The sequence below is a fragment of the Mytilus californianus genome, unplaced genomic scaffold, assembly GCF_021869535.1.
Source record: "Mytilus californianus isolate M0D057914Y unplaced genomic scaffold, xbMytCali1.0.p SCAF_3, whole genome shotgun sequence".
NCBI classification, from domain to species: Eukaryota; Metazoa; Mollusca; class Bivalvia; order Mytilida; family Mytilidae; genus Mytilus; species Mytilus californianus.
The window spans coordinates 33,197,878-33,342,056 of record NW_026262679.1 but is presented as its reverse complement, the minus strand read 5'-3'; the positions used below and the strand labels follow the sequence as shown (position 1 = coordinate 33,342,056).

General features: G+C 32.1%; 2 protein-coding genes and 1 long non-coding RNA gene across 14 annotated transcripts; 2 read left to right on the top strand and 1 right to left on the bottom strand.

The window, feature by feature from the left end:
- Positions 1–20,747: 20,747 nt before the first annotated feature.
- On the top strand, positions 20,748–23,364 carry LOC127734395 (cholecystokinin receptor type A-like). The gene has a single exon (XM_052244235.1). The coding sequence runs from the start codon at positions 20,841–20,843 to the stop codon at positions 22,056–22,058; it is 1,218 nt and encodes a 405-aa protein (XP_052100195.1). The 5' UTR covers positions 20,748–20,840; the 3' UTR covers positions 22,059–23,364.
- Positions 23,365–44,157: 20,793 nt separating this feature from the next.
- LOC127734397 (pyrokinin-1 receptor-like) lies at positions 44,158–136,969 on the bottom strand. 11 transcript variants are annotated; one of them, XM_052244240.1, is made up of 4 exons: positions 136,718–136,967; positions 99,252–99,295; positions 73,572–73,654; positions 44,158–45,635 (listed from the first exon to the last, which is right to left on the bottom strand). In XM_052244240.1, exon 4 carries the CDS (start codon positions 45,629–45,631, stop codon positions 44,498–44,500), a length of 1,134 nt encoding a protein of 377 aa, XP_052100200.1. In that variant the 5' UTR covers positions 45,632–45,635; positions 73,572–73,654; positions 99,252–99,295; positions 136,718–136,967; the 3' UTR covers positions 44,158–44,497. The 11 variants fall into 11 exon arrangements, with proteins under 11 accessions (XP_052100200.1, XP_052100201.1, XP_052100203.1 ...); XM_052244241.1 differs by lacking the exon at positions 136,718–136,967 and adding an exon at positions 99,706–99,794; XM_052244243.1 differs by lacking the exon at positions 136,718–136,967 and adding an exon at positions 66,634–66,697 and having other exon boundaries at positions 99,252–99,477.
- LOC127734410 (uncharacterized) lies at positions 53,286–58,471 on the top strand. 2 transcript variants are annotated; one of them, XR_007997543.1, is made up of 3 exons: positions 53,286–54,909; positions 56,574–56,709; positions 58,312–58,471. It is a non-coding gene; the product is annotated as an uncharacterized LOC127734410 (long non-coding RNA). The 2 variants fall into 2 exon arrangements; XR_007997542.1 differs by having other exon boundaries at positions 53,286–56,709.
- Positions 136,970–144,179: the final 7,210 nt, after the last annotated feature.

The following is a 144,179-nucleotide window of genomic DNA, read 5'->3' as shown; positions in this document are numbered from 1 at the left end:
AATGTATAGGAGGTAAGATAATATTATTTCCACCGGGTCGATACATCTGGTGGTGAACTATAATCCTCCGAGGGTATCACTTATCTAGTAGCCAGTTCTTCGGTACTGGCATGAAAATACGGATATTGTTCTATTTAAATATTTTTTATAAAGGTTCGAAATCTTTTAAATTAAGAGATTATCTCCCTCGTACATAGCTCTGATTTCTACTCCGGATGTGACTTTATGTTTGGTCCTTTTTGGTTTTATCAACTCTTCATCGTTTGTATTAGTGGTTTTACTTTCAAATATGATGGCCATTGAGCATCACTGACGAGACAATATTGTCACAAAACTAGTACCGTCAATGTTATAACTACCACTTGGTCGATACCTCTGCTGGTAGACTATTAGTCCCTGAGAGAACCACCAGCATGAAAATTCAGATTATTTGTTTTACTGCAGTTGTTGTTATAATATTTAGAAATCCTTTAAATTAAGGAACGTATCTTCTGCATGCATAGCTCTGATTCATTGTCCGAGTTTGTCTTTGCTTTTTGTCTATTTTGTTGTTTTATCAGTTCTTCAACGTTTGTATTAGCGTTTTGACTTTCAAATATTTTGGGGTCGAGAATCAATGAAGATACATTAATTACCGAAAAGCGCATCTGGTTCAATGGAATTAATATCGTTAATATTATCAATGCAAAGAGCGGACAGTTGACGGAGCATAACAACGATCACTATTCATACGGTCCCTCCAACCGGGAGGATACAGGATGGAAAAGAAAATAGCTAAGTAATTGCTGATTGAACCATTTTTACATTGACGGAAGTGCAATTTTATTGCACAAGATTAGCATTTCAACAACTTATGTCCTTTCAGTGATGTTCGAGGCAAACATGGTTGAAAGTTGAAAATTTAATACAAACGTTGAAGAGCTGACGAAACACAAATTTTATTTACGGATGATGCGTTTTGTAAATATCTGGTATGACCTATTGATCAGCTATATTTTAAACGGATAGACTGAAGTCGCTGATCAATTTTCAAAATGCTTCTTGTGCATCCATTAACAAATCTCATCTATAAATGGTTGCCTGTTGATTACCTATGTTTGTTTTGGACAAGGACCTTTTACTTGACTGAAAATGTCTACACTTATGACATAATCAAAACACAGAACAGGCTGTTTTACTCTTATTCACCTGATTCATATCAAATACTCAAAGACGTAGCTGATTTCCTTATTTAAGTAAAATTGGTCATAACATTTTATAAACAGTGGCTTAATGTTGCAATAGCACTAGTCAGATAAACAGAAATATAAATGGTTAAATAGCAGTGAAGCGACGATCTCTTGTATGTCCCGCCTCTGTCCATCCCATGACAGATAACGTTTTGGTTTAAGGTAACACGATACCAAATGGCATATTTCCCGATTTCTAAAATGTTTGGCACACTTGTACTTTGATTCGAGTTATATCGGAATATGAAATAAAAAATGGGGGTCACCATTTTTGTTTTTTGGTAATTTTCATGAAAAAACGTCAATTTTGGCGTAAATTTACATAGATATATAGGGAAAATGCCTTTTTACAAATTTTTTTTTTAGATTTTTGAATGGATGGCTATGTTCTTATTGGCGGAGAAAGACAAAAAAAAACTTACGTAATATCTAGGATTGTATACTGAATCCATGCATGTATAGAAATGCATATGTCACATCCTTGTTTTTTAGATAAATTGCCAGGCCGTAAGTTTTTCTCGTTTGAACTGTTTTACATTTGTCATTTCGGGGCCCTTTATAGCTGACTATGCGGTATGGGTTTTGCTCATTGTTTAAGGCTGTACGCTGACATATAGTTGTTAACTTCTATGTCATTTGGTCTCTGGTGGAGATTTGTCTCATTGGCAATTATACCACTTCTTCTTATTTTTATATACAAGGTATGTACATGTAAAAATCACAATAGCAATACATGTCCAGTACACACATGTAATTGGTGTTGGTTTCCACTGTTGGAAGATCCAGGGTGGCATCCGGATTATGATTTTGATGTTTTAACATTACCATCATTTCTTCCATTTATGATTTATAATATATAAGATACTATTTCAAAACATTCTAGTAATTCAGTCAATTCAGAAATTAATACAAGCACCTCATAGTCCATTTAGATGCGTGTCAACTATAATTTCAGCCAATGTCGTATTTCGAACTAAGAAAAATGCTGGTGAGGCAAATATACATCTGAAAAAGTATCTAAGTCACTCCACTAACAAATGTTCAATGAACAGTACACCCATAAAATGTGCTGCCATGTCGAATAATATATCTATGAATCCTGGATAGAACGTTTTAGATTGGGTAAAGAATTTAACTATTTGATGTCATATTTACTGTTCTGAGTCTGTTTTTGATTTTTTTTCAATGTGTGGAGGTAGATTTAATTGATAAATTTGAAATCAAAGTACCTTTCGCTCCAAAGACTTTGACTCATTGTAGAATATGCTAAAAAAAAGTGAGAATACCAAAGAATCCAAAAAGGGTTGAGAAAATCTTTTACCTACTTGATAAATTTGGTTTTTTTTTTATTTATTGGAGAAGTTTTGGCTGTGCAATTTTGATTGTACGTTTGATAGAAGTAATCGGTTTAAAAAAAACTATATATATGTTCCCAATAATTCGCTTCGTTTATTTTTGGATTCAACTTTGTTAGAAAAACAAAAATACCTTAAAATTACAAGAATTGTTGATTAGTAGCAAGGCTGGTGACGTTTTATTGGTGAGTGTTGACTCCAGTAACTCGTCGTCTGCCAACAGGATGCAACGTCGTACAAGAGTCTTGTTTGCTGGTGCTACGTGTCCTACACGAATTTTTACGTTTATACTTGGACAGTCTCTCATTTGTACAGTGTAGACATTCTTATTGATACAGAAAAGCCAAATTCCAGAGGAATCTAACCGAGGACTAGTTGATGTTGACACTTCGACAGCCATTTTTTAACTGACAAACCGTCTTCCGGCGATTGATAATATATGCGTGTCGTGTTTTTGTTTACTCAGAGGTATTGAAAAAATATGTAACGGGATCTGAATTGTGTTTTTTTTATTTTAATTTCATTTCCCCTGTCGGGTTTCGTAAAAAGCATATTCATTCAATATAACATTCTACTGATTTAATTTTATTTCGGCCTAACCGGGTGCACATTTAACTTTTCATAACTGAACCTTCAATTCAACCCTACTAAAGCGGACAAAGTTGATGCCACCACTGCGTCCATGTATGCATGAAGTGGTTCAATAATTTGATTTAGTCAACAGTGATGTTTAAGTACAATTTGAATTGATTGATTGATGGGTGCTTAACGTCCAGTGGCAAATTAACCATGCATGTTCAGGTCGTACAATACAATTTGAAATAGTTGTGTAAAAGACACATTTGATGCACCCGTCAAAGAAGTTTAAATATTCTATTAGTTGTGAAAAATATAAAGAAAATCAATATCCTGATAAAACACATTCAAAATATAGTACACTAGCCAGTCAACACTGAGGTTGTGAGTTCGAACCCCGCTCGTGCGGGTGCACCCGACTACAATCTTAATTGACTAGGATTGTCAGTTTTCTTGTCGAAGGTCGGTGGTTTTCTCCGAGCACTCCGGCTTCCTCCACCAATAAAAACTGGCCGCCACGAAATGGCCCAAAAGCGGTGCTTAAAAGTGGCTGTAAAACACCAAAAATCAAAATCAAAATCAAAATATAGTATACTCTGTATGGAGTAAACGTGTGAGCTGTGTGCGTAGTTTGTCGGACAAACCTTGCAAACTGTATTCAAAATTTACTTTAAAAAGACAAATGTGAACATTCTGTTATTCGTTGAAAATAATGCAAAAAAAATATCCTGAGAAATTATGTGCATCCTCTTTATAAGTAAAACAATTGGCCCAATATAAAAGTTCTAGCTTGAAAATGTATATGTAGGAGGACTAAGCCGGACTCTGTACTATGCGTGCCTTTCTGTATTATCAAAATTCAAAATGCCGAATTCAGCAACCTGTCATTTAAAAAGAACCAAAACAAACAAACAAACCAAAATCCTGACAGTATGCACACCTTTAGTATATGTAATATAACCAGGCACATAGTTTAAAAGTTGAGGCTTTAAACATGTATTCCTAAGAGATTAGCCGTATAAACGCTATATACCAGGTGCGTGACGGACAGTAGAACGAACACGGGTAAAACAATATGCTCCCGCCATTTTGTCGAGGGAGCCAAATATATATTAGCGTATATGTTGATGTTCAATTTCATAAGGTATTTGGTGACAAAATATCTTTTTGAATAAACAGTTCGTAGTGGAATTGTAATAGGGAGATCTCAAATGTAGCAATGTAAGCAAGCTAACATATACGTCATTTGCTCTTTGATGGAAAGTTGTCTCATTTGCAATCATACTAATCTCCTTATTTCATAATGGTTTAAGTGTTCTCCTGTAATACAAGAAGTTTAAAAAAAGTTAACAAATATGTACTCGGAGTCTGAAGTATGTTACTGTTATAATTAAAATCTGACTATTGTTGTGAACATGTGATGTTATAATTTGATAGTTTTAATACTTGCTACACTAAATATACCTATTAACTTCCCAATTCAAGGGACCAACGAATCTTGACTTAAACTACAAAATAGCAGTTAAAAACTACTCGTCCATTCTGCATTAGTCAGGTGTCATCTAAATGTCTTTGGTTTTGTGTGCCAGTTGCTGTCATATTGTATATCCCACATCTCCACATATTCACACAAGGAAATACCAGCACTTTTATACATACATACTGGCATACTTATTATAAAAACTTCTTATAAGACTGCGAATACCCTCGGGCTTTTACCGATGCCTACATGTATGTGAGCAATATGCCCCTCACCCCAAAAGGCACCTTTGTTTATCGTATTTGAGTCGTTTTGTCTCCCCACTTTGTGACATGGTGCGTTTTCAACCATCTGTTTTTGTACATCATGTCCAACTCAAAACACCAAAAAACGCACCAATCCCCGAAGACCCAAGCGTAAATTAACATGAATCGAAAATCAAAAAGATTTTAAGATCTCGTAGTTTTTTTCAGTTTGTTTTGCGGTTGTGGGTCCATGGTTTTCTTTAATGAATCGTTTGATTGTACATTTCGAAAACAAAATATGTAACAAGATCTGAATGATTTCATTATTTTCTCTCGTCCTAACCGAGAGCACATTTAGCGTTGACATCCCATATGTTTCAGCCTTTGTTAACTTTCTCCTCATTCCGATGTAACTGTCCTGTGTAGACTGTGCTAATACGAATACAATACTGGCACTTTATTTCTTACACAAGCTGCAGAAACCATATCGGACTTCTTATGTACAGTCCAATAAATTTCAGAAAATGTTTACACTTGGAACATAGGGAAGTGATGTTCGTGTTCGACCAAATAACGTAGGTTCAACTATTCTCCTTTTTTCATTCCATACCAACAAACCATTTTCTGTCTGAGTTTGCACGTCTACTTGTACGGTGTTTTTTTCCGCTAAATTCTATCCGTATTCTTTTCCCAATAAATTTCCTTTTTCTTTTTCTCTAGAGACGTTTTTTCTGCGACAGTTTTAAAACGAATGGGTTTCTTAACGGAATTGCATTAATAGTGATACAATTCCCCGTTTTTTCACACATTATCCTGGGTTTCTATAATTTGAATTTCTACTTTCAAAACAAAATTTCATCGGGAAAGGGCGTGCATCATATTTAAGAATTTATTGCAAAAAAACTCAGAATAAAAAATCTCAGTCTGTTATCCCTAATAAAAGATAAAGATAAATCGTACAAATGCTTACTTATCAATAGAAACAGAACATTTAAAAAGTATATATTTAAATGTAAAGAATGAGAAGAAGAATTGGAGAAAGACGACGAAGTAATCAATATCAAATAAAGTATTGCATCAAATCTCTCGGCACTCTGCATCTATGCAAATTTACAATAAAAAATGTTGGACAAAACATAAGGTCATTTCCTTATTTTATCAGTTCGTGATAAAAGAACAGCGTAGGGCCTACATGTTTTTGATGTCAACCGCCAGAAACATGACGGAACCTGTATTGACTGGTATCTAGGAACGTTGTTCGATAACGTCAAGAACGATAATCCATAACGTAACGTCATTTGGTATCGTATTTAACTGTTACCTTAAAAAGTTTTGGTCTAGTTTAAGTCTTGGTCACGTTAACTTGAAAATTAGTAGTCGTGTTCATTATGAAGTGAACTGTTTACATGTAATGATATATGCCAATAAACTATTCATAGATACCAGGCTTAAAATTGTATACGCCAGTCGCGCGTTTCGTTTGTAATGACCAAGATGTCACGGTCTACTGAACATAGATCAACATAGAAATGCTATTTTGATTCTATGTAGTTATTATCAGATTGAATCGAACTGCTAAAAATATATGTGACAAATTAGGGTTTAGTTCAAGACTTCGCGGTTCACTTAGCAATGCATATTTTCAGATCGGATCGACTCGGACTTCTTTTAACTTGAATTATACTGTTCGTATTGCTGTGTGTTTTTTTTTTCACATTGACTAGAAGTATAGGGGGAGGGTTGAGATCTCACAAAACATCTTTAACTGAGCAGCATTTTTGCGCCTGTCCCAAGTCAGGAACCTCTGGCCTTTGTTAGTCTTGTATGGTTTTTTAAAATTTTGGTTCATTTATATGTGAACTAGTATATATTATTGTTTTTGGGCGAGCTGAAGCCCGCCTCCGGGTGCGGGATTTTCTCGCTGTGTTGAAGACTTATCGGTGGCCTTGGGCTGTTTTCTGCTCTTTGGTCGGGTTGTCTCTTTGACGCATTCACCGTTTCCATTCTCAATTTATTGATATTGTTTCAGTATAAAGTTTCTTTTGAAATGTTTGATACGATAACTTACCTAATTATTTTTTTTTTTTTTTAAGAAAATAATTCTATTCGTTGGTTATCAACGATTTTCTGTAGGAAATACTGGTTTTACCGATCTATTGTCTTATGTCTTCTACTGTTGTAGTAGAATTCAGACATTTATAACAATTTTGAAAATCTAAAAGTGAGAGATGAAAGTTACTCTAGATATATGCAGCCGAAAGAAAACGTCACACACAGACCGGTATCAGTATGTATAATATTAGTTACATAGTGTGCTATTGACCTAATACGATATATATGGGGTCAGTAAATTCTATATGGGGTGAGAGCGAAGCTCGAAAACCTCATATGGAATGTACTGATCCCATATATATCGTATTAGGTCACTAGCACACTGTGTAACGAATTTATCTTACCGACTATCTTAACATATGACATTTAGACTAATGGCCCACAAAGTGATCAAGTCTCCTATATAAAGAACCTACTTCCATTGGTTCCATACAAAAACAAATGCCAACAATAACAACTTGTTAGTTTTTAATGTGTTTTCTGCATTTATTTCAATCGTTCGTCATCAATTTCTTCATTTGTTGTCTGGGCCAAACGTTTCAGATTGTTCTTTAACGCCGTGTTTGTTGTGTTTAAGGGACGTAACACCACTACTAACCGTGTATTAAAATAAGCCACGCCTACTAACCCAATATGAAATATACACAGTCTCCATGCTTTTAACCAAATCATATTCCTAGAAATGTATAGGAGGTAAGATAACAATATTTAGGGTACCAATTTTATTGCACCAGATATAAGATATCAAAGCCAATAAAGTACCAATTATAAATTACTAGTAATTTATAAGATCAGGTTTAAGCATAGAAATACTAATCAAAGAATATACATAATTAGATATTATGTGTATCTGATTGTTTGTGTGACTTAAACAAATAGGTCATTTATTGTCTTCTAGGATTTTATATATGGCTAGAATACTTATTATGTGTCACGAAACCGTGGTATTTTTTCAAATTTGGGTTAATCTAATTTATCAGCACTTTATAGACCTGGTTATCCAAGAGCAATTCCGTGTGAATTGCACTTAAGACATGACCTTGTGATTTATGTAATCATCGTCTTAAAAGAAACATAAGAGCATACACAAGTTTCTGTCTTAATTATTCTATGTAACAGACAGGTTAAAATTGAAATATTCGACTAAAGAACAAGCGAAAACATCAGCAAAATAAATATTTCTACAAATAATAATAAGGTAAAAAAACGTTAATTGCCAACAAAAAGAATAAGCTAGTATATTTTGTTGAACTAACGTATGATGTAAGCATGTCATTAGGTTGTAGCAATACACACAATACAACTATAAATACCCAAATTACCGTAGATCGATATGATAGTTACCAATGGTTCAATTGATGTTAACTATATGCTGAAAAACAGATTCGAAAAGTAAAAATATGTAGAAACATTACAATGAAAGAATGGCGGACAGTCTGCAAATATCACTCCATTTTGTAAACTTGTGTAGGTTGCTGTGCAATTGATGATTACACAATTTGTCCTAAAACATATAATGATTATGTGGATTTTTTGTTGTTGTTTTATATATAAATCAAGCCGTTAGTTTTCTTGTTTGTATTGCTTTACATTTGGCGTTTCAGGGTCTTTTATAGTTTGTTATGCGGTGTCGGTTTTACTCAAAGTTGAAAGCCGTACGGCGAGCTATAGTTGCTACCTTCAACGTCACTGGGTCTCTGACTGGCAATCATACCACATCTTCATATTGATCGAATTGTCTTGAGACTCACACTTAAGTGGGCAAAACTTTATTATCAAATTTGATGTCTTGCGTTGAGTTAACGATATAGAAATTTCTTGTCTAGCTGTACCAATGTAATATCTGTTTAAAATGCTAACGGTTAAAGTTTTAGTATATTTCCTTTTCAAGTTCTGTTAGTTTTCATTTGAGATATGGCAAAAACCTAAATAAAGCATATTCTTCTGTTCTGTTTTTACCTTCCAACATCTTTCATTTAATTTCTGTGTTACATATATAGTTTGTTTATGTTTTCTTCTTGATAATTAAAGTGTTGTCGAATATATATTATAACTTTAAAAAAAAGTGTAAATCCTCACAAGAATTAGACGTTTTATTTAAATATCTTCACTAGAATAATACATGAAACGTAATCCTTTGGTCGCCTACAGACATATATGTGCAGGTTCGGCAAGTTGTAGTCTATCATTTTGTAACAACAAACGGCAATAGAAACTGCCGTGAAACTGTGAAGAATAAGAGCAAAATTAGAAGCAGGAACTTTCTTTTATAAAACATAATTCAGCGACCTTCCAATTGCGACTAAACTTAGATTTCGATTTCCACAAGCTGTAACAGCGGGTCCATGTGACATTATTCTCTTTATTTCTCTAATAACTAAGATATTTAACATCAAGACACCAAGGGGGACAACTAAGAAAAACATTATTTCTGTTAAAGCTGTCCTGTCCATATTGTTTGAAACTCTTGGTTTTCCGATTTCGAAAAACACTTCTTATAGTCTGGATAATATTTCCACAAAGTCAAATACTGACGAAAGATAGAGAAAATGTTTAAAGTTTCACATAACACAATTTTATCATTTGTAGGAATTTCCCACGTGTATGTTAACTCAACAAAAGTAAATTGAATGAAGTTAGAAATGTGTACAATAGCCAGAAATCCAAGATAAATTGCTGATGAATTTTTTCGATTTTTCTTCCCAAGCCATATTTTAGCTGACATCGGATTTCCTAAAAGACCAATAACGTACCATATTGGAGATACAATTTTATCAATGTAGACACTGTATGGCTCAAATTTGAGAAGTATCTCTGTCAATGACGGCCGTATGATTTCTTGTGAATCGTACGTCAACGAATTATTCATCGTAACATTCTTAAACATAATTGTAATCTCCATTGTTCTGTAAAAAAATAAAAAAAATAAGAATAAAATCATACCTAGATAGCTACATGTAACATTTAAATCTTTATGCTATGTAAAGCAATTTCAGTTAAACTTTATGAAGCAAGCATTTTCTCTGAACTAGTACACACTTTTATTTAGGGGCCAGCTGAAGCCTGCCTCCGAGTGCGGGATTTTCTTGCTGTATTTAAGACCCATTGGTGGCCTTGGGCTGTTTTCTGCTCTTTGGTCGGGTTGATGTCTCTTTGACACATTCCCCGTTTCCATCTCAATTTTATGATTAGATTTTCTAGGCTTTCTTGCAAAGTTTGGAAAACAATTTGTTTTGAGCAAATATTTTTTCTCCAGTTGAAAAATTAATTATTGATAAATTGCATTGAGTATATATATACATTTTCGGAAAGAAGTCTTTGCAGACACTTTAACCGACAATCAAACCTCATGCTGACCCCAAATTGGAGGGGAGGGCATCACAAATGTCGAAATATTCTGAATAAATATTGGTTGGATTTTGATTTTAACCTGTCAGAAAATAAGTATATTAAAAAGTTGGAAATGTTTTCAAGACTCATGCTTATTAGCTAAAAGGCGGAAATATTTAATCATGACGTTACAACATACATACATACAACGAAAATTGACAGATAATAAAGGCATCAATCATTATAAGCATGTATATGATTGTCAAGCTACTTTCTTAGTTTTTCCCTACTTTAATTTATTATGTTAAGTATTGGCCCATTAAAAAAAATCAGATAAAAACTGTAATTTGAAAAAGATATTTCAAATTGTAAATATGTATCTATCCATATTTAATAAATCCTCAGTTGATCAAATAAAAGTTTCTGTTTAGAGATATTCTTGTTGCTGCGTTAGGAAAATACAAACGTCCTGGTAATAAACAGTTCTTTTACAGGGAAAAATGTGTTGAAATAATTTCAAAAGTAACATGGTACAATATGACTTTCTATAAATATACTATATTTATATCTACCAGTTGATACGATATCCCAGGGCTTGTATTCATTGATAGAGGGTTGCTGCTCACAAGGAAGTTATTAAAGTAAGAGTGGTGAGGTCGAATTCATCCCTTCGTAAATTTTACGAACGCCATCACGAGTTGGTTTACCGTTATGGAATATCTGTTTCACAGATGACGACGGATATGTTCGAATTTTCATAACCACAATCCCGTCCTTTTTTCCCGAATTCGATTTTATCATTGTACATACATGAGCAACATGACGGATATCACATGTGGAACAGGGTTTGTTTACCTTTCTTGAGCACCTGAGATCACCATTGGTTTTTGGTGGGGTTTGCGTTGCTCAGTCTTTAGTTTTCTATGTTGTGTTTTGTGAACTGTTGTTTGTCTTTTTCTTTTTTTGCCATGGTGTTGTCAGTTTTTTTTTTCGATTTATGAGTTTGAATGTCCCTTTGGTATCTTTCGCCTCTCTATAACACCTATACATAGGCCCACAGGTAACCTTTTGATTAGGGGTTATATCAAGGTTTACGATGATCATAGTTAGTTACATAGACTGTATATAATGTTGGTTTATTAAATTCTATATACTATATAAAACATTTATTTATTTCTATGATTTGTTCTATTCAACTACCTGTCTGGTCAGTATGATATAATAACATGATGCTTTAAATGTTCATTGTCAAAAATTAAACATGTTAAAGGAAATGTAATATTAAAATACATGTAGTAGAACAAAAACAGGAAATCAGATAAGCTTTTTATGATAATAACTATGATTATGATAAGGCAAGAGGGTCTCACACGATCGGCAATATTGGCTATATGAATGACACAGGCCAGCATAAGGATACAGCAGGGCTGAAAGCGTAGGTTCTTAATTTTAACTGATTAATTAGTATTAACAAACTACTTACATTTTTATAATCTGTGTTCATGCGAAATAAAGCATTTTGTATTACGCCTGTGTTCAAATGTACAAAGATATATCTGGTAAACACAATATTTTGTTACATTTAAAACCAAAGTAATACTAATGTAACAAACAATAACTTGATTCTTTTGCGGTGATTTGTTTACTAACATACATGCTTCTTAACCCTCTTGCTGCCGGAGGGACATATGTGTCCATATCGGCTGTGCCGGAGGGACACATATGACCATATGTTTAATTGTGCAAGCTTCTAATCATTGCTGTATCTCTTTAAAATAAAATACCGAAGATTAAACTGTGTTATATTTTTCTTCAATGGGTACCCAATGTAAAGCCATTAGGGCAAATATATATCATATATCGAATGACTTCATTATTGGGCATGTGACGTCATCAACGTCCAGCTGTCGTATTTTCTGACACACGAAATGCAACCATATAAAACTAGCGGCAGCAAGAGGGTTAAGCAATGTTGTCGACAATATAATTTAACAAAGTTCAAAGTATTATATTATAAAAAGTCAATAAAAATACTGTCAAAGGATTAAGACTAAAGGGTAAAGAAGGCAATTCAGTATTGGGTACCCGTCTTACTGAAAAGTCTGCTTTCCGAATATTTTTGAATCCTTATGATACAAAAATTATAAAACACGGATGTTGTAAGATATGTATAATCTCATCATCAATAGCCTCTTATCTTCCTATACCTTTTAATATAAAGCCTAATCGATGGTCTCATGGAAGTATGCGAGGAAGATAATTGGTAAGATCCCCGACCTGGTTGAATCCGAAGACTTCATTAGTACTTACTTCTATCCATCTTCACAGGATGTGGCATGTATGTGTATGAGTAAATACACACTCGGGGCCAAACTACTGTGTTCGGGTTTGTGACATGTCTGCGTGTTGACTACCACATTAAAATACGGCTAGTCTTGTATGGCATGGTATTGGTTGCAAAAATTTGAAATAATTCATTTAAATGCAATATTTTTTATTCAATTGGTATATTTCTTCATTTGAATGCAATATTTTCTTTATTTGAATGGTATATTTTTTCATTTAAATGCAATATTTTTTATTCAAATGGTATAATATGTCATTCAAATGCAATGTTTTTTATTCAATTGGTATATTTCTTCATTTAAATGCAATATTTTTTATTTAAATGGTATAATTTGTCATTCAAATACAATATTTTTTATTCAATTGGTATTGTAGTTTTTTTTTTATTTATATGCAATAATTGCATTATGGGAAATTCTTTGACGTCTTAAGGTCAAATTTGCAACAACGTTTCTGATCGGTCGGTAATTGTTTGGATTTCCCCCTTTCTTTCTAAACATGAGTGACCAAGAATTAAAAAACGCGTCAGAATATCGCCCCTCTAACTAAATCTGGCGTTCGTGCGAGTCCTGCACTGGTTGATAAAATCTTCTGGTCCTAACTATTATTTCTATTGCAAAATTTCGATGGTCAAAACGTTCGGACCACCACTTTTCAAAAACTTTCATTGTATATGGATCTATATGCAAGTATATCGTTTTCTTAACTAGATTAGACACCGTTGATTTTCCCGTTTGAATGGTTTACACTAGTAATTTTTTGGGAGCCCTTTATAGCTTGCTGTTCGGTGTGAGCCAAGGCTCCGTGTTGAAGACCGTACTTTGACCTATAATGGTTTACATTTACAAATTATGACTTGGAAGGAGAGTTGTCTCATTGGCACTCATACCACATCTTCTTATATCTATATACAACATAAACCAGACGTTTCCCATACTGTTTTATTTTTTTAATAAATCCCTTGTCGCGCGCTGTGTACTGATTGATACTTTAGTCTGGGAGAACAAGATTTATTCCAGTACTAGTTGTAGTTAGCTTTGAGCAAACTTCCAGTAATTGTAAATACTCTTATGTCGGTGCGTTGTGTCTATTGTCTTAATGTTAGTTTTTTTGTGTGTCTCATACCGATCTTTTGAGTTAATCTAATTGCAACTGATTAGTGCAGGTTGTTCTTTTATTCTACTGTTACACCACGGTCCCAGCTTCGGGATGGATTGAGTGCCGCTCACAAACATGTTGTTGTACTGTTACACCACTGTCCCAGGTTAGGGGAGGATTGAGATCCCGCTAACATGTTTGACCCCGCCACATTCTGTATGTATGCATGTGCTTGTCCCAAGTCAGGAGCCTGTAATTCGGTGGTTGCCTTTTGTAGCTGTGTTATACATGTTTGTGTGTCGTTCATTTTTTTGTACATTAATTCGGCCGTTAGTTTTCTCGTTTGAATTGTTTTACATTTGTGATTTCGGGGCCTTTTATATAGCTGACTATGTGGTAGGCTTTGCTTATTGTCGAAGGCCGTACGGAGACTTATAGCTGTTGACTTCTGTTTAATTTGGTCTCTTGTGGAGAGTTGTCTCATTTGCAATCATACGGTACCACATCTTCGTTTTTATATCAACCCTGCACTATTCTTTATTTGCCTGTCTTAGGTCAGCCTGTTGTTTAGTGGTTGTCGTTGGTTCATGTCTCGACCCGTAATTGATATTTTGCAAATTGTTTTGTTATGTATAATTAGGCCGTTAGTTTTTTTGGTTTAAATTGTTCACACTTTTCATGTCGGACCTTTTATAGACGACTTTACAGTATCAGGTTTTTGTCATTGTTGAAGGCCTTACGATTGTGTATAATTGCTTACATCCACTTCATATTTGAACTCCGGTGGATAGTTGTCTTATTAACAATCATATCCCATCTCTTCGTTTTTATATTATATACCTGACTTCTAAACTCGTGTTTTCCTGAACAAGCATGAAATATTTGTCACTGGGCGTTAACAATTAGCAACAAAACAATCAATCAATTTAAACTTGTGTTAAATAAGAGGAAAACCATTTGATATTTATTTATTTGATGGGGTGGGGTACAGAAGGATTTCATATATATGAGTATGGTTGCCTGGTAAGAGCTGAAAAATAGGCACGATTAGCGACAGATTAAAATGAATAATAATGCCCTCTCTTCCCTTCCCCGTCCTTTATCTATAAATTTAAACTGACCACTACGGAATAGCCCAATAGTGTTGAAAGTAGCGTTAAACACCAATCAATCAAAATCCCTTACCTAGAATATCAAATAATCGTCCCTTAACTGTTATTGTCCGTGTAGTTCTTATATTTATCCAGCTTATCGTCCTACAGGTATGTCTTACTAAAGCTTTCATACCATAAAACGTTTATAACATAGCTCACATTCTAATATATCTGAATTCATAATTTATTAATGTTATTTAGACAAAACGACGCCATGTTTGTTATGTGCCTCTGCCGTCTAAACAACCTATCAAAAAAAAAGAGGTGGAAGAGAGCCAGAAGATCTTCCCAATGCAAAAAAAAAAAAAAAAAAACAGAAATGGACTTCTTCTGGCTCACTACCGAAGAACAAAAAACGCGCCCCATTAATATGTTTTAAAAACGCCTTGCCCCTACCCTTTTTTCCCAAAAATTGGCATTGTTAAATATATATACATATATATGATCATCATTTAAATGCTATTGTATTTTTATAAGACCTACTTTATTACATGATCTGGAACTAATGACATCTATCTATAAGTCCAAGCATACAGTAAATTATTATAATATGAATATGTTTATTGTTTTAATAACCACATTTGATGCTATGCATGAGTCACCATTTATCAGGACCGGAATTTGGTTTACATAGAGAGAATAATGTGCAAAAAATGGATATTGGGCGAGACCAAACCTATAGATAACATAATAAAGAAATGATGTAATATAAAGAATGCGTCGATTGTTTTTTGGTTGCCAAATGTCCAGTAACAAATATTTCACGCATGTTTAGCACAAATATAATAGAGATCAAAGGATAAAGAATAGAGTGAAATGGAAAAAACAAAAAGATATAGAATTATAGAAACTATCTTTAATCTTAATCCCCTCCCCTCACACACACACACACACACACACATTAACCATTACTGCAAATATCGCATATATACATCTCTATACAAATATCTTAATCTGACCCCCACTCCCCTAGACACCGAGGTTTTGGATCCGCCCCTGTTAAATGTATCTTATAATATTATACATTTAGCTATGCATTTTTTATTTCAATGTGTAGACTGTCGGGGAGTTTCTTCAGAAAGGGTTTTCATTGGAGGCGTTTTTGCCATGCACGCAGGCATTTGTTTCTATCCATGAACAGGTTGTGTGTCAAAATAATTATTATTACTTGTCACTCTCATTTTTTGCTCGACCTGGCCATTATTGGCATTAACAGCCGGTGCACGAACTCGCACGAACGCCAAATTTAGTTAGAGGGGTGATATTCCGACGCGTAGTTTTAATTCTTGGTCACTCGTGTTTAGAAAGAAAGGGGGAAATCCAAATATTGCATTTAAATGACAAGTTATACCAATTGAATAACAAAATATTGAAATTGAATGACAAATTATACCATTTGAATGGCAAATTATACCATTTGAATAAAAAATATTGCATTTAAATGAAGAAATATACCAATTAAATAAAAAATATTGCATTTAAATGAAGAAATATACCAATTAAATAAAAAATATTGCATTTAAATGAAAAATATCAAATTTTTGCAACCAATACCATGCCATAGTCTTGTTAGTTTTACGATTACAAAACACGGATCAAATTATTTTAACATGTTCTCGTTAGTGACATGCATTTTCTAATTTCTACTAGACGTTGAACAGCTATCAATTAATTTAAAAATGCGCAATTGCCACGGATACAGATTAAACGTCTTGTTTTATAGAATTATTTTATTTTTGCTTACCTAAAGTTAGAACTGTACCAACACTTTTGTTTACTTGTACTTAATGCATTTTGTGTCTGATTTATACATTGATATTGTGTCTGTTATAAGCTGTTTTGGCAATATAATATGATAAATGTAGTATTGTTTTACATAGTTTTTGACATTTGAATAGTTAAAAAAATAACCATAAAGTAGGTTTGTTGGTAACAATCTGTTTCGTGGCAAATGCCAGCAATCGTTGATATTTTCATTCTTCATTTTTGACAGTTACCATGAATTAAAAAAAGCACCTACAAATGGTTGACCTTTATAGAAAGTTTTGCGTATTGTTTTCCATTTCTGTACAAAATGATGTAGTAAATTAATATGCCTATGAAAAGGTGCTATTTGAGAAATTTGATAAAAATGATAAGTTTTCACTTACTACTATTTAAATATTCTAAAATTCCCCCAGGCAAAGTTTACTGAAGATTTGCCTATTGTACCAGTTTATGTTCTTTCTGTAATGAAGCCCTGGCACATTGTATGTATGTATTACCAGAACTTGTATGCTGAAGCTTATCATATTAAAGATATTTCAAAAACAAATGATTAGTAATTTCTTGCTTTGTACATTGAATTGTAATAGTAAAGATATATTGAACCGTTTTCTTAAAAATGTTTTTGAAATACCAAATCCCATATTAAGTTTAAAAAGCAATTACTAAGCTATAAATTAGCAAAATGTGCATGTGATGCATCACATTAACTGAATTTATTTTAGTTATTATTACTGTCATCCATAAAAGGTATTACTTGCAAGATACCTACGGCCTTTGCACTATGATGAAATACTTTGATATTGACACCAAAGAAATTTCAGTAGCCATATTTAGAAAATTTTAATTGTCTGCCGTAAACCTTATTTGACTTAATCATTTTCTTGCTTATTCATACCAAACCTCAAAAAACAACGCAGAAAACATCTTGCAAGGCTGTTTAATTTAAGGTTCAGATATTTTGATGATGTCCTGTATCTCTAATGAATAAAAAACGAGTGCTTGTATATATCCCAGTGAACAGTTTCACTCAGGATACAACTTAAACAAGAGTGTCTGCTTATATACGGATATTTTTTGTCGATATCGAAAACTTCCCATTTTGTCATTAAAATTAATGTCTCTACCCAATCGTAGCATGGGCAAATATCGCGTTTGATTCATGCTCAATGTGCCCACTATGCGGACTTTATTTATATGTTATGCTAGTAACTAAAATCTGCTTACAAACTCGATATCAAAAAATTTTCAAAACATTTACTAAATTTTATCATCGCTACAAGGACATCATTCGTAAATATAAATCAACGTGCAGATATCTTATACGTTCAGGCAGTCCACATACATTCTTTTATAGTAATATTCTATATAAAGCAAAAAATGTCGGCATTCACGTCAAATACTAAACAAACCTTTAAACAGACTTATTCACAAAGAGTATAGTTACGATACTGTTGTCAAGTCATCAAAGATGGTATCCCTTGGAATTAATATTGATTTTTTCAGGGTATTTGCATAAGAATTAAACTCATTTATTCTAAAACCAGTTGTTGACATGATACGGAGTATGTTCTTCTCGTAAAGGTGCCTCGGTGGCCGAGTGGTCTCAGTAGTCAAACTACTGTATCACTAGCCTGAGGTTGTGAGTTTGAATCCCGCACATGGCAGGTGCGCTCGATTCCAATCTTAATTGACTAAGATCGTCAGTTTTCTTACTGAATGTCGGTGGTTCTCTCCGGGGAGCTCCACCTTCCACCAATAAAAATTGACCGCCATGAAATAGCACAATAATGCTGGAAGTGGCAATAAACATCAACCAATCAATCAATCAATCAATGAATCTTCTGGTATAATTTATGATGGCATGTTACTTAACCCCTAACGGGAGGGATTGTGGTTAATATTCATATCATGACGACATATTCTCTCAATCAGTTTAATTGAAGTCTGGAGCTGGCATGTCAGCAACAGCCAGTAGTCCTTTGTTTTATCGCCCTTGAACGTTCTCCATTTGGACTTTCTATTGGCGTCTACGACGAAATTTGTTTTCAAAATGCGCATGTGGTAAATGAAATTCATTTCGGGCACAACAAATTTATCAAGTGTTAATTTCATTTTTTCTTGTATTTTATGGGTCAGTATTTGGTTACAAATAACAGTAGAAAAGATTTCTTGACGACTGCTTTATTTTTGGAGTAAATCTGTCAGCAATTTAAAAAGCTTTAGCGACATTCTAATCTCAATCAATGCACCCCTCTATACAATTCACGATGAAAGATAGTAATGTAGAACTCCCATTTTCGGATATTCTTGTAAAAATTTACGGCAATAAAGTTATCACCGATATATATACATGTATTTAAAAAAGACGGACAGCCATCAGTACTTAAGCTTATCACATCACACACAAAAAATAATATTCCTTACTGCATGGCTAGACGGGTGTTCACTATTGTACTTCATTCAATTCATCTTGACATAAAATACAACAGAATATATCTTATAATGATCAAATGACACTTATATTGGCTATATGGTCTAATAATCATAATGGAAGACTCCTTGTCTCTAAATATTACTTTTCCTGATCTTCTTTTTTTACATTCAAACATGAAAATAAAAAAAATAAAAAATGCCAAATTGTTCTATGGTAAACACAGTCAATTTAAGGCTCCTCAAATTACCACCTTTATTGACTCCATGCATAAACTAAACAATGAATGTAAAACTGAACTTGTAACTTCTACGTCATTTGCTCTCTTGTGGAGAGTTGGCAATCAGACCACCACTTTATATTTCTATATGTAAGTCGTACGCATTATAGAACCTTCATTTCATCTTACTAACGGTTTTTGAGAACTGCTGCGGTCATGTTGAGTGCGAGAAACCGGAAGAAAAATAACTAGAATTGCCATTGCAAGCAATAACGACTGTCACCCGAACTTGCCATTGTCATGGTAATTGCAGCCGTTTTGAAAATACCAAAGTCAAAAGGCACATGCATTTTGCTGTTTCCATGGTAACGGTCGGCATTTTGAAAACCATAAAACAAATGTCTCATTGGCACATGACAGGTAACATTTTAATACAGATTTACTGGGTTCGATATAATATTCTGTAAGAAAAGGTTACAGTAATGTGTTTTCCCATTGTTCCATTATACAAAAATATGCTCAATTTAGGAAGCCCTAAACTTTGTTTGGGAGACTTAAATGCATTAAATCTAGCTCTTTCAAGGTAAAATTTATACCTGTAGCTTTACTATCATGACCACAAGATTGATACATTGATTGTAGATGGTGCTGAGTTTTGTCACGGTGACGGAAGACAGAGTGCTCAGAGAGAACCACCGACCTTCGGCAGGAAATCTTGCAATCATTGGAATTGAACGCACCTGCAACTAGTGAGGTTACAACTCAATATCTCAGTTTTGATGGGCTAGTAATACATGAACCAGTTAGACCATTCGGCCATCGAGGCCCATCATGGTCATAATAAAAAAAATGATAAAACAAACAATAGTCAACAAACCACTACACAGAAAACTCAACATTCCATTTGCTGTAATTGAATTTCAGGTCCTTTTTGGTCATTTAGCTCTTTAACTTTTTCGGTTCTTATACATCCTTAGCCTTCAAATATTCGGCTTTGAGAGCGTTTCTGATGAAGGTAAGTCCAGAAAAGCGCTTCGAACACATAAAATCTATAATGTGTTGTTTTCATTTTTTTTCACTTTTACCGTGCAAAATATTTTACAAAAATTTCATTTAAAGACAGATAAATTGAATATTGATAATCAAATGAAAAAAATACTATTTCGTTATAATTACAGTTCGTTAAGGAAATGAATACAACCCACCTATTTGTAAACACGTTTGTTTCACATAAAACTATGATTGTCAAATTAGTACGAAAAGTGTAAGAGAATGCTTTCTCAGTGAAAATTTACATTTTATAATTAGAATACACTCACTACTTTTGTTAATCTTAAATAAATAACAAGGAAGAATGTCAATAGGGTTTGTCGTTGTAGTTGGATGGGTTCTTTGTAAGTTAAATATACCTAAAGGGATATTGATGAAGTTTTTTTAAAAGTCATATTAATGGCAATTTAAGGGAGTATAAACATTTTAAAAACATTAATTGCTGAAATGGATAATTATTCAAGTTCGAGATGGAATACAACTCTGGATTTGTCAGCGTGGAGTGAGGAATACTCTAAGAGGGTGGTGATAAATAGTGTTATAACCGTACTTTTCCTCCGCATAGGAATAATTGGAAATTTATTGGTCATACTTGTATATTCTTTTAGAATGAAAAAGATCATGACAGATAGATATTTTATCCCCATTTTAGCTGGATTGGATTTATTATCCATATGCTTTGCCGCATCATTGAATTTATCCCGGAACGTTCGACAATTTACTTTTCCAGGAAGTACGACATGCAAAGTTTTTATTTATATGGCATATGTATTCTCGTATTCATCTCTCAATATGCTTTTAATTATTGCTGTTCATCGTTTTCAAAAGGTGTGCAGACCCTTTAAGACACAGATGAGCATATTTTGGAAAAGACTAGCGACTGTGATATGCATCATTGTTTCCGCTATCTTCCATATTCCCATATTGTTATTCTACGGTACAATTACCATAAAACACCATACAGCAGAAATTTATGGGTCGCAATGCAATAAACTTCGAGATTCGAAAACATCTCACTCTCTAAAAATACACCAGCCATTTGACATCGTCTACAATGCTGGGCTGATATTAAGTATAACCGTATTGTATTGTTTGATTGGAAGAACAATATACAGGAAAACTAACTTGTCAAAACCACATCAAATCGAACATGATGCAGACTTTCATAAGAACACTTGTGAGGGAAAAACAACCAAAAGTACTCTTCATTCCACGGAATTACACACTGCAGGCAAGAAATCGATTCCAGGTGTAGACAGTCCAAAGGAAATTATCGAAAGCGCCTCAAGCACATGTGGCGACAGTACAACAGAAGACGGAAGATCAAACTGCAAAGCTGATGAACATCAACATCATACTAAAATTGGCAAGAAAATTCGTGGCCATTTCCACATATACAGATTTTCATACATGTTTATGTTAATATCTTTTTTGGCACTGCTGTCATATATTCCTCCAATAGTTTTGATTTTACTTGAATCAAGAAATGATAATTTTTGGAACAACATGTCACAAAATAAACTGCTTCTGCTTTTGTTCCTGCGACGCCTGTATATGCTTAATAACTTTGTGAATCCATTTGTTTATGGGTGTTTTGATACAGCATTCAAGAAAGAATTAAAGAAAATGTGCTTAAGCTTGTCTTTCCTAAGGCTCAATTTCTAGACGGATTGTCACAGTCCCTGCTCCAACAAAGCACGTTGTCAAAAATTAGTTATAGAATTATAATTTCTGAGATCGTTTTAAGATTTACAAAGTATTAAAATGTGAAATCTTACTAAAAAGATTCAGAGTAAGGGCTTTATTTGATCTTACAAATTTGAAAATGTCACCCCTAGAAAAAAAACAGATTTATCCGATTTCAATTTTTGAAGTTCGTATTTGGGCTCAAACTGCATCTTAAACTGAGAAATAAATAGCCTTAGGTTGAAGGATATGCATCAATTTCGTTTTGTAACTGGGAAGAAATAATAATTTTGCCAAAAAATGTGCATTACATTGTGTAACATTTAAACAGTGTATAAATGTACAACTTACTGTATGTTTAACAGGTTATATCTTAAATATAAATAGATTAAAGCTGTATATCTAGGATATTTACTGAGTTTATCGCCACCATTATACTGGTTGCTAGGTAACAGAATATACGAGATAGACCCAAAATGCCACCATTTTCAGAAGGTCTGTGGTATAGAGTTACAGCTGACAAATTAAATAAATTTTGGGGGTGGTGCCAAAAACGGCCCATATCGCCCCTTGTCCTTTATGTACATTTATAAACAGGATAAATAAAGAGTATTGTAAGTTATAAATAACTGCATATTAATTATTTCATTACTAACAATATATATATACTTTCGTGTCATTTATTTGATATTTATTGTTATGATTAACAGGTACAATATAGATCGTCCCATGGTTTTGAAAATAGTTAGAAAGAATATTACCGTAATTCTACGAAAACAATATGTTAAAGTATATTATACAGGAAATGACTGTACCAAGTCAGGAATATGACAGTTGTTTTCCATTCGTTTGATGTGTTTGAGCTTTTAATTTTGCCATTTGATAAGGGACTTTCCTTTTTGAATTTTCCTTAGAGTTACTTTTGTTATTTTAGTTTTTGAAAACGTAATTTACCATCTGCCGTTTTTTACAAGTGATGTGTCTGAAATGTCGGTCGAGGCAAATACATTTTTGAATCAAAACATAAAACTAACTTGCTAAGCTGCAAGATAAGCAAATAAACAAAGGAATGATCATGAATGCTTATCTAAAACCTATGATTTTTGTTGCTCTCTTTGTATCTTGTCCACCTCTTTGGTCTACGTAAATTTTTGGCCAGAATTCAAACGTTTACTTATCATTTGTATTAACCCCTATCTATCTACACTACAAATATTGGCATGCACTCTGCTTTTACACTTTTTGTCTACTTTATAAACTCTATTAAACAGCGATAACTAGATTACGATTGTAATGTTATATTTTCTGTTGTGATATATAGTACAGCTTATACAGAGATTTTACATTTGTTTTATATCGTATGATTTTCAAGATAACGGTTTTTCTTTACCTTATGATCAATACTGAAGTATATCAATTTAAACATAAATAATGAAGCAGTACAATACTAAACTTATGTTAAGTCAATGTAACAACTACCACAGTCAGAGACACCAAACAGATATTTAGTGAACGATGCTTAAAATATTATGAGCCCTTTTAAAGCAAAATCAAATAATAAATTAAAATCCATAGATTTTTTTTTAATAATTAGTCAAAATGTAGTTTATGTCATGCTTTTTTCAAAAATATAATAAAAAGTATAGGTCACCGGGCTTTTTATCACGCTACAGGTTGTGTGCAAAATTTTCGGATTTTGTATAGTTTATGCATGGAAAATCCAATTTTGTTTGATAAAAAGAAAACTTCACCATAGAATTTTAAGATAAAATATGAGAAGATAGCTCTAATAATATGCTTTCAAATCAGAAAAAGAAAAAATGGGATCACCGGACTCGTTTTCTTGCTACATAATAAAATATGTAAATTCACAACACATTATAATATAAAAGTTACTTTATTTGAGTTATGTCCCCTTATATCTGAGTTATCTACCCTTATGTGGCAAAGTTGGAAAAAAGTGAATCAAACAAAAATATTCTGTATTTTGTAAAATACAGCCATAAATATGATAAAACACATAATTTTCTATATAAATATGACAAGTCTTACACATGAATTACATTCTTCTCTCGAAATTTGCACATTTCATTAAAGATCTAGACCGATTGCTATCTGCTATTTCAAAATCCAAGATGGAAGAAGACTTCCCAGCCACCTTAAGAAAAAAAATATTTTTGTAATTTCCTGCACTACAAGCAATGTTGATTAGTTTGATTTTTCACGAAAAAAGTTATCCTTCTTTATTCATCATTTTTTGCTTCTGGTAATTTTTTCACAAGCAACTTACTAAACTAATTATAAATTAAATAAACAGATGCTGTTTTTGTATTTTGTCCCCCTGTTATGGCAAAATGCTGTCTTGAGTTGCTTCTCTTTTTCCACTCTTTCGACATACATAAAACAGTATATTAACGAACGTTCTTTTTACATTATCAACATGCGGACATTTTAATTACTTCGTTATTGTTTATAGATATAAGAAGATGTGGTATGAGTGCCAATGAGACAACCCTCCATCCAAGTCAAAATTTATAAAAGTAAACCATTATAGGTCAAAGTACGGTCTTCAACACGGAGCCTTGGCTCACATCAAACAGCAAGCTATAAAGGGCCCCAAAAATTACTAGTGTAAAACCATTCAAACGGGAAAACCAACGGTCTATTCTATATAAAAAACGAGAAACGAGAAATACTTATGAACCACATCAACAAATGACAACTACTGAACATCAGATTCCTGACTTGATCGTGTGTTGTTGCCAATTGGGGTTTTTTCTGTACAATTTTTCACCTTTAAGGTTTCAGACAGAAAAAAATCTTTCCACCATTTATTAGATTAAAATACTAGTACCAGAAAACGTCTGAAACGCACAGTTCAATTTTCGACACAAATAATATGAAGTTCTGTTAATCTATCGCTTCAATAAAGGGAAATTATTTGAGATAAAACTATTTCTCTAAGTTGATCACGATTTGTCCTTTTCCTGACCTGTTGAATATTTTTATTTAATCAGCGTGTGGTTCGTTTGATCTCAGTTCTTCGTTGGTTAAAATTCGATTATGACATCAAATGTTCTTGCTTTCCTCTGAATTTCATGTTGTGACGTCATGATAAAAGGCGACCATGTCTGATGACGTCACATAGAAAGAACACATCTTTTTGCAGATCTTTCGAAAAGAAGGATTGAGTTTGTCTACATATCGTTAAAAAATCATAAGATAAACAGATTCCACCATCAATTATGGTGCAAGACGATATTTATCCACTCTCGACAGTTAAATTTTTAATATCTAAAATGCTCGGCGAGCTTCGCGTTTCAAATTTGAAAATTTAACTGTCTCGAGTGGATAAATATCGTATCACAATCGATACATTAATAGAATCTATATATAATATCCTTTCCTGATTTTCAATTTATAAAAAAAACATGTATTGCCCGGCAAACGAGTGAAAACAATTATTCTGAATAAGTCCCTTTAAAATTGAAAAAAAAAATAATTGGATTTTCCGTGGTTAAAATATCATGTAACAGAGAAAAAAAACATAACCCCAATAAATGATGAAAATCCCAGAACTCCCGCATTTGTCAAACAAAAATGGTGGTATATACAAATAAGAAGATGTGGTATGATTGCCAATGAGCCAACTCTCCACAAAAGACCAAATGACTTAGAAGTTTATAACTATAGGTCACCATACTAAATATTCCAAGTGTGAGTGCTGTGGGGAAATCAATCTCGGTAAAGAAGTGTTCACAAATTGTCAATATGGAATAATAGGCAAAACAAAATAAGAGAAGTAATTTGAAACATACGAAAACTATATTTATAGACAATATTACAAAAAGATATTTGATATTCTTCAAATGCGTCACGGTGAAACTAACTTATCGAGACACAGATTTTCTCTGCTACATTTGCAAAAGAGGATCCTGAGTCTAAGTGACACATTTATTTTTTTTCTAAAGAAAAAGTGAATTATGAGAGTTCAATGAACTCGAAGTATATTTATCATTAAAAAATGAATTTTCCGGATACTTTCAATTGTAAAAGAGTTGTTCTTTGTTACTGATCACGTTTGGTAAACGCGGAAACGATTTTTTTGTAGACCCGCTGTGCATTATTTTTTTACATCGTGAATTCCAGGATGTCAACAATGATATATCAACGCAATTGAAACACGTGACTCTGGTGTAACTTTATCACCAGGTTTGTAATATTTGTTATGCAACTATAACAGCAAGCCTCTTACTTAAATATCAACTTAAAAACTTACAGTTTTGTCATATTTATGTTTGTCAACATCTTGGAAAAGGGGGCAGGGCTGTAGTGTTGGTCTTGAAAAGTTAGTTTATTCTTTTGTTTATAAATAAGTAGTAATGAAGTATATAACGTGTAAAGCCCAGAAATATTTCTTCTTTTTTACATTAATTGTTAGCATTATGCTTTGGTACTCCTTTTGATTTTATTTTAAGTTAATATCATCATGTTTATACGGCTGTTGGTCAGTCAACATTTTCGTTAAATTTACACCATTGCTGGCAATAATGCATCATCAGTAAGATTAAAATAAGATGAACGTAATTGATTTGGCAGGTTGTTCGTGATTTCCCAGACAGTGACTAAATTAAGAGCAGCTATATCATTGAAAAAAGGGGTATCAAAATTGAACAAAAATGTTGTGTCTATCATACTTGGCTAATCATACTTTATTCAGTAAACTCATATTATTAAAAAATATCTAAACTAACTTTGTCAATCATTCCTAGAATATTTGTCTGAATTATTGTTTTTAGACTTTTTAAAATATAAGACTACAATTTTTATGTCATTCATGGTTGTTATATCTTATTCTTTTTTATTGTTGTTTTAATAGAAATGTTAAATTCAGTTATGAAATAATGGTAATGCTGGTACTATAAAATAAAATAAAATGATACACGAGTAAGATATGGTATTGAATAGTAGGTGTTTTACATAATATATTGCGGATTGAACTATTTAATAACATTAACGGGAGAGCGATTTTACTGCACCAGATAAGCATTCCAACATTTAGTGTCTCTTTAATGATATTCGAGGCTAACATATTTGAAAGTTAAACAATTTAATACAAACGTTGAAGAGCTGAAAAACCAAAAAAGACAAAACACAGATTTTATTCACGGGTGTTGCGTTTTGCAAATTTCTGGTATGACCTGTTGATCAGCCATATCTTAAACCATGAGTCTGGTGTCCGTGATCAATTTTCAAAATGCTTCATATGCATCCATAAAAAAATCTCGTCTATCCATTCCAAATCAAATGATTGCCGGTTGGGATCCTGTTTGCTTTGGAATAGGACCTTTTATTTCACAACACAAAATTCCTACACTAATGACATATCAAAAGCATAGAACAGGCTGTTTTTGCTCTTAATCACCTGATTCATATTAAACACTCCAGAGAAATAGCTGATTACCTTATTTACGTAGAATTGGTCTCAAAGTTTTATAAACAGTGTCTAAATGTTGCAAAAGCGCTAGTCAGATAAACAGAAATATTAAATGCTGATATAACAAAAATTTGTTCGGTTTCCTATATAATTCAGAAAGCAAATTTACTTTGAAAGCGAGATCCGTATGATGTTCAGTAGCAGTAAAGCTACGATCTCTTGTATGCCCCTCCGCCGTCCATTCATTGACAGGTTAAAGTTTTGGTTTAAGGTATGTTAAATTTTGGGTCTAGGATAAGTCTTGGTCACATAAACTTGAAACTTAGTAGTCATGTTCATTTTGAAGTGAACTGTTTAATATATATGCCAATAAACTAATCATAGTTACCAGGCTTGAAATTTTATACGCCAGACTCGCGTTTCGTTTAAAATAACAAAAATTTCACGTTCTACTGAACATAGACATGTGAAAGGTTAAACTTTTGATTCAATATAAAAATAAGAAGATGTGGTATGATTGCCAATAAAGACAACTCTCCACAAGAGATTAAATGACACAAAAATTTGCAACTATAGGTCACCGTACAGCCTTCAGCAATGAGCAAAGCCCATACCGCAGTCAGCTACAAAAAGCCCCGAAATGACAAATGTAAAACAATTCAAACGAGAAAACTAAAGTCAAGGTCGTTTTTTGTCATATCAAGTTGAAACGAACTGCTAAAAATATATATAAAAAATTACGGTTTAGACCAAGATTTCCCAATTCACAAACAATGTATGTGAAAATATGATGGGGGACATGTTGTACTATGGACGCATATTCTTGTTTTGTTAAAAGTCGAAAGTATGAGTGTAGTGGAACATTTTTTTTCTACTTTAAAAGTATCTCGGTATAGTACATGAGTCAACATCGATAATACTGTAAACTGCTTTTTTGGCTAGTAAAAATGACAAATGAATTTAAATTGTTTTTCAGTCTTGATATCGTTTCAGTTTAAAGTTTCTTTTGAAATGTTCAATACGATAAATAACCTTATTATTTAGATGTTTTTTAAGAAAAACAATTCCATTCTTTTTCTATCTGCTTGTTTAGTTATCATCGATTTTCTATTGCAAATACTGTTTTTTACCGGTTTATTGTCTGATGACTTCTAATTTAGTGGTTGAATTCAGTCATTTATACCAATTTTGTAAATCTAAACGTTAGAGATCAAAGTTACTCTAAATATATGCAGCCGAAAGAAAACGTCACATACAGACTGGTATCAATCTGTTATAATAATATTTACGGTATCAATTTTATTGCACCAGATATAAAACATCAAAACCAATAAAGTACCAATTCTTAATTACTAATAATTTATAAGAAATGGAACAAGATCAGGTATGAGCATAGAAATCCTAATCAAGGGATATACATAATCAGATATTATTTGTATCTGAATGTTTGTGTGACTTAAACAAAAATGTCATTTATTGTCTTCCGGGATTTCCTTTATGGCTAGAAAACTTAATATGTGTCACGAAACCGTGGCAATTTCAAATTTGGGTTAATCTAATATATCAGCACTTTATAAACCTAGTTATCTAAGAGCAATTATATATTACACTAAAAACATGACCTTGTGCTTTAAGTAATCGTCGTCTTAAAAGAAACTCAAAAGCATAAACAAGTTTCTGTCTAATTATTCGATGTAACAGATAGGGTTAAATTGAAATACTCGACTTTATCTTTAGCAAAAATATCAGCAAAATAAATATTTCTATAAATAATAATAAGTAAAAAATTGCCAACGAAAAGAATAAGCTAGTATATTTTGTTGAAATTACGTATGATGTAAGCATGTCATTAGGTTGTAGCAATACACACCATACAACTATAAGTACCTAAATTACCATAGATATTTATGATAGTTACCATTAGGTCATTTGATTTTTAATAGATGCAGAAAAACAGATTCGAAAAGAAAAATAATTAGAAACACTACAATAAAAGAATGGCAGACAGTCTGCCAATATCACTCTATTTTGTGAACTTGTTAACTTGTGTAGGTTGCTGTGGCAGTGAAGATTACACAATTTGTCTTTAAACATATGACGATAATGTGGAAAGATCATCACTTTAAATACGTACAATAAACTGTGGTATAAGAAAAAAATATGTGCCCATGATCTTAAGAGAAAAAGAATTGATTGGTTGATTCGTTGCCGTTTGCTTAACTGTTCTGGCAAATATTTCATTTATATTCAGGACGAGTACCTTAATGAAAGGTAGCTTTTATTCCAAATTCACAATATCTAGGTCAAAGAGGCGTAGCCAATTTCCTCTGAAATTGTTTCGTTGACAAAATAAAAGCAGAAAGTTAAATTTTCTAATATTTGAATATTGAAGAGTATAAACAAAATATTTAATTTACATATACTACTGCTGAAGAAAATGTTGATACAATAATGCTAATTTTACAAATTTTGCAATTTTGTTTGTACAATTTTACACTTTTTCTATCAAGAAATGAATTATTTGTTTCTTAAATATTTGTTTAACTTTATTTGCGATAAAAGATTTAATCTATTTCGGAATTTTCGGCTTTTATTTCTCTTCAACTTGTTATATATTTCAACTTTCCACCTGTTTTGATTCTAGCGTCACAGGTGGGTCTTATGTAGACGAAACGCGCGTCTGGCATACCAAACTATAAGCCTGGTATCTTTGAAGAGTTTTAGGATAAGTACATTTTGCTATTAAAGCATTTTCACTGGTATAGAAATACTCAATAACATTGTTATAGTTCAAAAAGTACTTTTATAAAGCTTTGTGAATCTAAGTACAGTCGAAAATACGGTTTAAACATAATAGCTTTAGTCATTATTACGATCCAGTCATTGTTATTAAATGTAACAATATAACCTGACAAGATAAAAAACAAAACCTATGCAGGACCCTGTAATGGCGTGGTTGTCTGTATATCATATGTTGTTTGTTTGTCGTTTTGTACAGAAATCAGGCCGTTAGTTTTCCTGTATGAATTGTTTTACATTTGTCATTTCGGATCCTTTTATAGTTTTCAAGGCGGTATGGGTCTCGTTGAAAACCGTAAGGTGACTTATAGTTGGTAACTTCAACGTCATTTGATCTCTGGTGGAGAGTTGTATCATTGGCAATCATACCACATCTTCTTTTTTTTTATCTTAATTAGATTGTCGTGAGTCTCACACTTTAGCAGACAAAATTTGATTATCAAATTTGGTGTCTTGCAATGAGTAAACTTCTAGGTCAGCTATACCAATGTAATGTCTGTCAAAAATGCTGACGGTTATCAAAATATAAAATATTACTTGAATGGCGATCTTAGAATGATATCTTACTTTAGACAAAATTTAGAAATCAGTGCTTAAAAAAATTGAAAACAACACGTTTAATAATTTCATGCGTCCGAAGCGCTTTTCTGGTTTTACTTTCATCAGGAACGCTCAATGACAAACATTTGAAATCCAAGGGATGTATAAGTACCGAAACAGTTGAAGAGCTATATAACAAAAATACCTAAAACAAATAGCCAAATTTATCTAAGGTCAACTTTGCCTGAGGGAGTTGAAACCTTAGTTTCTTTATAATTTCAAAATTTATAAACGGACAATTTTAGAAAAGCTTGTTATAAATCATGTCAGTACCGAAGTACTGACTACTGAGCTGATGATACCCTCGGGGACTGATAGTCCACCAGCAGAGGTATCGACCCAGTGATGTAAAAAAATTGAATACAACACGTTTAATAATTTCATGCGTCAGAAGCGCTTTTCTGGATTTACCTTCATCAGGAACGCTCAATGCCAAACATTTGAAATCCGAGGGATGTATAAGTACCGAAACAGTAACATTCAAGGTAAATATAATACTAGTACATTATTTTGAGGACAGAAAATGACAATCAGGGGTAGGATTGAGTAACAAGCTAATACTTTAATAATAGAATTATATTATATTTTCTTTCTATTTTCAAGATCTGTAAGGTTTTATTTAAACTATTGCAAAAAACTGTATAAAGCACATTCTTCTGTCCTGTTTTTTCCTTAAAAAATCTGTCGATAAATTTCGTTATTACATCTATAGTTTGTTTTGAGTTTAAACTTATAATTAAAGTTTTGTCGACTATATATTATAACTTTTAGAAAAAACAAAAAGTGTAGATTTCAGATCCTTACAAGAGTTAGACATTTTATTTGAATAACTTCACTAGAATAATACATGCAACGTAACCCTTTGACCGCCTATAGATATATACGTCCGGGTTCAGCAGGTCATATTCCATCATTTTGTAACGACAAACAGCAATAGAAATTGACCTGAAACTGTGACAAATGCGGTAAGAGCAAATTTAGATGCTGGAACATATAATTCAGTGACCTTAAAATTGAAACTGTACTTAGAACATTGGGAAATTAATTCACATCTATTTTAACGTTTACGTTTAATACAACTGAACGTTTTTGACTATTTACACAATGTAAAGATAAAAACCGAATGTGAGGATGTTCGTAGTTTGAAACTTCGGAATCAAAGGTTAAAGGATATAAAACATAATAAAGCTGCTATCATAATCGATTGCTGACTGTTTCTTGTAGCAAGTAGTCCGTAGTTTTAAACACATTTATATTGTCAATACGTAAGAAATGAATTTATATTGTCAATACGTAAGAAATGAATTTATATTGTCAATACGTAAGCAATGAATTCACTTGTTTGCGAAAGTTCTTCCCGGTAATATAATAAATAAAGAAATAACACGCACTGTTAGATAAACATATTTCCTCCATAACTTTTCTTATTGCAATATATTTGAAAAAACTCAACCAAACTGGATCAGTCGCAATCAGTTCTAAGCTTTGCTCGTTTTCCCATTTCCCATTTGGTATATAGTTTTGAATGGCATATACTACAGACGCTGGTAACAGAGTACAAATAAAGTAAAATGAAACCGAAAGGAGTGAAACAGTAGCCGTTTGACTTTCACCAGCTGTAAAAGCGGGTCCATGTGAAGTTATCCTCTTTATTTCTTTAATAACTAAAATATTAAACATCAAGACAGAAAGGGGGACAACCAAGAACAACATTATTTCTGTAATTGCTGTCCAGATTGTTTGAAACTCTTGGTTTTCAAAGTTTGCAAAACACTTCTTATAGTCTGGATAATATCTCCACGCGCCAGCCTGGACGCAAGCAAAACCAAACGCTAAAACGGTCAAACATGTAATGACAATTATTGCTCTACGGACGGTACAAAATATTTCCTTTTTAAATGGGTGACAAACGGCAATATAACGGTCAATGGTAAAGCCTAATACCAGTAACGGAGTCAAATACTGAGGAAAAATTGAGAAAACGTTTAACGTTTGACATAACACAATCTCATCATTTGTAGGAATTTCCCACGCGTATGTTAACTCAACAAAGGAAAAGTGAATGATAATATAGAACATGTGTACAATAGCCAAGAATCCAAGATATATAGCTGATGAATTTTTGCGACTCTTTCTTCCAAGCCATACTTTCGCAGATATCGGATTTCCGAAAAGACCTATAATGTACCATATTGGAGATACGATTCTGTCGATATATACACTGTATGGCTCAAATCTTAGAAGGATATCTGTAGTAGAAGGCCGTGCTATTTCGGCTACGTTTGACAACAGGTTAAGTGTCGTAAAGTTCTCAAACAGAGTCGTGTTTTTCATTATTCTCTGAAAGAAAAAAAAATACTTAACATGAATAAAAACATATCTACACTACTGTATTAACATTAAACGTTTACGCTACGTTTAAGAAACCCGTGTCATACTAGTCGAAGCAAACATAAAAACAATTCAAAAGCTAATTCGGTTACTGTTAAAATGATATCATTATTGAACTTTTGATTACGCAATATATTAGCTAAGATCATTTTAAGGCCATACAACAAATATTTGTTGAATAACTTTGATTATAAAGAATGAATTGTTATAACAATGAGGAGATGTAGTATGATTGTTCACATTCACATCAACTATTTAATACTATGTAAAATGTAGAATTGCTCTAGGGAAAATAGTACTATTACATTTTCCCAGCATTAGGTTGGCCTTTTGTGTACCCAAGGAATGTGAAGGAAGTCAGCTTAGGAGCGCTGTGATTGGATGTAAGGGTACAATATATTTTTTTATTGATCTATGAATAACTGCAGTGTGTATATTTACAATATAAATTTTGAAACCCATTGAAATATTTTCTAGAGAACTATTCGAAAAGACTTCCAAAATTTCATAAATTTGGTGTTAAATGACGGTGGGCATGGATAACATAAACAAGCTCCGTTGGAAGTTGGTCATGATACTATTTGGCTTCAATTTTTAAAACAGAATAATAAAGTACTAACACCACTCATAACTGTTTTGTCCAGGTTTTTATTAAAAAAAGTGGTAAATTTCGAAAATGTTAGTATTGTCGCCTATGGTAGGGACTCTGTGGGATTTTTTATAATGAACAAAATAAATACACAAAAATCATTTATTATTTGAAATATATATGTGGTAGAAATATACTAGGACAAGAGTTTTCATCTTCATGTTTGACCTTTGACCCCAAGCATCTGCCTGATATTCATGAATATACACCTTTTGTCTGCCAACATTCCAATTTACAATAAAAACACACTTAAAAACTTAGTAATATAACTACCGCAGCACACATCATACACAAAATGAGCAGAAAGGATGCAAAAACTAACTATTTTTTTATAGCGTATGACCATTGTACGTGAAAATCTTATTTCGCACAGGAAAATACGGGAAACTGTACAAGTCAGCACAAAACATTAAAAAACGAAATTTTCAAATGTTTTGAATTTTTAATTTCCATGTACTTACTATTTGACCATATGATTTACACAAATAGTAGTTTCTTGTTTTAAAAGTGTAGCAAGTGTTTAATAAGGCTACCATTGTTGGATGCACAAGTCAGTTTGTCTAAGGTCCAGGAAAGAACTGACCCCCCCCTATTTCTACCATTTTTTATTATGATAAAATCAAAGAAAAATTATTTTCAATCCACCTTTCCACGTGAAACCCTCTACATCAACCTTTCAGATTTCCAGATTTCAGACGATAATAATAAATTAAGCATACAAAATCATAACTTGAAGCAAAGCTGCTTGTCTTTCTTTTTGACGCTTTTAAGTTATAATTAGCAGTGAATATGAAAAACAAATTATGTGCATAATAAATATGATACGTGCCTGGATTTGTGTTTTTAATTATTATTTCTAATTATTTTTGTGGTTACGTTGTTGTCTTGTTACTTTATACATCTCCTTTCATTCATGAGCCAAGATAAAATTGTTACTGACAATTTGTTTCATGTCCAGTGTCAAATATTTCAAACACGTTCAGGATGAGAACAAAGTATAAATAGATGTAATAGCTTGGTTCTGTAATAGGGATCGACCGGGGAAAAGGAGGGGAATTTCAACAGTCACCAGCTGAGAATGTGGGTATAATGGATAGGGCATGAATTTTCTCCCTTGCATCAGGCTACCCACGGACCCATAAAAGAGTTGCTGCAAAAATTCTTAACGTGCGGGAGCGTGGTACTCTCTCTTCACGAGGCCTCAATTCGTCCCTATTCTCACCGGACGTGGTTGCGTATTCACACATCCCGCACAACCAAACGGATGCTCCACTTTGCCAAGGGTTTTACTTGTGGTCGGAGGAAAACCATATTTCTATACCACCAGTCACCTTTGGGGTTCAAGGATGAAGACATGCTACTGTACATGTCTTGTATGTACAGAAAATAAGAATAACACAGGCCTGTATATACGTAACATATATATGTTCAGGCACTCTTCCATACATGCAATTCAAAATGGACTTAAAATATGAATAATTTCATTATATGTTATGAATTAATCTAATTTAATGTTCAGATATTATTATGTTGTTATCTTCTTCTGAAAAGAATAGAGCTAAATTTCCCTGAATATATAAGACATCCGGACAATTTCCAAAGAGTCTTCATCATTATCAATATTTAGAGTATGGTATCTTCTTGTGTATACTTTGAAGGTCTTAACCACAACATTGTGACATTTCTTTAAAAACATATCACCTAACTATGGGTCATAGCTGCAACTTAGGTAGATTGTTACAAGTATGCACATGTACATTTGTACCACAACAATGAAGAAAAAAGCATACTTTACCAAAACTAATAAAATTGAGAATGGAAACGGGGATGGCCATGGAGACAACAACCCGACCAAAGATCAGAAAAAAGCCGAAGACTACCAATGGGTCTTCAACACAGTTAGAAAATCTCGCACCCGGAGGCGGGCTTCAGCTGGCCCCTCAATAATAATGTATACTACTTCATCGAAAAGGACGCCACACTAAACTCCAAAGTAACGCTCCTTCTTGTATTTCAGATACAAATCATTTTAGTTATTTTAAGGATGTCTTTCAATGCAAAATTTTGAATATCATTTTATATTTTTTTTATACATACTGTTTTAAAACTGTCCCCTTCAACAATATATAGCACTGAATAACCTTTTGAATTAATAGCTAGATATGTGTAATTTTTTTTGTAAAATCTTCAATATGTATTGATTTAGACTCTAGAATACTTCGGATTTGTAACCTCCAAGTAAAAAAACTTGTTGAATAATAAGATGTTATTTTATTTAAATATTTAATCGAAATATTACAATGCATGCATTTGAATAAATCCGTATGGTGGTGGATGAAAACAACAACTATTTCACATGAAGGAGTCAAACCAGCTAAGAAAAGATTGATCTTTATACATGACACGATATGTGGTTTATAATTATAATTGGCTTAATGTCCAGTGGCAAACATTTCATATATGCTCAATACGATAGCAAATCAATTTATTCATTTATTTATGGTCTTCAAAAATAGAAGATCGCGGAATGAAGGGCAGGAAATTAAAACTTCAAACGTTATAGCGGGATTGTTAAGTATGTGTGTGGATTTGCCTTGCAGAAAGATAAATGCTCTCCGCAAACAAGGCCTCAAATTTAAAGTTGACATACTGTTGCTTCGTATTTATGCATCCGATATACCAAACAGCTAAAGTACAGCCACCTCAATAAGGGTCTTACGTCCGAAAAACCTGGGCCAACAATTTGGTTTGGAAAAGGGATAGTATAGCCATGCATATTTTTAATTCAAGTTACAAAATGTTCAAGCTTAGAAACATTATATCTGGGTTAAAACAGCTAGATTCAATACAACTTTCTTTAATTTATATATAATATATATAATTTAAAAGGAACTTTAGGATTTTCAGGGATATATAGTTTTAAAAATGATATTATTATGAACGAACGCTGTTACATGTAAATCTAAATCACATTGATATAAACTGTATCGTGGTAAATTATCTTAATTCAACTTGATAAATGTTGTTAGATTTTAAACATATACATGTAACACTTTGACATACGCTTGGTTCAAATAAGTGCAGCAATTTTGCAATTTCGAAATGAATTTAGTGAGTGGTTTAGTGTTTTTTGATTGAAAGCATTTATGTAACTTTCTAATACCCCGTTTACACTTGTAAAAAAGATCGATCTTTCTTGAGATCGATCTTTTTAGATCGATCCTTAGTCTAATGTAAACGGGAAAGATCTTTAAAAGATCGATCCTTAGTCTAATGTAAACGGGAAAGATCGATCTTCAATCGGACTTAAAAAGTCCACCTCCAGAGGTGGTTTTAAAAAGATCGATCTGATTTGAATCGATCTTTCTTCAAGTGAATGTTATATTTAGATATGAAAATAAATCTGCGCATGTTCGGCGGCAAAAACACACGTATTTAAAAACGATGGATGGCAAAAGATTCCGCCGTTTTTGGATCATTCTTCTGAATCGATAAATTCTAGTTTTTTTTCAACATTTTTTACAAAACCTGGACCATTCTAAGTTTTAAAATAGAAAAATTTACGTCGCTTGTATTGCATATTTTGTTTGAATTCAATTATAATAATATATTTTTTCTTTAAAGAAAAGTATTAATTGGTTGAGTAAATAAATTATTTATACTTAACTCTTACTATTGCATTACAATTTTTATTAAGTTATGTGAATTCAAGTGTACAGAATATCCTGCACAGTACCTCAAACTATTTTTTATAAACAAAGGGAATTAACCCTTATCAGGTGTCTATAATGACAATATTTCATAAAGTTAGTTTTCGAGCGAATCTTTGTCGTATTTGTGCAAGTAAATATGAATTCGAATTTATAATCTGATTAATTGACAACAATGGATCGTGAATAACGCAACCATTACGTTCGTCAGTGTAAATTTTTTAGCAGAAATTGAAAGTTTAACTGACTGCATGATGATGTGAACAGTGAATAAATCTAACGTTACGGCGCTTTTTTGGTTCTTTTAATGCTGGACCTTGGCGCCTTTGACGCACTGGCGCCTCGTCAATTCGTAACATATTTACATAAACTGGACATTGTTGTAAAGATAATATGTTGTAGATTGCGGGGTATATTTTCGGGGGAAAACAAAAATTTTTGTTGATTTTCTTAAAAATTAGACACCTTATTGACGAAATTGGATTAGGATACCTACCAAATTTTACTGTTCTCAACTTTAGGATGATGCATGCAAAATTTTGATGTCTGTTTACGATTCTATAAATAGCGCTAGGTCCCGATAGGATGTTAAATTGTTGCATATGACAGCGAAAAATAAACGTTGTGGATAATATTACCGATTTTCACATTGTTATGAAATACAGATACAAAAAGGTAAAGTCTATAACTTTTAGACTAGTTTGAAGAGCTAAAATTCAAGTTTCCTGTGATATTTTATTTTTAACTAACATCGAATGAAAAAGTTTTTTTTTTGTAATCTTTACCAACGTCGATAACACTAATTATGCATTACGGCAGATATGAGTTTATTAACGTGACGTTCCTACAGAGTCCCTACCTATGGCAGAATAAATAGTACCGTTTTCCCTATACTGAAGATAGCAAGGGAAATCAAAATTAATCAGACTTCAGTTATATTACACTATTTTGAAGCTTTTGATTCGTACATTTGATTTTTATCACCAAGAATAGACATTTTTCACAGAGACCAATACTGTGTTGAGAAAAGTGCTGAGTCATCAAAATAAGTCAAATTGATGGGTACTGATATAAAACTTTATTCTAGGATTTCAATATTAACTATATTGTATAAAATGCACCAAACTCTAGTTCTTTTTATTTGTTTTCACCTTTCGCAATGATTAATGCAATTGGAAACACCAGAACATCAAGGCGCCGACAAGTATTTTTAACTGAAATATTTGCCTTTTTTTGCTGTGTAATTCCCTAAATGTATCACTAGGGTATTTTTCAAGACATAATCTATTAAAATAGGAAAACGTCTGGTTAAGTTTATACTGTTTATGGAGTAAGGCAATATTTGGTCATAATAAAAGCATTTTCAGTGTTAAAATTGTCCATCTAAGAAAAAAAGAGGCCACATTGAGGCTAAATTTAGATAGAATTTATACTCTCCTGTGTAAAGAATTGTTCACATTCTGGGCAATTCATGCAGTAAATATTTCAATAGTGCTTCATTTTGTAGTTTCTATCGTTTATTATATCAACCAAATATAATTTTTCATTTTCTACTGTTTGAAAGGACTTTTGTTGGAAATGAATACTCCCAAGGGACATAATTCAGCTTTTTCATAGATTAATACGGGCAACACATGCAACTTTACAGCTGAGTATTTTGCATATTTAATGTTTAAAGTGTCTACTATCTTTGTTTTTACCATCTCAAGACAGAATAATGGATTTTATAACAAGTTTTGAAATTTTAAACCACAATATGGCATATACTAAAGCATGGAATGGAGATTAGTATGAAAAATCTTGAATTTGTGCTTATGTTGTAAATTTTGGATAAATTGAATACAAATTGAATGGAACTGTCAGTTTTATCTGTTTAAATGGTACTGTTTATTATTCTTTTTAAATAAGATAAGATATGATTGGATACAGGTAGTTTATTAAGCCTTATCTAAAAGAAGTACAGAAAGAGGTAAACCAGCATGTATTGTCGCCTATGGCAGAATAAATAGTACCGTTTTCCCTCTATGGTAGCTACCATATTTTCAACAAAACCACATTGGGCAATGTTTTATTCCGGAAAGATCCACTGATATCAAAATTACGCAATAATTCAAGAAATTAACACATGAATTATAAATAAGGAGAAGAAAATACTGCGAGCAGACGTCTTCCGTTAGACAAGTACGTTGCGGATTTCAAACATGATTTTTGTGCATTTAATTGTATCCTTAGCCTGAGACAGTGTGCTATGAAATTTGGAAACTCTATTAGACGATATATAAACATTATTTGTATTATAAAAAAGAGGGACATTCAAACTCACAAGTCGAAAAATTTAAGCTGTCCATATTGTTTGAAATTCTTGGATTTTGATTTTGTGAAATCATTTCTTATAGCCCGGGTTGCAAAGGATTGTACGTCTTGTTCTATCGAATTATTTAAATTTTACCTACCTTAAACTAGAAATGCACGAACACTTTTGTTTCCTTGTAAGTAATGCATTGTGTGTCCGATTTATATATCGATATTGTGTCTGTCGAAAGCTGCGTTGGCATTATAATATGATAAATGTAGTATTATTATACAGAGATTTGGCATTTGAATAGTTAAAATAATAACCATCAAGTGAGTTTGTTCATGACAATCTGTTTCCTGGAAAATGCCAGAAATCTGTGATATTTAAATTTTTCATTTCTGTCAAATGCTATGAAAACTTTAAAAAAAAAACTAAATGATTGACCTTTATAGAAAACTTACCATGTGTGTAATGTTTTCCATTTCAGTACAAAAATTATATAGCAAACCAATATGCCGATGAGAAGGGGTTGCTATAAAAATTTTAGTAGACTGATACGCTTTCATTTATAACTATGTAAATATTTTAAAACTGCCCAATACAAAATTTGTTGAAGATTTGTCTACTGTTCTGTTTATGTCTTTTCAGTAAGAAGCTCTGACATATTGTATGTATTTGTTTGTTTACATGATCAAGTTTAAATGATTAATTTTATTTCAGAAACACATGTTGTGTAAGTCATTGCTTTTTATATTTGTAATATTAAAAATATCAATAATCTCTTAAAAATATGTTTTTGAGATACCTTATTAAAAAGTTAGTTAAACAGCAATTAATGAGCAATACATGTGCAACATGCATATGTGATACATCAAATTATTCATTTATAAGTATTATTTATTATAACTGTTATCCCTCGCCAGGTACCTACGGTATTTGCACTTCCAGGATGAAAATACTTCATAATTGACAGCAGAGATATTTCAGTTGATAAATTTTGATAATTTTGTAACTTCTAAGATTGGTGAACGATACAAAAGGAATACAAAAGGAATAGTCCAACTTTAAAGTCGATGACATAATGACAACACAATGGAAAATCACGAAAAACGACAAATATGCAATCAAGTCAAACAACAGTGCGCAAAACAGAAGATAGAAACTAAAAACTGAGCAAAGTGAACCCCTAACAAAAACCGGGTTGATATCAGGTGCTTGGGTAAACAGGTACTGCTCGAAATGTGGCAACTGTCGTGTTGCTCATGTAAGTACACTTAACTAACTATAGAAACAAGACTTAAAATTTTGTGCGCCAGACGTGCGTTTTGTCTTCATAAAACGCACCAGTGACGCTCGAAAAAAAGTTTAAAAGACCAAATAAAGTACAAAATTTAAGAGCAATCTCCGTGCCGACCGTGTGAGACCTTCGTGTGGGTTGTCAATGTCGTTAAACACCGCCTAGTAGTAGGTGATAAGTCTAATTCGATAATGTCTTATTCGTGAAAAATAGTACGGGTCTGTGGTGACGACAATTGGAACATGTCCGTCGACGTCTGTGAAAGATCAACCAACCAGTGATTACGTTCTTTATGGCGTGTTTAGTATCAAGAAATAGATATAAATATTGGCATAGGTGCATCAAATTAGACTCGTTTCAGTATCTTGTATAACTACATTAATACCACTGAAATAATGGTTGAGGTCAATACTATAATAATTTAATTAATCGCGCTTGAAAGTGTTTATCTCGGATTAAAAATATTTTACTTCAAATCAATGACGGACCATTTGTTTTCAAAACGGGCATTCATGTAGACTTATTCAGGTTAAACTATGGGTCGTATAATGTATATTTGGTGATTTTCATGCCGTTGTTTTGAATACAAGTAGACTAAAAAAACTTCCATTCTGTGTAGCAACGTTCCATCAGCCCTTATATGTGGAATTTATATTTGCATGTTGATACATTTTTATTAATGGAGTGTCGCTGCTTACAATGAAGCTAATAAAACAAAGGTATCTATTGGTGAAGTTGAGGTCACCCCTTCGAACTTTTAAAGGACGCCATCGTGAGTTGTCTGACCATTATGGAATACATCTGGCACAGATGACCACGGATGTTACAATTGTTATAATCACAGTCGCGTCCCCCTTTCATAGATTTTGACGTCATCGAATGCGACTTATCACCGTAAATTTACTTGGCACGAGCGAAACAATATGTCTTAAGTGGAGTAGTACCCGCTTACCGAAATACCTGAGGTATCCCCGTTTTTTTTTGGGTTTTGTGTTACTCAGTTTATTGTTTTCTGTGTATTTTGTAGATTTTTCACCATTTCGTTGATTTTTATGTCTTGGTGTTTATTTTAATCATTCTTTCTTTTATTTTGTTGTCCCATGTGTATCATATCAACCTCTTTTTTAAAGAATCTCTGTCTGTTTTAGGTACTTAACACGCTAAATATCAAGCTATATGTAATATTTGACCCTTTGGAAACATCTATCTTTTAACTATCAACTACAACAACCTTTTTTGTTGGCGTCTTTGTTGGATTTATTTGTATGTTTGTCTGAATTTTTTAGTCAGTTGTGTTAAATATATATCTCTGCGATGTACGTTTACAGAGTTTTGGCTGCGGGGTCCCAATCCTATTATGTCTGCTTGGGTTTCTCACCCATTTTTTTTCAATATAACGGAACTATTTTAGGTTTCGGTTTAGAACCAGGTTAAGCTAGTGTTTTCGTCGGAAAATTCCTGTACCAAGTCAGGAATATGACAGTTGGTTTTCACTGGCTCCATTGGTTGATAACGTTTGTTTTTGTCAGTTTTTATGAACTTTTTGAATTTACCTTTAATTTCCGTATTTTTGTTATTCTTTTTTACTTTTTCAAACTTTATTATTCAAAGTTGTTACATTCCAATATTTCGTGATTGTACTCTCCATGTTATCTTTTCGAATTGTTATATTTATTTGTATTTGGGTAAAAACCACCTTGTTTGCAGTAGATCATAACGAATGACTTTTAAATAATAATCATAAACACCGACTATATTTGTGTTTAGTAGATGTCCTTAAACACATGATATTTTTGTATTTTTTCTCTCAAAATTATCTGAAATTGCATATCATTGTCTTGTCATAGGAATTTGGTAAACTGGGAAAGTGCTCAACGATGACTTCATCTTGTTCATTGTGACTCTTGTAAGTCTTAGTAAATCCGCTTAAATCTATTAATCCTCGATTTTTATCTTTTCAAAAAGAAACAAATAGACTATAAAACGCTAAGGTATTCAAAAACCAAATCCTTAATGCAATTGCTTTTCTTCGGTGAAGAATCCTCATTAAAAATATTGCCGTATGATAGTTATTTAATTTACGATATCGCTTTCAGTGCGCATACCTAACACGCACCAAATATGATGCAAACACCTCCAACTGGTACAATTGTTATTCTTGTGCTCGTATCGCCAAACCTCTGTAAAGACTAGTACAACACACACACACACACACATTAGTACTCTAGGGTCAAACAATTGACATGGTACAAATAATAATAATGTTCAGATAATGGATATGTAATTACAGATAGCAAAAATAAGAACGGCACCAGAAGAGACGTCCTCTAATATTGTCTTATTTTCACGTGGAAAGTTCAGACAGAAGTCATTTACCATACAGCGAATCATTCTCGTAGTAACCAGTGCTTCGGAACTGTAGATGATAACACACTTACCTTTTACATAGATTACGTAGTTGTTTTACAAACAAAAAATGTCCAACTCTCTGAAATGAAGTTGACGTTAGAAAATGTCTTTTTTTTTAATGATACATTTTGGTTAATTGCCTTCAACTCTTTACGCATGATTAGCTTTCGAAACTTTCGGAAGTGAATGTTAAGTAACCTTATCCAAGCAAAACATTCAGTTAACAATATTTGTGAATTTGATTTACTACTTGGATTTGACATTTCAAAGCTCTTGCATTACGTGTGTAGCCGACGAAGGTTTTTTTTTTCTGGAAACACGTGACATGCGCACTAAAATTGGTTTTGTATGTTTTACATTTACATTTTATTCTGTCCACAAATGACATGCTTTAATCTTTTTAAATCAATGTGTATGTGTATTTAATCGTTTTTTTAGCTCAATATGCTGTACATGTTTAAAAAGAATACACAAAAATGATTAGACCACAAACAATTAAGAATACATTTAATATTTTAATGTAGAACAAAAATTGCTCGCTTCAAACATTTTGCTTGTGATACAGGTCGTACGATTATGTATGTAAATACACTAAGCTAGAACTTATATACATCTCAACTAGAATATCTAGGAAAAAAGCTATTTCATTCAGTGCCTTCTGAAAAAAAATTGTATGAGTCTGTACAATGGATATAATCAGAAAATTTTCAAATGGATCAATAAAAAAGTATATTTAATTTCAACATCCTTACTAAATTTAGACAAATGTCCAACTCAACCTGTCAGACATGTAAAATAAATTTGCAGCTTCTATAAGCGAAATACTGGATCTATATTTGGGTAGCATGCATCCCATTACCGTTAGTTGATACAAGGCTGTATTTTGTTTTCTCACTAGACAATGTGGAGTCCTTATCAGAAAACTTTCTGCAGCATTTATCAATCCCCAAAAATGAATTTACTTGTTGGCGATAGTACTTCCCGGTGATATAATAAATAAAGAAATAACATGCACTGTTTGATAAACATATTTCTTCCACAACTTTTCTTATTGCGATATACGTGAAAAAACTCAACCAAACTGGATCAGTCGCAATCAGTTCTAAGCTTTGCAAGTTTTTCATTTTCCCATTTGGCATTTCGTTTTGAATGGCATATACTACAGACGCTGGTAACAGAGTACAAATAAAGTAAAATGACACTGTAAGGAGTGTAACGGTAGACGTTTGACTTCCACCAGCTGAAACAGCGGGTCCATGTGAAGTTATCCTCTTTATTTCTCTAATAACTAAAATATTAAACATCAAGACACAAAGGGGGACAACTAAGAAAAACATTATTTCTGTAATGGCTGTCCATATTGTTTGAAACTCTTGGTTTTCCGTTTTTGCAAAACACTTCTTATAGTCTGGATAATAGTGCCACAAATCAGCTTGGACACAAGCAAAGCCAACCGATAAAGCGGTAAAGCATGCTATGACGATAATTGCTCTACGGACGGTACAAAATGTTTCCTTTTTAAACGGATGGCAAACAGCAATATAACGTTCAACAGTAAAGCCCAACACCAGTAATGGCGCCAAATACTGGGGAATAATAGATAAAACGTTCAAAGTTTCACATAATACCGGTTTGTCATTTGTAGGGATGTCCCACGTGTATGTTAACTCCACAAATAAAAAATGAATGATAAGTTGGAACATGTGTACAATAGCAAGTAATCCAAGATATATAGCTGATGAATTTTTACGACTCTTTCTTCCAAGCCATACTTTCGCAGATATCGGATTTCCGAAAAGACCTATAATGTACCATATTGGAGATACAATTCTGTCGATATATACACTGTAAGGCTCAAATCTTAGAAGGATATCTGTAGTAGAAGGCCGTGGTATTTCGGATACGGATACGTTTGACGAAAAGTCATGTGTCGTAAAGTTCTCAAACAGAGTCGTGTTTTCCATTATTCTGTGAAAAAAAAAATACATGACATGAATGTAAACATACCTACATAACTGTATTAACATTTAAAGTTTACGCTACGTTTAAGAAAACCTGGTGTCATACCAGTCGAAGCAAACATAATAAGATTTCTAAAGCTACTTCGGTTAGTCTGAAATAATATCATTATTGAATTTTTTATAACACAATATATTAGCTAAGATCATTTTTTAGGCCAAAAAATAAATATTTGATAAATTACCCTGATTATAAAGAATCAATTGGTATAACAATCAGGAAATAAGTGTTCATATTTACATCGGCTTTCTAATACTAATGTAAAATCTAGATTGAATTGCTATATGATCGGTACCATATTTTCAAACAAAACCACATTGGGCAATGTTTTATAACGTAAGGACCCACTGACAGCAAAGTTACGCAATAATTTAAATAAAAGTAACATGAACAAAAAAAACTAAAAAAAAATAGGAAAAAAAATACTGCATGCGGACGTCTTTCGTTAGACAAGTACACGTGAACGTTGCCGTGAAAAAACATGATATGTGTGTATTCAATTCTACCCTTAACCTTTGACAGTGTGCTATGAAATTTGGAAACTCTATTAGACGTCATAAAGGATAATGGTATGTTGTGTAACTTTATCCCTAAGATGTTACGGTATATATATAACCGAAGTACATCAATACCTTCTTAAATCGCGTATTTTTTTATTACATTGTTTCATTCTGTGTATGACACCATTAATTGTCTTACATCATTTTACCCTAAGAAAAGTTAAAGTTGTGAAAAAAATATTAGATTTATTATACAAATTAGAAATGTAGAGTATTAATCTCCACATATGTGTTGCAAAGTACAAATCGGATCTAATAGCATGTAAAAGGTTAATTATCAGCAATTATCCATGACTTACAACTACAACTGTATTTATACTCAGAGATAATCTTGTAATTTACATTAGGTTTTTGTTCAATGACACCCAACAAGTGTAAATACATATTCATTTATTTTGATGATTTCTAAAATTAGTCATGTCAACTGCATGATGATTCCCCGTTTCAGTTTTAAAATATTATTTAATAATAAATTCTTATATTCATGAATACTTACTTTTGCAAAGTTTCATATGTAATGGAATAAATCGAATGCAACAGAATTGCTTCAATACTTAAGTCAATGTTATTAAAAGAGAAAATGTTGACTTTTATACAACAACTAACTATTTTGTTTTGTTTGATAGTTATAATATTGCCAAAATTTACAGGCTTTGTTTTCAGTGAGTAACACATATGAATATCGGACTGTTATTTTCAGAGAGCCCGTGGTGTTCACACTGGCCAAGGGCGATTGGGTAGAAATATACATAGTGGTGACATTATTTATTAAGATTTCACGAATCCGGTATTAAGATCCTTGCTGGTCTGAGAGCGTCCATCTGTGTGTTGGTTTTTGAAACATAAATATCCATGTATCCAATGTAGATGTTAAATTTTGAGTGAAATGTCGAAAGGGTATCATGCTGTTTGATTTGCATATTAAAAAAACCTGCAGCAAATCTTGTTTCGTAGGTTGTCTGTTGCAAAGCCGTCTCTATTCAAATACCCTTTTGTTCCAGTCGACCCACTGAAATTCTACCTATTTGATTTACTAGTAATGTATAATTTGTTCATATCCCGAATTTGCACACACCATTTGTCACTGCGCGTTAAGCAAACAACAATCAATCAACGAAGAATATTCTCAGTTTATCTGACATTTCAGTCGAAATTATAAGTTTGTTTGTGAATACTTCTATAATTATTTTTCTTGCGACAGTAGCTCACTGCTAAAAACTAAGGTCAATTATTGGAAGGTTTTTGAATATCTTTATCAACATTTATTTTGAACAAAATTTACTCACAAAATTGGCTTTTGTCTACTTTTCTTACAGTCGGTTTTCCTATTTTCTTTCAAGTAAGTTCGATTTGGACAAACATTTAATAAGACAACCACCAAACAATACAAAAAGTCCAATGACCGGAACAAGTCATTCGTTATATTCCGAAAAATCATGTGCAGTAAGGAATCGAACTCTACAACGGGAACTATTTTATATTCTACATGACTTTGTACTAACATTATTGAGAATCATGCATTAAAACTTACTACCTGTTGACTCACTCTCTTCCATTTTATTGTTTTACATTGTTTACATTCTGGTAAAAAAAATCCTTCTATAGATACGTGTAAAATATTTGCATAATTATCATATCATCTCACTTTGTTCATGCAGTTGTTTAAGCATATCAAAAACTCTTTTTAGAAAATCATATAATTCATCAAAAACGTATCTAAGCAGTCGCTCAAACTAAAACGTAAACCAAATAAATACAATTAGACATACAGCTGTTGCTCAAACAAGAAGCATATGTTAAGTTTATACCAAGATATATGTTCTTGCTAAGTAATACAAAGATGTATTCAATATGCAATTTTCATAGGCCATTGAAACAGTTTAAAATCACATGTCGGGAGGGCTTCCTTTTAGTCCAATTCATGTTTGCTTTGTTTTCATATAGGGAGGAACAATTATTAAATTATGTAACAAATTTCTATAAAGGCAGATAACGTCACAGTTTTTTTAGAATACGTCTTTTTTCGATTCGTACATGTACCAGATCTAGCAAATATTCATATTTTATTCAACACCCTTTGGTATGCTTTAAAAGCACACGACGCCTGTAAAATTGTTTACAAAAGTTGCCAGTCAATCTTTGGACATAGTTGGCAGATATTCGTGCTTTCTTCCCACCAAGTTGGTTAACATTGACATACCAGTTTTGAATAAGAATTTAAGAATGTGATTTCCTTTTAGTTTTGAATGTAACTATTAGCGACAATCGTCACAATGCTTTGTACTTGACTGTCATTAAAGCTGACGATAGTTGGTAGAGAGTCTTTTAACTGTCAATGCAGTAATGTTTATAAAAAAATCGGTAGATTCAGATTAGAACGGTCCATCATAATTAACAAATGTATATGTGACAATGCTTTCCATCCAAGCGGGAACAAGTGATCAGGTTTGTATATTTAATACCAAATCTTTCAAAGTATGGTCATTTTTTGAGAAAATAAAAATATGATTTCCTATGGGATTACCAGGTTACTATAAATTACCACTTCTGCCATCTTAATACCAACCCAATCAACATTAAAGGTATACACCACTGATTTGGGCCCGGTCACAAAGAACATAGAAGTAGTACATATTTTAAATATACATGTAATAGTCCCTACTTTGTCAAAAAGAAAAACATTTGGGTAATTTTGATATCAAATGAAAGCTCAAGGTCTTGGGATCACTGTTTCTACACGGAAGTTGGGTAGTATAAAAACCCTTGATGAAATTTTCTCTTGAATATTTATATAAATATATGAAATTTTAAAAATAATGGGGGCATATTTGCCATATAGCTCAGATCAGTAGTACCTGTTTTTATACTACCCAACTTCAATGAACCAGTGCGCTCTTATATGCAATCGAAACATGTTGAATTTTTTAGCACAATTCAGGATAAGGTATAGTTTTGCTATGAAATGACTGCTACTAGTACTTGAAAAAAAAACTATAAATGCTTGAAATTGCATAATTCAACTCAACATAGAAAGCAATGGGACTATGAATTAGTGGTTTTATTCCTAAACAGGGGCCTTTGGGAAGCTTTTAAAATCATTAATCCTATAAAGTTTCTAAACTGTTGACTTTTGTGTTCCAGAGGACACGATTTTAAACATCTACCAATCAGAACCAAAGAACGCTTACATATAATCTAGATAAAAACTATTTGAAGACAACCTTCCATGAATTATTCATTTGAATTTTGAGTTGAATTGGCCGAGCAGAAAATAACTAAAACATAATTTCCAAAATTTCTTTAATAGAAAATACGTGCCACCATTGGCGCCATGTTTTGTACATGATTAAATTTAATGGGGATGATTTGTAGAGGGTCACAAAATCATAAAGCATGTATAGTTTCACTATATTTTTACTTGTATCTTCAAAGGAGAAAACGTCTGATAATTCGCTAGTCAGAGTCATCTAATGTCTCTGGTGGTCAGGTTTTTTTTATCAGATCGGAACTAAATGAGAACATATTAAACAGTATTTCTACAAATAAAGGCAACAGTAGTATACCGCTGTTCGAAATTCATAAATCGATTTAGAAAAAAAACAAATCCGGGTTACAAACTAAAACTGTGGGAAACACATCAAATATAAGAGGAGAACTACGACACAACAGAAACACAACATTAAAATGTAACACACACAGAAACGAACTATAATATAACAATGGCCATTTTCCTGACTTTGTACAGGACATGTTTTTACAAAGATTGGTTTAAATTGGTTCAGTGGTAGCAAAGAAAAAGATGATAATATAAATGAGAATATATTTATTTAAAGGAAACGATCTCCTGACATTCGTATTAACTAGTTTTGACGGTAATATCCATGATCTTAGTTTGATTCTATGCATCATTAAGAAAGAGTCTTGGTGGCGATATAAATCATTGTTATTAAATGTCATAGATTTTTGTGCAAAAGACTGTATTCTTTTGGAAATGAGAGCCGTATGATAAAAAGACAGATCAAAATCGAGTTGTTTAGAAGTGACAATTTATGCAAATGAAGCTTTTTTAAAACCAACTTGTAAGTTAATGAAATGTTTGTGTTATTCCAAAGGGTATGTACGTTTAACAAATGAATGTGTACGTTAAACCATGGAAGTAGTATACTACCATAGTTAAACTAATGTGTATGCACGTTTAACCGATTTGGATGCTAGAATAATGTTTACATTAACCCAATATGCATGTTAAACCAATGTGTAGTGTATGTAACCCAATGTGTATGTTAAACAAATGCTTACTTCAAACCAATGTTTACGTTAAATCAATGTGTATGTTAATCCGATGTGTATGAAAACCAGTGTTTAAGTTAAACCAATGTGTATGTTAAACCAATGTGTATATATGTTAAACCAATGAATGTGTATGTAGTTAGGTCAAATAACAAGATATCATATTAATTAAAAAAGGATGTTATTGAAAGATTAACCTATATATCAAAATCTCTAAAAACAAAAATTTATTTTATCATTAAGTAAAAAGATGTTATGTGTTCATGGAAATCTAACTTATATCTTATTGTAGAAGGTTAGGGGTCATGTTTTATTTTGATGTAATCCTTATGCACCGTTGCCAGTCTGATGGAAATATTATACATAATTACAAAATATCGAAGCCATTTTATACACCAGAGAGAAAAAAAGAGGAAGAAATAGCAAGGGGCAATAAAAATACGTATTCAAAACAAAAAATCATCAGTCCAACAAGACAACATCTACATTTGTAACAGTAGTTTGACAATAAACGGATCATAATGAAACAATATAACAAGGGGAAATTCCAACACCCGGAAGGTGGGATAACATAATCAAATAGTACAAGACAAAGATAGAAAGAAAAACATGCTATCATGTATGAGGTCTATGACTTAACCAACATGTTGCAATAACAAGTTATGCTGTTCTAGCATTGCTTGGCTGAATTCAAGACGTAAAAAAATATGCATATAGTGGAAGCTCCAATCAACCGTTGCCTCAGTGTCTAATGGATAAAATATAAACAAGTCTAAATTGAAAACAACGTTCAAACCTATGATTGCGTTGGATAAAAACCGCAATTTTTATACGTGTGCATGCAAAACAAATTACTTATTAGAGGGTTCTAAAAACAGCACAAACAACATTTTCCAAAAGACCAAAAAGGTGAAAAAGTATATTTTAACAAAACGCATTTGACTAACAGGTCGACCAACAAATTTTCTTAAACCCTGCTGACTGCCATTGGCGATTGTCAAATAAACCGATCACCGATATAATAAATGGATCTTAATTATAAATTTAATACTAAACAGGAAACAATAAACTTGCGGAAAAGATGGTATACCGCAAACATGGATAAAACATTTACAGTTGTCACAAGTGAATAGATATATGTAAATATAGATATATTATACGATAATGACTAATGCGTGAAAATGGGGCTTTGATTACTGATTACTCCAATCGAAACTGGACGTAATTTCATGAACTCTGAAAAGGTAAGTTTACCACAATAAAAAAAAAAGAATTTCACTCATCTTCCTTCTGTAGTTTTTATAATGAATAAGAATAACATCTTCCAGTATACTTACTTTAAAAGTTTAAGCGACTGATCTCTGTCATACAAAACCATTTCAAATAGGTTAATGATATTTCCAACCTATTTTTATTCGTTGCGAAATCAAAATAGGAAAAAAATCATTTTCCATTTTAAAGCGTTCAAAATCTAACAAGCTACAAGTAACAAGTACTTCACATAGATATGTCACAGTCACATTTCTAATGAAGTCAAGCAGAAATATGTCCTACTTTGTCTTTAAACATTCCACCCATCGTTAGATAAATCCAACTTAAACAGATACCGGACTTACTGCGTATAGATAAACGCTTAAAATAAAACGTAAAACAAATAAATATAATTAGACATACAGCTGTTACCTAAACGTGAAGCAAAGATATTTTGTCTTGCGTAGTAATACACGGATGTTTTCTGTATGCAAATTTTGGCTACTGAAGAGTCACATGTCGCGTATTATTGTCAGAGAGGGCTTCCTTTTAGTCCAATTCGTTATTGCTTTGTTTTCATATAAGGAGGAAGAATTATTATACTATGTAACAAATATCTATAATGACAGATTGCGTCACAACTTGCCAATTTTTTTTTATTCGTACATGTACCAGATCTAGCAAATATTGATATTTTATTCCACACCCTTTGGTATGCTTTATAAACACACGACGCCTGTAAAATTGTTTACAAAAGTTGTCAGTCAATCTTTGGACATAATTGGCTGTTATTCACAAATGAAAAATTAAAAGGTCATAAATATCAAAACCTAGATTGAATAAGTAAAAGCATATAAACATTAAATTTTAAAATTCCTTTTAAACTATTCGCTGAAAAACATTTGGATAATTTTGGTGTCAAATGAAAACTCAAGGTCTTGTGATTAATGTTTCTACATGGAAGTTGGGTAATATAAAAACCCTTGATGAAATTGTCTCTTGAATATTTATATAAATGTATAAACTATGATGGGGCATATTTGCCATGTAGCTCAGATCAGTAGTACCTGTACCCAACTTCCATGAACCAGTGCGCTCTTATATGCAATCAAAGATATGTTGAATTTTTTCAGCACAAGTCAGGATAAGGTATAGTTTTTCTATGAAATGACTGCTACTAGTACTTGAAAAAAAACTATAAATGCTTGAAATTGCATAATTCAACATAGAAAGCAATGGGACTATGAATTAGTGGTTTTATTCCTAAACAGGGGTCTTTTGGAAGCTTTTAAAATCATTAATCCTATAAAGTTTCTAAACTGTTGACTTTTATGTTCCAAAGGACACGATTTTAAATATCGACCAATCAGAACCAAAGAACGCTTCCATATAATCTAAATAAAAGCTATTTGAAGACAACCTTCCATGAATTATTCATGTGAATTTTGACCAATGTGTAGCGTATGTAAACCAATGTGTATGTTAAACCAATGCTTACGTTAAACCAATGTTTACAATAAATCCATGTGTATGTAAACCCAATGTGTATGAAAACCCGTGTTTAAGTTAAACCAATGTGTATGTTAAACCAATGTGTATATATGTTAAACAAATGAATGTGTATGTAGTTAAGTCAAATAACAAGATATCATATTAATTAAACAAGGATGTTTTTGAGAGATTAACCTAAATATCAAAATCTTTCTAAAAAAAGATTTTATCATTAAGTAAAAAGATGTTGTGTGTTCACGGAAATCTAACTTATATTTTATTGTCGGTTATAGTAAAAGGTTACAATTGCGCAATTATTTGTTTACATTTCACCGGGAAGTTTTTGAACCCAAGATGGTAGTAAGAATAAAAATCTGTGAGGCTTCTGATTGGATGGTATGCCTTTAATGTATTAATTTTATGAAAAATAAACCATTTATGTGCAAAAATAATCACAATTTGGAATGTTTGATTTGACATTCTCAGTAAAAATAATTTTTGGGGGGAATATGCTAACTGAAATTTTTGCTGTGTCATTTAGTGCGGATTTTGGAAGCGTCCATAACAACTGCTATTTAAGGCAATTTCCGCCGCATAAGCATGTTGTTTTTTTTCACTGAAATAAATTCTTATTATGTCTACTTTCAGATTCTGGCTTTAGTTTCTCTGCAATTTATATACTTTTTTTTATTAGGATTCAAAGAGACAGGGTACCCTATGGAAAATGCATTGTAAATAATTGCGCAATTGTAACCTATGGAATTTCTCTACTTTCACTTTCGATATTGGATTTTCAGAAAATCGGACTCTGAATCAAACATTCAATTGATTTTGATTGATTTTTAACCAATATGGATGACTTCTGGAGAGACTTGCAATACAAATTCAACAAAAAAACCCAGGGAAGTGGCAATGGGAAGGGGTGTATTGAGTGTAAGGGCACAAAAAAGGGAAAATCTGGTTATGGCATACAGGTTGTGAAATGGCCACAGGGGAGGAAAAAGGGAGGCTGCACATAGAGTGGCATATATGATAAGGCATAAATTGACCAGATATGATATGACAAGAGTGGATGAGAACAATAATGCAATAGAGTGTAGCCATATTTATCACAATGCATCATGTGTAAATGTAAACCACCTTGTGTTAGAACCTCATGCTATTAACTTGGACCGACTGCACTGCAAAAACCAGGCACTACGTTCAAAAAGTCACAAACCATATTGTTTAATTAAAAAGTATTGATTTTATTTATTTTCGAATAGAAATCTTCTTCGGCTTCTTGCTCTTAACATACGGATGGTCGTCGTGTTTTGATTTTGATGATTTCATGTCGCGGTCAGCTTTCATTAGCATATTCTTCTCATATTGTATTATTTCGCTTAGTTTTTCATATAATTTGTATAACTTGCACCTTTTTTTCACTTCGAAATACTTTATAATTGACACTTTGTTTGTGTTTTTTCTGTAAAATGTCAGTTTTTTTAATATTTTTTAGAGCCTTGTATGCACTACTGCCTACGTGAATATCTTAGTGTAGAGCACTACAGAGTTCTAATATAGACTCCCCTGGACCGTAATTGACGCTGTGAGCTGCTGCATGTGCTCGACCAGACATGTTTTTCTTGAAGGTAACATTTGATAGTAATGATCGTCTTAAGCACCTATTAAATCCCTCGACAAAATTAGTGTTCATGTTTAACCGTGTCTTGTCAAGAACTTTTGAACCAAGTCTCTTATTAATTTGTTTCCGAAGCAAGTCCAAGTTCTCATTGCAGCTACTTATTTTAAAAGTATTTTGTAAGAAAGGACGTCCTTTCAACCATGATCCCTGAAATCCTTTACAGGCAAAGGAATTCTTTCTGCACCTGGCATGATTTCCCATGTAGCATTTAGCTATGGCATCCACTGTGTGAGAAATTTTATTCTTAACTTTATAAAAGTCTTCAGCATAAAATTTGTAGGCTAGTGCTAGTTCTTTATTACATCTCTCAGTCGGATCAACAGAAAAATTAAGTTTTCTGGTTAAACATTATTTATTCCCTCATTGTGTATGTCAGGGCAGCTTTATAGGCAGAACTGTCTGCATCGGTTACTAAATGTTCAATTTCTATTTCATCTTCCTTTAAATCAAGGAGGCATTCCCTGGCCCAGGTATACTTATCTCCTATACTTTTAACCATGGGTATGTTTGCACTGCATTCATCTGTGCAATCTTCATGAAGTCGGCCTGCGTCATTGTCTACGTCAAGACTAGAATGTATGGAACAGAGCTTGTTTTTGATATTTAATGCTAATATATTGTGTTTTGATGTTTCATTTTCAGCTGCCGTATAAACTATTTGTGTTGCCGGTTGAAAAGGAGTGCGGCCTATACCGGAATACAGTGGATTATTGTACACTCCATCCATTTGAACACTTATAGCATGTGGATTTTCCTTGCCTCTTAACTTATTTATTTTTATAATATCATTTCTTCTTCTATTCATATCCTGTTTATTAATTTGTTCAATTTGTTTCATGACTGTATTTGCTCTTCTTTGTAGGCTAGATGTTACTGGAACCAAGATGTTACCACTTAAGAAGATTTTTTGTATACCGGTGTAAGCAATGGGTGTTTGACTCAGGCCGACATGAATTGCAGTGTCAAGTTTTGATGCTTTTCTGCCAGGTTTCCCAGTTTCCAATTCTTCATACAGGGTGTATGGCTTTGATTTGTAATCACACTTTGTGCATATTAGCAGTTGTCGCGTTCCAAAGCCTGTTTTCTCTTCATTTTCTAAATCACATAGCAGAATACCTTCACACTGTGGATTTCTCAATTGATGTTCTTTAAATGCTGCATTCCACATTTCCTCCATCTTGTATATGCATATTGCTCGGTTGGAATTGTAATCTGGTCTAAAAAATACAAAAAATACTCAAAATAAGACTTAGCAAAGAACTTATTCCTATTTACTGATTTTGCAAATAGAGGTACCTGCCCCTTAGTTGACAGAATTTTTTCTCTGTGAATTAAGATGGTACATAGACTTTTAAATCTTGCAATATGTATGTATGTAGATTCTTCTTTTTATTAATATATTTGTTGTTAAATTCATAAAAGTAACAGTTTATATATTTATACTGTTCTTTTTTAATTAAAAAATGATGTATTGTGGTTCAAAATGTGCAATTTTTTGTATCTCGCACTCTATAATTTCCATATTTATGTCTTTCTTTGTAAAGATATCTCACTTAAACTGTTTATAAGTCAATATTATTTAATTGTTAACTTACCTTTTGTCCTTTTTAGCATTTTTCCTGATTGGTTTGGTAAGAAGCACCTCCTCAGTCAATGGACGGAGTAATCTTGCAGCACGGCAAACCCTTTTGGATTTCTCCTTGGATTAGCATACGGATCATTCACTACTAAATTGTGTTTTTCTTTGGTAATTCTAATGTACTTAGATGTGATGTGTAAGAGTCACTTTTATTTTGTTTCACAGCCTTTCTTTTCCTGTTATAAGGAACATTTCCACCTTTGAATTTGTGTGTATTTCCCTTTTGGAAAATACAACAGAATTTTCACTTAAATTCTACACTGTCTTTATTTTTTGTATGTTGATTTTGAATAATGTTCTTCTAATTTCTTTTTGCAATATAAGTTGAAATCAAATGCTCACTAATTTATAAAAGAAATTGAAAGGAAACACATGACCCCCTAAAATTCTACAGAGTTTCTAAATAGACAACAAGATAATGTTTTGATATTTTTATAGTCTCTATGAGGACAGCCAGATTTAATTCATTTCATCTTTATTTCTCTTATCATTGGTAACAAGCATTCTGAGAGTATTGCATGGCAATACATAGTCTCCTACAGGGTAAAAATTCATTATACTGGAACAAAAATGCTAACTTGTTCTATAACTTGTCATGGTGTAAACAAAAAGTATATATCATGTCAATATCTTCAAGCATGACTAAAAATAGTAGGAAAACTGATTAAATGGGTGAATTTTTCAAGTCCAAGGACCATAACTCTGCACAAAATCATTAGACCGAAACAAAAATTTGAACTTGATCTGTAACTTGTCATGATAAAACTATATACCAATTATCAATCAATATCTTATAAGCATGATGAAAAAACCATAAGATATGATTAATAGTTCTCTAAAATTAGATATGATGTAATACAGTGTATATCTATTTTCAAATTATAATCAAATATAATTAATAGTTCCAAATATTTTTTCTTTCATTTGTCACAAACTAATATAGATTTGTAACTTATCTATAAAATGTCAACAACTTTTATCTACACAATGTAATTTATTGAAATATATACATTAATAAAAATAGATTATTATCTAATTAAAGGATTTCTCTTCATATTTTTTATATATATATATATAGCATTCAGAAAATTAGTTTATACTAAATAACAAACAAATCTGCCAAAAAGTTCTTCAAATGATTTAACAAAGAATGTCTTTTAAAAAATGAGTTATCTCCCTTTGTACAGAGATATGGTTTAACATAGTACTCTAACATTAGAAATGGTCCAGAGTTATGGTCCATAACTCTGGACTAAATCATCAGACCGGAACAAAATTCGAACTTGATCTATAACTTGTCACGATAAAACTATATACCAAATATCAAATCAATATCTTCAAGAACGAAGAAAAAAAGTGTGGAAAGCTGATTTGCCGGACTGACGGATGGACAGACGGACAGACGGACGGAGTGCAAACCTAAAGTCCCCTTCGACTTCGTCGGTAGGGGACTAATAAAATGATAATGGTAAATGATTCAAAGTGCATCTTCAGTACACTTTTTTTTTTGACAAAAGTTTTGAAAATATAGGAAAAAAGACTGTTTTTCACTATTTTCAATAAATCTTAGGTATATTCCACCCTGAATAAAATTTGAAATCAACTTATACATACACAAAGAAACATTACTTATATGTACATGAAAAAACAACATTTGTATTTTTTGTAGAATTTTAATGCTTGAAATTTTACCTTTAACTTCTGTTTCAGTTTGTATTGCTGAATAAATCTTCCACTGGCCGCAAACATAGGATGAAGTATAGAAATATCAATTTCTCAAAGAAGACTTCACAGATCACTTCCTAATTTGTCGTGTGTAATAGACATAGATAGTTGTATATGCAGACAAAATTAAAGTCTCATTTGAAAACTTTCTATTCTTTCTATAGGTTACAATTGCGCAATTATTTTTTACCGGGAAGTTTTTGAACCCAAGATGGCAGTAAGAATAAAAATCTGTGAGGCTTCTGATTGGATGGTATGCCTTTAATTTATTAATTTTATGAAAGATAAACCATTTATGTGCAAAAATAATTACAATTTGGAATGTTTGATTTGACATTCTCTGTGAAAATAATTTTTTGGGGGAATAGGCTGACTGAAAATTTTGCTGGGTCATTTAGTGCGGATTTTGGAAGCGTCCATAACAACTGCTATTTAAGGCAATTTCCGCCGCATAAGCATGTTGTTTTTTTTTCACTGAAATAAATTCTTATTATGTCTACTTTCAGATTCTGGCTGTAGTTTCTCTGCAACTTATATATTTTTTTTTAATAAGGATTCAAAGAGACAGGGTACCCTATGGAAAATGCATTGTAAATAATTGCGCTATTGTAACCAAAACAGTTAGTGGTCTTGCTTTATTGTTGATGTTATCCTTATGCACCGTTGGCAGTCTGGTGAAATTATTATACAAAATTACAAAATATCGAAGCCATTTTATACACCAGAGAGAAAAAAGAGGAAGAAATAGCAAGGGGCAATAAAAATACGTATTTCAAAACAAAAAATCATCAGTCCAACAAGACAACATGCATCTACATTTGTAAGAGTAGTTTGATAATAAACGGATCATAATGAAACAAGATAGCAGGGGGAAATGCCAACACCCGGAACGGGATAACATTATCAAATAGTACAAGACAAAGATAGAAAATAAAACATGATATCATGTATGAGGTCTATGACTTAACCAACCTGTTGCAATAACAAGTTATGCGGTTCTAGCATTGCTTGGCTGAATTCAAGACGTAAAAAAATAATGCATATAGTGGAAGCTCCAATCAAAAGTTGCCTCAGTGTCTAATGGATAAAATATATACAGTTGTCACAAATGAATAGATATTTGTAAATATAGATATATTATACGATAATGACTAAGGCGTAAAAATGGGGATTTGATTACTGATTACTCCAATCGAAACCGGACGTGATTTCATGTACTCTGAAAAGGTAAGTTTACAATAACAAAAAAAATTCTCTCATCTTCCTTCTGTTGTTTTTAAAATGAATAAGAATAAAAATCTTCCAGTATACTTACTTTAAAAATTCAAGCAACTGATCTCTGTCATACAAAACCATTTAAAATAGGTTAATGTGATATTCCCCACCTTTTTTTGTTCGTTGTGAAACCAAAATAGGAAAACAATTATTTTCAATATTAAAGCGTTCAAAATCTAACAAGCTAAAAGTAACAAGTACTTCACATAGATATGTCACAGTCACAGTTGTAATGAAGTCAAGCAGAAATGTGTCTTACTTTGTCTTTAAACATTCCATCCATCGTTAGATAAATCCCACTTAAACAGATACCGGACTTACTGTGTATAATTGTTAAAGGCGTCTTGACTTCAATATCACTTATATATTAATATACATCAGACAGGATGGAAGATGATAAGATGTGTTCGTAAGCTATTTTGTTAAATCGCTTCTTATCACAACATAAATGAATAAATAATATTTTTCAATCCAGTGTTCAAGTATTAAAAAAGCTGAATATTATTTTGCTAAATGAAACGTTCACACATGAAACCCATCGAAAGAGTAACAAACAAAAAAAAAATTGAAAAATAGAAAAACAGTATACAACTTTATAGAGAAACAACTGAACATGGAATTTATGTACAAGAAAGCGAAAATTATAATATTAACTAGAGGGATAAACTAAACGACCGTCTCAAAAGAAAGTGACATAAGATTCGTCAACAGTGTAACTTCCTTAGTATACTAATATCAACTGTCATACCAATTCACGCCGAGAAACATTTACCATGAAAGAATACTATAAATACTACAATGTTTATTCACTAGAAAAAAGTTTGTCCAGGTATAGTACACAAAATATGACAGACAGAATCTATTTTGGTAAACCTAAACATAATAAAAAAATCAGACTAAGATAGCTTTTGGTAAGATCAACGTTTAGTCATACTTACGATAAGAAATCTCCACCCCACTCCCTCCCCAAAAAATTAAAAAAAAAATAAAATTGATATAATTTACAAAAACAAATCTCAGTGAGTTATGTCATGGAAGTATATTATTATATTGCCATAAAAATCGCAGAGATCGGTGGAAGATGATCAGTTTATCTCCGTGCTGTATTTTTGAGTTGCGAGCCACTTTTCAAACTTTTTCTAAAAGTATTGAAATACAGGCGGAAACACATAAAATATAATGAAGATCTTTGCAATTTTATATATATATATATATATATATATATATATATATACAAGTAATGCGTTTTGTTAAAATAAACTTTTTCACTCTTTTGGTCTTTTGGAAAATGTTGTTTGTGCTGTATTCAGACCCCTCTAACAAGAAATTTGTTTTGCATGCACACGTATAAAAATTGCGATTTTTATCCAACGCAATCATAGGTTTGAACGTTGTTTTCAATTTAGACTTGTTTATATTTTTTCGTTTGGGCTTGTATTATATTTGCCTTCGGGTTTATATGATCCGTTCATCCTATTTTGACTCCTCAAAATTCAAGAGTCTATCCTAAATTGAGGTAAATTGTATGGCTTTCCAAATACCGTTTCGATTCCTAACATCACTGAAGAGACATTAATTGTCGAAATCCGGATATGGTGTACAAAAACCTTTGCACCTTTTGTTTGCGGTATAACATCTTTTCCGCAAGTTTATTGTTTTCTGTTTAGTATTAAATTTATATTTAAGATCCATTTATTACATCGGTGATCCGTTTATATGGCAATCGCCAATGGCAGTCAGCAGGGTTTAAGAACATTTGTTGTTCGACCTGTTAGTCAAATGCGTTTTGTTAAAATAAACTTTTTCACTCTTTTGGTCTTTTGGAAAATGTTGTTTGTGCTGTATTCAGACCCCTCTAACAAGAAATTTGTTTTGCATGCACACGTATAAAAATTGCGGTTTTTATCCAACGCAATCATAGGTTTGAACGTTGTTTTCAATTTAGACTTGTTTATATTTTTTCGTTTGGGCTTGTATTATATTTGCCTTCGGGTTTATATGATCCGTTCATCCTATTTTGACTCCTCAAAATTCAAGAGTCTATCCTAAATTGAGGTAAATTGTATGGCTTTCCAAATACCGTTTCGATTCCTAACATCACTGAAGAGACATTAATTGTCGAAATCCGGATATGGTGTACAAAAACCTTTGCACCTTTTGTTTGCGGTATAACATCTTTTCCGCAAGTTTATTGTTTTCTGTTTAGTATTAAATTTATATTTAAGATCCATTTATTACATCGGTGATCCGTTTATTTGGCAATCGCCAATGGCAGTCAGCAGGGTTTAAGAACATTTGTTGTTCGACCTGTTAGTCAAATGCGTTTTGTTAAAATAAACTTTTTCACTCTTTTGGTCTTTTGGAAAATGTTGTTTGTGCTGTATTTAGACCCCTCTAACAAGAAATTTGTTTTGCATGCACACGTATAAAAATTGCGGTTTTTATCCAACGCAATCATAGGTTTGAACGTTGTTTTCAATTTAGACTTATTTATATATACAAGTAATATATATATATATATATATATGGTAGAATTTAACGTAGTTGGTATGCAGTAAAGAGATACATTTGTAATATAGATTTTGTCTTGCTTTACAAATATATACCACATTCCTCTTTCTTATTGTTACAAGACAAGATTTCTAATTGAAGCTACATGATGTGTCCCTTGTTGATCCTTATAAAGATTATTTATAATTAATATTTATACCGTGACATTAGTGAGGAATGCTTCACACATGTTCACATAAGACATTACTTTAAAATATAATTAAGTTGATTGATTGATTTTACATCATTGCAGCTGTATCAGTTTATAAAAATCAATAACAGTTAAAATGATAATTGTTTTACATTCAACATTAATTTATATTAACATTCAAGTAAAAGGTAGATAACTCTAACACAAAATAAATCCGATCGGTTTTATTATTACGTACCTAAAAATTCCAGTTTTTCACTTACAAACCTACCTATGTATTTAGTTTTAATTGCTGCATACCAACAACCAATCAATCAATCAGTAATTTTCTGGATGTTGAACAGCTTTTCTACATTACGATGTGTTATAAAATAGAAGAATAAATGGGCTAAGAAAACAAAAAAATTACTGAACGTCATGTGGTAAATATTTTAAGCATTTTACGGACCAGAACAAATTAACAATGAAACTAACAGGTAGAACAGACAACATAAACTGTCAAACAGATCCTTTTGAAAGGATATGCAGCCCAGTTCCCTTTTATTAGCTACACTAAAATATGATGTTAAGAATCGAATTCAACACAATTAACTGCATGCCATTGTATATGAATTATTCAGTATAGTCATATACATATACTAATTACATAAAAACTTGTCATATTGAAAACTTGTAATGATGAAATTACTGAAAATAACAACTGACTTTGAAGATCAGGAAACTACAATAAATTTCATAATGAAGCAGCTTTCAATATTGATTTTTTTGACAATACGTAATTCCATTATTGATAGCACCATCTAAGTTTACAAAAAAAGGTAAAAAGAAAGCAATTTGAAAAATTGCATTCAACTGAATAAAAACAATATATGTTTATCAGTCTTGTCATTTTTGTATTTGTCCTCCTGTCAGATATAGTCGACCTGACTAATATTTTGTAAATACAAAGTTTATTAAGGAGAAAGCACTTTGGAAATGAAAGATTAAGCAAAAAAAAAAATGTTTATGGAGCATACAACTATTGTGACAATAAAACATGCCCATTAAAATAATTGCTATACTGAAATCTCTGTTGAATATGTAAGTGACTCGTCCAAACTAGGGGAAAACTTTTATATCACAAAAGTCGTCATAATGTGTTTTTTTAATTTTGAAACCTGATTACGGTATTAAGGTAACCAGAGAGTTGTCGTATTCCGTATTGGCAATCATACATGTACCAAATCTTATTTTTATCTGAAGTACAGCAGGTTGCATCGGGTGTAGAAATTTAGGTCTTTGACGTTAACGCAAGTCATTTACAAGATTATTTTCCTATATATATCTTTATCGTTGTAAAATTAATAAACAACATCAGTGGAGTTTATTTTTTTTTTCTTTGCTAAGAAGGTCAAAAGTTCAAAACGAACATGGCTTAATAAATAAAATACTTTAGATTTATAGCTATGTGAACAATTGCGGATGTAAATGTCCGACGATCTGGAATATATTTTTACAGGTTTGGAAATAGTAAAAACGTTGTAAAAATTCGTAATATACCAGTGAATTTGTATGATCGTATCTCTTATGTACAAAATAAAAAAGCAGTTATTTAGATAAGAATTATCTTCATTTATATGGCAATAAAATGGTACATGAATCCCATTTCCTGATCTCATTACTATTTTCAGACTGCTATAAACTTAAATTACGAAGTCATGCTTTAATGATACCTTTATCCATCTTTCCAATTTACTATTCTTTATTACAGAGAAGGACAATCTTAATGCTTCATCAAACATATTATAGACATTTTTATGGCTTAAATTATTTCAGAAGTACATAACTGTGTTCGGACAGTATAACATAATGTAGCATCGTGGATCTACTGTATAATTTGGATTAGGAATAAGTTGTCCTAAAACAAGTAAAACGAAGGGTAGAGACGTAGAAACAAATTATGAATGTCAGCTCTCTAATTTGTACAGTATTTTATCTATAGGTGTAATCTTTTTATCGAAGGCTACGCTGCATCTAGTTTCTTATTACTGTATTGCGTCAAGTCAAATTTTATAAACCCACCACTCAGCGAGGATGAAAAAAAAAAAAACACACACACCCATAAACTTAACATGCCAAACAGTGTAATACAATTCTTTTCATATAGAAATCATTCTTTTTTCGAAAGATAACACATCTGCATTGAATGTGTTTTCTTGAACCTTATAATTTAAGATTAAGGACATACATCTAGTTCAAATGTTCCCTGAAAAAGCTTCATTTTTTAAAGTTTTGAAGATTTTCTAAAACATTTTTTATCGTTTTTTTGTTTGCTTGCTTTTTTTGTTTTTTGTTTATTTGTTTGTTTGTTTGTTTGATTGTTTTTAATTTGTTTGTTTGTTTGTTTGTATGTTGTTGTTGTTGTTGTTGTTGTTTTTTTTTTTTTTTTATCTCAAACCATCTAAAACCTTCCAGTAAGTGGACGCCATCAAATAACTATATACATTGTCAGCCTTATGGTATATAAAGTAAATTGCTTGCGAGACAACATTCTAGGAAAGGCCTGATACAATGTAAATAAACCGACAAAAGAGAAGGAATGACTAAAGTATAATCATTCTGTCAAAATAGCAATTTTTATAGATGACTGGAACACATTAGTCAAATGGGAAATTATTATTTGTTATTTTCTTACATATATTATCAAATAATAAAATCAATGTATCATCATAAGGGATATTTTAGAGTTTGAATTATGAATAAGAAAATTAATATGCTCTAAAGTATTCAATAATTCTTATAATATAGATTTAGCAAAATAACTCGAAACTCACCATTCATAATCAATATGTGATAACTGTTGGGAGTGGCAACAGCAAACAATCAGGAAAGACAAACAGAACGACTAGTATATAAGACTGCATGACGGAACAAGTAACATTTTTTTCACTGTATGCTGATTTTGTATTCCAAAAAGACTATTATAATTATAGGTCTTGTGAAAGACTAAACATATTTCAAAATACTTGATCTTTTTGGTTTTTTTTTAAATCCGCTTTAAAATTTAAACTTGTGTCTTATGGTATCTACCACAAAATTTTGCACAGTAATTAATTCCAACTTTTTTTTCGTACGTTTTCGACAATTTCTTTCTTAAGAAATTCGATCAAATTGACTTCTGGGTAATGGGAAAATCACAGAATAAACATGTAATGTAAATTAAAAAAATATAGTATAGCGGGTTTCTTTACACTATGTTCCGAATGATGTCATCTTGTTAAGGGAGACGGATTTATATAACGGTTCTTATTGTTTCCGAATTCTTGTATTTCTATTGTATAATTGTAATTTGTACACTTTTGAAAAATAAAATATAATTGTTTAATCTAAAAGAATAACCTAATTTCCGCAAATTTTTAAGGTTGTATGATTGGATAAATTCCTTGCCATTTCATGCCATTAAGAACAAACAAATTTCAACCCCACTCACTGAAGACGTAAATGATTTCCGATATGTCAAATGGTCACATTTAGTACATTTACAGGCCTTTGAAAAGAAGAAGAAAATTAAAAAAAAATATATTGGTACAAATTAATGGCTTCGCAAAAATTTATTGAATTATAGTATTCAATATTTCATAGTCATCTGATTAGGTTGCATTGTTAATGTTCGTCAGTATATTTTACACTATACGCGTTATGTACATCGAAGTCATAATAAAATCCAACAAATATAAGAAACAAACATATAAAAGATTTTATATCTTTCGATTGTAATCTTTTTCTCTTATTTGTTCAGAAATTAATTGACATTGACTACTTATATTCACGATTTCTCGTTACATTTCCCCATATAGACAAAATCAAACAAACAAAAAAAAAAAAAGGCTATAAGGAATTACAAAAACTAATTATCTTTATAGTTAAAATGAAGAAAGTTCTTACATTCGATTATTTCCTGTATATTCGGAAGCCTTTATTTATTGCCATATAGCTTATTAACAACAGAAACACCAAAATAATAGAGAAATGACATTTCTTTCCTGTTTTTTTCCTGGCTGATATATTTCCTTCCACTTCTTAGTTATCTTTGTGTATTGGATCTAAGATCAGCAATAGGTCATGGTCTTTACATTTCATGAATTATAGTTGACTAGTGTTATATATTCTCTGTGGTTTTCATAATTGCTTCTTCAACCAATTTCAGCTACTTAATTTAACCATTATATTCGGCATGAATATATGTATAGTTGTACATTTCACATGAATAAAAAGAAATGTAGGGTAAACGTCAATGTACAGCAACCAAACGACAAATAAAAAAAACAAAGGACATCTAGAGGCTAACATACCTTCTTCAAAAAAGGGAATTAGTGTCTGTATAAAACGTCAAGCTCTAACTTAATCGCCTCAAGTCTATAAAAGATGGAAAGAATTAAATAGAAAATATTTAAGCCCTTTCAGAAGTGAGTTAAATGAATTGGCGTTTTAAGAAGTCGGTAAAAATGAATCAATTAATTTCATTCGGAACAAAACTTCAGAAAATTTTAAATATACGTACAATCAGAAACAATAAAATCGAAGAAAAAACGATATATACAAAAAGAAGGTAATCTGGAATTCCTGGTAAATATATGACACCCAGTGTGTTACTCGGGGGTAAATATATGGCACCCAGTGTGTTACTCGAGGTGAATATATGGCACCCATTGTGTTACTCGGGATAAATATATGGCACCCAGTGTGTTACTCGGGGTAAATATATGGCACCCAGTGAGTTACTCGGGTTAAATACAATGTATATGGCACCAAGTATGTTACTCGAGGTGAATATAAGGCACCCATTGTGTTACTCGGAGTACATATATGGAACCAGGTGTGTTAATCGGGGTAAACATATAGCATCCGGTGTGTTACTCGGGGTAAACATGTGGCACCCAGTGTGTTACTTGGGGTAAATATATGGCACCAGGTGTGTTACTCGAGGTGAAATTGCACCCAGTGTAATACTCAGGGTAATTATATGGCACCCAGTGTGTTATTCGGGGGCAAATATAGGGCACCCGGTGTGTTACTCGAGGTAACCAAGTGTGTTACTCGGGGTAAATATATGGCACCCAGTGTGTTACTCGAGGTAAATATATGGCACCCAGTGTGTTACTCGGGGTAAACATATGGCACCCAGTGTGTTACTCGGGGTAAACATATGGCACCCGGTGTGTTACTCGAGGTAAACATACGACACATGGTGTGTTACTCGAGGTAAAACATATGGCACTCAGTGTGTTACTCGAGGTAAATATATTGCACCCAGTGTGTTACTCGGGGTAAATATATGGCACCCGGTGTGTTACTCGAGGTTAAGATATGGCACCCAGTGTGTTACTCGGGGTAAACATGTGGCACTCAGTGTGTTACTCGGGGTAAATATATAGCATCCGGTGTGTTACTCGGGGTAAACATATGGCAACCAGTGTGTTACTCGGGGTAAACATATTGCAACCGGTGTGTTACTCGGGGTAAACATATAGAATCCGATGTGTTACTCGGGGTAAACATGTGGCACCCAGTGTGTTACTCGGGGTAAATTTATGGCACTCAGTGTGTTATTCGGGATAAATATATGGCCCCCAGTGTGTTACTAGGGGTAAATATATGGCACCCAGTGTGTTACTCAGGGTAAATATATGGCACCCAGTATGTTACTCGAGGTAAATATATGGCACCCTGGTTGATACTCGGGGTAAATATATGGCACCCAGGGTGTTACTCGAGATAAATATATGGCACCCAGTGTGCTACTCGGGATAAATATATGGCACCAAGTTTGTTATTCGGGGGTAAACATATGGCACCCAGTGTGTAAATCGAGGTAAATATTTAAATTATTTAATTTAATGGTATACCATTAGAATTCTGGCGAACATATAAAACGCAAATTATATTCCATAACGGTAAAAGTATTTGCAATTGTTAATTGAAAATTCAAAACGTATATCCATGTCCAGATTAATTGAAAGATAATTTTATCGAATCTTTCAATTTTTTTCTTATGAGTAAATTAAGTAATGAATTATACAGACAAATAAATCATTATAAATTATAGTTATATTGTATATTTCGTTTTGACCAAACTATGCCGAGACTGATTGTTGTTGTTTGCATAACGTCAAGTGTCAAATATTCAATGCATATATTCACAGAACGAGAACGGATTTAACAATAAATCCAACATTTAAGTTCTGCAATTTTCAAAAAATAAAATCACGCGGGATGACTGGGAGAAAATATTGACACTGGAAAATAAAGGGTTGTTGGATAAAGGCCCCTCGAGGAGTTGTTGCATGTGTTCTTTAGCATTCAAAGTGTGTTGCACTCCCGCTACACGAGGTATCGGATTTAAGAGATTCCACTGAATTTTCATTTTAAATAAGCTTGAGATGTGTTTTAAATTGGGATGACTGATCTTTGAAAAAAAGTATACTAATGGACTTTAAAAACGAATCACACATGTTGGTGATTTATTTTACCAAATCACGATTGATCCTCATATAGTTACTACTCATGATTATCATACTTCTTTCTGATTAGAAAAATTCAATACATCCCTTAACTGAGGTAATTTAACATACCGGATTATTGAAGTCACACGAATTTCTTATAGCGATATTTGAAACCCATAAATGATTTTGTTAAGGTTTTTTTTCTTCATGAAACAATTCTTTCAATTCATACATACACTTAAATCAGTTAAAAAAAATGTTGCATTTTCATATTGCCGAGACTGAGCAATGCAAATCTGAATCGGGCAAGAAGAATATCGCAAGCAGGAATACGTGAACGTGCTGTTCTAGACAATTTCACGTTAGAAACTCCTCTCACAGTCCTTACATCAATTGTACAGGAAGACAAGCTTTGTTGATGACCACCCATGACCAGATCAATATGAAGTGACAACGCGACGTCAATAAAATTTTTACTCCGCAACGTCAACTGCTAGTCGTCAAATGCCATGGCAGACAGATTCACGCCATAACTGTTTCCCATATACTGAAATGCCAAGGAATCGACTGCAGAAAAACATTTTAAGACCTTAAGTTTAAACCGCAAAATTGCCAAAACACACTGTAGTGGGTGGGACAGGGGCCAAATAAGAAAGAACAAAACAGAACTCAAAATATACCCAACAGAACTAGTTGACTTTTCTGTCCATCATTTAGGCGTTGGATACAGGCAGTCATTGCCTTCGACGGTCACACATCCATTGATAAGGGGGGAACCAGGGTTTCAGTGTATATCACATGATTTGAACATTTTAAAACATGACGTAAGCAATTAAACTTTCGAACTGCAAACTTTTTTAAGACAAAGTAACAAATGAAATTTATGTTTGTAGATTTATTTACCAAGATTGCATATTTGAAAATGAAAATTAAAAAGAATAATGATTATCTAGTGTTGCGTTTTTAATGTCCGTCAGTATATGTGTTTCCGTGCTAACTTTAGACAAAAACTAAAAACTTGGCTAGATTTGCATGTGACCATATTTCTTTACCAAAGTCAACCCTTGGGGTTTATAGCATCTGGAAATCTTTGATAAAATTTTATTAACTATTACAGAAATTTTAACATTAGTTCACGCATGTAAATACAAATATATTTAAACATGATTTCAATACTACACTTTGTGCACCAACGAGGAAAATTGTATACGGTGACAGATGCTCTTCATGTATATTTCAGAGACAATTGAATAAACAGAAATGAAAACTTGAACTTATATGTAGGATTTATATAAATAAAAGAGGATATATGGTATTCTTCAATCAGAAGGCAACCGAGGGACACACAAAAATCAAAAGAAATTTACATATAGAATAAGTTATTGATTTCATGTAATTTAATAAATTATGAGGCATCTTGAGGTTCCGGGTCTTGAAACAATGAAGTATATAACACAAGCTTATGCAACGAGTATCTTAAAGTAGACCCCCCCCCCCCCCCCCCCGCGAGTATACATACAGAGGTTATTATTTTTTTTCAGTAGCTTCTCCAAGCACGGACTTTATATGCACTTAGTTTTAATGACTTACAAGTATTTTTTGAAGGGTAAATGATGATCTTCTTGGGTTAATAAACATATCATTATATGTATATTAATTATGCAAATTTTACTATAACATGTTAACCTTGTTAGAATTATAATTGGACTGAAATAGAATAATATTTAAATAAGATGAATTAATACCATTGGCATGTACTGAAGGACTGGTAAAAGAACAGTGTTCTCCCTTTAAACAAGTTTTACGGGAGTACATGTTTATAAGCGGCCGAAAGAATAAGAGGATACACTGAACATTGACTTTTATATTTGTAGGATGGGTGGATGATTAACGTCAAGTGATGGTTCTTTCAACCATGTACAGGATGAACCGTGACCAGGTTGTTGAAAACAATACGAGTCTGTAAGTAAGAAATGCTTCCGCACGCACCAAAGACCTTTATTGTGTCAAAAGTGGATCAAGGATCAGCGAATGAAGCGCGAAGCTGAGAAGATACATTTCTGTACTACCCATTATGCAGTTATACCAAATGTCAGCTACGTGTCAAATATTGCAGATAATCTATTCAAGGAAATTTTCTAAGGTCACATCAATATCAACAATTTAGTCAAAAGTAATTCAACCGTAACGAATCACAAACTTGATATACAAATTATGACCAATGTTAGAGCTGCACACAAAACATAGGATATATACATAATATTATCCCCATGTATGACATAAAAGCAATAACTGCAAGTTTATATAAATAAGTCCAGGCGTAGTTAAGCCATAATTCCTACAACTCAATTAGTTACACAGTAAAATCAGCTAAAATCTCCAGGCCTGACCTCGATATAAGAAATTTTGGTAGGAATGACAAATAAAACTATATGCTTCGGCGACAAAATACTGAGTGATAAATGTAACAAAACTTAATTATTTGTCTTATGAAATGTCATGTATTTGAATGGTTTTACAATGCCTTAAAATCACGTGCACATAAATAAAACATTATATAGAACACTTGAGTATACAGCCTCTACGAAAATAGTTCACAAAAAAATATACCACTACAAGGGTTAGCGTAAAACTGAACCATTAATGTAGTGTAAAAGCACACACGAGAAAATTGTGACATTTCAAATATTCTTTTTCGGTGGAGTCAGGTTTTAATTTGTTTTGCTTTCATGTTAAATTTTCATAACCTGCAATGAATCAGCCATCCAGGAGGAACGACGCACACACAAAAAAAACCACCACATACTTAACTAAACATGCATACTGTTCTATGCAAATTTTCGAATGTAGGACAGAAAGTCACAGGACAAAAAGTCACAGACAAAAAGTCACGGACAAAAAGTCACAGGACAAAAAGTCACAATTCAGTTTCGAGATTATATTTCTTTAAACAAGAAAACACTAATTTAAAAAAATAAAATTTATGTTTTTTCTTGAACTATTATATATGAAGCAACTTTGTAATTAAAATTTATTCAATAAATATCAATAATGATCAAATAATGGTTATGAAAACAAAATGTCAAAGTGGCTTGGTACTTAAATGGCTTCATTGTGCCAAGAAATATATCCTTTGCATGATTAAAATTTAATAAATTTTCATTTATCAAGGCTTATGAACAATTTCCTAAACTTAGAAATGAATATATGTAATAAAAAGAAAATATTTCAAGATCTTTCTTTTATATATTCAAACAAGTGTCGGCAAATTATTTGTGACTTTTTGTCCTGTGACTTTTTGTCCTATCAAATTTGTGACTTTATGTCCTGTGACTTTTTGTCCTGTGACTTTCTGTCCGTTTACCAAATTTTCAACAAAGAAATATTGTTGTGAAATTCTTTTTATTTTTATCTTAACTGAATAAGAAATTAGGATGTAAGACTTTAAATATACAAGTTTAAATGTCTCCATAAGGGTAATTATAAAAAAAAACTGAAATACTTTCTTCCGTTCGTTTTTATCACAGACCATCCAACACCTACCAGCAAAAGGCCGCTATACATAGAAAAACACAACTTTTGACCAATTCTAAAGAAGAAATAATCATCAAATTACAAGCGCTATTAAGAATGTACTAGTAAATGTTTTTATTTAATTCATTTTTAACGAAATTACTCCAGGTTATTTCAAATTTAGAACTGATTAATTTAAAAGATTAACACCTGTTCCCAGTTATGCATTACAAATTTGATATCGGTAATTTTCTCAACATCTGATCTGTCAATTATAATTGATTAGTCAAAATATTTTGAAAACCGAGATGCAATTACGAAAGACATTCCAGAAATAACATGCCAACTTCCTTTTTTTTAAATGAACGACTCTACACTAGATCAAATAAAAACATTTAAAATTACACATTAAAAGTACAGTTTCTGATCAATCCTGTCCAATTTACAATAATTATGATCAATAAATTAAAGAATGATTCATTACCTGTTAAAACAATACCTTATTAATCCATCAACACATTAAAATGAAGTGTTAACCAACCTGATGTACCAACAGCTGCTGTCATATGTTACAAATGTCCCATCGATTTTAATAATCACAAATCCATGTTTATATACAGCCTTAAGATATATCATGGTCAGTAAGATTACATTAAAATACTACCAATACTTTTGAAAAAATTATCAGTTTGAACCAGTAGGACGTACGGCAACAATCTCGACAGGGCATTCGTCCAATTTGTCCAAATGTAGCATACTTATGGACATTTCTATAGTTATGGCAATATCAACTGTGAAAACGCATTTAATTTACTAGTTTCGCATCATTTACAAGAACAATTGCGTTTCCACTTTTCAAATGTTTTTTCCATCTTGAAGGTAATATTATTTTTCTTATTATTATATTATTATCATTACTGTTCAAATGTAAGTCAAGAAACAAGAGATCTAGCAATTAGTAACATTAAAGACGCGGTTATGTTTCCTCCGGGATGGCTATTTTTTTTAACCCATGACAAAATTCATATTACTTGTTTTGTTGCTGTGTATAATCAATTCGTTTTTCATCTAAGTACGCATATAGTATTGGTCAAAAGAAATTAAAGAAATGATGACTTATTCTTCATACATTCGAAGACAAATTAAATTTATTTAAAAATCTGGCAACAGAAAATGAAATAAAATACATATTGAATGAAAACAAATAATAATTAGTTAAAAATAAAATAATTGTGCTCTAAATGAAAAAAAGCATAAAATGCAATAAAACTTACCGATTGTATAACAGGATATTAATTTTTAAATGTACATTCCAATTCTTAATTACTGAGTCTTCTTTTTACTTGTTCGACATGATCTAAAAATAAAGAATGTTTCTTAAACATTTTATCTTAACTGCTAATGTATCGATGATTTTTGTTTAACTAGCAATAATAAACTGTTATCATAGCAAACTGCAAACAACTGCCTTTGGTGAGCGTTATTGATAAAAATACTCCCCATGGAGGTCTGCGTTCATTATCTGACTGGGATATCTAGTACCCTCTACACTTAATTATAACAACGTTCATAAGAAAAATTAATTATGTATATAATCAACACAATGAAAATAGTGTCAACGTGGTATATTGTGTAAATTTCCGACACTGCAGTTCAATAATTCACTGAATTTATCATGTTAATATACTTGTTCGTTTTCTACATTTCACTATACATTCTTATTTAGGTGAAATTAATACATTCTAAATCATGTTTAACGGATGAGTCGTCTCCCATTGTGAATATCTTTCGTTTAGTATGAATTTATTAATTGTTTTAATCAATTTTCTAGCCGCTGTATTGAATTTCATGCTGTTTATCCTAACAAGACTTATTTGTGATACAAAATATATACTGTATTTGTCTATTTAGTTATTTGATGCTCCCAATGATTTACGTGCATTATCCCCATCTAAATTTTAGACACTGAACCCCGGATCAAAAATTATTCAAGAAAAAACGCACTCGTTTGTGGGACATATTTAATAGCCCTACTTACATATTTATTTTGCTATTAAATTATGTATCGGAAGAAAAAATATGGCTTATGAGCAACGTTTACTTCAACATTAACTGTTTATATTCCGCATTTTAATCCGGAATTAAACCGTTGCGATTAGGTTTTATGTACATGGGCAATGTTCGTTCGTCCTTTATATAGGCTTGAGGTTAGGTTGATAACTTAACTTTACGAAACAAGAGAACAATTTTCTTATTGCTAACTTCCCATTTCTTTGTGATAACATTCCAGCAGCGCCTACATATGGTATATCTCCCAGTTAACGAAACAGATAGTATGTTTTAAACCACCATTTCTTTAAAAGAGGTTTAAGGCAAACAAAGAAGATGTTGCATTCAGGATTCCAAATGGTAAAGTTGAAGTCATTAAAGAATAGCAATGTCACAGGTGACGACAGATATGTTCCGCTTGTCATAACAACAATACCGATATTTTTCCTCGATCGTGACAATACCGAATGCGAATTACTTGCAACGAGTTACATGACGTATGCCTCATGCACTAGTGGCAAAATGGGTTAAATTATTGATAATTTGATTAATTATATGACATAGACTCATTAATATCCGAACTCCAGTATGTTTTAATAACTTTCTGCTTTTATCTTGTAAAAATTGACCCTAATTCTTTGAGAAAGAACGGGAAATAGATTTTGAAAAAATCATTTGACATGCATTAAAGCATTACATGTAACACATTTATCTATAAATATCCCTCGTATACTTATAGAAGAAACAGGTTTTTTCTTGTGAAAAAAACTATAGGAAATGGATTTGTTTCATTCCGTAAGAGTCTTTCGGTGTTCAGGAACTATAGAATAGCAGTTTACCTGCTGTTTAATTTTTCCGGTCACGCAAATTGTCAATAACACTTCCTATTTATTTCGTAAAATAATTTAACAGTTATGTAGAATTCAGATGATTCACATTTCGTTTAACATCCAACATGCAAACAAAAATTTTGAATTAACCAGACATATTTCTTACATTTTGTGTTGCCTAGGTTCAATTATTCTTTGCAGTAATTTCACGTCTCGGTTTTAGACAGAATATGCGGGAAAGTTTATAAATATTTATATGGCAAAATGATGAATCTGAGCTGTAATTGATTACCCATGTAAATACACCGGACATCCAATTATAGTCTGACAAACTCTGATGTGGGGATACCGAGTTGATTTATGAGCCAAATGAGCCCTGAATTAAAACTTACCAGACTCAACAGGAGTCCTTAGAAACATAAATGAATGATACCGATATCAGTGTCCATGTTACTTGTTAATGCAATACACTAGAGACTAAAATATTAAGAAGCCGAATACACAAAACGTTAGATAGCATCAACATCAAAAGAAAACATTAACTTAACATCAGAAATCGTCATTCAGCTGTTCCCGCTTGAGTAGAAAATAGAACAATTACATAATTTTGAAACTGACAAGTTTACACAGAAAATATATAAAATTGATAGTAATGTTTTTTGTCATTGAGAGCAGAATTTACTGTTAGAGTATAGAACATGATACTAGTCTCTGGTGGGTTTATTTAGGAAGTGTCTACACCCGTGCCGGTTTTGAGCTTACCAAATTAATTAAACACTTGTTTATTGTTGAAGACAACACTTTAATATATCATGACTTATTTATTTTGTCTCTGACGAATGCACCACGCCTTGTTGTATTCATACAAGCCATTAAATTTCAGAGAAAATATATTTATGCCCCGGTAATTTCTCCTTCGATTGTTGCCTGTTACATGTTTTGTTTACGGATTTCACCACCTGCCATATTGCCGCAATGCGATGAACTAATAACATCCATTGACCATGGATAAATGACTAAAGGTAATAAAAGCTATCAAAGGAATTTAAAACAAAAACAAAAACAAAAACAAAACAAACCAAAACAAACCAAAACAAAACAGAATTATAAAAACAAAACAAAACAAAACAGAAAAAACAGAAACAGAATTTTTTGAAAAAAATAAATGATCAAATCATAACACAATGTGAATGATCATAGATTCTATTTCGCACGTGCACTATCATCCATTAGTTTGAAACATTTATTTTGTTTTGTCGCTGCAAGATACGTGACATGTCAACATGCATACTTATCTTACCACGAACGAATGGTAATTTGAAAAAAAAGCTGCCTGCTTATGCTTTCTGTATTGCTTGTACTTTTAGGACAAGAGGAATACTTATATATTTTAATAAGACTAGAGGAAAACCTATATACTTTAATAAGACTAGAGTAAAATATATATGCTGTAACAAGACTAGAGGAATACCTATATGATGTAACAAGACTAGAGGAATACCTATATGCTTTAACAAGACTAGAGGAAAACCTATATGCTTTAACAAGACTAGAAGAACACCTATATGCTGTAACAAAACTAGAGGAATACCTATATGCTTTAATAAGACTAGAGGAAAATCTTTATGCTGTAACAAGACTTGAGGAATACCTATATGTTGTAACAAGACTAGAGGAATACCTATATGCTGTAACAAGACTAGAGGAAAACCTATATGCTGTCACAAGACTAGAGGAATACCTATAAGCTGTAACAAGACAAGAGGAAAACCTATATGATGTAACAAGACTAGAGGATTACCTATATGCTGTAACAAGACTAGAGGAAAACCTATATGCTGTAACAAGACTAGAGGAAAACTTATATGCTTAACAAGACTAGAGGAATACATATCTGATGTAACAAGACTAGAGGAGTACCTATATGATGTAACAAGACTAGAGGAATACCTATATGCTGTAACAATGCTATAGAGGAAAACCTATATGCTGTAACAAGACTAGAGGAAAACCTATATGCTTTAACAAGACTAGAAGAACACCTATATGCTGTAACAAGACTAGATGAATACCTATATGATGTAACAAGACTAGAGGTATACCTATATGCTGTACCAAGACTAGAGGAAAACCTATATGCTGTTACAAGACTAGAGGAAAACCTATATGCTTTAATAAGACTAGAGGAAAATCTATATGCTGTAACAAGACTAGAGGAATACCTATATGAAGTAACAAGACTAAAGGAATACCTATATGCTGTAACAAGACTAGAGGAAAACATGTATGCTGTAACAACACTAGAGGAATACCTTTATGCTGTAACAAGACAAGAGGAAAACCTATATGCTGTAACAATACTATAGAGGAAAACCTATATGTTGTAACAAGACAAGAGGAAAACCTATATGCTTTAACAAGACTAGATGAACACCTATATGCTGTAACAAGACTAGAGGAATACCTATATGATGTAACAAGACTAGAGGAAAATCTATATGCTGTAACAAGACTAGAGGAAAACCTATATGCTTTAATAAGACTAGAGGAAAATGTGATTGTGCTATGGTCAATTTTGAGTTCTTGTCTTTCATTTTTGCTTATGTACTTTGTCTATACTCCAATTTGTGTTTCTTTGTTGAAACAGTTATTTGTTTTTATAGTGATTAAGATTATATTACAATGTTGACTTCTGTACCCCGATTTTTGACGTTTTTACCTATTATGTCTGTTTGTTTTGCTCACACATTGTTGTCAATATAATGAATTTCTATGCAACTGTCATACAAGTGAGAGGTTTAGCTAGCTATAAAACCAGGTTTAATCCACTATTTTCTACATAAGGAAAGGCCTATACCAAGTCAGGAATATGACAGTTATTTTCCATTCGTTAGATGTGTTTGAGCTTTTGATTTTGCCATTTTAGAAAGGACTTTCCGTTTTAAATTTTCCTTGGAGTTCGGTATTTTTGTTATTTTACCTTTTTTCTTTGACGAGGACGACATCTTTTTGTGATAATTTATTGTGAAAAGTGTCGTACCCAGATGTGACTGCTCGAACTCAATGGTATGGACCAGAAGTTCTTTGATTTGATATTGACCTTCAAATATATATACTTTAACAGTATACGTCAACACTTATGAAGTAAGAAATGTAAAGTTATCATGGCCTTGAAATTTCCGAAAGAATGTATTCAAAGGCACGCAATACAGCTAATATTTTTTTTACACAATAAGCATGATACATGTTTTAAATGCATGTCTTATTTAATGAGGACATAATACATATGTTGTTGGAAAAGGAAGTTGTAATTCAAGAAAAAAGCAACTTTGAGATATGATTTCCTTAATAATTTTATAAATATAAAGACATAAGTATAAGATTACATAACATAAACCAATTGCATAATGCTTCATTGCGAACAACATGTAATTTAAAACCAAGTCTGGTTTTTCAGTTTTCTATATTAAATGAAGCTTTTTTGTTTGCTTGATAGATAGATAGCTGTCTTTTCTTTTGGTACTTTTCTTCCTGTAACATTATTTCATTGCTTAAAACATGATGGAAGTTGAGCCCGCATTGTTATTTATCAAATAGACCGAAAAGACAATTGCATATAAAATTAATTTATCGCTGTTATGTAACGCACATTTTATAAAACGTCAAGGACAGGAAAGGCTTTACAATTGATTCGATTTCCAATTATAGACCAAAAACATGAAATAGTATATAGGGTGGTTTTTTTACTCCCACAGAAGACGTATCACATTGGAGCAGGGAAAGGAAAATAGGAATTATGTTGTTGTTCTCAAAAGACGTGCTCTTTATATTCAATACTACATTTTTGTAAATAAGACCTTAAACGTTTAGAGAGCTTCTAAATTATGTATCTGTTCAATACACAGTTGTGTAATAATACATTCCTCACCTCCAAAGGGCTGTTTCATCAAGGACAATTATGAGGCCTAGGATAGTGAGAAACTACCATAATACGTTTGTCATTTGGTTGTGTATTTAGAAATTGAATGCTTCTTTTTGTAGTTTAATGGGATGTAAACGAATTGACCGAAGCAAATTTGTATGTATAGAGCGCAAGGAACTATATGAAAATCACCCATATGACTACACTACTTAAAACAGTCACGTGCATACAACAATACTTTTTCAGGGCAGTTCTATATAGAAAAAAAGTGAATTAAGCAACCAACTTAAAAAAAAAATAAAACAGTATAGGTGAATCACATGGTTGCATGATATGAAACTCCTTCGAGGACAGGTCATATTCCTGGAAGGGACAGAGTACATCATTTCTTCATATTGTGGTGCATTTAGCAATTGTGAATTTCAAAATTTCGATTGTAATTCACATTTGTCTAGATTGTGACCGATATAAGAGCTTAATATTTGGTATGGACCCTTGATTATAACTGGTGATCCTTTGTTTGGTTTAGTAGTATATTGTAGGGTATTTGTCCCCTTTGGCGTTTCCCAATATTTTATACAAGCAGGTGTTTCGTTTAAGTACAAAATAAGAGAAAAAATGACAAACTAGTGGGCTGACGTAGATGATGCCGCTTCAAAATTTTTTTTTTACTACATTACTCTAATTATGTTCGAAAGATTCCTGTCAATAAGGGAAACAGCTAAAAGACGGTACGCAGTTCTAATTATATAAACAAGCGTAAATGACTTTAAATTAACAGGAAAATGTTTCAACACAAAATATTGCATCCAAATAATAATATTTACAACCATAACCATTAATATTGATTTCTTGATTACCAACTGTCGAAAATTACTTCACAAACTGCAGATAAAACTGATTTCAATTATCTACTCTTAAACATAATGAGTTAAAAAGTAATTTAAAACGATGTTGTTGAGATAGAATAAAATTGAGATACGATCTCTTCTATTTTCACTTGAAATAAACAAAGAGGCATCTGTACTTTAAGTGTATTGAGTCTATTAGTAATAAGTTTTCTGTAAGTAAAGACGGTCTACTATCTATATGGGAAGACTTCATATTCCCTAAAATCTAATTGAAAATAATTGATTTAGGAGATATTTTCCATTGGCTTTTAAATGCATTAATAAATCATTAAACATAATGTTTTTCATTTTTAAGTAATTTTTCGGTCTGGTGCAAAATGTATATAGGTATATGTACGCCCATACGACAGCAAGTCAACTTTATAGGTCTACTTGTCAATACAGATTTTTAACCATAAACAACTACCCATACAGTATGTTAAGCAAAGTCGATCCGAGTCAAGAAAGGCTGAATGACTGTGGTTAAAAACAACAGAGATTATGAAAAAATTACCATCAGCACCAAATTTCATGCTGTTCCCTTTGTGTAGTTACTAGGCACTTGTTTTCGATAAACATTATAGGAATCTTAGATTACCATGAGCTTTTATGCATTTAACAAAAAAAGTATAAAGTGTTTTTCAATAAATTTAAAGAGTCAGAGTTCATTTTGTTAAAATTTTAGTTTTTAGTGAGTGTTGTATATGTGGTCACATATCCGCATTTCTTTGTGGAAAATTGTGCTAGACTTTCTCTTTTCCTGACCTTTATCCCGATCAACGCACTTTCCAGTAACTGTTTTTTTTTTATTTCCGTCCTTAGAATACCTGACATATTTTCCACTGGAAGTTTACTAAATAACAATCAGTCTTCTTGTGTTGTCACTGATTCTTTATGAAACTGTTGTCATCGATATTATCATGCATCTTTTGTTACTGGATTTTCTATATTAAATCATGCAATAGGAAAATCCGAGAGACATTCAAATCTCTATAGTTATTGTAAGATCAATTATTAAACAGCACTAATGTATCAGTTCATATGTCTTATATGCTTTGAACTTTTGCCGTCTCTATAGTCTCGTGGTAGTGCTTAGTTTCGAATGCTTGAGGTCGGGGTTTTGATCCACAATCAGGTCAAACCCGACTTAAGAGTTAGAAATAAAACAAGAATTCAAAGTAAATATTAGTTGCTGTTATAAGCTTATCGATTCTAATAACAACAAAGAAGAAATAGTAATTAGCGAATAATTAGTCGAATACGTATACATAATTTTGTTTTCCTTGTCCTGGTCTATTCATTGAAATCATACTGCAGTAAAGGGTTTATAAAACTTATGTTCTGATTATTGATGCTGACCGTGAATATACAAGTATATATTTATTGAATCATAGGGAAACATCTTGTTGATTTAGGCGATTAAAGTCTTTGGAACCATATTTTAAGAGGTTAATTGCAAACAAACAAAAAACAAAAATAACGAGGAACATTGTCCCATATACATTCTTTATTGCATAATTCATTTCGGGGCCTTTTATAGCATACTGTGCAGTATGGTTTTTGCTCATTGTTGAAGACCGTACGGTGACCTATAATAGTTAACTTCTATGTTATTTGGTCTCTGGTGGAGAGTTGTCTTGTTGTTAATAAATACCACATCTTCTTGTTTTTATATATACATGTATATTGCACTAACAAGCTCTTGCAATCGAGAAATTTATCCTTAACATTATTGTTATAGGTGTATTAAATCCTATATGATACCATTATATCCAGATAAAGAATGAATCCTTAAAATTCATGATTAAATGCATAGATACAGGAAGATAGTTTATACTTTTAAGGACATCTTATTGACATGATATTATTTATAATGAAAGGAATATCTCAGGGAAGAATTGAATGTATTTAGATTCTACATATTTTTTTTAAAAATTCACTGTAAATACTAATGATTATTCAAAAAACCGTCATGATTTATATAACCGTTTCAAAATTCACTTGCGTGAGAAAATAAGTCAAGAATGTCAAAATATAAGGTGATTTTCCCTGTCAAACTGATAAAATCTTTAAACGAGTCTCTTATTTCATCATATTGACATGCTTTATACAAAGAGGATCAGACTTCATTATTGATATCTCCTTATTAAATTTAAATGAAATTATGACAGCGCTAATTGCTAATCGATTCTCATACTCAAGTTATATCACTCAATATTATCAGATTCTAATTCCAAATTGATTAAATTATGACTTTAACTTTTTTGATTAGGCTCTAATGAACGTGCAAAACAGTTATATTTCAAAATTCACCATTCCATCACAGATCTTCTTGCACTTAAATTCTAAATTCTTATTTGTAAATATATCCAGTTCTTACTTAACTTATTCTTACACTTCAGCACATTATGAATATTATCTTTAAAATTTCATGATGACAATCCTATGAATTAGTTATAATATTAATTTTTAGTAATTATTATTGCCTAAATTCAGTCATCTGTACATAATTAAATGCTTCCTTATGTTCTAAGGTGTATATAGTTGCTACAATTATACCCTATGGGTAGTGCTCCACAATTAATGGAGGAATATACAAGAAACTGATAAACTGATAACTTTAACTTTTTTAATTAGGCTCTAATGAACGTGCAAAACAGTAATATTTCAAAATTCAACATTCCATCACAGATCTTCTTGCACTTTTTCTACGTGCGAATTCACTGAAAATGTCTGTTTATTCATCTGAAGACGTTTATTATGTTTATCATAATAATATCTTTCATTGGTAAATAGCTATTAAAAAATTAAAAGTTTCAATCCGCTTATCTTTGAATGAAAAATAAATCAAAATAATTATGCCCAATATGTTGCGTAAAATCAACATTATATTTAAATGTCCTTCCCAGTCTTATATTTGAAGGATGAAATTCAGAATTGAATGAATTTCAATATTCAAAAACGTACTGAGATGAGGTATAATGGTAAACTTAAATAATTTGAACTGTAATGGAAATTTGTAAATTGATACGCTAAAGGAAATAAATAAAATCTGCGATTTGTATGTTTTTTGGCACAAACATTGGGTTATAAAAATAAATCTTAAATTTGCATTTTACGGTATCTGTTTACTTTCAAATTTAAAAAAGATAATATATGGATCAAATGTAGTTTAACCAAAGGTTGTATTTAAGTATCAAGTTACAGTGGCGGATTTAAAACTGTAAAATTTGACCAGTTTATGAGTATTTGTCGAAACTGAAAATAAATATTTCACGTAAACAAGGTTTTAAGATCCGGAAAGTAGTCGTCTTTTAAAATTTACTTTTAAAAATCAATATGGACGTTAGTAAATGTCAACGAAACAGCAACCGAACAACACCCCTTTAAAAAAAAGAACCAACACACAACAAAACGAACAGCACTGCTGTATATATTTTTGAAAAATGTCTACACACATCTTCGATATTAATATAATCGGTATATTTCGTCGCAACTTTTTGCGAATTAATACACCTTGTAGCACTGACGTAAAATTCACTAACATTAAAATGTTTAAGTATGGTTATAGTTTATGGTGATAACAACCTTTACCCATAATGTTTACATGTATCTGATTGTGTTCCAAGCGTTGGACCGTAGGCCAATCGGGTGACAATGCAACGTGTTGCAGTTGGTTCGTGTACCCTAGAGCAATGTGTTGCTGTTGGTTCATGTACCCTAGAGCAATGTGTTGCTGTTGGTTCGTGTACCCTAGAGCAATGTGTTGCTGTTGGTTCGCGTACCAGTTCACGCGGTCTAGAGTAACGCATTACAGTACCTTTGTGTTACTTAGAGGGACAAGTTGTGACTTTCGCACATTTGAAATTGTTCACACTATAAACGATATCCCTTAACTCGTCTCTTCTAGGGATTCAAAATTATGCTGGAACCAGTAAAATTAGATCTTTCTGCACAATTTCAAATGTAGACACAAACACGTGACAATTTCTGAATGATATCGAACGACAATACATATATATTCTATAAGACAGTGTTACAGGGCCAAACAATTCTATATGTTCGTAAAAGGGGTTACAGTTTTAGGAATTATCAATTAAAAGGACGTATGCCAATAACGTCATTGTAACAGTCATCAAACAATATATACATGTATATAGGTTACCAAAAATACACCTAAATGACTACACACATTTCAATTTTAAGCATAATTTAAAACAAAGGAAAGCTATATCTCAACCCTGTTTTTTTATATGAGCTGTAATATATTCAAATAAAGGCTAGACTTCTAGGGTAGTTTGTCCATATAGAGATTGTCATACTAATAAAAAAAAGTAGTGCAAAGACCGAGAGGATTGACTGGGGTATATAGATATTGCCATTTTGGACTTCTCCCGTCGGACAGTGAAACTTTTGCTAAATAGAGGCGTCCGTTTGATTGTGAGGGATGTACAAATAAATGGATAATTTAATTCAATGTTTCTTATAAGGAAAGTACCACGCTCTCTGCAGGTTTAACAACCATTGCCACAACTCTTTGAGGGACCCGTAGGTGTCCCTTTGAAAGGACAATATTTCTTTCCCTAGATAAAATATCCTCTTTTTCCAATGGCATCATAAATAAACCGGTCTGTATCCCAGTCGACTAACATTACAAACCAATCTATTGGATTTGTTATCATTATTTTATCGTCCTGAATATGCACGTAATATTTGCCACTGTACATTAGCAAACAATGACCAAACAACAAATACCGCCAGGTTCAGCTTAATGAAAAACTTCTTTAAAAGTGGTATATCCGATATTCCATTTTCTTTAAAATCTCGCACCGATTGTTTCTAAAACATTAGTAAAGTTTCTCATATACTATTCATTGAAAGATCAAATCTTCACCGCACTCAAACCCTAAGCAATGATACCTCTGTCCATTTTGCATTACCTTACATGAACGGCAAGTGCTAATTATGATGAATCTGACGACACATGCATATCTAGCCAGCTATAATTGAGCTCTATTTAATACATTAGACTTCTTGATTATGACTTATCATAAGGATTTCTGTTTCACTCATTAACTAGATGATCATTATTTGCTGTCTGATATGTGTCAGATATTTCAATTAAGACTTCAGTCAATCGTGATAAAATAAACTTCCCGTTGACCACTGGACACGTTAATTATAACATTCTAGTTGTATATCAGCGAGTAGAGCAGTATAATGATGTGTGTTTCAGTTCCGAAAGATTTCTCCATTGCATATGCCAAAATCGAACTGAAATTACTTTGTTGTTATTCTACCAAACTAAAGATTTGAAAAAACAAACGGGTACCAAGTATGTCTCTATGAATCAGTACAGCATTATTATATATGTAAAGGTTTCATAACGAGGGAGAATTTGACAACTCGAGTTATTTGATTTAAACATAATAATAAACGACCCCGAAATTTTCTAACGATATCTAATTCTCACGAGTTGTTAAACCTATTTCTCTTATGAAACCTATTTCTCTTATGGTAAACATTATATTTGTCCTGTTGAAATATTTCCGATTCCATAAGCTTCACTTCAAAACTAAATCCGCTTACGATATTGAGCATATTGTGCCGGGAACATAGATAACTGTTAACATCAGACGTTTTCAAGCTTTTTGTACGCTTCAGAATGGAATCCAATTTGACAAAAAGATGTGTGATATGTGCGTGCTTTGCATATAGTCAGATTATTGAAGAAATCACAAAGGAGTAAGTTCGGAAAGGGCCAAATTTGGCCCCGATTATTAAGTTCGATGTTTCAGGATAAAACGTGTTTTAAGTTGACGAAAAGACATGTGAGAAAGTTAAATAAAACTATTTTTGCCAAAGTTTTATTTTCAAGCATTGATTTTTACATCCCAAATAGGTTAAAAATAGAGATTTTTGCGACATTAGACAAAATCGTCCTGATTTCAACCAAATTAAGACCTAGGAAACATAGAGCGGAGGCGTCGACAAACAAAATATTCAATTCAGATATGTAAAATTTCATAACAAACAATAGGCTAAAATTTCTTTGTTGTCGACGCATACGCTCTATGTTTCCTCTCCAAAAAATCAATGTAAATTTACCAGTTTTCATCGAAAATCAAAATGAGTGCTATTTGTGACGTCATGAATAGAACGCATAAACATAAATTTTCAACAAAAAGACGTTTTTCCAATCTAGTCATTATATTACCTATGAATCCTTGTGACATTGGTCAATACATCCTAATTTCAAATTTCAGCTAGAATTAGGGGCCATTTTAGGGCCTTATCGAACCTACTCCTTTAGTCCGTTTTGACCTTTGAAAAACACTATTGACTGAACGCATTGACAATGGAAAAGTTGCAATTTTGTGATACATTGCCGGATAGAATAGAGAATGGAAGCGGGGAATATTAATATGCCGGAAATAGATAACAGGCTATAACCATAAGAGAATAGCATATCATACAGACTTATTTTCCTCTGCAGGTATCAGTATAATGGCAGACACCAATTTTTAGCAGTAAATCTGTTTTGGAGTTTTGAACCAAATAATAATTTGAAATGGATAAGTTGCAAGTCTAGAAATTACTTTTTCTACAAACAAGTTTAGTATGTAAACCGATAAAATCAGTTGATAAGTAGAAAATGAAAAAAAGGACTATAAGTGTTCCAGATCACAGCAACTTTCCGCATACTTTCAGGAATCCACATTTATTATTTTTGGATATACCAGTACCACATTTCCTTCATTTTACCTTTGTTAACGCAAATAAGTCACTTGAGCTTACATTCTAGAATGTTAGACTTCATATTCTTCGTCAAACAATGCACAGTTTATCGACTGAAAATTGCTGGGCACACTACAAGGCGGACTCGTATGTAGCTGAAGGAGAAGACAGAGCAGAAGAGGTAGAGGATAAAGAAGAAGAGATATACATCCATGATATAAAGTAGTATTAAGATAGTATCACATTCATAACACTTAATAAACAGCGATAAACACTAGAGATTTCTATCATTCATTATTAAATAAAGAACCTATTACGGCGCTTTATTTAGACTGGATCCGATAACTCCCGATACACATTCCCAGTAACAGATAATGGGCTAAATCTATGAGACAGCTTACAGAAGTAATTTGTAATAATAATGTTATCTAGGATCAAAACTTTGAAAGTATTCCATTTCTACACCACAAGAAAAAAATCTTCGTAATCTGTTATATAACAATAAAGTGTTCACAAAACCATCTCTTTCTCATTTACTGGTGAATAGCTGTTGACTTTGAAGAGTAACGTTTTTATCTGATGTTCCGAAAGATCATATTAATCATGTAGCCAGAATTATTCTCTTTGAACTGTAGAAATATGCACTTTGAAAGAAATTAACTTACTCAACATATTTTTATTTTTAAGAATACTGTTCGTTACTTCTATCGGATGTGCGTGTTTTTAATAATTTTGCTATATTTCTTAGCACTCGACTATTAAGAACAAGTCATAATGTTCTTTTGAAATTATATATTATGATAATTTGTATAAATACTGAGTAATTGATGACATACTTGTAGAGACTGTTACAAGTTCGTGTAACAAGTTTACATTTTTACTTGTTAGCTGTAAAATTAACCTGTTTTCAATTGCCCTCTTCTTGTATCAGTGTAAAGTTTTAAGAAGGTACTTGGATTTTAGTGCTCTCTGCTTAAAAGCCTTTCATTAATTTATAACATCAAACAAAATCTCTTCAGGCTTCAATTTGTTAATGTGGTCGTATTTAGAATCCTGATTAACGTTGTTTACATTTGTTTAAAATAGCACAAAAACAATATTTATAGAGGGAATATATAGAACCATAACTATACGTTTATTCATTACTTAATTATATTTTTGTTAATTGCATGAATATTTCTGACAAACCGTGGAAGATATATATATACATTACACTTAGAAACGAAAACATTGGTAGCACAGGTTAAACATTAGCAGTTCAGATTACACTTGGAAACAAAAGCGTGTACATAATTACATCAAAACATCTGCGTTAATGAAGTATTGTTAATGTCATTTGTATTTAATGTGGGACACGAAAATGGACGGTTTCCGTATGCAAATAGTCATATGTTTGCGCCTGACCATTCCTTATAAAATTTAATCCACCCACATTAAAACGCATCTAGTCGGACTTTTCGGTGTTGGGAAAGTTATCAGTCATTTTGACTTGTCAAGTCTTTTTAAGTCTACGTTTATTGTGATAATATGTTATGTTATAATACATCTGGTCGTGTAAGCTCTATAGTAAAAGGGAGGCGAAAAATACCAAATGGATATTCAAACTCATAAGTCGAATCAAACTGACAATGACATGGCAAAAAAACCCACTAAAACACAAAAAAAAACAGTACACAAATAACAATATAGAAAACTAAAGACTGAACAGTAGTAAAAGCATTATATTTGTTTTTCGTTCATTATTTTGTACATAAATCAGGCCGATAGATTTCTCGTTTGAATTGTTTTACATTTGTCATTTCGGGGCGTTTTATAACAGACTATGCGGTATGGGCTTTGCTCATTGTTGAAGACCGTACAGTCAACTTCTATATCATTTGGTCTCTGGTGGAGAGTTGTCTCATTGGCAATTATACCACATCTTCTTATTTTTATATATAACGACTGAAACTTTTATATATTAACCAGCATGTTATTTTCTAAGGACCGAAGTATGATAAGTTTGCCTCTGACTCTCAGTCAATGTCAAGACATTTATACTACCGTTAAAGAAGAATTATGTATCAGCATAGTACTGAAGTAGCTCATGGATGTATACTACTGTGTAAATATATACTGTACCACAGTAAAAATGTATTAACGCGGACTATATAAATGCTTTAGTAATTATAATTTCATCATGTTGTTTTAAACCAAAATCCATTAATAATTATTGTATTGGGGAAAGCTGTGTTCTTTGAATAAAAGGTGTATTGTTTAAATATTTAGTCTGTAAACAACCAAGATGAGCGATTGTATGTCAAGTATGTTGCTGTTTTCTGAAGAAAAAACGTCAATTCTGAGATCTTACCTGTTAATTTCTACAAGTCACTTTTAAGGACGAAAGTCTGTATGCATATTAAAGATTGTAGGTAAATGGACTGAGTCGTTTTTATCATCTCTAATTTTCATTGTTATATTTCTGTTTGCGCATGTCTTGTTTCGGTGTTGGATTGTCTCAGTCTTTTTTGAAATATCTTTTTTTGATTTTGACCTTTAAGTTAGATTATTTTATTTCATTACTGCTGACGTGGTATTCTAGCATGTTTCTTTATAAAAATAAGGAGATGTGGTTTGATTGCCAACGAGACAACTATCCACCAAAGTTCAAATAAAGTGGACGTTCTTTGTCATTTTCTTACTGTATTTTCTTGTATTGTCATATTTACCTTTAAATTTATTGACATTGATTTTTTTTTTATCATATAATGATAAAGTAAGACTTGTCCCGACTTCATGGATAAGTAGTCCTGATTGTATGATATCATGGATTAGTAGTCCTGATTGTATGGTTTCATGGATAAGTAGTACTGATTGTATGATTTAATGGATAAGTAGTCCTGATTGTATGATTTCATGGATAAGTAGTCCTGATTGTATGATTTCATGGATAAATAGTATTGATTAAAATTGAGAATGGAAATGGGGAATGTGTCAAAGAGACAACAACCCGACCATAGATCAGGCAACAGCCGAAGGCCACCAATGGGTCTTCAATGCAGCGAGAAACTCCCGCACCCGGAGGCGTCCTTCAGCTGGCCCCTAAACAAATATGTATACTAGTTCAGTGATAATGGACGCCATACTAAACTCCAAATTATACACAAGAAACTAAAATTAAAAATGATACAAGACTAACAAAGGCCAGAGGCTCCTGACTTGGGACAGGCGCACAAATGCGGCGGGGTTAAACATGTTTTTTGAGATCTCAACCCTCCCCCTATACCTCTAGCCAATGTAGAAAAAACAAACGTACAACAGTACGCACAGTAAGACTCAGTTCAAGAGAAGTCCGAGTCCGATGATTGTATGATTTCATGGATAAGTAGTACTGATTGTATGATTTCATGGATAAGTAGTACTGATTGTATGATTTCATGAATAAGTAGTCCTGATTGTATGATTTCATGGATAAGTAGTCCTGATTGTAGGATTACATGGATAAGTAGTCCTGATTGTATGATTTCATGGATAAGTATTTAAGATTCATAACTGCCATAAAAATGCATTTTGTTTGCTTTTGACACTGTTTGAGATAATGGTTAATACCTCCATTTAGAGTTTGTTTCACTATCAGGCTGTGGGTACCGTTTTCCATCGATGAAAATCCAATTTAATTATTGGTGAATTCAATAGACAATGTTTGTGTACTGGCGTGTTGTTGTCATGAGTAACTGTTTCGTTTACATTTTTCCCTACATTTTCAATATCCACCATCAAACCCGTCATTATACTCATAAAACCTTTTCCAGAAAATCTTAATGTCATCGATTGACTAGTTTTATACAAAATGTGCAACATCTTAAAGCTTTTCTTGCTGCTTGTAAATAATTACACAAAGTTAAGGGAAAAAAAATAACGTTTACCTACCGGGTAATCTTGTTATATCATATCCTTCTCGATCTTTGTTAAAATATAGCCTGCTGATTTTCTTAACGTGTATTATATTTTACATTACACGAAACTCAATACCACCTTTCCGGTTTTTAAATTTCTTTATAGATGAAGTTGTACTACTGTTAACGTATCATAAAAGCAAAAAAATAAAGACATTTTTCTCAAAGGAAATTATACGTTTGTAGTCAGATGTGAATAGGGATGATTTCTCTGGCTTATCTCTTTATGGAGATAAATGGTGTGAAAAAGACAGATCAACACGGTTGTTTGTATTTAATGGTGGGATACAGAACACATTTACCTTTTATTGGAAGAAAATAAAAGAAAGACAGGAGTCGTTAATAGCTCGATTTATCAGATTCTTATACAGCCTTAATTCTAACCGTGAGACATTTCTAGTAGCGCTAATCTATATTGACTTAACGATTAAATCTTGTTATAGGAAAATAGCATGAATCCCTATGCTATGTTCTATTATCATTCTCCTTAACGGTCTAATGCTTTGTCTGTCTGCGCAGCCGGTATTATGTTATCATCCAACATCAACAGAATTGTTTCAAAGGTTATGGAAAACATTTTCATAGTAATCTTTACCATTCCAGGATACAATTTAACAAATATTAGTTGAGTTAGTACACAATTTTGTGCAGGGTAAAAACAAATCCTTAGCTGTAATGCATTTAACAACAAAGAAGAAAACATGAGAATATTGACACATAGAAGCATGAGTTTTCTTTTCAATATTAACATATTAAGTCTTAATAAATTGTCCATCAACTGTCGAAAACAGTACTGCAAACAACTTGTTTTGGCTTCAAGATAACAGAACGTTCAGGCAAATTCAATTCTTGGCATTAATTCCATTTTCCATATTTAGATATTTAAAGAATAATGCAACATTTTTTTCTGCGCAACAAAACTGCCTTTTTTTCTGCGCAACAAAACTGCCTTTTTTCTGCGCAGCAAAACTCTCTTTTTCTGCACAACAAAACTGTCTTTAAAAATGGTAACATACATTTCGGTTTGTTGTGCCGAAAACAATAAAATAAAATATATTAAAAAAAAGAAGAACAATTTCTATTGCAAAATGTTCCGCGTTTGTCCTAGTAACTCAAAACAGACAATTTAAATATAAACACCGATAGCCTTAAAGTTTGAAGATTGGATTCTAAGTCCATAACGAAATATTTTTCATTTGCAGATAGATCGCAATATCTTTAGTATTTTCCACATCAACATATTCAAAATCATAAAAAATATTAAATTAAAGTCATCGCGAAATTAACGATAAACTTTTGATTTTTGAAAATGCCAATTTAGTTGTATATTTGCACGTGCTTAAGAAACAGGAAGACAAACGAGTATCATCGAGTTTTTCACTTGCTTTGCAGCGAGCACAAATACACTTGATATTTCCCTTCAATGTTAATACACAGTTTTTATCATTCAGACTAACGCTGATTCTCAATGGATTTTCAAAATATTTGAAAAGAAATCGACAAAACATGGACGCGGGCCTCGAAGAGCTCACCATAATGCACAGTGGCGTCAACTGGTATTGATACAAAATCGTTTATTTATAATTTAAATGTAAAAGCCACCACTACATATATGCCCTACTACAGAATATCTAAAGGAATCAATAAGTTATGATCGACTGTTTTATTTTCAATTACCATGCTAGTTCTTCCCTATAAAATTGTCATCAGCAATTTTATTAAAAAATTTCTAAAATGATTATGTAACATTCCACGCATGATGTGTTTTATTTTTTTTCTTCACAGAAATTTATATGTATCCATTACGATGTCATTTATATATTATAACCTTTTTGTATGAAAGATATTAAATTAGTATAAACCCGCTATTATTATATAATATCATTTTCATATATTAATTAAAAATTCATTATAAGATAGAAGAAAGTCACATTCATGATATCAACTGGGTAGCTAATAAGAGGCCGCAAACTTCATCTGCTGAACAATTTAACATTGTATGGAAAGTGTTAACATATAAATGGCTGATTTTTGCATGCGAACAGATAAAATGGTTGAATTGTACATGTCTGTGCGAGCAGCCAAAATGGTAGGTAATGTGTATTCGAACTCATTACATATTATTGCGAACAAATTGCGGTATGCAAGCAGACAAACTGGATGATTGGTGTAAGCGAGCAGCCAAACGGGATGATTGCGGTGTATGCGAACAGACATACATGGTCGATAGGTGTATGTGAACAGATAAAATGGTTGATTGGTGTATGCGAACAGACATACATGGTCGATAGGTGTATGCGAACAGATAAAACGGTTAATTGGCGTATGCGAACAGACATACATGGTCGATAGGTGTATGCGAACAGATACAACGGTTGATTGGCGTATGCGAGAAGACATACATGGTCGATAGGTGTATGCCAACAGATACAAAGGTTGATTGGCGTATGCGAGCAAATACCTCTACTCCTGAACACTTAAACATTATACGGAAACTGCAAACCTGTGAATGGTTGAATGGTGTATATATGTGAGCAGATAATGTGATTGATTAGTGTTCTTTGCGGAATAAAAAACTCACATATACATGTACCAATCAGAGAAATGTACACATGTATCAATCAGAGACATGTACACATGTACCAATCAGAGACATGTACACATGTACCAATCAGAGACATGTACACATGTATCAATCAGAGACATGTACACATGTACCAATCAGAGACATGTACACATGTACCAATCAGAGACATGTACACATGTATCAATCAGAGACATGTACACATGTATCAATCAGAGACATGTACACATGTACCAATCAGAGACATGTACACATGTACCAATCAAACATATCTTGGATGTATAGGGTCTCAGCTATTCAACTTCATTATAATCTGAACACAACTTGGGTTTTAATAAAATAAAAATCTTTCCTTTGAATAAATGAAACGTATAATGTTTGTTATTTTATTCGTAAATTGTTAAATATCATGAAAGTTTAAAAAATAGTTCAGACCAAAATTATAACATTGCACTTGCATTTAAATCCGACAGTACATGTATCTGGTAACCGGATAACCACTGACAGTTTCGACTTATAGGAAGCCTAGAATTGCAGTATTTGTCCTACATAACACAGCATAATTGCATGATATGATCAATTCCAGCATCAAAATATGTAATGTTATTTTATACCAAGTTACATTTAGTTCCAGCGACCATGCACACCATTTTATTGTAACAATGTATATGCTATTAAAATCATGTTGATATAATCAGCAAGTCATTAGATTTCTAAATTACATATTATTTTTAAGAGTATAATTGGACAATTTTAAATTCCAAACTTTCAGTCGTATTTTGTGTGTTAAACTTGAACATGCACGAAATAACCAGCATAACATTATTGACTTTTAATGTACATCAACTACTTCCGTTCTACATTTAACATTTATATCCTTGTAGAGGACATATCTGTGAAAGGAGGGGGGGGGGGGGGGGGGGGTATACATTAAGGAGCGTGGCACGTTCTTGTCACTGGTTATGATAATTATCAACTCTTCTCTGGTGAAACGTATTGAAAGGCTAAACTCACCCTTCTTAATACGATCAGCATAACCTGACATCCCTCCCAAAGTACCTATTTACTGCTTCGTCAATTTGATATTGCCTATACTCGAAGGTCTGAAACATTTGTTTATTTCTCTTTTCAGTTTTACTAACTATTACTAAAAAGTTTTCGAGCTAAGAATGTAAAGTCAGTGCATATATGAAAGTCGTTATACCATTGAAGCAACTAAATTGTATTTCGTACCTTAAAACTCATTATTTCTATGACGGAAATCCATGTATAACACGTTTAAGGGAAATTAAGCTAAGTCAGATTACATTACATTCCACGCCTGTTGTACTTCATATACTCCATGACATTTTCATATTGTAATTACTAAAGAGTTTAATACCAAACATATTTCAGTCATTTCTAATAAACCCCGCTATTTTATCGGTTTTAATATTTAACAGAAATTCAGTGCGATGGAATCGGATAACTGTAAAAGGACATTTAATCTAATCACATGTAAACATCTAAATTTAAAACATTATACTCTGAACACATGTTATAAAATTGAAATATTATCTCTATTTGAAAATCATAGAACCTGATGTTATTCATATGATGCAATTTAAAAACAAGTTAAATTGTAATTACCTTCTGTATATTGGCTTTCTTTAAACGATTTCATAAAGATTCTAAATCTGTACATTAAATATTAATTTTAGATAATGATAATGATTATTAAAGACATTTCGCATTATCTGATCTCGCGTATCTGACATATCAGTTATTTTATTATAGTTGTAAGTTGAGCTAAATTGTTAAATGACTTTGGCATTGGCAAACACAGAAAGTGCAGTGTCATACGAAAAAATCGGAAAGTATTCAAAAATCAGTTTCAATGCATTTAACCACGAAAGTATGAGTACATATTCAAAAACGAAAACTTAAAACATACTTTACGAAGCAAAACAATATAATCACGCGATGGAGCGTTGAAATGTCACCTATTGATAGAACGCAAAGAAAAGTTTAAAGCGTACAATAAAATTGCTCATCTTAACTATCAACCAATAACCCCAAACTCCACAACAGAATGGTGGAGAGAAATCAGTTATCCGAAATGACGATAGATTCCATAGTTCCGTATGAAATGTATTTATAGGAGAAACTGTGAAGCCAGAAACACGATAGAAAAACCGAATGTAACCACTATTCTTCTGTGTATGAAAACATGCACAAATAATGTGTTGAATCAAAAATGTGTTGACAGTTTTTACTTCACGATCTTTATATATATATTGTTACACTAAAACCTTCCTATTTGAATTAAAAGCAACATTTAACAATGTTTTTTTCTTTGGTCAAGGCGGAGTAAAAGCCTCATGTATTCCGTTTCCTAAAATGCATTGTATTTCACTTAATCCATTGTAACTAACAAAGTAATCTGCAATTATCAAGTATTTAGTATCAACCTGTAGTAGACATTTGATTTTTATCAATGTAATTAAATCATTTACGATCGTACAAACACTAGAAAGATTACTTAGAAAATCTGACAGAGGAAAAGTGCTTTTTACTTGACTGTTCCACTCAATATCTAATGTTTACTTTGTATGACTTCTCAATCTGTGTCCTTAAAAATGAGTCTCATGTTAAAAACACGAAGAAACGTTTATATGATTTATCTTAAATGGTAAAAATCTTTAGATTGTTAACGAATAAATCAAAGGAGTTTTTTTTATATCGCAAACCATTTATTGTCCAAAATAAAACAATTATTTAGTGCAGAAGAATGTTTTGCATAATTTAAAGGAGGAAGTCAATATATATTGTTCAGGTTTTAATGTGATATAATCAAATTTAAACTTTACTAAAAATAGAATTTTATTTGAATCAAAATGAAACGATATTTGTATTTAAAATGTTGTTATGAAATAGAACGAATTATGTAACTGAATCTAAAATAAAACACGGATGCACAGTTTGGAACAGTCCATATATGTCCAACTGGGTGGTACTGTACTTTTCCAGGGCACACAAAAGTAAAACACCTTGAGACCATACCAATTAACATAGTGTTATCTGTTTTTCCCTTCCATAAGACACGTGAATTATTTGACATTGAACTAATTAATAAAGTACCAGCGATAAAGCTCAAGTAGAAGGAAGTTTTAGATGTTCGTGCAATATTTTTATTTTTCCAAACTACTAATATATCACGCTTTTGTTAAATATTTCCGGCGTATACAGCATTCGAAAAAAAGGAGTACATAGTTGTGTAAGAAATGTTGAGTGTAGATCAAATATCTTCGTGATTGACACACGTAAAACTTGATCATAACATAGAACGTAAAATCCCTTGAGAAATAGGAGTTAAGAAGGAATTATTCATCTTCGAGTTGCATCCAATCATTGCTATGAGACAGCTTTTCTAATATCAGACAAGATTTGTAGATTTTAGGAATTTAAGTGGATTGTCTTTACCAGTTCATTGACCACTTTCATATAACATTGACCTTTCATATTCGTCATTACATAGACTTTATTAGAAAAAAAAACAATTGTGGATATGCATCATATAAACTAATCTATGCACACAATTATGTTTCTATAGAATAAACAATCCGCTTTGAATATTTTATAACGTCATTAATTTGGGCTGTATAGGAAACGTGTTAGTTATGAATTTCAAATCAACACCAACCGGATTCTTTCTTAAAATCATAATTAAATTGATTCCCTGTCTGGCTTTGGCTAAATATTTTGTCCTTTTCGATTATACAATCTCTTCAAAGTTTGTTTTATGTTTCGAAATATCGAATAGTTTGCCTTGTGCACCATTCAAGATACAATACTGGTCGAAATGCACATCTGGTACAGGTTCAGTAAAAGCGGTACCACAAATATTTTTATGCAGTCTATTTAATATACTTCAAATAGTAACTAGTCAAATAGTAATAGGATGATAAGAAAGTGTAATTCAAATTAAAGAACTCTTTAAGTAAAATTCCAACGGAATATGGTACTATTTTAACTCGCATTTTTGTTGTTGTTACACAACTGTATAACGACTTCAGGTGCCACCAGGTTATCTCTGATGTCAAACTTTTGCATTGTTTATTTCCGGGAAGTTTCGATAACATTGTTACAAAAATCTACATTTATTTACACGAAGGGTGAGATGAATACAAACTTTGATCATATAGTTATAGATTTTTATACAAACACCTGGGACATTGTCTATAGGAATGTTCTTTTATTTTTTCTGCTATATCAGCGACGGAACTCTCATTTACATACAGATCATCAAGACTAATGCAGTTCCACATTAAAGATATCACAGACAAAACAATAGAGAGAGTAATGCAGTGTATTAAAACATGAAGATTTATGTGAAGAAAGAGGTTATGACACGCCTACTTCACATGTGAAAGATGGTAAGGTGTATTATAACAGATGGAATCACATATTTCCAAGCTCTTCTGGATGAAAAATCGTTTAGTTTTTATGTTCTCCAAATATCATTCAGATTGAACAGATGTGAAGAGGAGAAAAGAGAAAGCTTTAATGATAAAAATAACTCAGTCAGACCTTGGTCTTGATGCATTTTAAATGTTTGACATACTCTCTCTCTCTCTCTCTCTCTCTCACACTCCTCTGAATGTCTCTTTTGGGTGTTCTTGCTATATATCCTACATATCCTTTAATTGACATTTTGATAGTACGATTGCCGTAGCTAACAGTATAAAGGAAAGAAATATTCAGAACAAAAATAAATGCTTGACATACTCTCTTTCTCTCCCTCTCTCTTCAAAAATAAATCAATTTGGAAGATTTATTATGTGCTTGTTCTAAAGGTAGATTAAAAGAATAAGCTACAACGGAAATATACGTCATGTTAGGTACAGTCGGGAGGTTTTGCTTTGCGTTGTCAGAAAAAATAATAATAAAACAAATGCTTTTTGAGTATAGAAATTAACATTTATTTGGTGTTCCCTTTGCATTGACAATGACAGTCATCAATACTTATATTTATATCATTTATATGATAAAAATTAATTAAATATATTATTAGACAAGGTAAAATCACTGCTATACAATGTAAGCAAACTCATATTTATTTGGCTTATAGACACTTTTTATTTCAACGTTTTAATTCGCTCCCATCATCTCTTGTCACGAATGCCGGAGAACCCCACCGAGTCAACATGAAATTTAACATCTGGTATTTTGGTGCTTTCCCATCAGGTTAAATATAATATGCCCATTCATTTATTCATCCATTTCGGGTCTAATATAGAAATAAAGAGATGAGAGGTGGTATGATTGCCCATGTGACAACTTTAAGCCAGAAACCAAAGGACGCAGATGTAAGCAAGATCTTAGTACGGCCCTCAACAATGAGCAAAACTAATACCGTAATGGTAAACTCTAAAGGCCACAGAATGACAAATGTGACACAATTCAAACGAGAAATCTAACGATCTGATTTATGCGTAAATAATAAACGAAAAACAAATATTTGAGATTGTAGAAATGCCTTCTAATTGTAAAAAGCAAAATCACCTGTTCCAGTGTAGTGCAACATGAGTGCACATATTGTTATTAATCATTACAACTGAATCATGTGAAAACAGTAAATTGTTGTGTTATTTGAATACACAGAAGAAAATTCATTATCGTCATGAAGACACAGATTATTCTAAATTCATTCCTATACACATCGAAATTCTACTACAAAAATTCTACCATAAAAAGACTTTGATAATTTATCTCTATGATCAAATACAAATTAAAAAAGTTTGATGTGCAGGTAATGAAAAAATTGTGAACAGTAAACTGTGCAAAGAATACCGCAGAGCAGGATACATGCCCGATTAAGTTTTTGCTACCGCGATTCCTTTAATAAAAACCATTTTATAACGTTACTAAAAATAAATAAGGCTATAGGTAAATTAAAAATATTTAAAAGAAATAAATTTTCTTGTTAGTTTAAAAGGAAAAATACAAATAAAATCAAATTCTTACCTTTATTCAGTAACATGCGTGTTTTCCCTCTAATTGTGAACTCACTGCAATAAAATAAAATTATAAAACGTTTTCCTCCATTAGGATAATTATAACATATTTTGATTCACCTAAAGTATCACTGATTTGTTGCAATTATTTAATTGTATCCATAGAAATGTCAAGAAATTGCGAAAACAATTTAAACGTCTTGTTACGTGTGTCATGATACTATGAAATGAATATCAATAGTCGACAGGGTTGACTGCCGTTATAACATGGAATATACCATCACGAGTTACCCATAGAACAAATGTATCTACAACTTTTGCCTCCGTCCCATCATTTTTACATTTCTAAGTATAATATAATTTATTCGCATTATTATACGTTAAATTTAATGCTCGATTTGAACTTCATTTACTGGATTCTATATAATTTCATTAATTGAGAGAAAAATACAACAACATATTACCGTCTTCCTTGTACACGTTGTAGGTGGTTTCACCATCACGAGTTACCCATAGAACAAATTTAACTACAAGTTTTGTATCCTTCCCATCATTTTGACATTTCTAAGTATAATATGATTTTTTCACATTATGATACGTTAAGTTTAATGCTCGATTTCAAATTTATTTATTGGATACTATATAATTTCATTGATTGAGAGAAAAAGAAAACATAATATCGTCTTCCTTGTAGGTAGTTTGATATTAAAATGTCAAATTCGTTCGTCTAAACTGAACAAGTGTACATAGTTAATAGCAGACGAAACGTATAAAGTGGTGTCCGACAATTTACACTTCCTTTCTTATTGAATAAAATTCGTTTAAGGAGATGGAATAGCTAAGACATAAAATGCTATCCGATTAACATTCCACTTTACATGTCTGGAATTCCTATAGTTTATTTTCTGGTACGAATGATTGTTCAACAGACACGAATCTTTCAAGGATGATTCAGTTTCCAACAAGATATACTAACGCTAGCTTTGTTTTGTTAAAACAAATTTCACTTTTCACAAAGACAGACTGTATATCAAAATTATATGATCGATAAATTGATTTGCCCAGTCACAAATATTTAATGCATATCTAGGACGAAATCATAGTAACAATAATTCTATTAGGTAGGTTCTAAAAAGTGAATCAACCAGGTTGAAGGACTGTTTATTTGGATATGCTGGATATATATGGACATAAGACTTAAACCCCTCATTCTAATTGGTAGTGGATGCGTATTCATACATCATACAAAGTCAAACGTACATCTCCCTCAGCACGACGTTTCCAAATGACCATATGTGTACACCACAGTCAAAACTTGGGGTGGTCGTTATTAAATGTGAATTGTTTCAATCACTGAAATTGATAACCTGGTCAATGTTATGTATGGATTTAGTAAGTTTTTCTTGTTTAAAAATAGGTATATTATCGAGGCAGCTTTTGTTTTCAGCACGTCAATTTCATTTGAACAAATCTAAAAAAAAACATAAGACCCGACGATATTGTGTAACGTGAGTTATCAACCGACGTCCTGTCGAATTTGTGCCCAATGATATTTTCATTTGTGATCACTTATGAATCATTTTAACTCCTTCGTTACGGTAAATCGCCATATTGTGACTCTAGCCTGAATTTGGCTAATATAAACAAAAGTCATAAGCAAGTAACCATGGAAAATATACGTCGCTTACCTGAATTTCCTGTGTAAGTTATTTTATGAATGTAAAAAATCATTTCAGAGGGATATATATCTTACAATAAAATAGCAAGCCTGGAGGATTATGAAACATTTTCTTTTAATAGTTGATTTATTTATCGATTGATAGCAGGTGTATTACTTATGTAGTTATGTTATAAAATCCTTATAGTTTTTTAATAGATAGAATAAAAAAAACAAAAAACTTATAGCAGTTGTTTATCCTTAACTTACCACAGTTTTAAGTAGAAAGGTAGTATGATGGACATTTAACATACTCTTGGTATTTATTAGAATGTTCTCAAAAGGGGTAGGGTTCGAAGTCATGTCTGAATAAAACTTTTATATCATTGTGTAACCTTTTGCAATATATCGCCAAAGGAAGTTTATGCGTATTTTTTTCTTTTAAAGTAAAGCTTGCTTTACACAAGTATGATTGTGTAACAATATGTTACAGTTGTTTATAGCACAACAAGAAAGAGGAATATGTTTTGAATGTCCATAATTTAGGTGTAATCCATTTTGACCATTTTCAAAGTATGCAAAATTGTTCTATGTAAAATACATTTTTAAAAGTCCCTTACCCCTTTGAACCCTTTGGATTAACAAATCTTACCTTCCTTAGGGAAGGTAAATCCAAAAAGCATTTTGGAAGCACCAAATTTATAAAGTGTTATTTTTTTCTTTCTATAACTGGATCGATACCGCTCTTGGTGGACTGCTAGTTCTTAGGTTTCTGTATTTTGGCCCGATTTCTATACCGCAGTGATTAATATTCCTAGAATGTAGGACGGGATTAAGGCTTCGACAATTGGATATGTTCTGTAACTATCTGTTACACAGATATTCCATTATGGTCAGCCAAACATAGATGGCGAAGAGATTGCATAATCACCATGAAAAGTTCTTGCTCTCAGTAGCTTCCCTGTAAACAGTCTTGTATGATCTGTAAATTCAAGGGTTAAGGGTAAGGGCATCCTTATAAAGACCTAAAACGTTTAAGTTATTATCTTGTATTTTAGCTTGTCAAATTAACAATTTAAGGAAAGTAATAAGAAGTGAACCCGGCCCCTTCAATAATCCGGGATCTTCTAGTATTATTAAAAAAGATAAACTGCTAATACACATTTGAACATGTGAAAGATTCTGTTTTTAACAGTAATTTTACACAAAAAAAAACTTAAAATAACTACAGTAGCTTCTGTGTAAGTATACTTGTAATATGAAAATGATTAATTTGGTCGGTTCGAAGCGCTTTCCTTGATGTATCTTTATCAGGAACGCTAAAACCCAAAATTTTGATGGACAAGGATGTAAAAATACTTGAACACTACAGAAGCTAAATGACCAAAATGAACATAGATATACTGGCTAAATGACCAAAATGAACATAGATACAATAGCAAAATCCACAGCAGGTCAACTTTGCCTGAGGGAGTTAAAACCTAAGTTACTTATCTATTTCTAAATTAATCAACGGAGAATTTAAAACAAGGTATGTAATCTTGTCATTTTAATGTTATATTTAACATTGCCATAAAAGCGGGAGGTTTGGCTAGCCACAAAACCAGGTTCAACCCACCATTTTTTCTTAAAATGTCCTGTACCAAGTCAGGAAAATGGCCATTGTTATATTATAGTTCGTTTCTGTGTGTGTTGCATTTTAGTGTTGTGTTTCTGTTGTGTCGTTGTTCTCCTCTTATATTTAATGTGTGTCCCTCAGTTTTAGTTTGTAACCCGGATTTGTTTTTTTCTCAATCGATTTATGAATTTCGAATAGCGGTATACTACTGTTGCCTTTATGTTACGAATCATGTCAGAACCTTTACACTGGCTATACTGAGCTGAAGAGAGTTAGTCTTAGGGACTAGCAGTCCATATGCAGCGTTATGGGCACAGTAATGGGAATTAGAAATATCACTTTTCGGTTCTTATACATCCTTGGCTTTCAAATATTCAGCTTTGAGCGTTCCTGATGAAGGTAAATCTAGAAAAAAAACGCGTACCACGCATGAAATTTATAAGGTGTTATAAATTTTATTTTACATATAATGTTATTTTATACCTATACTGACACAAAAGAACATCTCAATAAAGTTACAAATTTATGACTGAAAATGTGTAATATAAAATGCTTATGATACGATTATTTCGTCATCGCTTGACGTTTATTTATGAGGAACATACTCGCATGATATATATATAATTCAAACAAACTTTAGCACACTCTAAAATGAATTTTAAACAGAGACATTTCACAAAAATATGCATAAAATTTGTACCGAACGGACAAAATACCATTAAAGTTAAAGTGGTAGTTGAATTTCATAAATCAATGATGAATAAATTGCATCGAACCATTTGAAAAAAAATACATAAACATTCAAGAAACTGAATGTTTTCCTTTGAAGTTTGTAATAATAATATTTATACCATCATTAAGTATACACACATTTAAAATAAGAAACATGTCAAAAGTTTAAAAAGCGTGAACATTTACATTTGATACATCAGCTCAGTGTTGTTGGACTAAAATAGATCATAAAAGAACTAACTGCCGAAAAGTTTAAAATAAATTAGAGGTTAATAGATCAAAACACTAAATAATTCACACTTTATGAATTGATGTACATTATTGTACTAAATTATCTACACTTTAACTAAAAAAAAAAATTAATTAAAAGATGTCGTTTATGCTCCAGTTGATTAACAACTAAGTACTGAAAATAAATATGCATATTTTTTTCTAAAAATGTTTTGAAAACCAGCATAAAAGGAGGCTTTAATGCCTTATTTACGTAAATCTAAAAATAAAAAAGATATAACCCTTGTTTAATTCTAACACGTGAATGAATATTGAAAAAAATAATTCTACAAAATAAATGATGTATAATTGTTAAATACACATATTGACAAAAAGTCCAAGTAAAACCTGCATCCATACAAACTCACAAAAGATATGCAACATGTTCCGTATTTATGTTTTCGAAAAAGGAATAAAATGTGTGCAAAACTTATCTTGTTCTATCTTGATCTCTATTTCCAAAACAAAAATTATGTTAAGAAAGAGTTAATTGCCTTTTGGTTGAGTATTTTCAAATAACTTGTCCAAAACGATTCAATTCAGTGTATAGGAACCTCACTGCTTAGAACGTCCTGATTCTTCTAACGTTATTTTTAGGGAAACAAAAGATTACTAAAAAAAAATGAAAACAGCACTTTATACATTGCATGCTTCCGAAACGCTTTTCTGGATTTTCCGTCATCAGGAACGCTCAAAGCCGAATGTTAGAGAGCCAATGATGTACAAGAACCAAAACAGTTGAAGAGCTATATGACCAAAAAGAACCTTTAAATAATAGCCAAATCCATCAAAGATCAACTTAGCCTTAATGAGTTGAAACCTTAGTTTCTAAATAAATAATAAATTTATAAAGAGACAATTCAAGAAAGGTTTGTTATAAATCTTGTCAGTACCGAAGTACTGACTACCAACTGGTTAAATCTCCAATCATTTTATTACAAAAAAATAGTTTTTTAAAAAAATATCACGAGGTATCATATGTCTCAAACTTGATTCACTTGTATAATCTTATTTTAATTAATGTTTTGCCATTTGATATGAACGTTTATTGATTTCTTTTGAGGACTATATCCTTTCACTTTCTTTAAAGACTTCTATCTGGCTTCAAAGAAATTACTGTTTGATTTCAGTAAATTACCATTAGCATCATAGAACATTAACTGAAATAACTACCTTGGCTTCTTAGACATAGTTTGACTGTATTTTGTTATTACATTTAGGTTCTGGAAATATAAACTTGCTCATATAAACTTGCCCTGTCGACACACGGTCTCGCTCCTGTTGGAGTTCATGTGGTTCTTTCAGTTTTTGTTTGTATCTTGATTTGTCTTCTTAATCGATTTATGAGAATTTAGTATCGTCAAACTACTGTTGTTTAAATTAATAAACCATTGCTATGCACCTTGAAATAAAATTTAAAAATAAAACGAAAATGAAGGCTGTATAAACATTCGAAGAAAATAGAAAGATTATTATGATTGTCTAAACGTTAAACTATCCATAATCTTTTTCTTCACTTTCAAATCAACACGAAAAATAACAAAAGCATGTTGTCATGGTTCTCTGCTGGTTCTGTCTCACTGCTCAACATTTGAACAAGTCCATCCTTCTTACCTTTATGAGATAACTGAATAAGTAAGACTGCAAAATTCTAAGCAAATAAATTTTATTATCCTGAATAATACTAAAATTTAATGACAATAAAAGGCATAATTCTGGAACATTACGGAATGGATATGGAGGAAATTAAACATTAATTTCATAAAGACTTATTTAGAAAACATAATGTGTTCAGATGATGTTCAGATCATTATGACCGTTTCTGACAAAAAATCAATTACTATTGAAACTACGTTATGTAATCTAAAAATTCAAATACGTTTCTGTCTCCACATATACCTATTACCCCAACAACACCCCAAACACAATTAAATCCTTTCGTTTTTATTTTTGTTACACTTTTTAAATCATATTTAAGAAAGACAGATATCGGTATTGTTTTGTTATAATTTCAAAATTCGAAGTTAACTTCTAATTTGACGTTTCTCACTTCAAAGTTGATAATCCAGTTATAGCCGAAAGGTATTGAAAAGGTCACCACCGGTCGTTCGTACATATAGCTCTGATTATTCTTACAAAATATTTTGAAAAACTTTTTCCTGACAAACGTGTTCATCCTAAACACTTAAAGGCTTTCAGCTGTTTTATTGGCTTCCTATTTGTGTTGATCAATACAATATATATGCTACGAATAAGTGATACATGAATCAAATGACAAAAAAAAAAACAACCCAAAAACTCATTCAAACAAGGTTTCATCTTTGTACAATTTGGAATCTATCAGAGTGAAGTTAAATGGGAGCAGATGCTGAAAATTCAAGAATAATGTCTTTCTCTAATATGCCTTTTATCTCGGCTTACATCTAGAAAATGACACTGAAGATCGGTCGCGAACAAAACTACGACACAAGAGATGATTTCAGTTTCCCAATTGTGAACTTTCCATTTCTATGTAGCAACATTGCAGCAGCGCCTGCATATGGAGTATATATTTACATTTTATACATCAATTCAATGTTTTTAGACTAAAATAGATAATGAAAAAACTAACTGCCGAAAATATTTAAATCGATTAGAGGTTAATAGATAAAAACACTAAATGATTTACACTATATGAATTGATGTACATCATGGTACTAAATTATCTAACGTTTGTTAGTGTTTATGCAAAATATTTCGGACCGCATCACAAGTTGGTTGACTGTTACGGAATATCTGTTTCACAGGTGACGACGGATATGTTCCAATCGACGTAACCACCTTCCGGCCCTCCTTTTCCACGAATGTGAACTACCGAATAAGACTTATCACAGGGTTTGTACTTATATTAGCAACACCACGGGTGCCACATGGGCAACATGCTTTGCTTTCTCTTCAAGAACACCTGAGTCACCCCCAGATTTTGGTGGAGTACTTGTTGCTCATTATACTGCTACTGTTGTTTGTCTTTTGGTTTTTTTCTTTTTTTGCTAAGGCGATGTCAGTTTATTTTCGACTAATGAGTTTGAAAGTCCCTTTTTTTGTATATTTCGTCTCTCTTTTACATGTGGCGAAATGAGTACATGTATATGTAAATTCCATTGGTCCAGAGGATAAAAAATTTCTTCATACATTTCAGAAATCCATGTTCATGCGGATACGTGAAAGAGTCAGTAAAATATGAAATGCCTAACTTGTTGACAACATTTGAGGCAATAATTTGAGTCACTTCTATTACACTATACGTGTGTAGCAAAATTATAAAGGTAGTTATAAAAATGTGTAATGTGTCCTATGTCGCAACGGATTATTATTTAAAAAGTGGTACCATACTTGTAAACAAATTTTAGTCTGAAAGGATCATTTTGATCTGAACCGCTCTTAAAAGACTGAACAACAATAATAAGTCATTTTCAGTTTTTCAATCAAATTTTTGACTGATCTACTGCAGTAAATTCAGTACTGTTTAGACAACTCACTTGCGGTCACTTAAGATCTTTCCTGTTTATGTTCAGACTGGATCGTAGTTGTTACTTGCCTGTAAAGATCAACACCATACTGAATTGTCCGAACAGTAATGTATTTACCGCAGTCCATAAATCTGGAAGTTGACTATAGAGAGTTGTCTCATTGGTACTCATACCACATCTTCTTATATCTATATAGAAGACTGAACATGACTTAATATTTTTTGTTCAGACTTTTAGATGATGTTAAGATAAAAAAATTACCGTTTTAGACTAAAATTCGTTTACTAGTTCCAAAAGCAAAAAAATGCCAAAGAAGCCTAAGTATTTACATGTTTGCCGTCTCGCTCATTATAAAAGATGGAGAAACTCTGATGTTAAAAGCTGCGCGAAAATTGGTTGGCTTCTATTGCACACTATAATATGTACTGATATTAGCAATGATACATTTGTAATAATACAAGTATCATTCTTAAAATGAAAATTTTCTTACATATTATGCTATTCTGAAACACTATTGTGATGACTTTACACGTGCACAAACATTTACATAGACGTCCAGTGCATCAGCATTTCCTTCCTACCGACATTAAATAAGATGTATTTCTGCTTCCTACCACTGCACGTGGTTATATAGGTTAAAAAGCTAATTTACCTAACTTGTCAGAAGGGCAAGGGAAAGAAAATCCAACTAGGCCTTTAACAAACAATTATCTGTGATTGATAAATAATATATTTTGCAAATTATGGTCCAAAATGAAATATTATGAGCTAGTTGCAGCCATGAAGCCAATGTAAGTATAAGGTATTTTCTTCCTTTTTTCTCTCAATTGGTGACATTATTGAATTAACTATATGGTATGGGTAGTTGATTATTTAGACAATATATACATGACGTCTTTACGTTTACACTGAAGTCTTAAGATCTGTTGTGGATTTTCACAATACTATTTTTGTTACTAAAAAGGTATTACGTTGCGACGAAAAAATCTACTTGATAGTTGATAGCAATGAAAATATCACAGCGATACCAGCCAATTCTGGATTGCTTCCAGTATAAATTAGTAAACATCTTACATTGCATTAAAATGATGAATATGTTGTTTGATTTTACATTATTTCAAGTGATAAATTAAGTGCAAAGAGCTAAATTTTTGTCATAAAAATAACCATTCTCAGTTGTAAGAATCTGATTAATTTTTGTGAAAAACGAGAAGAATCTTGGTAGTAAATTAATCATTTTTAGATCTTCTATGATTTATCAAGATTTGTCTTAGTTCTTCAGATGTTTTTTTCGTAAACCAGATCTGGCACCCACTGATTTTAGGAATAACACCATAGAAAATGGAATGCGTTCAATAAAAACTAATTTATCTCAATCAGTACTTTTCAAGACAATGTTTTTTTTATCAAATTTAGATACACGGAACTCACTGGGATATGAGACACACTTTTATTGCATTGTTTATTTTTTCCCCGAGTGTAATTTTTAATTATCAAAGGTTGTAATCAATCTCTATGCTACATGTATCTTGACCATGCTTTTTTTTTTCATATCTTACAAAGATTGTATTAATCTATACACCAGCAGAAAAAAAATGAGAATTGTTATCAGATGGCAAAATCAAAGCTCAAACACATCAAACGAATGGAAAACATCTGTCATGTTCCTTGGTTTCCTAATATAGAAAATGGTGGATTAAACCTGGTTTTATAGCTAGCTAAACCTCTCACTTGTATGACAGAACAAACGATAGCTGAAATCAGCAATTTTGATAAATTTTCGTAAATGAGTATTTATATAAAATAAATACCTTTCAGACACAAACTAATTCATATTGGTCACGGATTTTTCTTCGAGTAATACAATATGAAATGAGAATATTGTATATCAAAATGTCTTCAACAACAAGGTATTTGAAATCAGTGGAAAATCGTTGAGAATTTTTCATATTCAAATTCCAATAGATTCAAACAATCTCTATTTAGACCATGTGATTGAAACAAATGCAATACCAAAAGAGTATAATGGACCCGACATTTCATGGGAAATTCTAAGTCGCATTTTAAGTTAATTACTTTGCTGAAATTTTAAGGAAATTCATTAAATTTATTTAGATTTTTGAATAGTTCATTTATAATGAGAATATTGTACATCAAAATTTTCTTCAATAACAAGGTATTGGAAATCAGTGGAAAATTGTTGAGAATATTTCATATTCAAATTCCAATAGATTCAAGCTATCTCTGTTTTGACCATGTCAGTGAAACAAATGCAATACCAAAAGAGCGTAATGGACCTGACATTTGATGGGAAATTCTAAGTCGCATTTTAACTTAATTACTTTAATTAAATTTAAAGGAAATTCATTGAATGTATTTTGGTTTTTTTAAATTTTATTTATAAACGGGTAATCTTTGCATCAAGTCATCTTGTTGAAGGTTTATGGTGGACGATCACTGATTAAACAAATGTATTTACAGAGCATTTTATGCAGTAGGAATTTAGAAATATTTAAATACATAATGACATTACTTAAACATATTTCAAAACTCGCATCTGGTACATATAATTCAATTTTGCATAATATATGGCTTTTCCTCCGATAGAAAATACATTCAATTGAAAACACAATAATACATACTGTGTCTAGTCTTTTTAATCATCTTACGTCTCGACGGATGTTACATTCTATTAATGTAAATCCAACAAGAATAAAAACAATTAAACTTCCAAACCTTTAAAGACTACTTCATCCTTAATTTGAGCACAAATATTATATGAAGTGGAAACAGTTGCGTGGTATTTTGCTCTGCCTACTTCCAAGCGTATAGTTGTCTTATCTTTATGGATTGACTAATAAAGTCTAATGCACAATACAATTTGGGATGCGGAAGTTTGTTGAGAGGATCAATCAATTAATAGGCCCATGACTTAATTAGAATTTATTACACTGTCAGCCAAAGATACAATGCCCTTTAAATCAGACAGAAAACAATATCACGGTGTATTTTACATTACAAACTGTAAGCAATAAAATTGTAAAGGCAATTCGTTTAATAAAATAATGAAAATTGTTACACGGAATTGTCGACAGTGAAGAACAAGCTGTAATAAATTTGATATATTCATTGATATTAATACGAATAGCTCTAGTTACTGGTATGGTCGGTATTTTATAACAAACGAAAATTGATAAATATTTTGTTTAAAATATATTAAATATTAGTCATTTTGTTTCCAACTGATAACGGTTTAATGAATAAAAATATTAATATGAATATATAGCTGTTTCTCTTCTTTGACACTGGTTATTTGAAAAGTAAATAATGCGCACATAACAAAATGACAAACTGCATGTTGGTTTATGTCAAATGTTATCTGCATTGATAAGTATGATTATGGAGACCCAAGTCATGTTCTACACTTTTAAAAAACTTTTGGAGCCCAATTGATGGTAAAACTTTACCTCTATGCTAACCTTTTTTTTAAATTATAGAACTTTCATTGCCTGGTAAGTCTAACCAATTTCCTAATGATTAAGTCTTTTGGTAAAACAAATCTAATATTTTTCATTTCCTTTTTTGTGCATTATTTGTATAACAAAAGAAAAAGGAATTTTCCTACTTTACAAACGATTTGTCCAAAACTAACTGAAACTTCCCCAACTGTGTACATTTTGTGTCTATAAAGCATTATTCCTGATACAGTTCTGACGAACAAAACTATAACAAAATCAAATACTTTTGTGAGCTTTATTAACAACGCCCAGCATGCAACTCCTTATCCTTAGATGTAGGACTACTGAAGGCTGGTCAGTTACGTGAAAACTTCCACATCTGTACCTACCAACAACAAAAATGCTATCGGCCTATTTTACCAGGTAGACAATTCCTATCTTATACTGGATCTCTAGCTGTTGACGTTTTCAGTGTTTGTTTTTTAGAATTTTCTTCAATACATTTTTGAGCTATTCTAATCGAGTAAAAACTGTTTAGCTATAAAAAATCAAATTATCAAGTTTATTTTGTTAAAAAATGACATCAAGATCCTACAATAACTATAGAATGTAACGCTGTTTTCAATTTTGATTGAAGATGAGAAAAACAAGTTTCGTACCTCTTTCCGATAAACTTTCCAAACTTAAAAGTTGATGATGTGCACTTTCAAAGCTAGACCGATAAGTGTTCGTGCTGTCAACTCCAATGGATCACGGAAACTAGCTATTTACGAAAGAACACCATATGTGTAATATTTTGTAGCAGTCTACCAAATGACTATTTTGATTGTTGTATTGTGGTACTATAAGGAGCCACATTTCGTTAAACTAGCTAGGCTATATTTGTTTGAATCAACAATAAACCTATTTCAGTGTATCTACCCGTGAATACTTTGCGTGCATTCGGATAATAAACAAAAGGAATAAAAGAAAACTTACACAGGCGAAATCTTACATAATTTTAAAAACTTATACTAAAAGAGGGACGAAAGATACCAGAGGGACAGTCAAACTCATAGATCGAAAACAAACTGACAACGCCATGGCCAAAAATAAAAAGACAAATAATAGTACAGATGACACAACATAGAAAACCAAAGACTAAGCAACACGAACTCCACCAAAAATCAAAGCCAAAACTATTATAATCATTTTGATATAATTGTGTGATATTATCTGATATAGTGGTACATTCGAGTATCGAAATTATTGTTGACAAGAGGCACGCAATTTTGAAAAAGTGGGGAAAAAAGAATCAAAAGCATATTATCAAATTTTCCAATTCAATTATTTCCTAACTATTATGTAACAAAATTCCAACAGGACCTACAGTTGTAGTCATTTCTGCAAACGTTTAATAAAAACCATGATGATTCGATTCCCTGTGTAAGATATCTGTGTCAGAAATGATCACGTTCTCATTTTTCCGGAGTCATAATTCTGTTTTCTTTTTTCTTTTATCACACCAACGAATGCAACTTGTCAACGGATGTATGCTTGTTACGAGCAAACACAATAGGTGCCACTAGTGGCGGTAATCCTTGTGGAACACCTCAGTTTCTCCTGGGTTCGAGTTACTGATTTCTGTATGTTTGTGTTATACAGACTGATGTTTGTCTAATCTTCGTTTTTCCTTTTGGTCATGTTATTTTTTATTTCCTTTCTTCAAATTACTGTATTTGATTACATCTTTCGTTATTTCATTATATATTGAATATTTGCAGATTATACACTATTAAAAAAACTGTTCCGTCCTTATTTTCTGTCTAACTTTTTAGTGAAGTGAAAGTTAAATATCGTATTGAGTAATCTTTGTAGAATTGTAAACGATGATTTTATTTAATTCTTGAAATTGATCGAGTATTGTATTAATGCATTTCTACAAACTAGTTGTGGTTTTGATAGCTATACATATTGTGTATATTGTAATGTTACTGATATGTATGCTGTTAAACTAGTGTACTGCAATACAAAAACTACAGTGTTCTTAATAAATTATACCACTTTAAAAAAACCATTCCAATAATCAACCGTCTTTATTCGACTACGTAAACTGTTTCGTCAAAGGTAAAGTAACTACAATGTTATTAATTCGACGTTAAAGTCAATGTAACTGGGGCACTTTTTAATTTAAATTCTCCGATGTATCGATGTAACCTATTTCCACGTAAAATGTATTGTTTCCTTGTTATACTATACATCATTGAATATTTATTATTGACAGCAGGCCCATATATACTCATTAATGCAAAAACGTAGGCGTTGAACATACTTATCGATCGTCTAATTTTCACGTATTCCCTACTATTGTGACATTTAAGAACTTATTATACTTAGGTCGTAAGTGTTTTCCATGTGTTTTGCTTGTTTGAACGCTTGTTGGGTATTCTATTTATGTCCATTTTGTTCATATAATTTATTATCTTTCTATGTACTTTTACATCCCTAACTTTCAAATCATTAGGATTGAGCGTTCCTGATGTAATCCAATTCAGATTAGTGCATCGGACGAACGAAATGTATTAAATTTTATTTTGATTTACTAGCACTGGGTCGATACCTCTGCTGGTTGACTGCTTGTCAGCACAGTAGTCAGTGCGTCGGTATTGACTTGATTTTGTGACATATATTTCAAAAAATCCCCGTTGACTAATTGAAACATTATTTAGATAGATAAGAAGATGTGGTATGAGTGCTAATGAGACAACTCTCCATCCAAGTCACAATTTGTAAAAGTAAACCAATATAGGTCAAAGTACGGCCTTCAACATGGAGCCTTGGCTCACACCGAACAGCAAGCTCTTAAGGGCCTAAGGTTCCAACTCCCTTAGGGAAAGTTGACATCTGATGAATATGGATATTCTTCTAAGGTTCCAACTCCCTTAGGGAAAGTTGACCTCTGATGAATATGGATATTCTTCTAAGGTTCCAACTCCCTTAGGGAAAGTTGACCTCTGATGAATATGGATATTCTTCTAAGGTTCCAACTCCCTTAGGTTAAATTTGACCTCTGATGAATATGGATATTCTTCTAAGGTTCCAACTCCCTTAGGGAAAGTTGACCTTTGATGAATATGGATATTCTTCTTAGGTTCCAACTCCCTTATGAAAAGTTGACCTTTGATGAATATGGATACTCTTCTAAGGTTCCAACTCCCTTATGGAAAGTTGACCTCTGATGAATATGGATATTCTTCTACGGTTCCTTTTTGTCATACAACTTCTAATATGTGTATGTTTATATTATAACACTCTGGCTTTCATTTTGTAGCGTTGCTGATGAAACTAAATCCAGAAAAACGCTTCGGACACACGAAATTTATAAAATGTTATTTTTCATTGACTGCATCTCTGTTTAATGTTTCTTCCGTTTTTTATCTATATGTTACTAAAAGATAACCAGTTTAACCCAAAATAAAAGCCAAAGATTAGAATACCTATCTTTACGGCTTAAATGAATGATATTTCTCAAGAATTTTATTGTTAAGTTCAATTTTGTTATATTTAGACGTATAACTGCAATATCTTGAATAAGGAGATTTTTACTCTTTGAATGGTCAGACAACTTTTAAAATATTTAAGAATTGACAAAAAATTATTTAAAAAAAAAATTCATATCAAAGTGGTGTTGTTTGTTAATGCTTTTTAAGATTGTTCGTGCTGTTGTGTTGACAAAAAGGCATGTATGTATTAAAGTTGACTAATTATAATCTTTCATACAGGAATAGGATTTACTAAGTTCTAACAAGTTAAGAATAATTTTCATTTTGCAATCTAAGGAATGGTCTTAGATAAGACAACTCCTTGATGTGGTATGAGTGCTAATGACAACAAGTTAAAAATAATTTTCATTTTGCAAGCTAAGGAATGGTCTTAGATAAGACAACTCCTTCCTTACTTGTTCATGCTTGCATAATGCATTCTTTTGTTTATTGTAGCTTTTGCCTTAAAGCCTGCAAACGTTTTATCTCTGGCTTCCATAACCTCTGATCCAGAGCGTAGCGTATGAAGTTTATTCCAGATACCATATAACTGTGCACTGAACATGATATCGTATGTTAATTTTTTTCCGCTAGTTTATATATATATATACTTTTACCGTGTTGGAATGTAAATCAAAATGTATGGCACAGAAAACGCAATATCCTCACAAATGACTAAATTGATCGCAAGATTGTAATATTTGCAGACGAGTGACTAAAAGAAATCAGTGCACATATTAAGAGAAACGGTCTGATCTGGGGATCCTCGTATCTATCATCTTAATAAAATATATAGATATATATATATATCATATGCAACTTTTATTTGATTCAGAAAGATCGAAGGGCTAAACCTAAAGATACTGACAAAACAAAAAGGTTTTAATTTGACTTTAATAGAATTATAACATATATCATCAAATATTTTACTTTTTATATTAACAGACACAATTTTGTTCAGTCACATCTAAAGTTTTTGAATTTTAAAAAAGTAATTTGATAGTTGAAGGTAAAATGAATAGTATGAGCAATGTTTATAACCACTTCGAAAAAGTAAATTTCGATAAAAATCTATAAATATGACAACCTTCTTTATCACCCAAATGTCTTATTAATGCCACTCTTAGCCACGGTGTTTGCTGTCAGTCCGTCTTCCACTTGTGATATTTATATATATACGGATAAAAGGAGTTATTGGTATAAACGTTGATTAGACAGCAACCCCACTACAATAGTAACAAAACGCAACTAGAGGGCAAAAGACAGTTTTAAATTTATTTCGGGACTGAATGTTCGTTTATATCTCAATTGGTTTTAAAATTCTTTTTTTCCGCCAATTAATTACATAAATGTGTATTTATAGTGTATTCGGCTTTCATATGTTTTACTTGAAGCATTCCGGTTGACTGTTAATCCAGAAATATACTTAGAATCCAGCAAGTTTCGTATGAGTTGATTTTACTTAAAAGGTCGTTAACACGTTCGATGTCAACATTGAAATTCACCTTATATGACTATTAACAATTACTATCCCGTCATTTGTTTATTTAGATTTGCCTGTCAGCATAAGTTTACAGTATTAAACCAACAGGGGATTCCATTTAATTCCTTTGAAAATCAAAGGACAGATACAATCTGGTAATTACAGAACATTATCTTCAACTCAGATATTATGTCACAAACATCAACTTTTAATCTTATAATGAACATATTAGCTGAATGACTCTGTGTAACAGGATAAAATGCTTCATTGATGATTTTCTATATCGGGTTTTAAATTAGTTGTATTCGTTATTTGCTTTTACTGTTTTTATGTGTAATCACTTGTGTTGAATACATTTTGACACTGAAATGAATATGGACGGACACTTATCTTCACTAACAAAAGAAGACCTGTTCACCCTATAGTGAGATATTTCGTTTATACATTTTTGAATGTTTTCTGATATTTTTCATCGTCTATGACAATACTAAATTGACACATGAAGCATCACATAAAATTTGCTTTTATTCATTACGTTTCATACAAAAATGTTAAAATAAGTGGATTAGCGACAAACATGTAAAAATAAAAATTCTCCTCCAAGGAATCCAGTGAACAGTGACAAATAATAATGAAACATCACAAAATCCATAAAAAAAAACTTTTCTAAGTTCAGACGCACTTGCCAATTAAAATCAAAACTAAAACATACTAATGAAAAAGGTGTAAAAACATGCCACTTTCTTGTGACCTTAAAATATATGACTATAGACTTCTGACTGAAAGAGGCAAGGTCGCTTCTTCTGTATATCTGACATACATAGACTTATGACTTTGTGCTCAGACTTGACAAGACAATTTCAAATAAACTCATTATAGATACCAGGATTAAAATTTTGTACTGCAGACTCGCATTTCGTTTACAAAAAACTCATTTTATACCGCTCGAATAATTTTTTTAATAGGGAAAATAAAGTACGAAGTTGAAGAGCAATTAGGGCCCAAAATTTCAAAAGTTTTGCCAGATACAGCTTAAATAATAAAATCTGGGAGTAGAAAATCCTGAGTATTTCGTTAATTCAAAGTTTTGTGAACAGTTAATTCATAATTATGACCATATCATTGATAATTCATGTCATTACAGCAGTGCTGACTGCTGGGCTGGTGATACCATCGGGGATGATATCGCCACCAGCTGTAGCATCGACCAAGTGATTGTAGATACACTCAGATTAAAATTTTGTACACAAGACGCGCGTTTCGTCAATAGACCTTGATTATTTTAAACACGCGTTAAACACGTTTTTCAAAATATCCTTATCGTGAAAATGATTTGCCCTTCTACAAAGTTATTTTCTAAGTATGTATTGTAAAATATTGTATTGATCAACATAAGAAACCAAAATGAATATTTTATATTGATAAGGTAATATATACATGTAAGCACGCAATGTACATTCTTGTTTAATTATAATGTCCTTCGTTTTCTTTTTAAAGACAATAAATGATAACCATTATTTTCCAAAATCACTTGTAATTGAGAATAAAGACATGTAATTATGTGTTCAGAAGTATGACCCAAGCCAATGTTGTTTGAAATTTTAATTGTTAAAAAAACCCCAACAAAAACCGAGAAAAAAGAAACTGCAATACTGCAATTAAAATATTAGTACATTTTTATTGTAAAGATTGAAAGACATTAATTTTAAAATCTATCTTGCAAACAATAATAATACATGGTAATTGGCTTTTCAACTATTTAAATCAAATGTTTACAAAATTTTGTTTATTGATTATGTAATAAAACTTATAATAAACTAAAAAATGGAACTACCTTGTGAAAAGATTTTGGCTGTTTTGTGTATTGACCTATTGTTTATGATGCTCCGTAATCTTTTATGCACCTATATTCCATTTTGTTTGTTCTCGTTCGTACAATGAATATAATGAAGTTTATCGGGAATACTGACTTTTCAACTATTAAATCGACTATTTAAATCAAATTTTGCAAAATTATGTTTATTAATTATTATGTTATAATACTTGTAATGAACTAAAAAATGCAACTTCCTTGTGCATCGATTTTGGCTGTTGTTTGTATGGACCTATTGGTTATGATACTCATCAATGTTATATGCATCCAGATTCGCAAACTTTTGTTCTCATTCGTACAATTTTTATAATGAAGTTTAACGGGTTAACTGACATCCTTTACAAACGACGCAAACAAATATTAAAGGGACATTCAGGCTCATTAGTCGAACACAAAATGGCAATGCCATTGCAAAAAAAATAGACCGATCAAAATACAAAAAGCAGTATACAAATTATAACATAGAAAACAGGAACTGCTGAGCAACACGAACCCCATCAAAAATCGGGGATGAACGCAGTTGTCCGGACGGGTTAACAGATTCTGCTCCACATGTGACACCCGTCGTGTTTTTCCAATTAAATAGGTTGATCAGTTAAATCAAGTGATGCTATAGTGGACTGGTAATTGGCTATTATCTAACTCGAAGACATCACCAAAATCCTAAACCATCAGTCATGCAAATTTGTATACTGTAATAATTTGAATTTATGAATATGAATGTGGTATACATTAATAAGATAGAACACTCAAAAACACAAACGAATCAATAAATAAATCGATGAATTGTACTAAAACTAAAAACAAGTCTTTAACTTCGGATTTGATTTGGCTTTCTCACTCTTATTTCGAACACCACTGGTCAGTCTTCCGTACCAAATATAAAGCCTCGTATCGTTGATGTTTTTTTCCTACAACTGGATCGATGAAATTGTTGGTGAACGCTTCGTCCTCAAGGGTTTTACTAGCCCAGAGGTCATCACTCATGTGAAAAGTTAATGTTTCCTTCTTTTATACCCCCCCCCCCCCCCCCAATTATTTCAAAAGAGAAACGATAAAGCACTTTTAAGGCTTTGGAATTTCTCATGGTAATTTGTACCATAATTTAAGATCGGGACGACATTTCTTGTCCTGTCGTATTTTTTGTCATTGCAATTGATTAGGTTGCCATTGGCTATGACGTGTTCATATTTATGCACGTGTTTGCCATGTTTATATTTCTACGGAAATAATATTCCCCATTCTGAAAAACTATTCGAGTGCCAATGATAAGTCTAATGAAGACGGAACGCACTTATGGCGTACATAATTATAAGCCTGGTTTGTTTGATAAATTTTTACAATAAGGACACCGATATTCTAACTTTTCTGATTAAGTTCTATTTACATATCCATTGACTGATAGCGTTTGATTTTTGTCAGTTTTTATTGAATCCCCTTTTTTGAAATTGTCTTGCAGCCCTGTATTTTTGTTCTACTTTTTCGGTCCAACCTTTTACTATTTCATCACAAATTCAACGATTTATTCTCAAGTATTTTATTAGTGTTTTTAAAACTTTCTCACCGATTTGTTTTCGAAGTCTTTTGTGAATATCAAATTAAGGAAAGTTCTATGAATATAATAGACAAACAAAGATCACAAAAAGATCACATCTAACAATCAATGACCATTATTAATGATGAGATCAACATTTTTTTTACAACAAACATACTTTTACAATAAGTATTTGTGTACTTTAAACATAAATTAATTATTGAATATGAGGACTGCGGTATCAAAATATCTTTTATAATCAAAGTATATATTACCTGCTGATGACCACAGCTGTTGCATAGTTTATGCACTAATCAATCGAACAGCAGACACGAATATTAAACCTTTATAAAATCTGTTTAAAGATTTAAGCCACTGCAACCCTATCGTGTCGAAAATACATCAAAATATTTAGACATTATTGAATAATATACTTACGACACAAAAAAACATGACTTTAATATTTTCCAGCTTGATAAATTATTAAACGAATTGACTTAATAGTTTGATTCAGAGGAATCTTAGCATGCAAATCGTTTAGCTAATGTTGATTACTTATATTGTATGTGCTAATGATTTATTTTGCATGTGCCGATGTACTTCAAGGATGGGACTAGCATTTAGCCAGCTCGAATCATGTGGTTTGTCGAATGATGCATCCAATTGACATTATCTTGAAAAAGTGAATAAGTTCTATAAGAAGGAAACATTTATACAAGTTGGTGTATAAACCAACATTATAGTAGACAATAAAAACCGCAATAAAAATGTACAAAAAAGTTTCGCATATTCATTATATGCAACACAAATACATCATTATTATTGCCCTAAATTAAAAACTGGTTGCAAAAATTGAGAAGTATGGATTTCGTTAATTTCTTGTGTTGTTTGTAGATGTATAACAATTAAGAACAACAATCAAATCGTTTTGGCGGTTCCATTAAATTTCGATGAAACTTGAATTGTAATCCCCATATAAAAATAAGAAGATATGATATGATTGCCAATGAGACAACTCTCCACGTGCATAGACCAAATGACGTAGAAGTTAGCAATGATAGGTCAACGTACACCTATGCCTATTTTTATAAGCTTGTATTATTGAGTTGTTGTTTCAACACTTTTCAGCCAGGAAATTACATTTTAATGTATAAATCGCTTCAAGATATACCATACATGTTGCAAACTTTGCTTTTTGTTATGATATTTTTATTCATATTACCCTCATTGCCAACCTCAAACACAGGTATTCAGGAATAATTATTGTTCTCTATGAATCCGTTATACTTGTTGTTACATGTATGTGTTTCCGAATTTAGTTTATTGTTGAATCAGTAATCATGCAAGAATTGGCGGTCTTTAAAGGTTTTTTTCATATTGTTAAGTTGTACCAAAATAAAATGTTACATACAAAATGGATATTAACGGTCTGTTTGAATGTTGTAAGTAAACAGTCTTATGAACGTTATGTTTTCATAGTTTACATTCTATTCGTATGATAAATAGCAATGTAATTAATGCTTACGATTCGATTGCTCAAAAGAAATTCCCTTTCAAACATGACCTATTTATTGTACAAAATAACAACGGCAATTAAATATTTGTCAGCTAAAATTAGCAATGTTTCTATATTTATAAAGCTGTTGCATTTACTCTTTCCAAACTATACAAACAAACTAGAATAGATAGATAATAAAACACTGCAAACGACAAACAGTTGTCGGTAATTCAATTTTCAGTTATATGCATGGATGAAAGATATGTGCAGAGGATCTATCAATTTCAAAAGTGTTAGATTTTTCTTTTCTTTGAGCATTGGAAAATAATCAATGGAAGACATACTGTTACAAGTCTTATAAAATAGCTTAATATGAAATGAAAAGGCAAACAATTGATCAATCAAATAGCAGGATCTCAAAAACTATGAATTGAAATTACATTTCTTCGACTTCAAACAAACTGATACTGTCAGTTCGTCATGATGTGGTATCATTTCTTATATATATTTAAGATAGGATCTAGATTTTAGAATACAACTGTATAAACACGTCTATCATTTGTATATTATTGCAAAAAGTAGTATCTTCATTTCCCAATAGAGCTCAGTGAAATATGCATTTTCTTATCATGACAGTTCTATTTCAAGAAAAGTTTTTCCCTTACCGTTTTGGAGCCGTCCATTATTTAAAAAAACGGGTATGATAATGCACTCGTGCGACACATCATATTCATGTTAAAATCCTTTAACGATGCCAGGTTTATATTTTTTTAAGCCAGACGCGCGTTTTGTCTACACTAAACTCATCCATGGCGCTCAAATCAAAACAGTTGAAAATCACCAAGTACCAAGTTGAAGAGCATTAACGACCGAAAATTCCAAAAAATTGCGCCAGATACGGTTAAGGGAATCTATGCGTGGGAGTATTTAAAGCTTGGTGTTTCATATTTTTCAACATTTTATAAACAGTAAATTCAAAGACAAGGAACTGATATTGATATTCAATGTCAACAAAAAAGTGCTGACCATGTGGCTGGTGAAATCATCGAGGACAAAACAGTAGTGTCATCGACCCTGTGGTTGTAAAAACTCATTAAAGATACCAGGCTTATTTTTTGGTAAACTAGACGTCCATTTCCTTTATAAAGGACTCATCAGTGGCACTCCAAACGAAAAAGTTGGAAGTCCAAATCAAATACAAAGCCAACGAGCATTGAAACCGATAATTCCGAAAATTAGTGCCGATACAACTAAGCCAATCTACGACTTGGACTAGTAAAACTTCATTGTTTCGAATAGTTCAACATTTTAAAACAGTAGTTTTATATAAAAATGAATATATCAATACTATTTCCTGTCAACACAAAAGTTCTGACTACTTGGCTGATGATACTCTTGGGAATGAAACGACCAAGACAAGTGGAATAGACCCATACGCTGGTAAAATAAATTATTAAATGAACCATGCTCATAATTTTTGTACGCCAGATGAGTATTTTGTATACACAATACTCATCAGCAGAGCTCGAATTAAAACAGTTGGAAGGCCCAATCAAATACTAAGTCGAAGAGAAGTGAAAACCGAAAATTCCGAAACGTTGTTCCACGTACGGCTAATGGAATGCGTTGTGATTGAAAAACCCTCAGTGCTTCGAATAATTCAACATTCCATAAACTGTAAATTTTAATTTAATTTTTTCATTCATTTAATGACATCTTTATAATACTTTACTTGAGTAACCACTCACATACAAAAATCACTAAAAATAACCCAATTGTTCCGCGGAAACTGCGTGTAGACAAAATAACTGTTTTTAGGTATAGGCACATACCAGAAGCAGAAATAAATATCTTTTCAACCGGAAAACTTGACGTAGGGAAAGTAGCAGTGTTTGAGAAAGTTTGCACGTAGTTAAAAAATCGTTTAAAATTTGGCATGTCGAAAAAGTAACTGTTTGTCTTTAAGAGAATTTGACAATGACAAAAGATTTGATTGCAGTTCTGATTAAAGAAATAGTTAATATTCTACAGCAAAAGGACTCTAAATCAGAAAACCTGCAACAACATAGCATTTCCGAATATTCAGTTTAGTATGTAAATAAAATCATACACCAGGAAAAAAATCTTATATCGGTTAAATAATTTTTGAATATTAACTTTTGATGAAGACCATAACTAGATATATATAATTAGGCGTTTTTTAAGAAAGATTTTAAAGGGATACACATGTAGTTTACCACAGAGGTTTTTATCATATTCGTTTGAACTGAATAGTGTATTGGTAGATCGTTGGATCAAAATTCAAACTCATTTAAACTGGTTCCGTCGTTCAAATGGTCCACATAAAGAAGAATAATCAGTCATTTAAAAAACATACATGTCTCTAAAATATGCGGATAGTTCATACCAATACCTTGTATGTGGCAGGTTGACACTATTATGTCATCCAAACAATTATTCAATAACACAAATACAGTCAATATTTGAGATATTTATATATTGAATGTTAGTGAATTGTGTATTAATATTGTAAATGAAATATAATACTTGTTTTACTTTGAATTGAAAATGTGATTGATTTCGAAAAAATTCTTTGGTAATTATATCAAACAATCCATAATAGGGACAATATTGGTCCCTTAAAAAAGTTACTCACTTCACCTTATGTTTTATATTAATATTAATTTTAGCAGATGGAATTTTTTATCACCGTTTATTTCTCTTATATATACTGTCCAAACTGCTAATGGGAAAAAGAATATTATGCATGAAACATAAAAGTTTCAGAGGTATCTGAATAGACCAGTTACTCAATATATGAGTGAAATACTCCAGGTATTAGTCAGGCACCTGAATAACTGTCAATGAATATGTTTGTTCTCTTTGATTGATCGAATAATTGATTGATATTTACTTTACGCCGCATCAACACTAAATGCGATACAATGCATATCTTGTTCAACACAATTACAACATTATAAAATTTGGTTTCCGTACTGAAAACGACTGTGCAATAAACCATAAATGATCTTCCCATATGCATTAAATGATTACAAAAATGTCAGACGTAGCGACCCTTTTATCATGCGTCTCTAAGATTCAGATTTTTGTTTAATTAATATTCAATCTCTTTTTCATGTGTATTCAAAGTAGAATCGGTCCCATACTTCTCTCTATCTACAATGCATGTGTTTCTAATTGCTTTTCATTCCTCGTGCATTTGACGTTTACAGATACTGTACACCGCAAGACCTTTATTCAGTCCTAAATAATACTGTTATTAGAAGGCAAAAAAGATTTGTATTCAGAAACAATTAACATTGTAGTTGTCTTTTGTCATTAAATCAATATTTATTTATACGCTGTACGTTCGAAATAAAATGGTTGATTAATTTGTTGTGAAACGATCCTAAAGTTTCCTTCTTGTGGGAATATCTGATTTAATATAAATGATGAACACATCCCTTTGAGACAACGTATTCTGGAAATGTACATCACTTACGTTTTGTATTATCAGTGTTAGCACTGTTGATTAAAAACAAATAACTTAGTTAAAATAATATCTACATTTCTATCAATATCGAGACTGATGGATACACATTGGGGAAAACGGACTGAAATGCAAAAGATATCGAGATAAAGTGGTGTTTTATGACTCGTTGATAAGTCTGTCTATTCAAAGTTTTTTTAAATAATGTTCGAATCTACATAAAGGCTTAAGGATAGTAAAACCGGATTTGTCCTTAACATTTCGCTTTTTTAAGTTTTCTACCCCAAGATTACCTTAGCCGTATTTGGCAAACTTTTCGAAATTTTAAGTCTTTAATGCTCTTTTACTTCGTACTTTATTTGGCCTTCTTCAACTTTTATGATTCGACCGTCACTGATGAGTTTTTGTAGACGAACGCGCTTCTGGCGTTCAAAGTTTTAATCCTGGTATTTATGATGAGTTTGTTCGGTTTCTAAGGAGGAAATTCAACCAAAAATGAAGAACTGGACTTTGAAGTTCCTTTTCTCTTCTGTTCACACAAAAATGTTCTTTCAGCAATGGCCTTTGCTGGGTCTGACAAAATGCTCTACGAACTCTCTCTTATGACTACTCAAAACTATTGTATCCATTCAACAATCAAAATGGGTTTCAGAGTTACTGTAAAACATCAAACTTCAGGTGCAGTGTGAATCATAAATTGATAATAGAAACATCCAATGCTCTGTTAGATTTGATAAACTCTAAGGTATTTTCCTTGTGCAAAACTACTAGTATATAGAACTGCATGCTCTAAAGAGCCTGTGTCGCTCACCTAGGTCTTTGTGCATCGTCCGCAATGGACATTCTCTAGCATTGTAGAAAAGAATATAATTCTTGACTAAAATATCTTTCTTGTTAATCTTGTATTGTTGATAATTGTTTACTATTACCAGTTTCTCTCAATCTTCCACAGGTTTTGCCCAAAACGCTAAAAAAAGCGAAATCGTCATATAAGTACAATAACTCCTATAAAAGAGAGGCGAAAGATACCAAAGGGACATTCAAACTCATAAGTCGAAAAATAAACTGACAACGCCATGGCCAAAAAGAAAAAGACAAACAGGCAAACAACAGTACACAAAACACAACATAGAAAACTAAACACTGAGCAACACGAACCCAACCAAAAACTGATCTCAGGTGCTCCGGAACGGTAAGCAGATCCTGCGCCACATGTGGCACCCGTTGTGTTGCTCATGTCAGTACAATCCCGATGATGTCTAATTCGGTAGGTCACATTCGGGGAAAAGGGGACAGGATTATAGTTACGACAATTGGAACATATCCGTCGTCATCTATGAAACAGATATTCAATAACGGTTAACCAACTCGTGATGGCGTCCGTAAAAGTTACGAAGGCATGATTTCAATTCACCACTTGGAACTCTTGGTTTAATTGCTTCCTTGTGAGCATCAACCCTCTATCCAGGAAATAATAATAGGAAATACAAGCCCTGGAATATCGTATCAACTGGGAGATATATACTTCGTATGCAGACGCTGCTGGAATGTTGCTACATAGAAATTGAAAGTTCACAGTTGGGAAGCTGAAATCATCTCTTTTGGCGTAAAGTTTTGATTTAAACCGACCATTATTGTCAATTTCTAGGTGTAAGTCAAGATATGAGGCAGACTTAACTGTTTCTGTTGTATCCTTTGTTTCAAGTTCGATTGAATAGATGCGTTCAACATAGCCAGACAATTTTGAATTATTTAGTGAGAGAACATCATCTATATAGCGGAAAATGTGTTTCAGAAAAAAAAGTATGTCCGACGTATATTCTTTGTAAAAACAACACTAATTCAAACACCAATTTATCTAAATATGACATCACCAAGATGCTTGATTTTTAATTGATAACAAATTTGCTACTTTTGGTTGAAAGGTTTTTGTTACAGACAGTCGGATTTTCTTTGAGAACCAACTAGGCCCTATTTCTCGCCGAATTGTTTCTTTATTCATCCTGATCCTACTTAAAATTACGTTCCACTATATAATTGAATATGAACTGATAATAATTAATAATAAAGAGGCGAAAGATACCAAAGGGACATTCCAACTCATTTGTCTGACCGACAACACCATGCCAAAGAAAAACAACAAAAAAAAAAAAAAAACACACACACACACAAAAACTAACAAAATTATATATATCCCAGGTGCTCCGGTAAGGATAGATTTATCCTGTTCCACATGTGGCACCATCTTCTCGCTAATGCAGACACATACTAGTATAATGTGATGAGTTGCATTCAGTTATGGCATTGTCGAGGGAAAAGGACGAGACTGTGGTAACGACAGGCGAAGATTATATGTGGTGATTTGTGATAAAGATATTCCATAACGGTCTATCAAATCATGATGGCTCCCGTAAAATTTTCGAAGGGATGATTTAAACTTTACCACTTAAAACCATTTATGCATTACCTTTCTTGGAAGAAGCAACCCTCTACCAATGAAATCATGATAGATAACGTTAAGTTCAAACAAAAATCCCTATCAAAGACTATGAAAGAACTTTAAAGGGATGATATCAACATCAGTACTATGAACCATTGATGCAATAGCGTCCTTTGAAGTAGTAAACATATACCAATACAATCATGATGGGAAATGAAAACTCAAGCTTAAATCGAACTAAGTCTAAAATTGCAGTAAACAACACTTTGCCAGAAAGAAAGAAAAACAATATCAAATTGAATATAATTTAAGACAAACGAGATTTTGCCTGCAGTTTATTTTCAATAAGAGACAATATTTGTGAAAACATCTTTTTTAATGATATTGAAGACTTTCAAAATAATGATATCAAATTAATCTAAGAATAAGTAATGATTGAAAGGGTTATTAATTGAATTATTACAAAACTGATATACGCAAATAATGTTTATGGTCATAATTATTTGTATATTAAAGTGGATGGATATTTAATCTGGAGGAAAACGAAAAAGTAAACTAGTTTGTTGACCGGTATAGAATATGAACATCATCAGGGGAGCCACGTGTAGAGTAGGATCTGCTTACCCTTCCATAGTACACAAGATCACTTGATATTTTGGTATAGTTCGTGATGCTGAGTCCAGATTTGTCTATGTAGGGTTTTGTGTTCAGTTATTTGTCTTTTAAACCAAGCGGTTCAAGTGATGAAGTTGAAATCATCCCTTCGTAAATTTTACGGACACCATCACGAAGTAGTTGACCGCTATCGAATATCTGTCATGGCGTTGTCAGTTTATTTTTGACTTATGAGTTTGAATGTCCCTTTGGTATCTTTCGCCACTCTTTTGGTATCTTTCGCCTCTTTCTGTCTATTAGTTTTTTCCTTTCTTATTAAGAGTTTTATTTTTCTATCGTTCTTGGTCAAGTTTTTGATTCTGAGTGTTTCTAGTTAACCTTTCAGTTATCATTACTGTGATCTACTGCCACAAGGTCAATACCATCACCAATACAATCAATGTCCTCAGAATTAACATTGACGCAATAGTCGGTACTTTGTCACTGGTTTATTGCTAACATTTTGACTTTCTAAGAGTGCATATCAACCTTTTTAAAATTAAATTAAGTGAGTAGTTAAATTTTTTATCTATTAGATAACATGAATCCATAGTGACAAACATACGATGAATTTATGCATTACACAACCCGATTAAATGCTGACTAAATACAGTTATGCCTTGGATACGCTACTACTGAATCTACACACTCTTTTACATTTTTTTTTACTGTTATGATAACTTGAAATATTTCTGAATCAGCAGATGATTTTTCATTTATACTCATACATACATGTAATGCTAAAAGACTGGTATAGAAAAATCCTCAAATTTTTATGTTTAGTTTTGTTTTGATTGATTGATTTTTGGTGTTTAACTCCATTTTAATCACTATCGGATTTATCCTGGCGTTAAGCTTTTATTGGTGGAGGAAGCCGGAGAGAACAACTGACCTCCGGTAGGAAAATTTGGGATCCAATTAAGGTTGGAGTCAAACGCACATGTCACTAGCGGGGTACGAATTGGCTAATGATATTGTAGATGAACTAATTAGTCCTTTCGGCCTCCAAGGCCCCTTGTTTTGTTTTTAAAGACATATTTAATTTGTAATTGGATTCATTATCTACCAAACTACATCAAATACACTTACAGCTGTGTATCATACTTAAAAGCAAGCAAACAATTTTCTATATATTATTTACAATTGTTTTTTTTCAGCTTATAACGTATATGTGAAAGATTGAAATAAATTAGTTCAATGTTTATTCGTACATATCCGTCTTTTCTTGTGAAATGACATATTGGCACGAACTTTCTTTTTATGATAGAAGAAGTCGATATGTTGAACAACTTTGTGATGGAAAGTAAACACCATGATGTAATTCGGGAAGACGAAAGCCCTATGGTGAATGAACTAACTGTCATCATCTATTATTGCAAATCTTAGAATGGCGATTAATCATAAAACTTTGTATTACATGGATAATTTATCAATCAATGCTTCATCAGACTAGATATTCTGCGAAGGTATCTGACGGAATTTGTGTATAACTATTTTTTTCATCACTTAATAATATCTAATCTTTATGGGGGAGAAAATAGATTGGATATTAATTAAACTATGAAATGACATTATGTCTATATAATTAAACGTAGGCGTTTTTTGCACGTAAAAAAAATCATGTTTAAAAGTATTTTTATCAAAAGCGACTAGTACAATGATTTCTCCTACAGGTTTTTACAAGCACACTATTTGAAAAACTCCTGTTTCATAGACATTAGGAATTCAGCCAAAATAACGAATAAGATTGAGCAACTTACTTGACATAAAACACATGCGTGTTCGTGTCACGTGAAGTAAACACAAGAATGAATACATAATTAGGTATATTTATGTTTTTCTCGTTATCCCCAAGGGTGACTGAGGAATAGGTATATGGTCACTCGTGGTCTTCTCTCGACCGGCAGTAAAAACCTTGCCAAAGTTGGGCGTCCCTTTGGTTGTGCGGGATGTACAAGTTCGCAGTCACGTCCTGTCAGAACGCAGACGTTAAATCCGATGCCTCATGTAAAGATAGTGCCACGCTCTCTGCACGTTAAGAACCATTGCAACAACTCTTCGAGGGGTCCGTAGCTGGCCTGTTGCAAGGAAAAATTTCTATTCTTATCAAATATATCATCATTTTCCAGTGGCAGTAAAATTTTTCCCGACCTTCATCCCGGACGGCCTCTATTAATAACTTATTCATTGTATTTATTGTTAATTTGTTCTCGTCCTGAACATGCATGGAATTTTGCCACTGGACGTTATGCAACCAACAATCAATCATTCAATCTTTCTCGTTCATCGGCGCTTTTAAAAGAGTCTATATAAGCAATTTTATACATAAATCGACAAAATAATATCATGTTTCGACACCAGTAATCCCAAATCTTTTTTTGACATCGAGCTGCTTCCTGTATAAGTTACCCGTCCGTTTGTGTGACAGCAATACTTGATACGTATAGACCTCTTCTTTGTGTAACAATGAAGAAGCATGTTTTGTTAGTTAACAACTGTTTCTACTTAAAAATTCTCAAATAACTCCTTATATGACCGTAGCTTAGGTGTCATATTACCCTAGCCAAAAGAGTATGGTATGAATAAATTGGACGTATGTAGGTTTCCTTGGAGTAAACTAAAGTAAGGTATTCTGCTGGTACGACTTATTTACGAACACCGCCATTCACAATTTACTTTTCTGCATTTTGTGTATATTTACGGTCATGTTTACATTTATTGTAATGTTAAGAGATAAAAATGGCCGGTGATTTAAACTGAAAAAATATATCTCGTGAACTGCAATCAGTGACATCAATTTACAGGGATGAATAAAATAAGGAAAAGTGGTATGATTTCCAAATCTACAACTATCCAGAGACCAAATGACGTTAGCAACTATAGGTTACCGTACATCCTTCAACAATGAGCAAAAGCCGTACTGCATTACAAGCTATAAAAGGCCCAGACATGACAAGATATTAAACAGTATAAACTAGGGAACCAACGGGTTTATTTACAAAACAACAAAAGAAAATCAAGTATGATATACAGCAACAAACGACAACCACTGAACTACGGCTGCTGACTTGGGACAGGCACATACAGATTGTGTCGGGGTTAAACATGTAGCGGACGTCAAACTATTCCCCAAACCTATGACAGTAGTGTTACATCACCACATAAGTACAAACAATAAACACCACCTGTGTGTGTTATTCCCTAAACCTATGACAGTTGTGTTACATCACCACATAAGTACAAACAATAAACACGTGTGCGTGTTATTCCCCAAACCTATGACAGTAGTGTAACATCACCACATAAGTACAAACAATAAACACCACCTGTGTGTGTTATTCCCTAAACCTATGACAGTAGTGTAACATCACCACATAAGTACAAACAATAAACACCACTTGTGTGTGTTATTCCCCAAACCTATGACAGTAGTGTAACATCACCACATAAGTACAAACAATAAACACCACCTATGTGTGTTATTCACTAAACCTATGACAGTTGTGTTACATCACCACATAAGTACAAACAATAAACACCACTTGTGTGTGTTATTCTCCAAACCTATGACAGTAGTGTAACATCACCACAAAAGTACAAACAATAAACACCACTTGTGTTTGTTATTCCCCAAACCTATGACAGTAATGTGACATCACCATATAAGTAAAAACAACAAACACCACTTGTGTGTGTGAAAAGATCATGATTCATCAGATAGATACAGACACAAAGACAACTAACAAAAACATGAAAGTACCGATCTGAGAGTACTCACAGTTGCTAAAAGCTAGTTAAAAGCCAGTTGAAATCTAGTTGAAAGTTAAGAACAACCAATTAAAAATCATGTCTCCAAGACAAAAGTTCACTTTGTTCACTTAGCAATTCCTTTACTTGTCATCACTATGTCTCCATTATTGTCATTTTATGGACTGATTAACAAAGTACATAATGTATGGTTTTATATAAAAGTTTTTCACCTCTATGTCTGACATGCAATTCTGTACTTGAACATTTATATGATTTATTTGGCATTTATAAATTATCTCAGAACAACATTTACTAATTACATCTGTTTGCTATAAATTTGTGATATATGTTGTAACAGATTATCACATTTCGTTTAGGATTGCAGTATACAGTCTACAGCGGTTGTCCCATCATTCTGAATATCCATTTATTGTGTTTGATTGGATGTTGGGTTCGTTTTATTTTCCATTAATTAATCATGCACGTGTATATACATAAAGCTATTGAAAATGATTAGTGAGCAACATTACGGTTCAAAATTTGAAGCAGGGTCTGCTTACCCTTCCGAAACACCTAAGATCACACTCGTTTTTTTGTGGGTTGTGTCTTGCTCAGTATTCAGTTTTATATGTAGTGTATTGTGGACTTGTTTGTCTATTTGACTTCGTTCGTTTTTGCCATCGCGTTGTCGGTCTTTCCTCGACTTATGACTTGTGACTGTACCATTGATATCTAAAGCCAAAGATTTTTTTTTATCGAAAACCCGAGCAACTAATGCCATGGTGACAAATATTTATCTGAATGAGCTTAGAGTTGTTACAACTGCCACTTTATGAACAAAATACTTAATGTGCTTACAGTTTGCAGATTGCGACGACTCTATGTATATTATGCCTGTGTAGCAATCAGTTTCAGATTCTGTAATACTTTTTTTCGATTCATCAAAACTGTTTCAATGGAAAAAGTTTTCAAGTTAAAAGCTGATTGATAACAAATGTTAAAAGAAGTTAAGTCAATGTAAAATTATCAGTGTTTGTTGTCAAAGACAATGCTTCTTAAAATTAGTGTGATACAAACAAAACTGATCGTTATACAAACAATAAAAATTTAAAGAAATTTCGGCTTGTTTTTGTTTTTACAGGATACGTCTGGTGTTTATTTTTGTGGAAGTTTATGGTCCATATGTTTTCAATATTTCATTTCAAAGACAACATCATCGTATACAGTATTTCTTTTCTTACAAACGGTAAATATTAAGTGGGAATACACTGTTACCTAATTGAAATAATATTATTTTTCTTCAAAATTTCTGAAGTAAAGTGACTGGTTGGTAACCGTATTCAATATAATCGGAATCTGCATTCATCATCCTAAAATGACTAAAGGTCAAAATCCTGAAATATGCGCTTTCTAAATCATTGAAAGCTATATATCATTTTTTTAATTAACCATAATATTAAGTTGTAAGTTAGATATACCATATCGAGCTAATGTCCTCATGGGATAGTATGTAATACTTTTGTTTTCAAAATTTCTAAAATAAAGTGACTGGTAATCGTATATTATGTTAATGTAATTGGAATCTACATTCATCATGTTTTATCCTAAAATAAGATCAAATTCCCGAAAGATCCTCTTTTCTAAATTATTGAAAGCTGTATATGGGATAGCCATGTACATTTACCATAATATTATGGTGTAAGTAAGATATACCATATCGAGCTACTGCCCTCATATGTAAATATGTATCTTAAATCTAGAGGTTTTTCGGATCATATTATTAACTGCTGAATCACTGGTCACTTTAAAAAGATTGCACTTTTGCCTTCTGAAAGGCATGCGTTGGTACGATACCTTTCACCTACCTGTAAATAACTGTAAATGAGTTTAAAGTGTTTAGGATCAACTTTCTGTTCTATTTCAAATATTTCTATACGAGTATGTAATACATTTAGAAACCAACCAAACAATTCTGCAACAGTGAAATCCGTGCAGGGGATAAATTAGTTAAATTCTTTTTTTGCAAGGTAGAAGCTCTATCCTTATCGCTTAAATAATCATTAGGTCCTTTAGATGCATTTCAAAATGTGTAATCGTTTAATGACAATATTATTATTCCGACTTTTTATTGTTGTCAATAAACCTTATTTCCACGTAAATTTAATTTCAATTCTTATTTTAAGCAAAACTCTGGAGGAATATGCACCATAAAAGCTGAAACAAGTACACGATTCCAATTACCGAATACAAAAGTATTAGAAATGGTGGATATACGCCAATAAGACAACACATACATAAAATACTTCCGCTGAGGGAAGAACCAGTACGTCTAACATTGCTGGGCTAAATTTCAGACGACGTATGTAGAAATTGGGGTGTAAGCTCTGTATAACCTATGGATATCCGAAATGTAGATAAAACTTTTTGATCTGTTTTGAAAAAAGACTAAACAAGTACCGAAACGAGTAGGTACATTGTTAATATAATTTGCCAACTAAAAAAACCAGAGAACACAATAAGACAAATTTGCTGATTACTTTTGCTAGCAAGCAACAATACTAGCTTGGAACTTTTCTGAAATGTGGGAATATAATTCATCAGGTTCGATAAGAAACGTATTTGAAAAATGTCAGATACTAATAACGATATCCTAGCCAGAATAAGACAGATTTTATATGAGCACACTCATTTCGTGAAGATCGATCAATTCATTTTGAAGCCTATACAACTTCTACTGTCACTGCACCAAACTTGTCTCAATATAACAATGCATATGCACACTTATAGTTGATATTTATTATAACGAATATCAGTGCAGAGATTAAGTTGGTATTGATGAATGTCAGTGTTCTGACTAAGTTCTAAGTAAAATTGAATATCAGTTTATAGCTAAAGTTGACGCTTTGAACAGTCTTGTTCTTGCTGTATGATGTGATCACATTAGTCATTGCAGGCACCGAGAGACTATCTAGATAAAACCCCTTTTAAAACACTCTGTCCCTTTAATGTATTGTTTCATTTCGCTTTTAAAGATAAAGACACCTACTCTGGTTAAAATACAGATCCCTTGTTCATGCTTACAGCTATATTTTAAAAGTTCCTAAGCTTGATAAATGTTTTATTACAACTTCGACGTTAACTTCCGTTGTCAGAAGGAAAGATACTAAATTATGATATATAATTCTTCATTGTCTTTATAGAAATACATCAAACAACTGTATCCTTTGTATTTCATTGTCTCTAGCTGCTGGTATGCCATGATAATCATGCCAATATATAAATAAGCAATGTTCTCTAAATGTCTGGCAATTGTCATTTTAAAATTTAATTTATACATTTCAACTTGAGTAGACCTTATAACCACTGATAGTAGACCTAACAAAAACAAAAACGTGTTGTAACAATGAAAAGCTCCTCATAATTTCTAATGAGAATTAGTGCTCATAAATAAACAGGGTCGTTATAGAAAAATTTACGAAGATAAAAGAAGTTGTAAATTGTGTTCTTTAAAGTCAATTGAAGATAAAATTCATTTTCTGATTGAATGTCCAGCACTCGAACAACAACGACAAGTAATGTTAATAGATTCTTCTTTAAAAATATGTAATAATTTCAAAAATCTAAATAGAAAAACCAGATTTATTTTGTTTCATAAAAATATGTAATAATTTCAAAAATCTAAATACAAAAACCAGATTTATTTTGTTTCACTCTTGTGAACATGAAGAAATATGCAACACTGTGGCTTTAATTTGTTATAAATGTAATACAATAAGAAAACAACTGCTATAGTTAAATCCATATTATCATAAGCATTATCAATATTGTTTTTATTTTGTAGTCATTATATGTGACATGCCCTTTATGGGCCGATAATTGGTTTCATGAAGTATTTGTATATTCGTAAGATGTATTCTTTCATTCGAACTGTCAATATCCAATTCAATAATGATACAGTAAACATACAGTTTGGATCAGTTCTACTCTCTTCAGAAATGTTACAATAATCTGTCATATAACTGATATATTCAATTTTAGATTAAGGCAAGAGCAGTTTATCCATGTTCAAAATTTAAAAAAAATCAATTGAAGAGACAAATTAAGGTAACAAACAAAAATTGAGAGATTGCATGTACTCTAAAAGGAAGGAATTAATAGGGTATTATGGCACAGTCGGGCATAGGACACACTCTGTCAATTACAGATTAGACGACTATTCTAGTGTCTTAAGATCTAAGACTGCGAAAACACGTTACCAGTGAGTTAAGACTCAGACAGTTTGTATCAGTCAACCTATTCGATTGATTTGATTTTAAGTGTTTTAACGCCACTTTTAAGCACCGCTTTTGGGCTATTTCGTGGCGGCCAGTTTTTATTGGTGGAGGAAGCCGGGGTGCCCGGAGAAAACCACCGACCTTCGATAGGAAAACTGACAACCCTTGTCAATTAAAATTGGAGTCGAGTGCACCTGCACGAGCGGGGTTCGAACTCACAACCTCAGTGTTGACTGGCTAGTGATTACAGTAGTAACTACTAAGACCACTGGGCCACCGAGGCCCCTCAACCTATTCGAAATGGTGGGCGTAAGACTTATGCAGTGTTGATTTCAGTCAATACAATTCTAACCTTGAACTGTTCTACCTTAGAACTGTTCGAGTGTAGAATTGACATAATCAGTTCTTGGGTAGAGCAGCTCAAACTGTTCTAGAGTAGAATTGTCCAAGACTGTTGTAGGGTAGAAATGTCAGAAACTGTTCTAGGATAAAACTGTCCAAAAGCTTTTCTAGGATAGACCCGCTTCTGTACGAAACTGTTCCAGGAACTGTCAGGAGAACTGTTACAGTTCTCCTGACAGGTCTAGAGGATTTAAAAGAGTTTGGGACTGATCCCTTCTATATGAAAAAAAATTGTTGGGTGTCTTGTCAGATGGAACATAATCATGTCGGTTTTAGAAATTATGCATCCTGCGTTTCTTCCATACTAGTCATTAGATATTTCAACTTCTGGTTGTTACATATGTGTAACTATTTATATTTTTTTAACGTTCAGGGGTCATATTCATATAAAAATAAGAAGGTAATCTATGCAAAACCTTAACCGTAAAGTATAAAAGACCCCGTAATGACAAATTTAAAACAATTCAAACGGGAAAACTAGCAGACATATACAGCAGCAAACGACAACCACTGAATCACATGCTCCTGACTAAGGAAAAGTACATACAGAATGTGGCGGGTTTTAAGATGTTTGCTCGATTAGATCGACACAAAGTACATAGAAAACCCTAACAAAAACTCAAATGACAAAAGTACAGATCTGAGAGTACTCGCAGTTACTGAAAGCTAGTTCAAGACCAATAACAACTAATAAAAAATCATGTGTCTATGACTAAAATATACACATTCATTCACATATATAAATGTCTATGTAACCAGGTGCATTGTTCTTCCATACAGGTTAAACGTTATGGTTTAAAAGTACACGAATGCATTAAAAGGATTAATTTTGTTAATGTTATATCATAACTAACGCACTTAAAGCTATAACATATTTTAGAAAATATATATATATATATATATATATATATATATATCATGGAACTAGTTCGAAATAAACATGTCAGCATGCTACAATATACCACTAAACAAACCAGAGGGGAATGCGTTTTCTTTACACATATAATATGACAAACTCAGCCAGCTGTATGATTACCTTTTTACCATCCATTTTATTACATAGCCACCGGGTACATAGTATGGCGGAATACAATTGGTTAACACTGTTTGAACTTGATTTGTACGAATCAAGAAATGATAATAGGACCTCGAAGCTAAAACTGATATCTCGGTTAAAACTCAGACAATAAATATCACATGATGTTGTATTTCAACAAACAAATAAAACATATAGAAAAATGATATTTTCACAAATTCGCAATGTGTCATATTGTAAGCGATTTGAACTGTTAAGTAAATCAAATATTCCTTACCTCCACGAAACAGGTAGTTGTTCATCCGTGTTTAAAGAGGCAAGATTAACTTTGTATGTGCAATAGTGATGCTAAGCCATGTTGAAAGCTAAGCTAACTGATATAGAACACATATAGAACTGTCTTTTTCAAGCTAGAGTAAAATGTTATTCATAACTAACAGATTATGAGCACAATTTATCTAACGTTTTGTAGCTTGTTGTAATTGATTGAATAAATAAAGATCCATCTGGGATACAAACTGAATATAAATTATGTATTTGATTGTAATACATAAATGGTATAGACCATGGTATGATGAGAATCGCAATATTATGTAATGCTAGTAATTAAAAACATTAATTTAATAATTTGTGTGCAGATGTATTGTTGGTTGGTTTTATTTAAAGGTAAGCAATTGTGAATATTTTAGTCAAAGGACTATGTTTACGGTTGACTGAATTTACGTCGATCAATGTACATATTGCACAAAACAATAAATACTACATAAAAAAAAACAAAAAAAAACACAGAACGATAAAGAAAAACTCCTGACAAAAACTCGAGGAAGTAGTTTTTTTTAAAATAATAATAAGGAATTCACATTCTTTCTCAAAATCTGAGGAATTAAATACAACTCAATTAGCTTGAAATTTGTTTCGAAAGTAGAAGAATTCTGCAAATATTTATTTTCTCTATGGTGAAATTTTATTAATACTGTTGTTATTACGAGGAAATTAACTAAAATGACTGCCTTGAGAAATAACTATGTATATTGTGTTTATAAGTCTTGTGTAGTGTATGCCCTTATATTTTACAGTTAGGATTGTTTGTTTGTGAGAGAGCTGTCTGCATCTTCCATTATATTAATGTTCTATTTCTTTTACTGTACAATGTAATTTGGTCTCTTGAGAAGAGTTGTCTCACTGGCAATCAGACCACATCTTCATATTTTTATATTAGTTGAAATGTATGTATTTAAAACATTCTTTCACTCCCCGCGACTGATTACCGGATATCACAAAAACATCTACCTGTGCAACTACGGCCTTGATTGTTTAGCTCTTTGTCGAGCCTGACAAGTGAAGTAACCTAACTTTTCTAGTATCGTATTATTAAACTGGTTTGATATCAATTCAGATTAATATCTTCCGCCATAAAAGAAATCTACACTTCAGATCATATTGAAAATTAAAAAAAGGGGGGGGGGGATACATTTTGCCTTGCAACAGGCCACCTAGAGATCCCTCGAAGAGTTGCTGCAGGAGTTATTTGACGTGCAGAAAGCGTGGCACTCACTTTCAGTACATGAGGCATCGAATTCAAAGTTCCAATCCCGGTTGGACGAGGCTGTTAATGTATACATCACGCACAGCCTAATGGACACCTTCCTTCAGCTTTCTGCCAGAGGGGAGAAGTTCAGGGATTACCATATTTCTATACCCTAGTCAACCCTTGGGGTTAATCCTTCTGGAAAAAGCGTGGATGAATTGTTAATAGTTAACAATATATAAGCATAATTAATCACATTATAACCTAAATTTGATGTTTATAAAATAACTTTATAATAACATCGTTATGACATATTGTGAAATTCTATTGACGTTTAGATATCATTAAAAATATATAATGTTGGTCCAGATATTTTATGAATGTAAAACCTATAAGATTTTTCTGAGTAAGAGCTGCAAGTGTGCTTCCCTACAAATTCTTTAAAGGCTAAACTAGAATTCACAAATGAAAAGCTATATGATTAAAAAGGTCAATAAAAATAATCAGAATTTCCGACAGAAATAATGTAGCTATTAAAGGTAAGGATAGTTGCATTTGAAAGAAGAGATACATTTCACACTTTCATTCAAAACCATTTGATTCAGATGACTCATTCCTGTGTTTCACAGCTTCATTTACCATTAAACATGACATAAAACTATTCTTGCTGAATATAGCTACTATTTTTTTTAAGCCACTGGGGTGAAAACATACTATTAATGTCTAAAAGGACGTACAAAATTACGCGTTTACGTACAAATAAACACAGAATTGAATTAGAAGATGTTTTTTTGAGATCATGTAATGGCGACTTGTTTATAATCATCGTTATTAACTGATCTACGATGTCTGATCGACGTCACTTAAATGCTTTTTTTATAGCCTGTCTCCATTATAAATCGCTATCCAATTGCCTTATAGTGACCAGTTTAATAAGACTTAGATTCTCATGTTACCCACTATACACCAGTAGAAATGATTGTTTACAATAATCCTAAATCACAGTCGTCTATCACGTTACATTATTAATAGTATGGCAACGTAATTTTGACTTTCCATTAAAAGGTTTTCAGATTGTTTGAAAAATTCAACTAAGAAACGGTGATATGTGAAAAAAGGAGATGTGTTATGATTGCAAATGAGACAACTATCCACCAGACTCCAAGTAACACGATAAAGCTTATTTTAACAAATTTGAAAAATATATCCCATATAAAGTATATTACAATAAAAGCCAATATTATTTGAGGGAGAGATTAAACTACATAATGTTTACTTCTTTCTTTTGCCAGGTTGGACAATATTACAATTACCACACTAGTAATGAATTTTAGTCTTAAACAGACATTTTGATCTAAACAGCATCTGGAAAGTCTGAAATTAAAAACTTTATATCTTGTTAAGAGTTTCAGTTAATGTGCAGATATATAATATTTGTAGTAAATTCAGTACTGTTCAAACACTTTGGTTACCGTCAGTTCAGTACTGTTCATTACCTTTTCAGACAATTCAGTATGTTTTTGCTTTGTACGGTAAATAACAGCTACGGGACAGCCCGAACATAGACTGAAATAACTTCTCAAAGATACCAGGTTTATAATTTGGTGTGCAGATCTAATTGACTATAAGCGAAGCGATTGTTTAACAGTACTGACTTGACCACCGTGGATAAGTCTGAAAATTAACTGATAGACTGAACATGACTTATAACCTTATTGTTCATTTTTTTAAGATCTGCTCAGCTCAAATGACCCTTTCAGTAACTGTGTCCTATTTCTTATTGTGACATTTTGACTAAGCCTCGTTTTCGTATCTCGGATGATACATGCCTGGCAGGAGACGCTTACCCTGTCGATGCATCTGGTCTCGCTCCGTTTGGAGTCTATGCGATTCCTCAGGTTTTAGTTTTATGCTTGATTTGTGTATAAGTATGAATCGATTTACTTATGATAATTGAATATCGGTAAACTATTGCATCTAATTTAGCCACATGAGACATGTGCAGCAAATTAAACAATCTTTTATGGAAGACATTTTCATCTTTCTGTGAAGAAATGGATATATATTTAATGAACTTCCGAATTTAATTGTTTTGCAACGCTTATATTTTATTTTGACTTCGTTTGTGAAATATAAGGTATATGAAAACAAACATATTTTTATGCTATTCAAGACTTTTATGAAACCAACCTAGGGGAAACAAACTCTAAACTGTCTTATTATCATTGATTGAAATGCTTTTTATAATCCTTATATTAGAGACACCACATCAAAAACAAATTAAAAGACTTCAGCTTTCACATTTCGACTTTCATTACGAAACAATTTAAAAGTTTTTTCCTGTTTTAGATATCGTTCCTTTTGAATTTCTACGAGATAGCGACAAGTAAACTTAATGGCATTCTGATTACAAAATGGCAGAATGTCTCCATGGATATCGAGGATTAGTTTAACAAAATGGATTATTTTGCTTGAAATACAGGGGAATTTCATCCTTAATGCATCATTTTGTAATCTGAGCTTTTTCGATCAACAAAAATTAATGAAATGTAGTGAAACAATTAAATTAAATGACTCTTAATATATTTATAAAATAGTACTTTACACAGTTGATTTCGATAACATTTAATGACTCAAATATAACATAAATGATAGCCAGTTTTAAAGAAAAATATCCTGTTTCCATGGTTTAAAAGTACGAGGAACATTACCCTGTACCAGTATCATAAACATAAAGAGTAAACTACTCAAATTGGAAAAGTTTCGATTCCTATATAGTCCCCTATAATTTTGATTTAATTACAAAAACATGCATCAGATACATGACATATAAATATTGAGCATTGTTGTAAACATTTCACAGAATTTGAGAAATAAATACTTGGGAAGTTGCTTCTACCCCTTTGGTCTTTGTCGTCCTTAGAGATTCTACAAACCTACACATGACGTTTTGGATTTCAATGAGCGTAATGTATGTATTACTAGTAAATTATTAAGTCAGGGATGTCGTTACCACAAATGACTTAAAATCTTTATTACATTCTTCCACAGATCCAAATATATAGTTTGCAAATTTTGCTGTACCTTATTTCAGACGGAATAGCACATCCTAAATTTTACGGTTATGTTGTTTACCGAGCCCTGAAATTTAAATACGACCCGAGTAAACTTATCAATCCTTTAAATAAACTTATTCTAAATGGATACCAATTCAACACTGCAATTAGATCTTTGAATATTGTTTTTATTGGTATAAATATTGATTTTGTTATCAATAAATTAAACCATACTAAATACTATTTTATACACATATGCACTTTCACGGTAATACAATTTGTCGATACCTATATTTTGGCATTGCACAAGGTCATGTTTTTCTCAGACTCTTAATGACGTCTTTATACTAAATCCATTTGATGTTGGATGTGTACTGATTGATATATTAGTCATAGATATATGATTTCTTTTATTAGTTGTAATTGGCTTTGAACTAGCTATCAGTAACTGCGAGTACTCTCAGATCTTCTTATTTGTGTCGTTTGTTGTTAGGAATGTATAAATACCCTGTCACGTCCGGTCTGTGTTTTTGATAGATGTTTTTCAGCTTTGTATCGATCTGATGAGTTAAGCCTTTTTCAACTGATTTTTATAGTTTGTTCTTATGTTGTACTGTAAAACAACTGTCCATGATTAAGGGAAGGTTGAGCGCTCACAAACATGTTTAACCCCGCCATAATATTATGCATTCTTTATGTACCTGTTCAAAGTCAGGAGCCTGTAGTTCAGTGGTTGTTGTTGGTTCATGTCTGTCATATTTGTTTTTCGTAAATTGTTTTGTTATAAACTAGGCCGTTAGTTTTCTCAATTGAATTGTTTCATATTTTTCATATCGGGGTCTTTTAAAGCTGACTATACGGTATGAGTTTTTCTTATTGCTGAAGGCCGTACAGCAGTCTATAATTGCTACATCCACTTCATTTGAACTTGGGTGGATAGTTGTCTCATGGGCAATCATACCACATTTTCTTATTTTTACAAAATGTTACTAATATTATAGTTGCACAAAAACACATGTTCTAGAGTACAACAAACATGAAACCTCCAAAGTATGTAATAAAAAGATACACCTTACAAACCATTATTTTTACTACCGATTAATTGCTTATATAAATAAGGTGTGACCGTCTTGTTTCGTTCAAAAGAGACCAGATCTCTACATGGGTCAACACTCTGATAATAAAAACGAAAAAAAAATCCAGCTTGGTGTTTTCACACTGTTACATCACACCTAGGTAATGAACGATAATAAAGTATCATATTACAATTATATAACTTCCGTGCAGACACTCGGTGAGAATTTCAAAAGTTAGAAAAAAATAGAAAAAGGTTGATCCATCTTCATCTATGTCACGTGCTGCGCCTACGGTGTTGTAACAACTTTACTTAGATCAGTCGACTATTAAAATACAATTAGTGCAGCAAAACTTACTAATCGAAATCTCCCGAATCACTAGTTTTTAGTGCACTTACATTTGTTAGGGTTTAAAAGTACATCAAGATTTTGTTAAACAAATTAAAAATTGGATCTGAACAAATAGAATACAGATGTTCTAACGAAAGGTGTTATCATATACTTTACAAAGTAATTTAAGACTTTGATATTTTGGCTGTAAACAATTGTGAAATCATTGATATGTATTTTTTTTTTACCATCGACTCATGATTATGTTCATAGTATTAAAAAGGGTAGTATTATTAAAAATAAAAATGAGTGACCCTTTTCAAAAAAAATCTTAAAGAAGTACAAATCAGTAGATCGGACGAGAAATTTTACTGGTAAGAAAAAGTACACTAATGCCTTGTCACGAAACAAAGTTAACGATTTTGGGTTCACTAATACATTGGTATTATGTAAATGGTTCTACTGTAATAGCGATTTAAAGTTAAAAAGTCAATAAAATGGGTATAGATTAAGATGTTCCTTCAACAAACTTGATTCAAAACGCCTGTCAAACCAATCAAAATGGACATAAATTATATTTCTTCATGTTTCAAAATGGGATACAACTGATAGTAGACGGTTAGTTCTCGGAGGTATCATCCCAGCAGCATGCAACGGCATAACGTTAAGCTTTGAATCCTGCCGAGTCTAAAAAGAAACTGTTAATTAATTAATCACTTTAACAACATAAAAACAAAATTCTCCAAACATCCACAAACAAGGGGTAAAGAAATGACATAAGGGAACCACTGATGAGTTTCCTTACTTGGAACAGGCAGATGAGTATCTTGGTGTCAAACTAGTTCTTTGAGATCTGAACTCTCCCCTATAGAATAACAAGATACATACTTTTAATAGAAAATAGAAAAATAGTACAAGTATATGGGACAAAGTTGACTTTCATTTGAATGATTTTAGCTATTTTCAGACTTTTGTTTTTGGTAAAAAGTAAAATAACAAAAATATCAAACTCCAAGGAAAATTCAAAACGGAAAGTCCTTTATCAAATGGCAAAATCAAAACCTCAAACACATCAAACGAATGGAAAACAACTGTCATATTCCTGACTTGATACAGGCATTTCCTTGTGTATAAAATGGTGGATTAAACCTGGTTTCATGGCTAGCTAAACCTGTCACTTGTATTGCAGTCATATATAATTTCATTATATTTACAACAATGTGTGAGCAAAACAAACAGATATAATAGGTAAAAATGTCCAAAACTGGGGTACAGCAGTCAACATTGTATTATAATCTTAATCACTATAAAAACAAATAACAATTTCATCAAATAAAAAACAAAGTGGCACATAGACATTCTAAAGACAAAGTACATAAGTAATAATGAAAGACAAGAATACAAAAATTACCATAGCACAATAACACAATGGTGGGATATATAAATACCTAGCCACGCCAAAAGTATATACCAAAAATAGACTAAACAGTAAAGGTTAAAAATATACAAAATCAGATAAAAAAAAATCTTGCAATGTATTTATCGCAGTTTAAACCCTCCTAAAAAAAGACGAAAGATACCAAAGAGATATTGAAACTCGTAAACAAACCGACAATGCCATGGCAAAAAACAAAAACGACGATAAGACAAATAGTACACAAAACACAACAAAGAGAACTAAAGAATGAACAACACGAACCCCACGAAAAAAAAAAAACGGGTGGATCTCAGGTGTTTGTATACGACAAT

Excerpts from the sequence above, each read along its gene's own strand:
- LOC127734395 (XM_052244235.1), top strand. The coding sequence starts at position 20,841 with ATGGATAATTATTCAAGTTCGAGATGGAATACAACTCTGGATTTGTCA.
- LOC127734397 (XM_052244237.1), bottom strand. The coding sequence starts at position 51,914 with ATGGTTTTGTATGACAGAGATCAGTCGCTTAAACTTTTAAA. Across the intron at positions 45,636-51,873 it reads CAGTCGCTTAAACTTTTAAA|AATAATGGAAAACACGACTC; the intron begins GTAAGTATACTG and ends TTTTTTTCACAG.